General features: G+C 47.4%; 1 protein-coding gene across 6 annotated transcripts; it reads right to left on the bottom strand.

Moving 5' to 3' along the window:
- Positions 1–3,259: 3,259 nt before the first annotated feature.
- SIDT1 (SID1 transmembrane family member 1) lies at positions 3,260–95,155 on the bottom strand. 6 transcript variants are annotated; one of them, XM_073310073.1, is made up of 26 exons: positions 94,366–95,153; positions 60,218–60,339; positions 58,708–58,878; positions 55,647–55,692; positions 47,638–47,739; positions 46,154–46,237; positions 39,052–39,145; positions 35,851–35,922; positions 35,336–35,429; positions 33,846–33,889; positions 27,641–27,712; positions 25,888–26,036; positions 24,951–25,024; positions 23,807–23,873; positions 22,062–22,135; positions 21,140–21,263; positions 18,055–18,172; positions 17,202–17,338; positions 16,287–16,395; positions 15,773–15,787; positions 14,821–14,900; positions 13,439–13,485; positions 11,480–11,585; positions 10,477–10,587; positions 6,407–6,520; positions 3,260–5,171 (listed from the first exon to the last, which is right to left on the bottom strand). In XM_073310073.1, the coding sequence occupies exons 1-26, from the start codon at positions 94,561–94,563 to the stop codon at positions 5,109–5,111; spliced, it is 2,487 nt and encodes an 828-aa protein (XP_073166174.1). In that variant the 5' UTR covers positions 94,564–95,153; the 3' UTR covers positions 3,260–5,108. The 6 variants fall into 6 exon arrangements, with proteins under 6 accessions (XP_073166174.1, XP_073166184.1, XP_073166195.1 ...); XM_073310083.1 differs by having other exon boundaries at positions 14,821–14,897; XM_073310094.1 differs by lacking the exon at positions 15,773–15,787.
- Between the last annotated feature and the right edge of the window lie 14,374 nt (positions 95,156–109,529).

Here is a 109,529-nt window from a genome sequence, read left to right as displayed (position 1 = left end):
CAGTTGATTGGAGATAAAATATATTTGATAGACGTTTGGTTCCTAAATTTATCTGAGCTGGATTGGAATGTTGGCAGCAAACAGAGCTTTCCATTCTGATTGTAGAATCCTGCCCACAAAATCCTCATTGAATCGTACAAATCAGAGATGGAAAAGATCAATGGATATCCTTGTTTATTTCCCACCCTTAGGGTCAGGGTGGGATTGTTTCCTAGGGTGTGTATGCTTGTGCTTTGATTAATTTAGTTTTAAGTGTCCCAAGCAATGGGGCTTCCCTCTTACCCTAGGAGATTGTTCCCTTCCTCTCCTTCGTATATCTCACTCTCAGGAAGTTTTCCTTAATATTCAGCCTTGATAATTAAGTTTTCTTTGATTATTACATCCCTTTCTAGTTACATAAACTCTTCTCTCCTGCTGGTAACTGCTCCCTCTGTTCCATTGGTTGGTGTACATAGTCTTTTCTCTGAGTTCTCCTGGATGATCTGATTGCTTTTTCTACATATGGATAATGTAAGTTTCATTTCAAAGTCCAGCCTGTATCCTATAGAGCTTTATTGCACTTCTCAGGTGGCTCACATCAGTCTGCCCTAGCACTCCTTGACTGAGGTTCTACCATGCAATGCCTGGTTACATCTTAATGTTTAATGCACAAACTCCAAACAAATTATAAACTCAGAAGAACAGAGGCCCCGCAAGAAGTAGGGGAATTAAAGTACCCCCTACACCCACTAGGTGGTAGCTTCTCTCAACTGCTTTCTGTTTGTACTTTAAGTCTATGTGTAAATTCAACAGAGAGAAAATAAAGGACTGCGGATAGTTTAAAAGAGGGGAGGATGACAAAAGGGAAACACCTATTGGGTAGATTACCTAGGATGGGCGTGACAAGGGAGATTTAGGCTAAGTATTTACAACACCTAGGCGTCCTGCTGTCTAGTGGACTTCACATCTCTAAGTTAGGTGCCCAGCTTTGCCCAACAATGCAGGGACCGATATAGATGCCCAAGAACGGGAGCTACAAAAGCCAGCAAGCTGAATGGGAGCTGGTAGGAAGAAGTGAGTTAGGTGCCTAAACCATGTCAGCCCTTTCTTGCACCCCCAAAAAAAAAAAAAAGCGCCAAGGGGATGGTGGGGCTGTGCCACCCTTTGCCCCAGGCAGTGGAGCACTCACCCAGGAGGTGGAAAACCTGGGGTCCAATAGTCTGTCTAATTTGGAGACGGGAATTGAACCTTCCCTGCATGTGTCCTAACCAGTGGCTTCTGGGGTGGGGCTTTCAAGCACTGCTGTTGAAACTGTTCCACAATGTATGCAAGAGTTAGTCATGGATGCAGAGAAGGGTCCTGGAATGTGGGGCTCTAAGGAGCATGTCCTACACCCCACTGGACTACAGCATAATATTCTCCAGCCCAATGGTGGCCTTTGTGTGGGGTGGGCATGCTCTGAACACATGTACTAGTGCTGGCCCAGGAGATTAGGTGGGGCATGGCTAGTGTGTGAAGCCCACTGAGTGAGTAGCTGAGCAGTTTAGCCTCATCAGGACTTGGGCATCTTTGCACAAGTGCACCAGCAGCCATTTAGGTGCCATGGGGCCATCCCCAGCAGTGTATGTGCCTAGGGCCATTAGGCATCTCCAGATTTAGGCATTACCTGAGCAGATGTTTTGAGTAGCTAAATGTTGTACCTTAGCAACTAGGCACCTAAATCCCTTTGTGAAGCTAGCCCCTCAGTTGTCCATGGGTGCCAGTATACGATGGTTCTTTATTGGACATTTACAATATTAGTGCTCAGCTTGATTTAAAAACCACAAATATTGCCATGTCTGTCCCTTCCCTTAGGAGACTAGTCCATCCCCCTGCTACCTCCGGTGGGTGAGTGGCTTTTCCTCATATTCATGCCCTTCCTTCGAGCTAGCTCTCTCCCACACTCTGCTGTGTAATTCCTCTTCCTCCATTGTGGTTATACCCTTCACATTTGCACAGTAGGCTCATGTGCCCCTTTATTTGTCATTTAGCCAAACTAAATGGGTAGTGCTTTTAATGTTTCGGTCTGTGTCAGTCCCTCCAGCTGTTGCTCTGAATCCCACTGTCCCCCTTCTCCAAGTTGGCACTAGCTGTCTGGTAACAGGGTGCCCAGCAGGGAATGCAATTGGCCCCATGTGCTTGTGCCAGAGCCACAGAATATAAATATATATTTATACACACAAGAGCAAGGCTACCCATTCTCTAAGCACAGGCTGTGACTGCAAGGGTGAGATGACAGCCCTACAATAGCTGGAATGGGGGAAGCAGGGTGATGGGAGCGAGGAAAAGGACAACAGTCCTAATCTTCCTCATCCTAGCAGTTGTTTTGAAGTTACACTCAGTGTAGGGCTTATGCTTAGCTGAGCTGGATCAGTATGACCTGAGCCAAGTGAGCCTCAAAAGGAAGCTGCTCTCTGCCATCAGAAAGAACTGCTCTCTCCCCGTGTGCTCTCAGCAGCTGGCTGTTCACCTCGAGGGTGGAGCTAGACTATGAGAAGTTGACAGCAGGGCCACCAAGTGTCCCCATGCATCCAGCTCTGTCATGCCTCCCAGCACTCACAGAGGTGTTGGCCGCTGTGTAGTTGTAGCCATGTTGCACCCAGGATATTAGAGGGACAAGGAGGGTGAGATAGCTTTTATTGGACCAACTTCTGGTGGTGAGTTCCTTATTACATCAAAGTAGAGGGGTGTTCAGATACTGCTTAAGGTAGCACCATAGAGACACAGGCAGGGCTACATCTAATGCTGTTTGCATGAACTTTGTACATGTAAAAGCTCACCCTTAATATGGGATCTTACTGTAAAAAAAAAAAAATTTAAATCCCTCTTTGAACCTGTTTCTCTCTCATTCGTATTAGTCTCTTTGCAGCTTTGCACAGCAGATTCTGGACTGAGTCATTTATTCTAAACAAAGAACATATGGTGAGAGCTGTTGGGAGATTTTGTAACAGATGCAGATTATTCACAGTCCAACAGTGCCAGCAGTGAAATAAACTGACTGGCGAACAGTTGAGGGGTTGCAGTTTCCTTTCCCACAGTTTCTCCAAAACATTAGGCCAACCTTTTCAAAAGGGGTCACTGATTTTGGGTACCTGACTTGAGAAACCTTCAACCCAAGTTTCTACTCTTAAATACGCCCACTGCCAGCAGTGTGGTTGTACAGGTATGGGTAAGGGCAGAATTGGGTCTGCACAACTTTTATCGGTTCTAATGCAGAAGACAAGAAGAACCCAGCTTGAAGTCAGAGGCCTGGGAATTCATTTATTTGTAGTCTTAACAAATTTCAAGCAATCAATAGGACATCTTCCAGGAGCGAGACACTTTTCAGAGCACAGCTTCACCGTAGACTTTTTCCCCAAAGTAAATGCTAGTGGCCCAGGGCCTCTGTGTAATAGTTACCATAGAATCAAACATCCACACACACGCTGCTTTTTGACAATTCAACAATATTCCAATAGCAACTTTTTAAAAAAGTTACAGGAGGCCTCAGGTAATCGATACTATTTTTAAATTCAAAATTAGCAACATTTCACACCTTGTTCTTGTTTTTAATGATGTAGCAATTCTGGCAACAGTGAAAATGCAGAAGCTATTAACAAAAATCCAAAATCTATTTTGTGGCTGCAGCAGGGCTGAGGGGAAACAGCGTTTGGTTCAGAATTTTATCACACGGACATTTCACTCCTGCGGTGGGAGCCTTCTTTGCCAGCTTTCAGTCCACAGCAAAGGATTGGTTGTAAATTCAGAAGCCCTGAAAGACCAAGGTTCATAAGTAGCTTCTTCGCTATGGGCCTGACCCTGCTGAAGCTACTGAAGTCAATAGCAAAATCGCCACTAGTATGCACAGGACAGTGCCCTGATGCATGACTGCACTACGCTGTAATTCCACAGCTCCCTTTTCTAAACACCCACTCAGGGAGTGGACAGCAAAGGGAGGGCTCTAATGAAGAGTTGCTGTGTTAGGGTCACGGGATGTCATTTCAGATGCAAGAGGGGAGCTACCATTGAACTGATCTCCAGACAAGACCCAACCACGAACTTTTCCTCCACCGAAAAGCACAGGGAGGGAGGCCAAGGAGGAGCAAACATATCGGCATCTGGGGCTGCCAGGACATGGGTAGTAGGAGCCCACCACTGTCGAGCACCATCTCCCAGGACTGTTGCTTTTTCAGGTGGAACAATTCATTCAGCCCATTGCTTTTCACTGACCTGAGGTTCTTCCAGCTGCAGGATGAAGTAGCTCAAGTTTAAGGCTGGGGCTACAGATCTGAGCCTGGTCTTTGTTTGCTACCTGTAGCCTCAGCAGGCACTCCTCAGGCTGGCACAAGGTGAGAGCTAACACCTTCCCAGTTCTGGTTGCAGGGGCCCGTGGATGTGGTCAGATGTGGAGAGTGCTGACAGTAATGGCCCGTGGAATGCAGGGAACAGTTACAAAACATGACAGGGACCCGCATCGCCTCGGACGACCATACTCATGGGAGAGAAAGTGCAACACAACACAAAGGCAGGTAAAGGAGTCAAGAGCTAGTGTCAGATGCTCTTCACCATCTGAGGAGCCCGCTGTGTCTCATGTCCCCATTGCACTGCTGGGGTTAGTGCCAGGCAGTGAGCGAGAGAAAGAGACTGCTCCCTGGGGCAGCTCAGGACTGCTGGGTGGCTTTTCTCAGGTTGGCAGAGGTTGCAGGAGAAGGTGAACACAGTTTAAGTCACCCCTGGAGGAACACACTACCTTTAATGAACATGGCCACAGCTCCCTCTTCCAGCAGCCACTGGGAGAGGAACCAGCCAAAGCACTGCTCACCTGCCTTGCACTGGACTCCAGGATGCTGGCTGGCTACACCTGATCCAATGAGTGGCAGGGAGGAGGAACAGGCAGGGCTCTGTCTGCCTTTCAGGTTTTGCCTTGTTTATTACAGCAACCTCCTGTTTGCTGGTGTGGGATCTATCTGCTCCTCCCTCTCCACCTGGCTGGGGTGTCGGTGCTGTTTGTACAACAACAGGTTCATTCTCCCCAGACAATGCTGGCTGCCGGTTCTGCTCCTTCCACTGAGCAGAATGAAGAACACCATCCCCACCCCACCTCCTGTCACTCAGAACACAGGGATCTTGTCTCTCCGCACAGAATCCAAGTCATCATCCAGCGTTAACAGAACCTAAAACGAGAGGGAGAGATCAGCACACAGCTCCTGCGCGCGACATAGCTTTAACTGCCAGCTGCTTGGCATGAGATGCGGGAGCTCAGTCCACTTCCTAGCCGTGACACAGGTGCCCCCCTCACAAAAAACCCATCTGAATGGGCACTGGCTGGCCCCTCGTCAGGTGCCTCAGCAAAGAGGCTGGGGCCAAAATGGGCTGTGGAGACTGAACTCTCCTCTCCCCTTGAGAGAGATGATCCCCAGAGCAACGCGGTGTGGTGGGAGCTTGTTGTGCTTCTCCCCAGCCTGCACTTGCTCTGTGGCTGCTGACTAGAGGGCTTCTCTGCTCAGGACAGAGCCCAACACCTTTCACCAGCACTAAAGTCGTAGGAAAGCAAATGCCACCAGGGCAGCATTAGGCACCGCACAGCTGGGTAGGAAACAAAACTGGCTGCACCTCCTGACTATGCGCTTCAGGAGGGGCAGGGGAGAGGCAGCAGGGGGACAAGGGCTCAACCTCACCTCTCCACTGCCTCTCTCCCTCCCCCCCCCAGCCCAAGGACAGTTTGTTCTCCCACCCCCAGGGGCACCCCCTTGGCATTACACAGCAAGGTCAGAAAGGGCAGCAAGCTTAGTCCAGTTGGCTAATACAACTTACCTGCCACTTTTAGTTAGGGAATCCCAGGAGTGGCTAAAGCTCCATACTAGGGGCTTCACTGGGGGTCCAGTGGGGTCCCCAGCAGGGCGCTAGTGTGACAGCTGAGAAAGAGGGAGTCTCAGATGGGGTGTGGGGAGAGAAGAGAGGAACAAGGGCAATGTCCCCCCGCCCCATTATGGCTGCATCAGCCACAATCCTCAAGGGGATTCCGGGCAAGGAAGTAATTAAAAGAATGGAAGGGGGTGGAGTGGTGGAAAATGAGCCAACCCAATCACAGCAGGAGACACAGCTGTTGAACTCAGAGTTGGAGCATCCCCTTGCAGGGGCAGTCTCAGGAGCAGAGCAGGTGGAAAGACAAGTCAAGGATGGGGTTGATGCTCCCCAGAAGCAGGCTGTATGAATAGGGGTCAGGACGTAGCACAACACCACCAGGTGCCAGGGGGCTGCCAGCACGGCCAAGGCTACATATGTGCCCCAGCTAGAGTGAAACAGAAGAAAGATGGGGAGTGGTGGGGGAATAGAGTGAGGGATGAAGAACAACAGCAGGAGAGGTGGAAGGAGAATGAGCAGGAGATGGAGTGAGAGAGAAGCTCACCAAGAAGGAGAAGAACAAGGCAGCTGCTGAGAGGAAGTGCCAGACGTCATGGTCATCAAAGAAGCCCAGCAGGATGCATGGGCGATTCTTCTCTCGGGATTCCGCCGGGGTCTCCTAGGGAGAGAGAGCAGAGGGCTGAGGAGGAGCAGGCTCCCATATCTTCTCTCTCACACAGAGTGGGGACAGACACTTGGATGGCACGTTACTGGCATCGCCCATCCGAACATTTCACAAAACTCCCCCGGCTTAACCCTTCGGTACCATGTGGGATGTCAGACCAAAGAGCTGCACCGGGGAGAAGCATCTGTTTAGTAAGAGCGAGTGGGCAGAGAACGTGAAGGGGAGAGAGTGAAGCGGTAGCATGAGGAGACAGAGAGGGGCTAGAACACTGGACTTGGAGTCTGGAGACATGGGTTCTTCTCCCAGATTCATAGCTTCCAAGGGCAGAAGGCACCATGGTGACCATCTAGTCTGACCCCTGGTATAAAACAGGCCATAGACCTTCCCCAGTAATTCTGGTCAAGTTACAACTTATCTTCCAGAGATAGAGAAGCCACCGAACCCCAGGTAACTTGTTCCAATGGTAGTGACCCTCACTGTTAAATATGTGCACCCAAGATCTAGTCTCAATTTCTCCACTTCAGCTTTCAGACACCCAGCTGTGCCACTGACCTGCCCCGTGACCTTCAGCCTCTGTTTCCCCTCCCACTCAGTCTCCCTTCTTTATACAGTACAAGCTGTTTTATCCGGCACTTCACCAACCGGAAAGCTCTATAAACCGGCATTTCTGATCTTCATTGAAAGTCCGGTTTATAGTCTGGTTGGCATGGGGCTGGCAGGCGGCTGAGGCGGGGGTGGGGGTGCGGAGCAGAGGCTCTGGGAGGGAGTTTGGGTGTGGAATGAGGCTTGGGGCACAGGACGCCGGATCCAGGGGCCACTCACCTCAGGCAGCTCCCCGGCAAGCGGTGACCTGTCCCGGCTGCTCCTAAGTGGAGGTGCATCAGGCAGCTCTGCACGCTGCCTCCACCAGCAGGCTCTGCCCCTGCTGTGGCTCCTGGCCAATGGGAGCTGCAGAGCCAGCGCTTGGGGCAGGGGCAGCGTGCAGAGCCACAGCCAGGACAGGTTGCCACTTGCGGGGAGTCGCCTGAGGTGATAGTCCCCTGGATCCAGCACCCCGAGCCACTTCCCGTGCCCCAATCCCCTGCCCTGAGCCCCCTCCCACACCCAAGCTCCTTCCCTCTTAGTTAACCAGCATTTTCCCGCTTACCGGCACTCCCCATTCCCCCAACATGCTGGATAAAACAGCTTTTACTGTATTGTGAGCACTTTAAAGCAAGGATGGTTTCTTAAACTGTTTGTGTACAGTGCCTAGCTCAATGGAGCCCTGATCTCAGCTGGGGCCACTAGGTGCTAGTGGAATACAAACAAAAACAACAAAACTAGAACTTGATAGTTTCATCTCAGTGATACTCATGAATAAAATCCATCCCCACTCTCTGCCCTCCTGTGGCTGCTATAAACAAAACTGCAAACAAATTCAAACCTCTGCCTACCTCAGACTGCCCGAGCCTTCTAACACCAAACATGCCCTTGGAATTAACCAAAACGATGACCTACTTGGGGGCAGAACCTGATCTGAAAACACGCCCCCATCTATCGACATTTGCTCATTCTTGCAACAAATCTCTACAGACTCAACTCCTGGATTCCAGACACCTTTAGCTTATAGGTTGCACAAAAAGTCTAACAGTGACTATGATTCCCCACCTATCAATCTTTATCCCTTGACCCTGTCACCACTGAAAATAGCAGTTCAAACTTTCTATTTCAACGAGATCTTCCATGTGCAGGCAACACCATCACGGTCTCAATACTGGGAGCACTACAGCGGCACAGGGATCCGGGTCTATGAGATTTTTAACATTATGCAGGTAAGAGATATATACAATGACTTACAAGCATTCAGAGAAATTTCTGCCCTCTGTGGTTACCAACCCAAAAAAGGCGTCCTGCTCCATAGTGCAGCTCTCTACTATCCTTTTTTCTAAGCTACTTGACCTATTAAAGAAAGTATCCATCTCTAGCCCCTCATGGCAAACTGAACCTAACAAACTTTGGAGAAACAAGCTGGGTAAGATCATATCTTTCTGGACCAACTTCTGTTGGTGAGAGAGAAGCTCTTGAGTCACACACAGGTCTTCTTCAGATCTGGGAATAGGGTTGCCAATTTTGGACTATTCCTGGAGGTTTCATCACAAGACATAATCTATAACGAAACATTCATCTTTAATTCCTGGAGACTCCCAGACAATCCTGGAGGGTTGGCCACTCTATGACTGGGGAAGAAACTCTCAGAGTCACAGCTAAATGCAAGGTGGAACAGATTGTTTAGCAAAAGTAGTGAGCACATATTGTAAGAGACCATTCCAGACAACCTGGTCTGCTAGCACCTCTGCACTTGGAGGGCAAAAAAGGGGGGTTAGTGGGTTACAGATTGTTGTAATAAGCTGTAAATCCAGAGTCTCTGTTCAGTCCCTGATTTTTGCTGTCTAGCAGAGGAATGAATTTAAGCTCCCAGGCACGTCTTTTGAAAACATTTTAGTAAAAGACAAAAACACCGTCACCTGTGGGTGAACACTTTTCACAGAGTGATCACTCCATATCTCACCTCTCAGTCCTCATCCTCATCCTCAAGGAAACCTGCACAACACAAAAGACGAGCCTGGGAGCTTAAATTCATACCTCTGCTAGACACTAAAAATCATGGGCTTTGTCTCCACTACCACTTTTGTCAGCAAAACTTCGGTCAGTCAGGTGTGAAAAAAACCACTCCCCTGACCAACATAAGTTACACTGACAAAAGCACTGGTGTGGACAGTGCTATGTCTGTGGGAAACACTCACCCACCAACACAGCTACCGCCGCTTATTGGGGGTGGTTAAATTATGCTGGCTGGAGGAGAGCTCTCTCCCATTGGCATAGAGCGGCTACCCAGGAGACCTTACAGCGGGGCAGCTGCAGTGGTACAGCGGTGCTGCTGTAAGGTCCCGAGTGTAGACACAGCCATAGTCTTAATAATGACACTCGAATGATGGGTCATTGCAACAATCTGTAACCCACTAATCCCTCCTTTTGTCCTATGTCTACAGGGTTGTTAACGGGCCACTTCACCTTGAATGGTCCCTTAGTTTAGCAAAAGACATTTGTGCACTTTCTATCTGCTCAATCTTGCATTTAGCTGTGACACACCGAGTACCTTTCCCAGACCTGAAGAAGAGCTCTGTGTAAGCTGAAAAGCTTGTCTCCCTCACCAATGGAAGTTGGTCCAATACAAGAAGTTATCTCGCGCATCTGGTCTCACTAATATCCTGGGACTGACACGGCTACACCACCACTGCATACAAGCTAACTTCTTTATCAGCTGCTCTGTGCTTCCTCCACACCAAAATCTTAAATAAATATTCTGTATGAACACTGGTGTTCAGGGATAATGAATTCTGCATAGTAAGCATTCAGTGCATAGGAGAATCTAGAAAGACACTGGAAAGACAAAAACCCTCCCCCATTATACAAACAGAAGCAGGAGAAAAGAAATTACCCTCCAAATAAACAGCCACCTGGAGTAATTCTAGATCTGTGAGCTTCTACAAGAGCTCATGTTACCGACCTACCAAGGTATAGCTATATTTTCTTTCTCCACCAACAGCCAGTACTCTTTCTGGATCACTTTCACACCACCCTCTCAATTCACGTTAATGTAATAAGGAACACACGGGATCAACAGTGTGGTACGTGATGCCCTTGGCTATTCCTGCGCTAGTGCAGTTATTTTTGGCTCATGTCTGTAATAGTCCCCATCCTTCCAATACATTGAAGGAGTTTGCCCTTTCTTTGTCATGTACGGTTATTAACGATCCAGATGCCTTTTTCTAAAACATTTTTTTGCAGGATAAAAAGGGATATTCAGAAGTATGGACTGGGGAAGGAAAAGGGAGCAGAAATGATGGAGGAAGAGAGGGAGAGGGAGAGAGAGAGATGGGGCTCAAGACAGATAAATGTGTGGCCTTTACCTCCCAGCTGCTGAGGTTTTGGAAGAAGAAGTAAAGGGCTGCAGCCCAAACCGCGGCCGTGGCCACAATGCAGAACAGTGGGATGGGCAGGAGCTTCTCAGAGCTGCGGAGCTGCAACGATCAAAAGGAACAAGGCCTCAAAAATCAGCCCAGGGAGGCAACATACAATGTCCTTTCCAAGAACCATCCAGCTGTGCACACAATCACAGCAAAGGGCACAGTCCCGGCACACCCCTGAAAACAGGAGGGTGTAGTCAGTAGCACAGGGCATCCATTATTCTCAATTTTGGATCAGAAAATCATCTGCCTCTTCAACTTTCTGAAAGCTCTGGCTTCATTTATTGCCCCTTTTAGGAGAATCTAAGGCCCGGTCTGCACTCTGCAAAGAGACATAACAAGCAGCGTCTGGCAGGCTTGCAATGCTACACAAAGCCCTGCATCCTCTTGCCGACGCCAGCCCAGGAGTTTTACAAGCTCGGTTTGAGACACCCAAGATGGGCTGTCTGCGACGGCTCCTCGGCAGGGCAATCACAAGTGTTGCAGCTATAACAGCTCAACCTATCCTCCGAATACATCCCTAAGTGCAGGGCACCCTGTGTGGAAAGTACCCAGAAACCCCTGCTCCCAGCAACAGTGCTACCTAGGGGATAGGTGCTCTGGAGTCCCAGAATGCACTGGTGCCCTCATAGTGTAAAGTGGACTGATGTATGGCTGTCCCACATGGTTTCTGTAAAAAAAATAGCTGATCATGTGTTGCCGATGGGTTTCCCCCAAGCCCCTAACACCAAGGCCCCCCATGCTGCAGAATTAGCAAGTCCCCAGTGGGAGTGGACATTGCAGAGGAGCAGCGAGGGGCGCAGACATTGGGCAGCCAGCCCCCCTTCACACTGCACTGCAGGAGTGGTGGAGACACAAGGAACTGCTGCACGAAAGGCCTTCGTTCCCCCAACGGGAAGGCAGAGGAAATAAGGGCTGATAAGGGCAAACAAGCTGCCTCCTTTACCTTCATGATGATGTAAAAGGCCAGATACAGCAGTAGGTTACAGATAAAGATCCCCAGCATGTAGGAGGCAAAGTCCCTTGGCCGATACACCAGTCCAAAGACAGCACTGAGAGAAGGGAGGGACAGAGACAGACACATTAACCAACTTCTTCACCCATACTAGGGAGGGAGACTCCAGAATGTGTCAATCACACACTGCTCCCGCTATCACAGGACACTTGACGGACACCAGTTTGGCCTCACAGCCCTCTGGGGTGGCAGGTAAATACTCTATGTCCTATTTTACAAATGAGAAACTAAGGCGGGGTGGGGGAAAGTGATTTGCCACAGGGAGCCAGTGGAAGAGCTAAGAACAGAATCCAGGAGTCCTAGCCCGCCCTCTCCCCACCCCCACGCAGCCAACTCATATATCACGCTCCTGCCCTCACTTCTGTGGTTTCCGATCTTATTTGACACTATTTTGTCTTTTCTGCTCAGTATTCAGAACCTGTGCGTGGGCGGGTGAGAGGCTGAGAGGAAATAACTAGAGTGCCCCCTGCTGCCCCTCTTATTGGCTTGCAGGACCTCCTTTCTCCCAGGCCCTACTGGGCAGCAGGGGATATCTGACAGTTGGATCCACTTCAGAGTGAGCTTGAAATCTCTAGTCAGTTTTAAATGAAGGCGTTCAAGTAGTTTCAGGGCCTACACCTGACCCAGAGCCCCTGCCAACTTCTTGTCTTTTGCAGTCACATCTCCCTGTGGCATGCTGCTGTTCGGAAGATCCAATCCACACAAACAACAGAGCACACAGACTATCTGTTAAAATTACACTGGACGTTGACTAGGAGCATAAGCTAGGAGCTGCATTCCAGCTGAGAAGTTTACATTCTGACAGCCTATATTCCTCCCTTGTTTTTCAGTTGAATTTGGGATTCTTCGCTCCCTTTCCTGGGTGGTTGTGCTGTAGTTGTGGACTGTTAAGCAGCCAGAGGTGGCTTCATTTCAGCAATAAAAGGCCAGATTTTTAGCCATGTGTTCGTCTCTTCTGAACCACTCCAGGGGCACAACATTCCTGGAAAGCTGCCTTAAAGCAGCAGCACCCTCCATATAGTGAAATCCACAGCTATGGCAAAGCTACGCCAGCTGTTCCTGCCCTACCCCTGGTGCAGGGGAGTGGCTGGAGCAAAATGCGTTTTGGTGATCCTGGCTGTTGGAGGAAATTAAGACAGGAGAGGAAATGAAGAATTCTGCTGGTGGTGGATTTAAGGAGGCACAATACAATTGCCCAAACTAGGTTTTAACAAGGAATTTTCTTGGGAAAAGGCACCAAGGAAACTTTAACAAGAGGCCAGGATTTTGATTTTACATCTCATCCAAGAACTGGCCCCTCTAGCAACGTGGTCTAACAGCATGGCAGGGCACTGGACAAGTCCTGACTCAGGGTGCATCTACACAGCACAAGCAGTTCAGGGGCTAGCAAGCTTGAATCCAGTTAGCATGGGTGACAACAGCAGTGACAACTGCACAGTGAGGTCTAGCGAGCCGAGTACGTACCCTGGGCCTTGTATTACCTACGCTGAACCCTGTGCTGCACCGTCTCTACTGCTGTTCTTAGCCACACTCGCTGGATTCAAGCTCGCTAGGGTAGGCTACCCCATGAACAGCGGGCCCTACCAGAGGGGACGGACAAGTGCTACCTACAAAACCACCAACACTGCAGTCTGCAACAGCTCCGTTTTGCTGGAGGTCTCCCACGTACATATTGAGCAGGCCTGACCCATTTTAGCTTCTCAGCTCTAACAGGATCATGCCCCTGGTTTCAGCTCTGTAAAGCCTGGAACTCACCTCCACTTTAGGGTTGCTGAAATCCAGCAGAAGGATCTGAAAGACTCCCACACAAAGACCACTACATTTCTACCCCCATTCCAGCCACCTACAACAATCAATGCTGAAACACGCGCACACCCCACTACTACTTACAAGGACCAGTTGACCAGGTTTCCAACAATAAGCAGCACCATTCTGTCCTGGGGAGAAGGCACAATAATCACAGCTGATGAATGTTCAGTCTTCACCAATGCTATACAAAACGTGGCGAGGAGTGCAGGCAGAGAAGTTTGTTACGGCAGTTCAAGAGACTCTCACAGATTTAAAATTTGCCTCTCACAAATGCATGAATGCGTGAGTGTCAGATCCTTTTTTTTGGGTGAACATTTGTGCTAGGAAAACAAATTGCTCCAATTTTATGGATTTTAAAGGGATATTGTGGAGTAGAAATCTAATCTGTTCCAAAAAAGGAGTTCCAAGATGTTTCCGGTAATGCACCAGCCCCTGAATCCCCTGGTCAGTTTTTGTGATTTTACAAATAGTATTTTTCCTATTTCTTAATAATAAATAATAATAATAATCTCACACACAGAAAGGAACTGACTACACAAGGGAAACAGGGAAAACGATTAAGCACAAAGCGCTGTCAAACACATAAGAGAATTCCCCCTTCTCCCCAACCTTTTCAGTTCCAGTGAGCTCAGGTAGTTCTTGTAACTAACTATAGCAATTATAACGGGTGAAAAACTTTGCAGGCTTTTTAAGTGGAAGATGCCCCTTTGAGCCTAGACCTGCTGTCATCACATTCAACTTGTTCTGGTGTTGTAGGTCTGAATTTTTCTTCCTAATTAACAGTGTTTTCTTAAGATCCCCGTGGTCATACACTGCTTGGGAAATTCAGTCTGTCATGTCCCAGGAGAAGTAAAAGAAGCCTCTTTTAAAAAAGAAACAGACGGGGTGTGTGGAGCCTAGCTGCTTGAAAATTCAGTCACCCAGGACAGCCAGGAACGGCTCAGCCCATAAGGCACACGAGGCGCCAGGCTGGAGTCAGTGCTGAACAGCCTCTGACAAGAAGTGAGTTTAAGGGACTTGGGTAACAACCACATCTTGGTTTTGTCTGCAAAACCCCGTCAGCCCTAGGGCGAAGCAGAAACAACAGCAGCTGTAGGTCTGCCACTAAAGCAACAACCAGGGTAAGGCTGTAGGACAGCAACTGTTGGGAATGCAGTGCTGACCTCCCTATGCTAACAGCTTCCGAATCATCGATGTTTTTAAAAATATCCCCCTTCCTTGACCAATTCACCTCAAACTCCCCACAAAAGCATCCTGCGGCCTAAGACAAAGAGCGTGGAATTCCAGACCAAAGACAGAAGCTTTATTTTGTTGGAGAGGGTTTTCAAAAAAAAAGATTTCTTTGTCCACTCATTTGAAGAGCCACATGTGCTGCCTACACACGCTCTGCACAGCTTTAACCACTCCCTAGCCGGCAACTGAGTAACTGCCAAGGATGGGCTGGGGCTTGGGAAACCACCTACCATGTACATTGGCCGGCTGCACTGCTGGATACAGTCCGTGTACAGCACCATCGCCACCCGGCGGAAAATCCCAAAGTCTGCTGGAGATAAGAGGACAGGAAAGCCAATGTATCCAGCCAAGTAGCCCTGACAGGGCAGTGAGGCAGTATCGCTACCCAGGGAGCAGGGTGACACTAACTGAGGAGGGCATGCAAGTGGGGAGCCCACACCCACCAAGCCGGATTGCTTTGCCTTCCCTTTGGGAAGCAAATCATTAGTGCAGCAGCTCATGATTCACAGTGCAGGGGGTGTCAATGTGACAAGGGGACACTGGAATACAGACAGCTGTCAGCTGAATGGCATTTGGCCATGCAGAGTTTCAACACCCACCTATCACCCATTGGCATTGTCCGAGAGTCCCCCTAACATGTACCTGGCATATTCTGTGGCTGATCCTCAGAGGGAGGCAGGAGCATGTGCTGAGGCATGGGGAAAGGCCAAGCAGTCTCCACACTTCCCTTCTCTAAGGAATTTTCACCTAGGGTATTCATCCGGTCCCACCCACAGAGAAAATGGCTGCAGGGTGTTGAAGGGGCTGGAATCCTCCCCTCAGGCTGGAGGACAGCTCCTCCTCCAGCCCCTGAAACTACTGCACTGCCCCGACTGGAGGGTTTGTGGCGGACAGTTCCACATTCTCATAGGCCCATCCCCTTCAGAGACACGTGTGGAACTGCTGGAGTCCAGAGCACCAAGATTGGAGCCCTCCTGCATGCCTGCTCCGACCACAGGCCCCTGTTCCACTGCAGAAAGATGTGGTTCTGCTGCCGTGTGCACTTCCTGTGGCCCACACTCTGCCACTGATTTCATTCCTAAAGAACCCACACAGCAGGCTAAAGGAACATATGTTCCCCGTCCATTTGCTCCATTGCTGCTCACTCAATCCAAACAGGGAAGAAAGGGAGCTGCTGGTTACCTGTGTCAGGGACATCTGAGACCAAGGGCAGCAGAAGAAAAAGGAGAAAGAGGTTTGTGAGTGGAGCGCAACAGCTGTGTGGGGCCTGCACATCTAGGTAGGAGAGCAGATGCCTCACAGATGCCTCTCTGAGTGGTTTGACTGCTACAGGAATACTGTAGTGCACCCAGGTACAGCCCCACCTTTGGGCGCCACATAACAGAGAGAAACACTCTGGGCAGAGAGTCCCTGTGACAGCATGCTTAGGAGCCCTGTAGCTGGAGTGCCACAAAGTGGGTCACTGTGCTGGGCTCTCCCAGTGCCAGGCAGCAGAGGTGTCAGAACAGGAAGACAGCGTTAGAAGAGTGGCATACCCCCGGGCCTGGCGCACAGGCGCTAGCAGGAAGACTGACTTTGCAGAGGTGGCATAGGCTGCCGGGGTTACTAATTCTTGTGCCCCAATTCAGGGTGGGGAGCAAGAGGCACATGAGCACCAGGGGCAAAAAGCCCATTTCTCCTCAGCCACCAGGCTTACCTATTTTGAAGCGGCCCATGTAGTAGATCTGGGTGCTGAGAGCCAGCGAGGCCACGACGTGGATGACTGAGAAGATGACCCAAAACCACACATCATTCTTTCCGAACACCTGGGAGCAAAACAGAAAAAATGGTGGGTTCTCAGGCTCCGCCGCCCATCGTTCAGCCCCCAAAGCCTCCCCCAGCTATCAGAAACACTTGCCAAACACAGACCCTGCGAAAGGGTAGGGCCAAAACGTTCAACCTCAGGTCAGATTCCTAAATCCGTATTTAGGTACCTAAATAAATGTGAGCTGGTTCACCAGAGGTGCTGAGCACCCACAAGCCCAACCTGAATAAAAGGGAGCTGCACCCACCTTATAGTAGCTCCATCTAGGTTGCATTTCCCTAGTTTGTTTATGAGAAGGTCATGCGAGGCAGTATCAAAAGCCTCACTAAAGTGAAGCTATACCAGGTCTACTGCTTCCCCCCTATCCACAAGGCTTGTTACCCTGTCAAAGAAAGCTATCCGGTTGGTCTGACACGGTTTGTTCTTGACAAATCCATGCCCGACTGTTACTTATCACCTCATTATCTTCTAGGTGTTTGCAAACTGATTGCTTAATTATTTACTCTATTGTCTTTCCGGGTATAGAAGTTAAGCTGACTGCTCCGTAATTCCCCAGGTTGTCCTTATTTCCCTTTTTATAGATTGGCAAAGGGAAAATATAGTGCCAATTGTCTGGAATCTCTCCCGTCTTCCATGACTTCTCAAAGATAAAATGAGAGCCAAGGCCCTGCGGTATTGGTCACGCTCACCCAGGGGCCATCAGACTTTGCAGGCTGGGAGCAAATGCTCCCCGCCCCCTGTACTTTTTGTCCTTTGGGTCAGTGCTTTTCCTTCCTGGAGAGCAGGGTGGGTAGGAGAGAGCCATACCACTCCAAGGACAGCCAGGCAAATGACCACGGCAAAGGAGGCGTAAGCAGAGTAAGCACTGGCGTTGATGTCAGGGTGGCGGGTCTGGTACAGCTTGAGCATGCAGAGTCCTGCAATCATGTACATGAAGGAGGTGTCTGTGAAAGGAAGAGAACAGAGAGAATGCAGACAGGGTTTTTCCCTACTCACTGCCCAGGGGACTGGGATGGCTTTTCAGAGTGTGTCTGTAAATCAGGGCTGAGCCCACAGGCCAGACCCTTGGCTGGTAGGTATAGCTCCCTAGACATATGCCAATTTGCTCCGGCCATTCTCCAATTTGCACTGTGAGCTCCCTGAGTGCTGTGAAGCAATGCAGAATGAGACTTAAGTGCTTGGAATATGCCAGCACAACACAGGGCCACATGGGATTATTGCTGGGAACAGGTGAGCTGACCTACAAGGAGACAGTTTCTAGCCTGATGGGGCTGAGGTCCACATGTTAGATACATGGGCCATTGAATCTTCTGGGGGGGGAATCAGGAGCTGTCAGGACCTCAGAGGCAAACAATTTAGGCCTTGTCTATGCTACCTTTGAACGCTGAGTGCCAGAATTGAGGGGAATCATGGTTCTTGCCAGCAGAGTGCTAACACAGTCACCTGGACAGTGTATCATCAACTGGAGTACAAAAAACACAACATTCACTAACTGGTCCCTGCACACCCAACATGTGGGCAAGCTCCGAAGAGGTCTGCAGGCCTAGCATCCCGGGGGATGCCGAAGTTCCACTTGGCTGATCTGCTTCAAACCTGAACGGGTGAAATCTGAGCCCTCCTTCCCCATAAGTTTCTCTGTTGGCTGGAGTTCTCCACTTACCAAACTGGAAATTAGAGTAGTTGGGGCAGACATGGTAACAAGCACTGAGAACCCCTTCCATCATCAAAGCAATGCCCATGGCATAGAAAAGACCAAAGTGTTTGGGGATTCCATACTCCTGGAAGAGGAGGAGGGAAGAGAACACAAGGGACACAGTGTCATATCCTCACTAGTGAGAGCTTACACTCCTATGGAGCTCAAACTACAGTTTACACACACTCACATTCCAATGAAGGGTAGCCACCTTTGGGGTGTCTATGGCACACAACAGCACACTGCCATGCTACTTAGCAGTCTAAGAACCAGCTAGATGGAACTGTAGGGAGGGTTGACGGGGCAGAATGCAGCTGACCATGGGGGAATCTGTCAGTATACTGACACTGAAAAACCCCAGCCCAGATTCCCCACTCCCCTGCCCCTTGTGCGGTGATTTACACCCGGGCAAAGGGAGCACACCACGGATGTAAGGCACTATCACATCAGAAAAGTAGCATTTTACACCCGTTTTCCACAGATGTAAATGAGAACACCGGTGCACCGGCAGCGGGGAATTGAGCCCCCCAGCCCTTCTGAGAAGAGATCTTCGTCAGGACCCGGTTTAGGTCTCCATTGAAAGTCCAGGAACACGGATCCCTACCATACCGGGATACTTGTTTAGAACCGAATTGGGGGAACAGCGCCACCTACTGAAGCAGCACTGCCATTGCTGCCAGGACTTGCAACCTGTAATGTCACCCATGCACATACCGGACAGATACAACCCCTCTTTGTTGTGAGATCTGATCAGACCAGAGCTGAGACCAGTGCTTAATTTGTAAGGAAAGAGGTGCTGGGCCTCAAGCTAATTTTTTTTTTTTTTTTTTTTTTTTTTACATTCATAACTGAAGCAGCAAGCTCAGAGGTGCCAGGGCTGTGAACCGCAAAATCATGGAGCAGGTCCCCAAGGAATCCATTTTGAAGCCCTTGGAGGAGAGGAAAGTGATCAGGAACAGTCAACATGGATTCACCAAGGGCAAGTCATGCATGACCGACCTGACTGCCTTCTATGAGGAGATAACTGGCTCTGTGGATGAGGGGAAAGCGGTGGATGTGATATATCTTGACTTTAGCAAAGCTTTTGATACAGTCTCCCACAGTATTCTTGCCAGCAAGTTAAAGAAGCATGGGCTGGATGAATGGACTATAAGGTGGATAGAAAGCTGCCTATTTTGTCGGGCTCAACGGGTAGTGATCAACAGCTCAATGTCTAGTTGACAGCTGGTATCAAGCAGAGTGCCCCAGGGATCGGTCCTGGGGCCATTTTTGTTCAACATATTCATTAATGATCTGGATGATGGGATGATTTGCACCCTCAGCAAGTTCGCAGATGACACTAAGCTTGGGAGAGAAGTAGATACGCTGGAGGGTAGGGATAGGGTCCAGAGTGACCTAGACAAATTGGCCAAAAGAAATCTGATGAGGTTCAACAAGGAAAAGTGTAGAGTCCTGCACTTAGGAAGGAAGAATCCCATGCACCGCTACAGGCTGGGGACTGACTGGCTAAGCAGAAGTTCTGCAGAAAAGGACCTGGGGATTACAGTGGATGAGAAGCTGGATATGAGTCAGCAGTGTGCCCTTGTTGCCAAGAAGGCCAACAGCATATTGGGCTGTATTAGTAGGAGCATTGCCAGGAGATCGAGGGAAGTGATTATTCCTCTCTATTTGGCACTGGTGAGGCCACACCTGGAGTATTGCATCCAATTTTGGTCCCCCCACTACAGAAGGGATGTGGACAAATTGGAGAGAGACCAGCAGAGGGCAACAAAAATGATTAGGGGGCTGGGCACATGACTTACGAGGAAAGACTGAGGGAAGTGGGGATATTTAGTCTGCAGAAGAGAAGAGGGAGGAGGGATTTGTTAGCAGCCTTCAACTACCTGAAGGGGGGTTCCAAAGAGGATGGAGCTCGGCTGTTCTCAGTGGTGGTAGATAACAGAACAAGGAGCAATGGTCTCAAGTTGCAGTGGGGGAGGTCTAGGTTGATATTAGGAAACACTATTTCATTAGGAGGGCGATGAAGCACTGGAATGGGTTACCTAGGGAGATGGTGGACTCTCCATCCTTACAGGTTTCAGAGTAACAGCCGTGTTAGTCTGTATTCGAAAAAGAAAACGAGTACTTGTGGCACCTTAGAGACTAACCAATTTATTTGAGCATAAGCTTTTGTGAGCTACAGCTCACTTCATCGGATGCATGAAGTGAGCTAAAGCTCACGAAAGCTTATGCTCAAATAAATTGGTTAGTCTCTAAGGTGCCACAAGTACTCCTTTTCTTTCTCCATCCTTAGAGGTTTTTAAGGCCCGGCTTGACAAAGCTCTGGCTGGGATGATTTAGTTGGTGTTGGTCCTGCTTTGAGCACGGGGTTGGACTAGATGACTTCCTGAGGTTTCTTCCAACCCTAATATTCTATTATTCTGTGCCAAGCCTAGAGTTCCTGGGGCTCAGCCTGGGCACAAATTAAGCACTGGCTGGAAGACTAAAGGTTCCTAGATCTATGGTTAAAATAAGCTTCCTGTGCAGTGCAGCTCAAGCAGAGCCAGCCAAGTTCCTGTGGAATAAAATGGACTTGTCTCCACCTCCTTACAAAGGAGTGGAGAGGTTCGAGTCTCACCCTGTGGCTTTGTGCTCTTCTCGGGGGATGTTCTGGACTTCTAAAAAAAATTTAAAAATACCCTGTGATAAACAGGAGAGGTTCTCTATCCAAAGCTGATTGCTCAGAACTCCTCAGTCCGTTTGGCAGAGCCGAGAGCAGGCTCTCATTCATGCTGCATTAATGCTCCATGGAGTGACGTGTTTCACACCTGGACGCCATGCGGTGATGGCCACATTACAAATCCAAAGCTAGGTCTTTGTCCGGGGACTATCTCTCAAGCACCCCTCCTCTCACTGCCCCCAGAGCGCTAACTAGAACAGATTCCTGCCCAACGACTCTACCCCTTTCCTTCCCTGGGGCTCACTGTCCTCCGTCCGTGCAGACCCAGCGAGGATTCCAGTCACAGGGCTCTCTCCGCTTGCTGCAGAGGCTGAGCAGGGGCACATTCCGTACCAGCGTGTAGATGTCTTTGGCTTCCAGCGAATGGCGGTGGAGAATGTCTCTGCGAAACACGATCAGCAGGAAGAGGAAGCCCAGCAGCACGTGGCCCACGTTGCTCAGGACATTGTTGAAAGCGCTGCGGGGAAGAGGAGTCCCCCCGAGAGAGAGTTAAGGGATTTGTGGGGCGAGAATACATATTTTTAAACATCCCAGAGGACATCTTCCCACACCCAAGGTGATCCACCCTGGCAGTAAATCCATTGATATTAATGCCAGAAACGCCCATTTGTGATCCCCTGGTCTGCTCCCCTGCACGACGCAGGCCACAGAACATCATCCAAATTAAACTAAGCTAAGGGTAAAGGTTTAGTTCTGCAGGGCAAAGGCTCCCGCCCCACAGCAGTCAAAGGATTCGGCAGAGCTCTACAAATGGGTTGATTTTACATACTGAATATGCAGCAACACCCAGGTACAGTAGATTCAGCCTGGCTCAGTGCTGGACTCCTAACCCTCAGAGCACTTCTGCACTGCTATTTGAAATGGATCATTTCTCTGGATGAAAGGTTTGACCTGGACTCCTTTGTACAGTCGCTGCTCACATGCGTGTATGTGAAAAGGTCTGAAAAATGAACTTAGCTGTGATTTGGTGGGTTTGCCTTGGTGCCCCACCCTACATTTTCCCTGGGTCTATCTCTCAGACAACTCAGTGGAAAGCCACCCCAGCAACTGCACAGAGGGGCTCCAGTCCCATCCCTGAACGTATGGTGACCTCACACTGACTTTATAAGCTTGGCAGGTACAAAACCTTGCCTTCCCTGACCCCCTCTGAAGGGGTATTAAAGAATGGCAATGCCCTTCCAGCATGCACCACCAAGAGGATGAATCTTAAGTCCAAGTGAGCCAGCCGGTGAATGGATACAAAGGGTTCACTCACCTCAGGACCCCCAGAGGATGAGCACAGAGGAAGTTATAGTAGCAGATATCCTGGTTACCAGTGACGTTCACCACCTGCAGAGTGGAAGGAGAACTGGTGTTAGAGCTGGGGTGAAGTGCAGTGTGCACAAGCTGAGGAGGAGGGCAAAGTGAACCCGATCAGCATAGAATTAGCATTTCACAGCAGCATCCAACCACCACTGGCTGCAACCTAGCCTAGTGTTGTGGCCAGAAAACTGCTGTCACAATCCACTCTCAGTTAACAGACACATGTCATGGACTGAGTGTCCCTGTCACATTGAAGCCTTGAGATAGAATTCAAGGCACTTACAACACACACACACAGGCCTGGCTCTTGAAAACCCCTCTTGTCCTGCCGGACGTGTGTCTTCTTTTAAAGAAACACAGCATGAATTTTAAAGAGCCAGGGCTGTAACACAGACGTGTCTGCACCTTTCTGACCACAGGAGGGAGCTGCCCAAGGGTTTCCATCCCTTACTAGCCCAGCTTCAGCTGCCAGCCCATGCATCAGACAGGGCCTCAGGGGCCGTCTGCTGAATCCACGCTTCCAGTCTATAGCATTTACTTTCCTTTATTGTTTTTAATTTGCCTGGTTTACGTACTCTGGGCCATATGGCAGGTAAGTTTGGACACAGGTACGGCTGTGTTCTGGATCCAGACAACAGTGTCTCAAAAATATACTTGGGGGAGCAAACCAGGACTGCTTTGCCCAATCACTGGAACAAAGAAATGGATCAGCCTCAAGACCAAGGCTCACAGATGCACAAGAGATGGAGCTTTCTCAGTGACTGGCCAACGAAGGTGGAACTGGCTCCTGGAAGATGTCAGGATGGTGACAATGAACCTCAGTGCAAAACACACTTTTCTCACCAATTCCACAATACCACAGAGAGAGAGAGAGAATGAGAATGGGCAGCAGGTATAATAGGCCAGAGGAGGCTAAGTCTCCCCTAAACCAAGCCCTGGCCCCACCCACACTCCACCAAGCCACCGGGAGCTCAGCTCCGGCTGGAGGCCAGCAGGCAGCTGGGGCCAGCAGGTGACGCAGTGCTGGGGCTGGCTGGCGGCTCCTCTTGCCACCAGGAGGGAGGGGCGGGGCTGGGCAGGGCGGCGGCTTGGGGCTCCAGCAGATGGGGTGTAGGGGCGGGACTGTGGGGCTAGACTCCTCAAAAGGGGAGGCTCACGTGCTGCCCATGAGAGAGAGAGCGCGAGAGAGAAAGAGCGTGCGCGCATGAGCACACGAGAACACAGAGGAACAGGGAGAGAGAGACACAGATCTGTGTGGGCACTTCATAGCATTGGGAGGCACTCAAATGTGGTGAGGGCCAGCTAAGATAATACAGTGCCTAAGTAAGGACTGATACAAAACAGGATTTGGCCCATAACAGGGATCCCCGTCCCCTTCAAAACCAACCAACCAACCAGAGGTTCATGTTGGTGGGGCTGGAAGACTGGCTGAGTTCACCATTTGCAATGCTGACACCTGAATGTGGCATTTCAGGTGCCCCGCCAGGAGATGAATGTTCTGCCAGGAGCTCGTAGTGGATTTGAACTGGCTAGATGCAGGAAGCACCATGGGGGTCGCAAATGACAGCAGTTAGAAGCATTCAGCCCATACTCCAGACTGTGCTTGATTCTGGGGTTACTTGCATTGCCGAACCTCAGAGAGCATTAGGGGAAGAACAGCAGAGGGCCAAGCCCAGGGCAACGCCAGGGAGCACTCACCGTTTGGTATGTGATGACCAGCTGGATCACAGGCAGTGCATAGAACACAGCGATTGTGGTAATGTTCCTGCAGAGGGGGAGAGCGCGGCAGTTACCACAGTAACGCAGCCATCCACGTGCACGAAAACAGAGTCTGGGCTCTACTTATGGGTTTGCCACCCAGTTTCCCCCAGCCACTCACTGTCTCTTTCCCTTTTAGGGACGTGTGGTATCTGGTGGGGAGAGCAGTGGACTGGGAGTCAGAACTCCTGGGTTCTTTCCCCAGATCTACCCCTGGCTTGCTGTGTACCCCCCATATGTAAAATGGGGATAACAATACACCTACCTCCCAGAGGAGCAGGAGGAATAACAGAGATTCCCGGGTGTAAGGCAATGGAGGGAGCCAAAGCTGTCACACTGTTATTTTCCACAGAGGCATGTAGGCAATTGGTTTCTCTGTACCCCTTTAAAGCATTCAGGATGAAGACCCACAGTGCTCACTGAGATAGTGCCTGACCTCATGGTCCATATTCTCCCAGGGCTCTTAACCAGCCCCTTCCCCCAACCCTGCAGCTGTTCCTGGAGCTAAGGCATAACTCACCGACAGAAAGAAGTGTTTCATACCACCCCTCTCAACATCAAAGTGTGCACCACAGCCAAGAGTCACACTGTCCTCTCACCAAGCCAGCTCCTCTACTGCTGTTCAACTATATATATCCATTTCAGGTCTTAGGGCGGGCATAAATGGCCACTGGCAGAAGATTAGGTATGTGGAGCTGCAGGGTCTGGGCCACAGTCACTTATTCCCCCAGCAAATACTTATGCTAGTAGGTGAAATTTAGTGTGATGCAATGAAGCAAAGATGAACGGTCCCATACGCAGCATGAATGTGTTCAGCAGTCCATGCATACAAATGGTCACAAGCCCTTGTGTTCACTCCTACATACATGTGCACATGCCCACGCGCACCACACACTCCAAATGTGTATATATACGTCCGAGCGACCAGTACTATAGCTGGAAGCTTAGAGTTGTTCCTAAAAAGTATGTGTGTGCCTCTAAGTGGGCCCCAAATGAGGGATCCGGGAACTCAATTTGAGGGCCCACATCTGAAGATTGGGCCCAGATTTAGGGACCGGAGCTCATCTGTCTGTCCTCTACTTACCAGAAATAAATTTTGTACTTTTTGCTGACAATTCTCCGATCCTTCCTGGACAAGTCTGACAGATAGAGGAACATCTGCAATATAACACAATACAGGGGAGAGAAAAGGAGAATTCATGAAGGAGAAGGAAACCTTTAGAAAGCTTGAATGCATTTTGATGATCCAAGTGGATGGGTAAAGCTTGTCCTTTCCCTACAGTAACTCTTGCAATTCTCTGTGGAAGAAAGCCCAGAAGAGCCCCAAATAAAAGTCCAAAAGTTCTCTCTGGAATGAAGATGACAAAACAAAGAACTTTAAAAATTGTTATTAGTAGAATTACTTTCCAGTAAGACACCATTCAAACCAAGTTCTGTATGGAGACAGATCATGGGTCAATTTGTCCCTGCTGTAATAATGGATGTACTCACAGAGTTGCCCCAGAGATTAATTTGACCAATCGTAAATACTGGGGACAAGAAGAGAAGGCAGCTTCTAAGAGATGGTACACAGGTTCTTGATCCAAGATATCAGTCACTTGGTTCCTTGTCTTTTCTGCATCCCCTGCTGTTGTTCCCCATCCCCATTCTCTAGGGCTATGGCTCTCCTAAGGTCTCAGTATCCACCACCAGCTGCTTGCTTTCTTCCACCATTACTTCAGCCCCTTCATTTGTTTTCCAACCTTCTAGGTTGCACCATCCTCCACCAAAGCAGCATCTCTCCAGTTTCCTAAACAATGCTGTTCATTTTAGCCTTTAATAGCACTGGTTTCCTATCAGTGCTCTGGGAAAACTTTCTGGGCATTGGAGGATTATTAAATACATTAATCAGATGAAGGCCATTAATCTGCCCTCGAAAGAGCAGAGTTAAAAGGAGAGATGGTGACCAGCAATAATAGCTGGAATCACAGAGCTGACCCCACCACACAGTGCTTAGCACAAGGATGCAGCACCAGGCATACCTTGGTGCGGATGACATTCTTATCGCTTTCAATTTCGGGCATGGTGTCAAAATCGCTCTCCTCCTCCACAGAGCTGTCTGTGTCGGAACCATGTGGGGGCCCACGCTCCGGGGACGATAACTGCCGGCCGCCACTGGAGCTTGACTCATCTGGAAATGAGGAAGGAAGGGTTCATGGTAAAGGGTAAATCCCTCTGTACAAAGAAACAAGGGAGCATTCACCATACCAGGAGCTTCTGATGGCAGAACGCAGCATACACAAACCAAGGAATAGGTTGGTAGATGGTTGTTGCCCTATCTGGGAATTCCCACAAAAATCTGATCTAGGATACAGAAATACTCAGCACTTCACACTCATAGTCCACCCCTCTGCTCTTCCTAGCATTTTCTCCACTCTCTCTCTCTTAGATTTCCATAATGTTTACTACCTCTAACTAGCCGGGCTCCTGTGAGATCACGAATGTGAGATGTACTAGCCAGTAAAGGCTGCAGCATTCTGTCTGGTGTTAGCAGCGGCCTCTGAGTACTGCCCTGCAGATAGAGTTTGTATGTCAAGCTTTTCTAAAAGAAGTTTTAAAACAAAAGAGAGAAGAAAATAAAATCCTCCAACGAGGAGAGAGAGTCAGACCCCGGCCCCCATGTGTTTCTTGAAGCAGATGGGAACATGAATGGTCCCATGAACAGCATCACCAGCTTGGGGACCAGCTGGACTTGCCTGTATCTTGTGTTGTGTTTGCCCAGGTTGTGTACCAGCTCTTTGCCCATGTAGGCTCAGGGCAGCCATGTGGATCAAGCATACAGATTGTGGTGGTTGAAGAGGCAGGGGAGAGTGACATCAGCTCGCTCATTTGTTTGAGAGTCTTAAGGGGCCCTTCTAAATTTTCCAGATATTCTTAAAGACAGAAAAAAAAAACCTGCTTGAGCAGGGAGTCTTTCATGATGGATCTGGAGTTAGATCTGGGTCAGAATATATCCCAGAAGAAAGCCCTGACTCTACTCCACTTCCCAAACCCTCATGTTATTCCCTGCACTGGATAAGCACCTGGTTCTGACTTTCTTTCCCACCAGATATCACAGACCTGCCGGCTGGAATCTGGGTACCATTTTCAGGGCTAGAGTGTGTTCTTAGTGCAGGAATGAACCGGGGTAGCAATCACATTAAGCACCCGGAGCAGGAATTAAAAATTCCACACTGCTGCGTGAAAAACAGAGCCATTCTCTTCCCCAACATCGGTTCAAAACCCTCAGGCTTCTAGGTCCCCTGGACCTGATCTACACCACCATGCAGGAGACCCAGGCCCCTGTGTCTTGATCCCAGAGCTGCAGAGCCTGGGCGTTCTTGGAGAGGGCAGCATTGCATTTGGTGAGCACTCTCCCCTCCAGGGCAACATGGGCAGGCTCAGCAGGAAGGAACTCACAGCCCAGCCCCTTGTGGCCTTGATGGTGCCAAAAATACAGGGAAAACAACCCTTGGGGAAGAGGAGCTGCCTAAAGCCATGGACTGCCCTACCACCACCCCCCGCAGCCCACTCATTGCTCTGTGCACCTCCCCTTCCCCACAAGCAGTGGGGTTATGTCTCTGGATTTGCAGGCAGCCAGTGGGACAGAGACTCCTCTGCAGACAATAAGACATCTTGGGGCCATGGCAGAGGTGGAGGCCTTCTACCAGACTGGCTCCTTCCCCCAGAAGCAGCTGTCCAGGCAGCCCAGATGCCAGGAGGTGCCAGATGCTCAGGTTCCCAAGCGTTCCGTACCGATAGCTCCGTAGCTGCTTCCCTCGGGGGTGCCAGTCGTGATGGGATGTGAGGTAGCCATAGTCCCGGATCCTGCAACGGATACAAACAAAGAGCCTTTGATCTGCTCAGACCCCATTTTAAAAAGAGAGAGAGACTTGGTAGAGGAGGCTCCCCAGTGTGAAGAGGAGCTCCAAACCCACCCTACATCCCTGTCCTGTTTACTGTAAAGCACAGGCCTCCTTCCCTGCCCACAGGACACATGACAAACCATAGCCCCCTTCTATCCCCCTGCCCTCCGCAGAGGGGGCATCATAAACCACAAACCCCTGCCCTTCATTCCACTCAGCCCCAGTCAGAAGTGCGGCAAAGCCCAGGCCCCTCCCCTGTTCCCTCCATATTCCAGCATTGCCAACTCCTGCAATTTTTGTACGAGTCTTATGAGATTTGGGGTGTTCTCAGTGGCAATCATGAATTTCTGCCTTCAGTCTCACAATGTTTTGCCCTCACCTAAAATGGCAGCTAATTCCCATGACTATCACGGGAAAAGCCACACATGCCCTCAGCCCTCCATGTTCTTTTAGCCCCGTTAGGTGAAAGCAAGGCTGCTCCCACCAAAGATGGTAATGGTCTCCCATCATTAGCACTGGGACAGCTTCCTAAGACTCAGAATCCACCCACACACACTGAGTTGAGGCAGGAGGAGCTGCCCTTCAAATAACAGCCTCATCTGACTTTGCTCTCCCGGTCTTCCTGAAACACATTATCAAAGCTGTCCAGCAAGCAAAGGGAGGGATGACCCAAGACTGCCAGTATTAGCAAGAGACAGAGGAAAACTTAAGCAAGAAAATCTGTGAGGCTCTAAATCATGAAGGAAGGAGCAGCGACAAGTACAAGCCTAGATTGTGAACTTTTTTCGCCCCTCACTCATCTTTTTTGGATAATGCGTTGAGGGCATCACATTATGCAGCTGAAATGACCCAATGAAGCCACACATGGGCTGCAGCACCAATTTACACACAGCAAAGTCAAACTGAACGAGTCCAGTCAGTCAGTCACACCCATTCTTTGGACAACCAGTGTGCAAAGCTGATACATTTTATCCTAATGCAGAGTCACTGGGTTCTCTCCAGATACCTTTGCTAGATTTACAGGCACACGGCCTGTCTTCAGGTTGATAGGGGCGGCAAGGGGCTATTGCGCCTTGTACTGGCAAGTCTAGGTGCTGGATGTCTTCTTGAAAGCCTAGCTAGGTTTTTCTATCATAGTATATGAGGGCCTGAAACATGTCCTACAGTCATAGAGTTTAAGGCCAGGAGGAAGCATGACCACCAGATAATGTAGTGTGACCTGTATGCCACAGGCCACCGACACCACCCAGCTCCCACCCACTAAACCCAACACCTGAAATGAGACCAAAGTACCACAGAAGACTAGACTACTATGGGCCACAGGCAGAGAATAGGAGGGACCGAGGTGCACCATCACCTGAGGTGCCTGCAATGGCAGGGAAATGATCAAATGAGATATACCCAGACAACCTGGCAAGTGACCCACCTACACAGTGCAGGGGAAGGCAAAAATGTCCCTGCCAATCTGACCTGGGGGGAAATTCCATCCCGACCCCACCTAGGGGACCAGTTAGACTCTGAGCATGTGAGCAAGAAGCAGCCAGCCCAGCCCCTGAGAGAGATATAATGCTTGGTGCCACCTCAGGGCATTGACCCATCTCCAGTCGTGGCCACCCCTAAGGCTTCAGCGGAAGAAGACTAAAAAAGCATGTTCACTTCTGGCTACTTGTTTCCATGATTTCTAACGGTGACGGACAGAGAGAGCCAGGTCCTCCCAAGCTCTACACCATCAAAAGCTCTCCCTTTGTCTGAACCCAGTTCATTACTCTCCACTGACACACTAACTTTTGTCCATTAAGCTGTGTCTGGGAGCTGGCACGTTGCCATTTTCTCCTTTATTTTCTTATTGCTAAGGGAACATTGTCCAGCTTGGATGAATTTCTGGAATGGTCCATGCAGTGCAGACAGCATGTGCAAGACAGAATACTGCACAGTGTACATCTGTGTAGGGGTGCGTATGCATAGGCACAAGAAACCCTTCCGCTCCATGACACTTGACTGCTGCGACAAGTTATTGTAATAGCATGATTGCCAGAGTGTTAAACAGGCTGCTACAGTATTTGTCACAGGTAGGTAGGATTCGGTCCAGGATATGGCCAGGCACTGCATTTGGGGGTTGATCCCCTGTCCAGGGGCGGCGAGTTATATACACTCGTGGTGCCCGGGCTCCAGGAATATTCAGGGCCCGGGGGCCCAGCTCCACAAATGTTTGGGGCCGGGTCTCTCCCCCAGCCCCACCTGCCACCCCCCCTGCACCTCCCCCGAGTGTCCCCCGGCCCCCACTTGCTGCCCCTGCTCACCTCCCCACCCCTGCTCTGCCGGCTCCCCGCATCAACTGCTGCTGCAGGGTCCTAATGACCCCCATTCACTAATGGCAGGGCAGGCTGACCTTACCCTGCCCTTCCGCCCTAGCCCTGAGCCTCTCCAATGCCCCAAACCCCTCATCCCCCCACACCCTAATTCTCTGTCCTAGCCCTGAGCCCCCTCCCACACCCCAAACCTCTCATCCTCAGCCCCACAGCCCTACCCCTGCACCCCCTCCCAGAGCCTGCACCCCCTCCTGCCCCCAAACTCCCTCCCAGAGCCTGAACCCCTCACCCCCTCCTACACCCCCACCCCAGCCCAGAGCCTGCACTACTCACTGCCTCCTGCACCCTCACCCCCTGCCCCAGCCCAGAGCCTGCACCCAAACTCCCTCCCAGAGCCTGAACCCTGTACCCCTCCTGCACCCTAATCCCCAGCCCAGGGCCTGCACCCCAGACCTCCTCCCCCCACCCAAACTCCCTCCGAGAGCCTTAGGCAGGTGGGGGGCGGGTTCTGGGCACCACCAAATTTTCTACAAACCTGCCACCCCTGCCCCTGTCCATTCCTGATCTGCCACCTAGTGAGATATCTGTGCTTTCTCCACAGATGGGAACAGTTTGTCTTCATCGCTTTTTGAGCGGACATCTTTTGCGGCTCCTGATTGCTTGAGGAAGTATCTTTCTTGCACTCCCTCTTATCTGGGGCACTGAGACAGAGGCACTTTCCACTCCAGCCTCTCCTCAGTCACACGGGGTCACTCCTCTCTAAGTTTAGACTGTGCTTTGAGCTTCCCACTTTCCATGTCTAGTTGATGAAAACTGATACTGAGTGTACAAGGTAGCGAGTCTTTGTGAGAGTGGGATAGAGTGGGGCACCTCCAGGCAGGAGAGAGATAAGCAGACAGCGCTGCTGTAAATTCACCCACCTATTTCAGCCCCACTTCCTGGAGGCGATGTGAGTCAGTTCTGGAGATGCCAGTTTGCTCTTTGGGGAAGTGTTTGCTTTGTTGGGTGTGGTGCACTTTGTGACAGGATAGAGCAACTGGTTCCTCCAGCTCTCTTCTCCCTCAACAAAGTCTGAGAGGGAGGAGGGGCCCAAGGATAAAGCCCAGCTCAGAAGGAAGGCAATGTAGAACACAAGGGAAAGGGGAACAAGGACACAGACAGTGTAGCAGGATATTCAAGAGATGGGGAGGAGAGAGGGGTGACAGGAGAGACAAGTAGTGTGAACAGGGACACATGGCATTCTCAGGAGGGGAGATGGATGGGCAAGGGCTATTCCAGAGGGAGGGAGAGAAAGAGGAGTAGGTGTATTCTGAATTGCAAGAGACAGGAGCAGGCAAAAGAGAATCATGGGAAATTCCAAGGGGTGGAGGCAACTGAGAGCAGGTCAGGAGGGGCTGGGTATTCTGAATGACAGGGGGCCAGAGTGGGGAACTGGATATTACAAGGGGAGCTGAGTGGGGTCAGGGCATTCCAGACGGAGGGAGGGAGGGGTAGGAATACTTAACATTTATTTAGCATTTTAAAGTGTTCACAGCCCTGAGAGGCACAAGGGAACCTAGATGGGGAAATGCACAGAGGGCTGAAGCGACTTGCCTGAAGCCGCGCAGTGAGTCAGTTGAAGAGCCAGGCTGAGAACTTGGGACCTCCAGCCTCCCACTCCTGTGTTCATTCCTCTAGACTATGCTGCAGAGGGGAGCAACATGGGGGAAAGGGGAGCAGAAAAGGGGTGTGGGGAGGCTGAGCAGGGGTAGGGGAGTGGCAATGGGAGAGGGGCAGGTAGTGCTGGGCATTTGAGGTGAGGTGAAGTGGAGTAACAGGAGGGGCAAGTCATCCAGGGTGGAGGAGAAAACCTATGGATGAGAGAACAGAAAAAGGCAGTTCCCATAATAGGGGAGAGAGAGAGCGCACGAGCGCACACGCGCACCAAATGGCTGAGGGCACGTCTGATCGCAGTCTTTTATCCAGCTGATCCTCTCTCCCAGGGAGCCCAGTCTCAAACCTCCACCTTTAGGCTAAGGGCAGCTTCTGTAGCCCATGGTCTTGCTGGAAACATCCGGAGCAGCATTGGTCTTTCCTCTCCTGTACAAAGGCGGTTGTGCATCAGATGCTCTGAGCATCTCCGTCCTCTGGAACAGATAATCGGTCTCCAGAAATCTGGCTCCAGCACAGGGAGCACAAGGAAATACTGCCCCAGGCTTCACCTTCTTGGAAGATGCCCCTTTACCCTGCTGAGGTCGTGGCTTCTTGTGCTCAGAAAAAGTTCCCTTCTGCAACCATCTGGATATCCCCTCCCAGGCCCTAGAAAGATTCCATTCTGCCTCCCTGAATTCCACCTGGATATGGGCACTTTTATTTTCGACTCCTGGTTCTAGTGACTTATAATGAGCACCCCCGTATGTTCTACCATATTGCAGCAGAAGCTACCCCCGCCACAGAACTGAGCTTTAGAACCCAAGTTCTCATTTACCACATTATATTGCCCGCCCTCGTGGTTGTGAAGAGAAAACCTTCCAAACAGGACCAGAGTTAAAACGATGCCGCATGCAGTCAGCCATCAGCCTGAACTGTTAGCTCTGAGAAGTGAATTGCCCCCATTCATCTAAACTGAATAATTAACTCAAATCCCTAATAATGCCAATTTACATTGTTGCTTACTATTTCATTCTAGTATAAAAACTTCCAGTTACATGACTGTGCTTAGCCAGTGGTAAATATTAGAGCAGGGGAAAGTGGGGTAGCTGGTTGCTGGGGTGGGAAGCTAGGTATTCAAGCTCCTCCCACTGTCAAAATGTAATTCTTTCCCCTCCTAGGGGTGCAGATGAATGGAAGAAGATGCATTCTCCCCTATGACTAACGCTTCAACTTCCTCCTAGGCACTAAACATTCAGACATAGCCTCCCATACCTCTCCAGGAACCAGAAACCCCAACTGCCCCCTATGCTAGAGCGACCAGACCTCCCAATATTAGGGGCTTTGTCTTATATACACAACTATACCCCCCCCCATAAAAAGGGTACCGATTTTGCACACCTGCTACCTGGTCACCCTACCCTACCCTACACTCACCCGCCAAAACCACCATCTTCCCCTAATGACCTCTACGATGCAATCATGCTTTGACAACATACAAATCTGGAGCATGTTGAAATGTGGGTGCCATGTAAAGTAAACAAGACGTAATAGACGTGCTAACTGAATGAGTCATTTGCTCCTTGAGCTCTATAAACCCGACCTTTTAAAAAAAATTTGACCCAAAGTTTAGATTGGGCAGGGCACATTTCAGTCCAAAAGAAACATTCCTGAGGCTAGTATGAGCAACTGAATACACTTGTTTAGAAAGGAACAGGTGACTCAGCCAGGGAGTTATGAACGTTAATCTGCATTTTGTGCATTTTAATAATCCAAATCTGTAACACACAAATCAATAGAGCTCCTGCCGACTCTAGCTTCCTTTGCTTAAAATGGGTCCGCCTCACAAGACCATCAAACAGCATTAAGTGCCCCACCCCTCCCCCGGCATCAGCCCCAGGGACGGAATGCCCTTTGTGTGTCTCATGAGAAATCAACTTCCCTTGAACTGGTTCGTCCAGAGCACGGTTATATAGCTCAATAGGGGAACTCCAGCACTAAAACGCACAATTAAAAAAAAGATCCTGGGGTGAGTGGACAAGGAGAGGTTTGAAATGCACTGAAGGTAGCAGGGAAAAGCTTCTCTTTTGCATGGGCAGAGGGCGTCGCGGCATCCCCTACCCCTTGACACTGTAGCATAGTTTGTGAGAGGCTTACCATCCTCAGGACTATGTCGCCCAGCTGACGTCTTCCTCTGAATCCTGAAAACAAGCACAGACGGTACTCCTGAAAACTCAACAAACCCTCCAGATTTCTGCCACTAGGCCAGTCTTTGCAGTATCATCTCAAAAGCAAGACCGCAGCGCTGCATAATGCTTTGGAAAACAAATAACTGTTCAGGGCTGGGGAATGCAAACCCCAGGGTCCTGCTATCTAGATCTCCACTTCCAGCAATGCCTAATCAGACAGATCCAATCAAGAAAAGGCTTCACTTTCCTCTGACGCATCAGCTACTGGCCACAGTCAGAGGCATGACCAGTGATGCGATCTAATATGGCACACCCTACCCTCGGTCCTGTGTACTGGGAAAAGCCACCTATCTGCTTTCCACAGCCCAGCTTCCCACACTCTGGAACCCACATGGCTTGGAAGGGATCTGAATCAGTGCAGTACACAGGAGGTAGGGTTCATGGAAGTTACTGGACAGGATCCAGAGAGCTCATCCTGTTTTCTGGCAGTGGCCAGCATCTGGAACTTGAGAGGCAGGTATAACCAACCCCAATGCACCTGGCCAATTGTGCAATGTTTGGCATGGGGCGGGGAGAAAGATTCCTCCTTGCTGAGCTCTTTATGTCCTGGAACAGAAGAAATGCTTCGCTTGAATCACTGCCCAAGCCGGCAGCTTGTGTAACTGCTGACACACCAGGGTTCCTTGTCCAGCACCACTTTACAATCATGCCCCGTGCTGCTGGGGCAACTGGCACAAGGAGTCTCACTGCTGGGAGCTCTTGTAGGGAGCAACACCCTCTTGGCTGCCTCACTCGCCCCTGAGGGCTGCAGGGGCTGGCAGGGATGAGAGTACATGCCAGCCACTCCAAAGAGATGTAGCCCACAGCTTCTGATCCCACTGCCAGCAAGCAGCAGAAAAAGGGGAGGAAAAAGCCATCGTTGGGTTGGCTGAGGAGGGCTGCAGGAAGCTTCGGCCTTTCTCCAACCTGCAGCAGGAGGAAGCATCTGGTGCCATCTCAAAGGCAGGGCCTCTCCCCTCAGTGCAGGGCAAGAGCTCAGGGGAGTGGGGAATCAAGGCATTGCTGAGCTGTGAGCGGGGCTTGGCCTGGCAATTTAATGGGTTCCTTGCCTCTCTGGTGCCCTGGAGGCCTCTGCTCTGTCCTGGTTATGTCGCGTTTCTTCTTTGCCCCACAAGAGAGTGCAGGCAGAGTAAGTACCAACCCACACACATGCAGCAGATGCTTGGTGTCTCTCTAGTGCCCTGGCACTTGCCTTCCTCTCTACGGGCTGGGGCACAGGGTGCCAAACGCCCCCCCCCCCCATTCCTCTCTCACAGAAGGGCCCACTGGGTGGCCAGGAACTCCCTTAGCCCGCTGGGCTCGGATGCCTGGCTCACTGCAGGGTGGGGCATTTCAGCCGAGAAAGAAAAAGCCACAGGCATAGCCTGAACGTAGTCATTGTCCAACTGCTTCACCCACCTGACGTAGTGCACAAAGGCGACAATCAGAGAGCCCAGGTAGAAGGAGAGGAAGCTCAGGAAGCTGAAGAGCATGGCTTGCACGTAGTCAGACTCTGGGGAAGGAGGAACGGGAGGATGGTCAGCTTATGGGAAAACAGTCCCCTCGCAGCTAGCATCCCTGCCCTGCTCACTACAGCACCTCCTGCTGGTAGAGACTGTGACTGAAATAGCTGGGGGGGGGTCTCCCAGTGCCAGTGCCCCAGACTGCATGAACTCCAGTCATTGCAAGTGCCACCATCCCCCTCCTAGACGGCATTTCTTCCCTGCCGGAAAAGGCTGGCGCTGGAACAGTCCCTCAGCAGACACCCCTATACCAGTCCTTGCTGTGCCTCCTGCTGGGACTGAATTAGCTGGGAGCTTCCACACAGAGTGCCCCGTACTATTCCCTACCACACCTCCTGGTAAGAGAAGCCCAGAGTGGAGCACCTTGGAGCTCCCCAGCAATACTGGACCATAGCTCAGAGAGACATTAACCTTTAATAGAGGGTACAATGGTCACTTGAAGGCTCTTCGTTCGTTGTAGGTTCCAGGTGTGGTTGCCCTTTCCTGTAAGAAGCAAGGTGCACTGGATCAGAAACACATTATTTAACACTGCTGGGACTCGTTCACCTGAGAAGTAGCCCGGACCCAGCACTGTTCTTGGATGTACCCATTTCCATTTGCATGAGGCTAGAATCCTGGCACAACCGTATGGTGAACAGCCACATGTCACCATTTGTGGTGAAGCCACAGGCATGGCTGGGAAAGTCTTCCCACGGCTCTTGCTCGATCCTACATCTTGACGCTAGAAACCTGTGATGCTTCAGGTGGCTGAGCCCAAAGTGTATTTCATCACCCCCACCCCGTAAACTATGGGATTTCGCTCGCAGTCTGCGATCGGTCCACAAAGCTGCCTGTGGAGCGCACGAGGAGACGTTGACACCCGTGGAGAGGCGATCAAGGGGGCTCCCTTGTTAAAGATCTCACGCTGCAAGACTTGTGCTGAATCCTTAGACAAACTTCTCCTGCCTCCCTCCAGAACGGTTGTGCAGAATGCTGGGGGGGAGGGCTGTTACAGTTGTGGGTGTGTAAATGTGTCAAATGCTTCATGATGGACAGAGCTGTGCAAACCAGAAAATACTGCAGGGAGTCGCACACCATGCTCCAGGTGGGAGAAAGCCTGGTGAACCTGAGCAGCCCATTGATGACAGTCGCACTTCTCTCACTGGGAGGAATTTTCACAGTACTTTGAGGATAAAAAAAACAAAACAAAACAAAAAACCACCTCTCCTGTTCTGGGCTGAGCTGTCAATCTCAATGGAGGCAAACGCTTCTCCGCTCGAGTTTTAGCCAGTGTCATCCACTCAAGGGCTGGTTCCTGAGGCTCTCTGGACTGCCACCTGGGTGTTAGACGTATGTCTTTTCTGACTGGGGAAGCTGTAGAGGTGCTATCGGTAGATTATTACTGATTTCCTAAGGGGAATTTTATTACAAACCTGGACTGCTCTTAGAGGGCTAGGTAGCAGCTGCAGCAAAGATCATATTCTCCCACCAGTGCCAGCTACCTTAGTACACAGATCTGTGCCTCAATACTAGACTGTTGCAGCACAATCTACATCTGACAACTTTCGGCAAGACCATTTGGAATCTGAAGCAAGTGCAGATTTCCATTGAATCTTGCTGAGAGCACATTACCCCAGTGCTCCATAATCTGCACTGGGAGGTTGCTTTCCGGCTGGTCCACCAGAGCCTGCACTTGTTAACCTGCCAGGCGCATTACAAAGCTCATGGGGTGGTTGTTGGGTGTTGTTTTCTTCCAGGCATTTGGGGCAGAGATGGGTTGATGGGTGCATGGAATTGGGGATTCGATGCAGAGGTTACACACACTATGGCTGGTTGGCTTTATGCCAGTTTAATAGGTGTCCTGTGGATCTGAAATATTGCACAGGGCTTAGAGCCACGGACAGGAGCTAAGAAAATGAACATAAACCTTCTTCAGGCTACAAGGGGAAGGTAGGAGTGTAACATATTTAAAATACATCTCCCCTTGCCAGGCCTGTCATCACTCCAATCAGCCACACTCTGCGCACCATACACACAGAGTGTATGTCATCTCTCTGTCATATGGTCACCTTGTCCTTCCTCCTCCATGGAACACCTCCTTTCCCTCCCCTCTCCTGCTCCCACAAGGCCTGCCTCTTCTTCTCACCTACATCTTGTCAAATCCATGGCTTACCTCTATTTCCTCCTCCTCCTCTCTGGCAACACCACCTCCTCTCCCTCCCCCTCCCCCACCCTCACTCTTGATTACTTCAACTTTGACATAGAGATCCCTTCCAACCATTAGTCTCCTGGCCTTCATTTGATCTTTGATCCTGGGCTAACTGGCCCTCTGCCCAACAAGTCCTCTCCCTGCATCGTGTCTTCACTAAGCTCCCAGTGTGATTTCTCAGTCATTAAAATATCCTCTCTCTGGCCACCCCATCATTTCACTGAACATTGCAAGCCCCTCTCTCCCATTTCACCACCCATCCTGTTAATTCCCAACCCCGGCTCACATGCAACACCTGGTTCTTCTCTTCCTGTTCCTGGACCATTGAATACCTCTGGAGAAGGACCATGTGGACCATCTCCTCAAGTAAGGAAGATGGCTGTATTGGAGGAGGAGGGGATGAAGTTTTAACCAGCTCTGCTTGATTATCAAGCTGACACTTACTTCTGGATGGCTCACTCATTCAGACCATGGCAGCCCCCTCTTGCTCACAGAATTAACTTTCCAGGTTTTCTTCTCCCTCTCAAAGCTCTGCACAATCCCACCATGGCCTATAACTTCTCTCCTTTTGCATTAGTCTCCCTCACACCTTCTCCTCTCCAGGGTTTTGAGACTGATGTCATTGGTATTCATTTCCTTCTCCACACTCATCTCTGTGCCTTTTTCCACACTCACCCTGTGCATGGAGTTACCACTCTCCTGTCCTGCCAGCCACTATCCTCTCATTATTCAAATCCCCGTAAAAGCCCACTTCTTCCGAGATGCCTGTAAAACGTGCACTTATCATAACTACTGGGTAAAAGCAAGACCTAAATCTTTCCCCTCTAGTTTCCCAGTGCATTTCTATTTCCTCTACTTTTCTCTTCTTCTTGGGGCACACACTGTCCTTAGTTTTGGATCTTCTACGGAGCCGAGCACACTGCTGGCATTGGCCTGCATGGGATGACTATTGCATAGTATCTCTCGAAGGGCTTGCACATGCATTGACAGAGCAATGTAATTTTGGGGGGCAGGGAAGGTTCTATCACCAGCTGAAAAAAATATTTAGGGTTTTTTTTTTAAAAATTTCTACTTTCTTCCATGTCTACAGTGGATCAGCCTAGTAATTACCAATCACAGGAACCACTTCCTTGCTTCCAAACTGTCATCTCAACTCTTGGGGCTGGCCTGATCCTGTGTACAGATACAGCTCCTGGATCCACCCCACAAGATTTGCAAGAAGCTCTGGGTCTGCAAAGATGCATTCTACCCAGACTCCTCCTTTGGGATCTCCCATTTCCCTTTGTTTCAATGACCCTTCCTTGCAGTGGCTCCCTTTGACGTACAGCATTGCCATTCCACAGGAGGGCCACAAACCGTAACATAAGGTGTTCACCCTTCCCCACCCCTGTGGTGCACTGTGCCAGTCCCCTAGTTCATCTTACCCTTGATAGAGGAAGGCACAGAGCCCCCGCAGGCATAGTCCTCTGGCTTTATGACAAACACAACAAAGAACTGCTCGCCTGGGAAGTCCTTCTTCTGCACAGAAACAAACAAGAGAGAACCTTGTGAAAAGCGAGGGAGGACAGGGCTGCAGAGGAGGAGTCTCCTCTCCCATGCCAGTTAAAGAACTCAATGTAGTTAAATGCCTGGTCTAGATTAGAAAACTTGCACTGATCTAACTACATCAATTAAAAGAAAAAAAAGGTGATCTACTTACACTAGTCAGTGGTTTACAACTTTTTTTCATTTGCAGGCCCCCAAAAATTTGGAGTGAAGGTGCAGATCCCTTTGGAAAGCTTAGACATAGTCTGCAGATCTCTAAGGATCCACAGACCACAGGTTGAAAACCGCTGCACTAGAGCAAACCCCTAATAAAGACACACGCTGGTTTGAGCCTCACTTGCATGTAAACTTCACTTAAATCAGTTTAGCTTCAGTGAAGTGTAGATACAAGTCTAATAGGTTATACTGGTAGTAAAATAACCGTGCCTAATAGGGTACAGAATGTGAGTGAGGCCAAACAGCAAAAATTAAGATGTTTGTACACTAATGCAAGGAGCCTAGGTAACAAAATGGAGGAACTAGAGTTACTGGTGCAGGAAGTGAAACCAGATATTATAGGTATAACAGAGACCTGGTGGAATAGTAGTCATGACTGGGCTACAGGTATTGAAGGGTATGTGCTGTTTAGGAAAGACTGAAATAAAGGTAAAGGTGGTGGAGTAGCATTGTATATCAATGATGAGATAGAATGTAAAGAAATAAGAAGCGATGAAATGGATATGACTGAGTCTGTCTGGGCAACAATTAAATTGGGGAAGAAAACTATTAGAGCCTCCCCTGGGATAGTGCTTGGGGTGTGCTATAGACCGCCGGGATCTAATTTGGATATGGATAGAGCCCTTTTTAATGTTTTTAATAAAGTAAATACTAATGGAAACTGTGTGATCATGGGAGACTAACTTCCCAGATATAGACTGGAGGACGAGTGCTAGTAATAATAATAGGGCTCAGATTTTCCTAGATGCGATAGCTGATGGATTCCTTCAGCAAGTAGTTGCTGAACCGACTAGAGGGGATGCCATTTTAGATTTGGTCTTGGCGAGTAATGAGGATCTCATAGAGGAAATGGTTGTAGGGGATAATCTTGGCTCAAGTGATCATGAGCTAATTCAGTTCAAATTGAATGGAAGGATTAACAAAAATAAATCTGCAACTAGGGTTTTTGATTTCAAAAGGGCTGACTTTCAAAAATTAAGGAAATTAGTTAGGGAAGTGGATTGGACTGAAGAATTTATGGGTTTAAAGGTAGAGGAGGCCTGGGATTATTTTAAATTAAAGCTGCAGAAGCTATCGGAAGCCTGCATCCCAAGAAAGGGGAAAAAATTCATAGGCAGGAGTTGTAGACCAAGCTGGATGAGCAAGCATCTTAGAGAGGTAATTAAGAAAAAGCAGAAAGCATATAGGGAGTGGAAGAAGGGAGGGATCAGTAAGGAAAGCTACCTTATTGAGGTCAGAATATGTAGGGATAAAGTGAGACAGGCTAAAAGTCAAGTAGAGTTGGACCTTGCAAAGGGAATTAAAACCAATAGTAAAAGGTTCTATAGTCATATAAATAGGAAGAAAACAAAGAAAGAAGAAGTGGGACCGCTAAAAACTGAGGATGGAGTGGAGGTCAAGGATAATCTAGGCATGGCCCAATATCTAAACAAATACTTTGCCTCAGTCTTTAATAAGACTAAAGAGGATCTTAGGGATAATGGTAGCATGATAAATGGGAATGAGGATATGGAGGTAGACATCACCATATCTGAGGTAGAAGCGAAACTCAAACAGCTTAATGGGACTAAATCGGGGGGCCCAGATAATCTTCATCCAAGAATATTAAAAGAATTGGCACAAGAAATTGCAAGCCCATTAGCAAAAATTTTTAATGAATCTGTAAACTCAGGGGTTGTACCGTATGATTGGAGAATTGCTAACATAGTTCCTATTTTTAAGAAAGGGAAAAAAAGTGATCCAAGTAATTATAGGCCTGTTAGTTTGACATCTGTAGTATGCAAGGTCTTGGAAAAAATTTTGAAGGAGAAGGTAGTTAAGGACATTGAAGTCAATGGTAAATGGGACAAAATACAACATGGTTTTACAAAAGGTAGATCGTGCCAAACCAACCTGATCTCCTTCTTTGAGAGAGTAACAGATTTTTTAGATAAAGGAAACGCAGTGGATCTAATTTACTTAGATTTTAGTAAGGCGTTTGATACTGTGCCACATGGGGAATTATTAGTTAAATTGGATAAGATGGGCATCAATAGGAAAATTGAAAGGTGGATAGGGAATTGGTTAAAGGGGAGACTACAACGGGTCCTACTGAAAGGTGAACTGTCAGGCTGGAGGGAGGTTACCAGTGGAGTTCCTCAAGGATCAGTTTTGGGACCAATCTTATTTAATCTTTTTATTACTGACCTGGGCACAAAAAGTGGGAGTGTGCTAATAAAGTTTGCAGATGATACAAAGCTGGGAGGTATTGCTAATTTAGAGAAGGACGGGGATACCCTACAGGAGGATCTGGATGACCTTGTAAACTGGAGTAATAGGAATAGGATGAAATTTAATAGTGAGAAGTGTAAGGTCATGCATTTAGGGATTAATAACAAGAATTTTAGTTATAAGCTAGGGATGCATCAACTAGAAGTAACGGAGGAGGAAAAGGACCTTGGAGTATTGGTTGATCATAGGATGACTATGAGCTGCCAATGTGATATGGCTGTGAAAAAAGCTAATGTCGTCTTGGGATGCATCAGGAGAGGTATTTCCAGTAGGGATAAGGAGGTTTTAGTACCGTTATATAAGGCACTGGTGAGACCTCACCTGGAATACTGTGTGCAGTTCTGGTCTCCCATGTTTAAGAAGGATGAATTCAAACTGGAACAGGTACAGAGAAGGGCTACTAGGATGATCCGAGGAATGGAAAACTTGTCTTATGAAAGGAGACTCAGGGAGCTTGGCTTGTTTAGCCTAACTAAAAGAAGGTTGAGGGGAGATATGATTGCTCTCTATAAATATATCAGAGGGATAAATACCAGAGAGGGAGAGGAATTATTTAAACTCAGTACCAATGTGGACACAAGAACAAATGGATATAAACTGGCCACTAGGAAATTTAGATTAGAAATTAGACGAAGGTTTCTAACCATCAGAGGAGTGAAGTTTTGGAATAGCCTTCCGAGGGAAGTAGTGGGGGCAAAAGATCTATCTTGCTTTAAGATCAAACTCGATAAGTTTATGGAGGAGATGGTATGATGGGATAACATGGTTTTGGTAATTAAATATTCATGGTAAATAGGCCCAATGGACTGTGATGGGTTTTTAGATGGGGTAAGATCCAAGTTACCCGGGAAAGAATTTTCTGTAGTATCTGGCTGATGAATCTTGCCCATATGCTCAGGGTTTAGCTGATCGCCATATTTGGGGTCGGGAAGGAATTTTCCTCCAGGGCAGATTGGAAGGCCCTGGAGGTTTTTCGCCTTCCTCTGTAGCATGGGGCACGGGTCACTTGCTGGAGGATTCTCTGCTCCTTGAGGTCTTCAAACTACAATTTGAGGACTTCAATAGCACAGATATAGGTGTGAGGTCTTTTTTAGGAGTGGTGGGTGAAATTCTGTGGCCTGCGTTGTGCAGGAGGTCGGACTAGATGATCATAATGGTCCCTTCTGACCTAAATATCTATGAATCTATGAAGCTCAAACCAGGATAAGTGTGCCTATATTAGGGGTCTGCACTAGTGTAAGTTGATCCATTTTAAATCAATTTAGTACACCGGTGTAACTTTTTGAATATAGATCTTGCCATACACTTAGCACTTTACATTTTCAAAGTCCTGTTCTAGCACCCATTAGGAGAAGCAGAGCCAAGATTAAAACACAAGAGTCCTGGTTTCCAGACCTGTGCTCAGCTCAGTCCACATTGCCTCTCTAAGCAACTGTTCAACCAGTCACAAGCAATAACATGCCACAAAGGGTACAACTATACATACCAGGTATGTTCACCTGGAGTATGAGAGTTACACTGGACTAAGGCCTGGTCTACACTACAGAGTTAGGTCGACGTAAGGCTGCTTACGTCACCTTAGTTATGTCAGTGTAAACACAACAGCTTTGTTCCCACCAATGTAAGTGCCCTACTACACCGACATAACTCCAACTCCCTGAGAGCCATAGGGCTTATGCTGATGTAGTTAGGGCAACACAGTGTCTGCATAGAGACTGCTGGTTACTTAGATTGGCTGTCATTCCTCCCAGCTCCATGCAGTTCCCTGCCCGGAGCCTGGCTGCCCCCTCCAGCTCTCCACTCCCCACTGAGAGCCCAGGGTGGGGCAGCCGGGCTCCTGGCAGGGAGCAGGGCATCAGAAGGGCCAGCCCAGCCAGGTTCCCAGCAATGAGCTGAGAGAGGAGCTGAGAGCCCAGGTACTCAGCTCCCCACACAGCCCTTCTTAAGTCGGTGGAAGCATTCCTGGGGAGGACGTGCACCACTGACAGAAGAAAGGTAGCGTGGACATGACCCACCACAGTAATTAATGCCGTGGCTGTAAGTCAACCTAATATAGGTCAACTTAAGGTTGTAGTGTGCCATTACACCAGGATACTGGCACGCCTCCCATGAGTTATAAAGCAGGAAGTTGAAGTGGTGAGTCAGGTGGGAGCGCACAGGGACACTAGAATGAGAAGTACGTTGTAAACCAGAGAGCCGGTTAGCGTTCCTTTAAGCCTTCAGGGCAAGATTTTTCAACACTGGGGGCCTAAAGTTAGGCTGCTAGGTCTATATTAAGGCATGTAAATCACTGGCCCGACTTTCAAGCGTACTGAGCACTTGCAGACCAGTTTATTTGACTGGGAGCTGCAGGTGCTCTCCACTCTTGAAAGCCAGGCCACTGATTCAAATGCCTAAACACCAAACCTAGCAGCCTGTGATGGCTGATCATCAGGAAGGAGCTAATGAGAGCCTGTGGGATCAGTCAGCCCCACCCCGTTGCACATGTGCAAAGTGTCAAGCCTGGAGAGAAAAGAGGAAAAAATACTGCTCAACGGTGGCTAACTGGGAGAGAGACTGGGCCTCTTGAGCGAGCCCTGTGAAAGAAAGCCTGGCTGGGGCCAGAGCCTATCCAGATTACATTGATTCAAAAGGCCAGAGGGGACCATTGTGATATGACTGCCTTGAAGCTGCCTGGAAAGCAGGATCAGCTGGGACAGGGCCTAACTAGAGATTCCGAAGGAGCAGAGCCCCTTTGGGACAGATAGGCCTCGTACAGTAGCTTTGTTGTTTCTCATAACTAGTCTGGATCCCCTTTGTTTTGGGACCAGCAGAAGAGTCAGCTGGGGAAAAGACTAAAGTAGGCTTGCCAACTTTCCAATTGCAGAAAACTGAACATGCCTGCCCCACCCCCTCCGGAGGCCCCGCCCCTTCTCTGATGCCAAGCCCCGCTCGCTCCATCTCCCCTCTCTCCACTGCTCACTCTCCCCCACTCTCACTCATTTTCCCCAGGCTGAGTGAGGGCACTGGGGTGGGGCCAGAAATTAGGGGTTCGGAGTGTGGGAATGGGATCTGGGCTGGAGAATAAGGTGTGGGAGGCAGTATGGGCTCTGAGCTTTGGGTATGGGCTCTAGGGTGGGGCCAGAAATGAGAGGTTCAGGAAGTGAGGGGGCTCTGGGCTGTGGCAGGGGTTTGGGTGTGAGTGTAGGGGGGATGAGAGCTCCAGCTGGGGGTGTGGGCTCTGGTTTGGGGTTGAGAGCTTCAGAGTGCAGGAGGGGGTGCGGGCTCTGGGAGGGAGTTTGGGTGGAGTTTGGGTGCATGAGGAGACTCAGGGCTGGGACAGAGGGTTGGGGTGTGGGAAGGGACATGGGGTGCAGGCTCCGGGAGGGGGCTCAGGGCGGAGGCAGAGGGTAGGGGTGCAGGAGGGGGTGCAGGCTCTGGGAGGGAGTTAGGGTGTGGGAGGGGGTTCTAACCTGGGGCAGGGGTTGGGGTGCAGGAGAGGACTCAGGGTGCGGGCTCTGGGTGGCAGTTACTTCAGGCAGTTCCCAAAAGTGTCTGGCATTTCTCTCCAGCTCCTAGGTGGAGGGGCAGCCAGGAAGCTCTACGTACTGCCCCCGTCCTCAGACACTGCCTCCGCAGCACTCATTGGCAGCAGCTCCTGGCCAATGAGAGCTGCGGAGCTGGTGCTCAGGGCAGGGGCAGTGCGCAGGGGCCCCATAGCCACACCTCCACCTAGGAGCCAGAGGGAAATGCCAACTACTTCAGGGAACCACATGGAACCAGGGCAGACAGGGAGCCTGCCTTAGCCCTACTGCGCTGCTGACCGGACTTTAAATGGCCCAGTCAGCAGTGACCAGAGCCTCCAGGATCCATTTTTGACTGGGCATTCCGGTTGAAAACCGGATGCCTGACAACTCTACTGTGAGGAAGGACTAGATGCCAGTCACAGTAGGAAGCAGCCCAGGGATACAGAAGAGGGTCTGAACAAACAGATCTCCTCTGCTTCATACAGGGTCCCTGGGCTGCAGCTCAGTGCAAAGGGCAGATCTGGGTTTCCCTACCTGCCCACCTAGGGTAAAGTGTGAAGACCCTGGAGACAGTGGCTGGCAGGCTCAAAAGCCTGAAGTTAGGACACATACCAGAAATTCAGCCCTTCTGTTGAGATTACCCATAAAAATAGGTCCCCTTTTTTGCAAAGCAGCATGTGACTGGCTCAAGCACATAAAATGTATTCTAGGAGTCAGTCATTTCTTAGAGAAATAAGAAGGAAATCTAGAACTTGGGAGACTTCCTTGTTCCTAAACCAGCTTTCCCACTGACCTGCTGTGTGGCTTGAGGCAAGTCACCATCTCTCTCTGAAACTGGCTCTCCATTTGTATTAAGATGTGGGCCATGCTATCCAAAAGCACAGGAACCCCTGATCTTGAGCACCAGTATCCCACAGATAAAAAGATTAAGCAGAGAGGAGGCACACAGGGTCACTGGAAATTAGCACTGACAAAATCAACATCTCACCTGTACAGTGATGGCAGCTTGCTTTGTCATGGACTGGTAAACACCATTAAACTCCACATTGTGGTCCAGATCATACACAGGACACTAAAACAAGCATAAGTAATAAAAAAAAATTGAAAAATCCAACTGCATTTTCTGAGCCAGGAGGAGCCCAAACTGGCTTTCCTCGATAGGCCTGATGTGGAAAAAACTCCCATAAACCTAATAAAAATACACTCCTTTGGGCTTTCAAGTTGGCTTTTTCATCTTCCCCTCACCTCCCCACCAGGGCTTCATGAAGAGCACTGAAGGAGACCAGCCTGGAGTCCCACAGGCAGCAACCTCAGCGGCATACAGGGGCTAGCGAAGCTGTGCTGAGAATACCAGCCATGGCCAGGGCTCAAGTGGTCTCTCTCAGCAAGGACCCAGCTTCAAACAGCCAGGTCATTTACTCTGAATCTCTCAGTTGAAGGCCCCAATAAAGCAGAGGGGAGAAGACATTTGTTATAGCAATCTAAGCTGCTCTACTATGAGTCTAGGCCTGGTCCTCATTTTCCTGATATCCCCAACCTCCTCACGACAGACCCCCTAGCTCCATGTTTCCCCTTTCTGTACCTGCCATGTGGAGTGACAGTCACACGTTTGCCCGCATTGTCGCCCTCTCAGTCATGTCATTTGAAAGGCCACTCATGAGCAGGGCTGCAGGCCAGGATTGTTGTTTCCACTTCACCACCTCCTCCCAGCTATTAGAGGCTGCTCTCAGGGTTTCAAGACTGCTTCCTTCACCTCTCCCTCCCCTATTCACTGCTCCCTCACTCTGAGTGTGCCTCTCCATCCTGCATAGCAGGGCAGGAAGGGAGAAGAAATAGGTGGCCCATACTGCTGCTTCCTGGCTCTGAGCAACAGCAAATTCCACCTGCAGGAGGCAGTCATGGCATGAATGGGAGAGGACCAGAGGGTATGAACTAGAATTCAGGAAAAAGATTGAGGGGGGAGATTGGGCCAGAAGAAAAGGGGAGGACAAAGGGTCAGGTAATAGAGAGAGAGGGGGAACAGTGACCAAAGAAGGTTGGGAGAGGGATGGTGAGAGAAAATGGGGGGAAAGAAGACACCTCATGTCATCTCTCTGTGCCTCCATTTACCCATCTGTAAAATGAAGAGAGAATGGTACTGTCCCACTTCCCAGGTAAGGAAAAGCACCTTCAGATCTTGGGATGGGAGCGTAATCATTAACTTGCTCACTACCCTCACTAACACTGGTAAAAATATCACCTGAGGAGCTACTTAGAACTCAGCAGCTAGTCCTTTCCCATTCCTTCCACAGGCCCTTCACCTCCCTTCAAGCTCCTCCTGTATTGTTACTCTGCAGTACAGGCCCCTGAGGCTTCATATCTCTACTGGTTGAAATACATCACACATGGTGATAGAGGTAGGATACCAATGCCCAGAGCCTACACTCTAGATTATCTGCCATTGAAGGCTGAGAGCCCCCTCTCTAGACTTACCACAATATCCTGGACGGAGACAACAGAACAGGGATAGACTGTTTCAGATACCACCTTGATGATGATGGAATCCACATCTGGAGGGAACTTGTACAGAAAATACTGCAGAAAAAACAGGATCAGTGCTCCCATTTGTGCATTACAGTTCAGGAGTCCCTCTGCCACTGACTCCAGAACATCCCCAAAAGAACAGAACAGCCCCCTGTATCTAGGCTGAGAAATCAGGCATGGAAAGCTTCTGCAGTCCAACTAGTCACCTGGAGTTCAAGTGTTTTGAAAGGCCTTTGTATTCCTCTCAATGGCTGGCCAAAGATACAGACTGCACCAGCCCCTCTACGCACAGAGTTTAACCCCAGATACCTCCATGGCACCAGAGTTTCAGCAGTTTCAGTTTCAACTCCTGCTCATCATAATACTCCAACATAATACAATAATGTTTTTAAAAAGGTGGGATTTTATAGTAAAGTGTTTTCAATGGCAACAATTGCCTCCAGCAGTTTCTGTACAATTTAGAATGCCATTACATAGGCAGGGGAGGGGCGGAAGCCTGTAGGCTATAATTGTGATTGCCTAACATTTTCCTCTGGTTCTGACTTAGCCACAAAAAAAAAAAAAAAAGTCAGTGATTGCTACTTTCCTCTGGCTGATTTTTGAAGTTTCAGGGAGATTGGGTTCGCCATTTCTGAGAATGATGTTAGGGTAGCTTTGCCAATGCTAATAATTTTTTCCTAATTTCTTTGAAGAACTGTAGTGCCCCCATGCTTTGGAGCTGGGATTCGAAATTTGGCTAAGGGATAGCCCTGGAGTCACAGAAGTATCTTTTTCTATCCCCATGAAAAGTCATCCAGATTTGGCCAGAGGATAAGCCTGTGAAAATTGCCAATTGCACAGGCTAAGTGCAGGGTGTTAGAGACCGGCTACTAAAATCTCCAAACATTCCAGCTGCACTGAGCATGTTTCCAGCTTTGCATTGCTTCTTGCATGACTCCAGGCAGTACACAGGCAAAGCACCAACTGCAAGATACCCTTTGCTTTTGGCTGTGGGTTTAAGTCATGCTGGCCTGTGATCCAGCAGACTATAAATTCTAATCTCAGCTCTTCCACGGATGTGTGTTAATAATTAAGTTCATTTCACAGCCCTTATATGTGAGCAAGCCCTCATACTCCTATCTTTGGAGACAGGCAAGAATCATTTCCCTCACAAAGCAGTTTTCCTGCTTCCAATTTTGAGCGAACCAGAACTGAACCAGAATTTTTCCAAGTTTTCCAGTTTCTGTATCCATTTTACAGACAAGAAGGGCTTACCGTGAAATGAAAATATGTCTGTGTTACAGCTGTAAATCCTAGCAAATGCCACTTGGAAAATCAGCTGAACCTGTTCCTTCAGATCTATGCAGAGTCCCTTCATTCTGGCCAAAAACCACAAGAATCTGCAGCTACCTGCCGACAGAGCCTGAGAACCAGTTACACAGACACCCCACCTTCAGCAGGGGTGGAAAACTTTATACTCCTCTGAATGTAAAAGGGGTGGAACAGCCCCCTGGGTAATTCCCCAAGTACGGAATTAACATAGGACCAACATAGGAAGTCTCATAGCATCCTCCTGAGCAGTTCCCAGCACAGGGCTGTATGGAGTTCCTGTGCGATGCTCAGGAACTGCTTCCTATGAAGCCAGTTAGGACTTTGGTGAAGTCTCCTCCCTGTGAGCAGACTGTTTTTAGGGTATAAAGCTCACACAGCTTCCACCTTCCTATGTCTGACCTCAGAGCATTTAGCATCCTTTGCCCCTTTGTGCGCTTCCCACAGTGAGTCCACCCAGGCAGGGTCCTGGGGAAGCCAGAGGGTCCGGCACACCAACTTCGCAGTCAGACATGACTCTTAGCCAGCCAGTAAAACAGAGGTTTATTAGATGACAGGAACACGGTCTAAAACAGAGCTTGTAGGTACAAAGAACAGGACTCCTCAGCCAGGTTCATTTTGGGGGGCAGTGAGCCAGACAACCACATCTGCACTTCACTTCTTGTCCCCAGACAGCTTCCAACTGACTTACTCTTCAGCCCCTCCTCTTCTGGGCTTTGTCCCTTTCCCGGGCCAGGAGGTCACCTGATTCCTTTGTTCTCCAACCCCTTTAGCTATCACCTTGCAGGGGGGAAGGGCCCAGGCCATCAGTTGCCAGGAGACAGAGTGTCGGCCATTTAGGTACACTGGCCCTTTGCTCTGCAACAAGTACACCCCCTTATCCCACCACTTAGAGGCTTAAGAAATGCATCGGGGAAACTGAGGCACCCCTACAGTATTCAGAGGAAATCTTAAGAACAGTCCCACTTCATCACAAGGGCATGCTAAAATGGGTCACTTTTTGTTGAGTGATTATCTACAAGAGCTTCCAAAATTTTCAGGAGGAAAAACTGTCTCGTAGTTCCCACTGTTCCTTTTATAGTTGCTCACCTCCTGGCTGACTGCTGCTGCATTTGATCTAAGTAAACACCTTTTAACAGCTCTTTTCCTCTGGTTGTACGAATGAGCAATGGACTTTACAACCAAGAAAAAAACAGTGAAAACAGTTAAAGGGGAAACCATTTTAATGGGAATGTAACTGAAGCGTTTCTTAACATCAGATATGAAACTTATTTACTCTAGTTGCCCTGTAATTTCTCATAGAGATTAGTTATGGCTCGTCAGACCCACACCACTCAGACACTCAGTTCAGAGCATAAGAGCAGCTATACGGGGTCAGACCAAAGGTCCATCCAGCCCAGGATCCTGTCTACCGACAGTGGCCAATGCCAGGTGCCCCAGAGGGAGTGAACCTAACAGGTAATGATCTAGTGATCTCTCTCCTGCCATCCATCTCCACCCTCTGACAAACAGAGGCTAAGGACACCATTCCTTACCCATCCTGGCTAACAGCCAGTAATGGACATAACCTCCATGAATTTATCCAGTTCTCTTTTAAACCCTGTTATAGTCCTAGCCTTGTTCTTTGAAACAATTAAAACAGTAACCTTTTCCTTATCTGCACACCTTAGTTGCATAATAAAACACCTCTCTCACTTGCAATTTTATTAAATTCCTTTCTCAGCACTTGGGAAATGGGCAGAAATTGAGCACTAAGGTCACTGAGTGCTTTTTGTTATAGTTGTATTTCCTTTTCTTGTTTGGGGTTATTCTTGCATTGCTCTAGATTGTAAAAAGAGTCTAGGTCAATTCATTCAATACTTACTTGATTTGATTTATAAAAATGGTGGTGTGCCAATTAAAAGGCACCCATCCTGTGTTGTATAAGAACATAAGAGTGGCCATACAGGGTCAGACCAATGGTGCATCTAGCCCAGTATCCTGTCTTCTGATCAGAGCCGTCGCTAGGGGACGGCGAATCGGGGTGACCACTCCGGGCCCCACGGGCTGGCACAATTGTCCAGCACTAGGTGGCAGGTGAACCTGAGTGAGTGTGTTGGGGGGGGGGGAGCAAACTGGTCTATTTGGGGAGGCACTGCCTCCTCCAGGCTCCCCTACCTGCCACGAGCACGGTTTGTCCTGGAAGTGACATCACTTCTGCCCCGGGACCCACACCCCCTAGGGACGGCCCTGCTTCTAACAATGGCCAATACCAGATGCTTCAGAGGGAATGAACAGAACAGGGCAATTGTCCAGTGATCCATCCCTTGTCGTCCAGTCCCAGTATCTGGCAGTCAAAGGTTTAGGGACACCCAGAGCATGGTTTTATCCCTGACCATCTTGTCTAATAGTCTTTGATGGATCACCTATCCTCCATAAAAACATCTAATTCTTTTTTAAACCCAGTTTTGGCCTTCACAATATCTCCTGGCATCGAGTTCCACAGGTTGACTGTGCATTGTATGAAGAAATACTTCTTTATGTTTGTTTTAAACCTGCTGCCTATTAATTTCATCAGGTGCCCCCTAGTTCCTGTGTTATGTGAAGGGGTAAACAACACTTCCTTATTCACTTTCTCCACAGAAAGTGGAGAAACTTTCATGATTTTATACATCTCTATCATATCCCCCCAGTTGTCTCTATTCTAAGATGAACAATCCCAGTTTTTAAAAAAGCTTTCTTCATATAGAAGCTGCTCCATACCCTTATTCATTTTTGTTGCCCTTCTCTGTACCTTTTCTATTTTTAATATATCTTTTTTGAGTTGGGGTGAACAGAACTGCATGCAGTATTCAAGGTGTGGGCATACCATGGAATTATATAGTGCTGTATAATATTTTCTGTCTTATTATCTCTCTTTCTTAACAGCTCCTAACATTGTTCGCTTTTTTGACTGCCGATGCATATTGAACAGATGTTTTTGAGAACTATTCACAATGACTCCAAGATTTTTCTTGAGTGGTAACAGCTAATTTAGACCATATCATTTTGTATGTATAGCTGGGATTATGTTTAAATACTTTGCATTTATCAAATTTGAATTTCGTCTGCCATTTGTTGCCCAGTCACCCAATTTTGTGAGATCCCTTTGTAAAGCTTTGCAATCTACTTTGAACTTAACTATCTTGATTAATTTTGTATTGTCTCCAAACTTTGCCACCTCACTACTTGCCCCTTTTTCAGATAATTTATGAATATGTTGAACAACTCTGGTCCCAGTACAGATCCTTGAGGAACTCCACTATTTACCTCTCTCCACTGTGAAGACTGACCATTTATTCCTACCCTTTATTTCCTATCTTTTAACCAGTTACAGAAGGATTTTACCCTTATCCCATGACTGCCTACTTTGCTTAAGAGCCTTTGATGAGGCACCTGGTCAAAGGCTTTCTGAAAGTCCAGGTACACTATATCCACTGGTTTCAGAGTAGCAGCCGTGTTAGTCTGTATCCACAAAAAGAACAGGAGTACTTGTGGCACCTGAGAGACTAACAAATTTTCGTTAGTCTCTAAGGTGCCACAAGTACTTCTGTTATATCCACTGGATCTCCCTTGTCTACACGTTTGTTGGCCCCCTCAAAGAATTCCAGTAGATTGGTAAGGCATGATTTCCCTTTACTAAAACTGTGTTGACTCTTCCCCAACAAATCGTGTTCACATAGGAGTCTGATCATTCTGTTCTTTACTATAGTTTCAACCAGTTTGCTTGGTACTGGAGTTAGACTTACGGCCTATAATTGCCATATTTGCCTTTGGATCCTTTTTTAAAAATCAGGATCACATTTGCTATCTGCAAATCATCTAGTGCAGAAGCAGATTTAAGCCATAGGGTACATACCACAGTTAGTCGTTCTAAAATTTCATATCAGAGTTCCTTCAGAACTCTGGGGTGAACCCCAACTTGTCCTGGTGACTTATTACTGTTTATCAGTGTGTTCCAAAACCTCTTCTACGGACTCTTCAATCTGGGACAGTTCCTCAGATTTGTCAACTAAAAATAATAACTCCTCTCCAGTAAAGACCGATGCAAAGAATTCATTTAGCTTCTCCACTATGGCTTTGTTTTCTTTGAGCGCTTCTTTAGCATCTTGATTGTCCAGTGGCCCCACTGATTGTTTGGCAGGCTTCCTGCTTCTGATATACTCAAACTTTTTTGCTGTTAATTTTTGTGTCTCTTGCTAGTTGCTCTTCAAATTCTTTTTTGGCCTGCCTAATTATACTTTTACACTTGACTTGCTAGAGTTTATGCTCCTTTCTATTTTTCTCAGTAGCATTTGACTTCCAATGGTTAAAGGATGCATTTTTGCCCCCAACTGCCTCTTTTACTCTGTTGTTTAGCCATAGTGGCATATTTGGGGTGTCCTCTTGCTGTATTTTTTTTAGTTGGAGTATACATATAGTGTGAGCCTATATTAGGGTGTTTTTTTAAAATGGTGTTCTGGGCATCCTGACCCTAAAGTAAAATTAACAATCTTGTATGTTATCCACTGTGACAAATGGACTGCAGTTCCATCAAAGATGGCTCAGGGCCTGATCCTAAGCCCTCTAAATTCAATGAAAAGATTCCTATGGAATTTATTGGGCTTTGTACAAGTGCCTAAGAAACTAACAGCACCATCTCCGTGTTCCTAATGGTAAATAAAAATTATATGAAAGTGTCCATAGAATAATATAAGAAGCCTGATGGCAAAAAATGGATCAACGGAGATTTCTGGAAAGAGAAGACTACTTTGACTTAATAGGAGCTACTAAACATGGCAGAAAGATAAGAAGAGGGGAATATTATAATGCCTGGCTATAAATAATAGAAAAAGGACAGACGAGGCCCAAAAGGCAGGAAAATATCACTGTATCTAAAAAAAATCCATAGTACCTAATGAGAGAGTTTCTGAGTAGAAAGAACCATATAATAGTGTCTGCCAGGATACAAACCCAAGTCATCTAAATGCAGATGTACCAGTAAGGCTATAATAGGAGCCTGCTGGTTAGGAAGAGGGTATTTGACACAGTCTTGACTGTGATGAGTGAACAGATTCCAGGATGCTGCGGTTTGGAAAGAACAGTTATCTGCAGCCAGTGGACCGATTTTCCACACCACGGATCTGTTGGCAAGCATCTGCAGATTGGATCTTAGATTAATTGGCACTACTTCCAGGGGGTGGACTTCCCCACTCATCTTCAAAGAGAAACCCTCTGAATCCCCACATCCATAGAAGTGGCTGGTTTTCATGGCTAAAGAGAGCTGCTACAATGATCCTCAGTGCTGTGAATTAGAAAAATCTGCTTGTGCTGGCAGAGGCAGCAATGGAAAACCCCAAATGGCTGCTGGCCTGGACATTCCAGATGTCAGAGGGCTGGACTGAACCAAGAGTCTGTACCTATCAGTGAGTCATGATTTCATCAATCGGAACATCACCTTCCGGCTGCAGCTGAGGTAATAGTACTTAAAGTGTTGAGGGTTGCAGCTCTGGGAAGGGATAGCTCAGTGGTTTGAGCTTTGGCCTGCTAAACCCAAGATTGTGAGTTCAATCCTTGAGGGTGCCATTTAGGGATCTGGGGCAAAAATTGGGGATTGGTCCTGCTTTGAGCAGGGGGTTGGACTAGATGACCTCCTGAGGTCCCTTGCAACCCTGATATTCTGTGATTCTATGATAAATAGTGAGCCGGGATGCTCGGGGGGAGGGGCACATTTTTAGTACCACTGGAGGGGAGGGGGGAGGCATAGACCCCTTTGTTTAGTTGCTTTCCCTGGGGAAGAGCAGCCAATCCAGGCTGCTGCACGAAGCAGGCAGAGCTCGCCCCTGTCCCCTCAAAAACCAACATCATTCCTCACAGGAGGGAGAAAGGAGCAGGCTCCACTCCTTGTGAGCAATGGGGACAGGATGGTTCCCCTGCTCCTCCCTCTTCCTCCTGGTAACGCTCAGCTTGGGAAGTGGAAGAGGGGATCCTGCTGCAGCTCACCCTCCTCTCCCAGGCCTGGCGGGGGAGAAAGAGCCCCAGGAGCTGCAGGGGGAGCAGAGACAATAGTGGGGAGGAGCAAAATTGATTGCTAGGCAGGGCTATGGGCAGACAGACACCCCTCCCCTCCCCTCCACTTTTTTTTCAGACCACTCAAGCGCTGGTAGCGGTTTGAAGTCTGATGCATCCTTTGCCGCTTTGTCTGCACTAGAGAACTGACTGCATCTCAGCAAATTGTAGTAGAGTGACTGAACCAATGTAAGTTGCAACAGTGCAGAAGTCCATACTGGGCACTCTGTTCCAGCAGCACACAGCGCCGTGAATCCACATCCAGTGCAGGTTGCCGGGCCTGTGGAGTGTTGCAGCAAGGTATGATGTCTGTTTGCACCAGTTCACATTTCTGGTTTGTTCAATTGCTTGACTGAATATCTTGTGTGAGGGTTGGCACCTGCTCCAGGAGGGGCAGAGATTATGCAGTGCTACCCCTTCACTCTACCCTACAGATGCCACAGCAATGGACTAGGTTGCATCCTGAGAGGGAAGTGGGTTTGATCCTATAGCTTTTTGCCATCTCTAACTGCTAGGATCACACTGGAACTCATTTGTGTGTGAAAAGACGCATGCAGCTGATGTCACGTAGGGCTCCTGCTTACCTGAGGCTGAGAAGGACTGGCAGTGAAGTTAAAGGCTTTATCTGTCCTAAAAAAGATAGAAATAAATAGAGTGAAGACTTTCTAACGCTCACAGCATAAATGCTCCAACACACACACAGCATCTTCAGAGAACTGCACTTCAAAGCTGCATTCATGAAGCACAGGGAGACTTTAAGGCTGCGAGCTAAGCGTTAGTGAGGGACTTGCACTTCTATGTTTGTAGGAACGGTTCTTTTCAAACTAGTCCTACTTGCTTTAAGCACTGGGAGAGAGAGTCAGGCCCTTCCTGCTGGGACAGGGTAGTAGCACGGAGCTGATCTGGAACTGGAATATCTGTTCCAAGGGAAAGTCCAATATTAAAAAAAAAAATCCAAATCATAATAAAAAGCTGAAATTTCACAAAGTTCCTGCAAAATGAATGGTTCAATTAAAAAAAATCTATATTTTTTCATACTTTATTTTGAATTATTTATTTTATATTATACTATGATTTATAAAATACATTTAGAAACAGGCAGTTTGAAATGGAAAAATCAAAGTGTTCCATTCCAGTAAGGTTAACTCTGATTAACATGCTTTGATTCAGTTTTTTTTCCCCAAAACAAAAAAGGTTGTTGAAAACATATTCCTGCTGAATATTTCAAATGTGACAAATTGGCATTGTCCAATGGAAAAAGCAATGCCAAAAAACATTTCAACAAGCTCTAGTGGTGCATGGAGAAAGTGATCAGCAGGATGGGGAGTGGAGGGGATCTCAATGCTGCTTGATCAGGAGATGCTGCTGCACAGCTATGGTGTTGGTCCTCCCTAGTTACAGAATAAGGTCTCAAAGGAGTTTGCTGCACTAACTGCCTCATAGAATCAGAGAAGATTAGGGTTGGAAGAGACCTCAGGAGAGTCAGCTAGTCCCACCCCCTGCTCAAGGCAGGACCAACACCAACTATATCATCCCAGCCAGGGCTTTGTCAAGCCGGGCCTTAAAAACCTCTAAGGATGGAGATTCCACCACCTCCCGAGGTAACCCATTCCAGTGCTTCACCACCCTCCTAGTGAAATAGTGTTTCCTAATATCCAACCTAGACCTCCCCCTCTGCAACTTGAGACCACGGCTCCTTGTTCTGTCATCTGCCACCCCTGAGACCAGCCGAGCTCCATCCTCTTTGGAACCCCCCTTCAGGTAGTTGAAGGCTGCTATCAAATCCCCCCTCACTCTTCTCTCCTGCAGACTAAATAACCCCAGTTCCCTCATATTGGCATGGGGAGGATCACATTTAAGTACGTGGTGTGAGGTGAGAGTCATCCCTGAAGGAGAGCCTGATTAAGCCACATGCAGTGATGAGTCATTCTATGCTAGGCCCCAGCCAATCTACAAACCAGGAGCTGGTTTATCTCTGAGAGCAGGTATAGAAGACTCACAGGAGAAGCAGCACCTCAGTCTGCCCAAGATAATTTTGTGGCTTGAAGTCTCCCCTGCCTGATTGTGATGATAAACTCCACAGGCCTTAGCCTGCTCTGACTCCAGCCTTGTTCCCAGCCCTGCTCCTGCTTTGTTCCAGACTTGCTCTTGACTCCAGCTCAGACCTCTGGCTCCGGTTCTTGGCTCAGCTGCCACTGCACTGACCACTAGACCTGACTACCACTGTTCCAGCCACTAGGCATGGCTCTCTACATCTTGGTTTCTAACAGTTTGAGCAGCCTGACCTGTCAGGCCAGTGGCCAGGATGGATTGCTTATGCCTGCAGGTGTTCCCAACAGTCAAAATTAAATCTCCAGACACGCCCTCCAGAACCAAGTGGCCAGCTACAATGGGAAAATGTCTTCCTGCACTCACAGATCCCAGTGGTGCCAGGTCCCTCCACACCATTAGCTGTGACAGCCTACAGTCTAGATTCTAAGATCCTTCTACCAAAGAGATTTGGTGGGAACCATTAGAAGTTTTGGGGGTTTCTCAATCAATGTCACTGCTGTTCCTGTTGCGCTCAGATATGTACCCCTAACAGTCCCAGCAGGCTCCTCCCCATTTGGCCTTGCATCTCCCTCCCCCTGCATCAGCCCATCTGACAGCAGTAGTGCTGAAAATAATCCTAGTCTAAATTGTGCCCCCCTCTGCAGACATACACATGCAAGGGCCAAGAAATGGCCACAGATTGCATATGTGGGATTGGGGACTTCCCCCCTAACCCCAGCCTACGGAAGAAAGCAGGATAGCTAGTCCACAAACCCCTCAGATCTCAGAGCTCCATCGGGGCACAGGGCCGTCTGCATAGAAGTCCTCTGGCTCTATGCCCCCTCTCTGCCAGCACAGGTTCATCGGAGCTGCTCTGCCGGGGATTCCCTCATGGAGCAGAGCCCCTGCCGGTAACTTTCCATTGGAACCATAATACCACCTCTGGCTGTCCCAGCAAGTGTCAGAGAAAGATATGCTTCCTTCCCATTGCCTATCCCATTTCCACTCAAATCCCCCCACACCTCCAGGAATCATGCTCAGGAAGGTGCAGGGAACCCTGCTACCAAAGCAACTGATCCTTTCCCACCCCACACACATTGGAAGGAGCTCCCCTCTGAGCACTGATCCCAAGGATATGTCCTGACTCCCTATGTCTTGTGAGAAATAAATGAGCGGGCTCCTGATAGAGTGCTCAGCTAGAGCACCCAGCCAGTCAGCACCTATTGCACAATGACAAACTCCAAGCTCAGTTTAAACTAAAGAAAAAATAGTGCAGAAGGTCATGGAGTCAGACTGGGGATGGATTTTGGTAGAGGACAGGAGAATGTTTTGCTCAGGTTTCCACAGAAGTAAGCAGACCTCATGCTTCAGGGCCCCAGGTCATCAGTCAGGAAGGAATCCCCTACCCACACAACAGTGCATAGCTATTGAGGCGCATTATGGGCAGATTTCACCTTAGTCTGAATCAGGTGTTGGCTACCCCTAGGATGTGAAGAGAGCATAATTGAAGACACTATGCTTGTATCTACCTAGATGTGAGTGGGAGCAGTTTCCACCCTGTACGAACACACACACACTCCAATCCCACTTGCATATGTTCATAATCCTGCTTACATGAGTTGGAAGCTCTTGAGCCTCGTGACCAGCAGCTCATACTCAATATCAAACAACGCCATGGAAGCCACGTCTACAAATATGATCTGCTCAGAAGGTCCCATCTCAGGCGTGGGTTCCGAAGGGCAGAGTGTACGGCTCACTTCCTGGTAGTTGTAGGTCCTCTGGTAACTACAGCAGCCAAAAGGGAAAAAAGCCAACAGCCACCAAATAAAATGGAACAGAAAATCACTCTCCTTCTATTCTAGCAGATTTCAGAGTAACAGCCGTGTTAGTCTGTATTCGCAAAAAGAAAAGGAGTACTTGTGGCACTTTAGAGACTAACCAATTTATTTGAGCATAAGCTTTCGTGAGCTACAGCTCATTTCATCGGATGCATTCACGAAAGCTAATGCTCAAATAAATTGGTTAGTCTCTAAGGTGCCACAAGTCCTCCTTTTCTTTTTATTCTAGCAGAGAGTTATTTAGACAGACCCTGGATGACCAGCAGTGGCTTCAGAACCTCAGGCTTTGCAAGGCCACTTCCCTGGAACTCCACTGAGTTTTCCCTGACGCTGCAGTGCCTTAGAGCCTGCCTCAGCAAGGAGAATTGAATGGGGATTAGCATTTGGAAGTTTAACCCCAGATTGCTACCAGTCAGTTGGAGACTAGTTTGGTGGTGGAGGCGCACCTGCCTACCCATTGTGTGCTGCAGCATCATGTGGTTGAGGTGTGCTGGAGATCTCTGGTTAGGAACAATTACAGTCCCTGAGTTGTGCAAATGCTAGTGATGGGATGCATGTACCAATTATAGGCCCCTCCTCTCACAGTTTATCAACTGGATGCTCTGCAGGACTTGGTGGATCACAGAGGCAGGTTCACCAACCATTGCAGAAATGTTCCCTCCTGCAACTGTAGTGACTTATTCTGGGTGTCCCAGCCTACCATCTGCTCCCCTGGCTCATGAAGCCAGATCCCGGAAAATCTTGACAAGAGCCAAGAATTATTTAACTACACCCCTCCAACTAGCTGTAAAACAGGTGTGGTGTGTGAATCTCACAGACTGAAATGCCTGAGGACATAGCTTGATGCTTTTGAGAAGCGTCTTCCCTGTATTTCTCAGCATGTCCTATTTTGCACAGCATTCGAGGGATGAGGGGGAGAAGAGTGTGTGCTGGTGAATAAGAAGAGGAAGTGTAGAGGCTGTCTGCCAACTGTGAGTAGCACATAGCATGGCCAGTTGGCAGTGCTGCCAACCGGAGAGCCAGGGGCCAGGATGCTCTGCACATACACTTTGGAAACCGGGCACTGCTAAATTGAATCAATCTGTTCAATTTACCTTGCTAATGGGAAATGTCAATCATTTTGACCAAGAGAAATTCACAAGTTGGATGCCAGCAATTGTGAGACCATGGGAAACTTAAACAAGCCACCGCACCAAGTATTCCCAGATTTACAGTAAAATGGTGAGATTTAGCAACTGGGAAAGGAGGGCCTGTTACAAACTGCAAAGAGAATCTCTGTCACTTACAGGCCTCGAAAAATCAGAGGGACTTGCCATGACAGGACCCCCTTCTGCTGGCGAACTACAAACAGGATGGGATACTGCAGGTCCTCCGAGTCACTCTTCACATACACCCGCACTGCATCCACCTGGGGGGAGACAGTTGGAAAGGCAAGTGTTAGTGGAAATTATACAACATGGTGGTGGTGGGGAAGAACACTTAAGAACACTTTCACTGCAGATTTTACAAAATGCAAAGAAGGTACTAATGTGAGATTTCTAAAAATAGCTACAGCACTCGACCCAAGGTTGAAGAACCTGAAGTGCCGTCAGATGTGGGAGTGGGCCGGTACGGGTAGGCACGGTGTACCGAAGAAGTGGCTGCCGGTACCGGCTCGTAGGCAGCCAACGTTAAAGTGCTACCACAGCGGCACTTTAACGTCACTGCCCCTTTTGCTCCCCATCGGCGGCCCTGCCGCCACCAATGGGGGGCAAAAGGTGCAGGTGCTCCGGGGCCCAGCGATTTAAAAGGGCCCAGGGCTCCCAGCCACCATGGCAGCGGCTGGAGCCCAGGGCCCTTTAAATCACCACCGGAGCCCCGGGTGGCGTGGGCCGGGCATCGCGGAAGGGCTGGCTGGGGGAGGCTGACCCCCCAGCCCCGCCCCTTCTGCCCGAGATCCTGCTCCTTCCGGGGGCCCAGAGCCGGCCCCTGTACCGGTAAGTCTTTTATGTTACTTTCACCCCGAATGCTGTCCAAAATCTGAGAGGGACGGGGCGTGGAGCATGCTTTTAGAAGTCTTAAAAGAGCAACACTCAGATGCGGAAACTACAGAACTCAAACTACCAAAAAAGAAAATCAACCTTCTGCTGGTGACATCTGACTCAGATGACAAAAATGAACATGCGTCGATCTGCTCTGCTTTGGCTTGTTATCAAGCAGAACCCATCGTCAGCCTTGGATGCATGTCCTCTGGAATGGTGGTTGAAGCATGAAGGGACATATGAATCTTTAGCGCATCTGGCACGTAAATATCTTGCAACGGCGGCTACCACAGTGCCATGTGAACACCTGTTCTCACTTTCAGATGACATTGTAAACAAGAAGTGGGCAGCATTATCTCCTGCAAATTGTAACCAGACTTGTTTGTCTGAGTGACTGGCTGAAGTAGTACTGAGTGGACTTGCAGGCTCCAAAGTTTTACATTGTTTTATTTTTGAATGCAGTAATTTTTGTACATAATTCTACGTTTGCAAGTTCAACTTTCATGATAAAGAGATTGCACTACAGTACTTGTATTAGGTGAATTGAAAAATACGATTTATTTTTTTACAGTACAAATATTTGTAATAAAAAATAAATATAAAGTGAGCACTGTACACTTGGTATTCTGTGTTGTAATTGAAATCAATATATTTGAAAATGTAGAAATCATCCAAAATATTTAAATAAATGGTATTCTATTATTGTTTAACAGCACGATTAATCATGCAATTAATTTTTTTAATTGCTTGACAGCCCTAATATGAATTATACCCAGGTAAGTGGCAAACTATCTGAAAATTGTTTGCAGATTGTAGTTTTCCAATAAATTGATTTGTTTTGTTTTTATAGAAGGTTATGCTGAATTACCTAATATTGGTACTAAAATTAGTAGCAGAAAGTTTTTAATGAAACCAGTAAAAAATGAATTGTATATTATAAATATTGAGATTTATATATCTATACAACAACAAATATTCTTTATAATATATATGCCAAAAAACTGTGTTATTTTACCAGGATATTTCTGTGAAAGTTAATGCTATTTTGTCTATGTTCTCACAGGAAAAGAAGAGAGGATATATAATTTTTTTTTACATCATGAGTAAGGAAAATTATCCATCTTTTCATAAATGAAAAAATGTTTGATTAATTTTGTTAGGGAAATACAAAAAGTTTATCCAGACTATATATAAAGTATATTTACAAATGTTTATTCCAATTTAATTTTTGCTACGAAACAATGAATTGTTGGGATTTTTCTTTTGCCATACTATAAAAATACAATGTCTTATGCATAGGATATGTGATTTATAAGTCTATGTAAGATTTTTTACATAGCATACTACCTAGAATAAAATATTATCTTACGTGCTCCAAACCCGCCGAGCAGAAAATCCCAGCCATTTTTCTAAGCAAACATCTCTCTTTGCATTCAATTCTCTGTCCTCTGTCTCCCGCAGGCCCACTCATTAATCTTGAGTAAACACCTCGGACACACAGAGTGACAACAAGCTATATGCACGAAGAGAAAGAAATAATTTACCAGAAAAAGAAAGACTGGTAATCTCTAGACAGGCATTGAGAAAGTGAGAAAAACTAGCCTATATTCAAGCAAATATATTGAATATTATAGGCTTTAATAGCCTATAAACCATATATGCACATAGTTTGAAATAACTTGCTCAGCAAGTACTCAGAATATTTTGATATATATGCATTTCTTCATTTCTTTCAAACCCCTCTATTTATCCTTTCGTCAGCACTCTCTAATATTTACTGTGAAGGTTCTTGAAACTGACGGAGGGAAGCCAACACAAATTTATCCTCCTCAAGATCCACTCGACCCAACTCCATAAGATGATCACCTGAAAAGTCAATCATGTGAAGTATGGATAGCGCATGAAGCAGAAAGCGCCGTATGTAAAGATCAAAAGAAGAAAGAACACACTAACGTACGAGTCTGAGCTTGGCAGAATTGCTGCACGACACTGGCATCTCCGACTTCACATTTTCCCCCAATTTTATCACCGGTGAGATTATTTATTTATTTAAATAAGTTATGAAGGCACGGTCAGAATTTTACCAGTAGCTGGCCACCAAAATGCTGCCTTAGGAGACTGATAGCAGACTTACTCATAGAAATACTAATTTTACAAGTGCAATTATCGTTTATCTCACCCCTGGCCTCCTGCCTGTCAATAATGAACAATTAGTGAAGGGTTAGGGTAGGATAAGGGTATTGGTGTAGCCAGATGTGTATATTTTTGTCATATTTGAATGAAAATATCTATATACAGAAAGAGAGAGAGAGAGAATCTTCTTTTTCCCATATCTCCTTTATTTATCAACCGATTTTGATAAAACTTGAAATGAAGTCAGTTTTTTCTTTTTTAGAGACCCCTCATATTGCGAGGCCCTAAACTGTAGCTTAGTTAGTTTATACCTTAATCCAGCAGTGCATACAGCTACATGCCAGGCCAACTCAGCTGAGCCTCTCACGGGGCTCTGGGGAGGTCAGTTTTCAGATTGCGAAGCCAAGCACAAAGGTTTGGTCTAAATGTAACAAGATGCGGTGTGGGTAAGGGTTGATTCTATATGGAGGGACTGGAATTCTATTGCTGGCTCTACCACTGATGACCTTGTGAAACCTCTGTTGTCCTTATTTGCCACATAGGTATAAGGGGTGATTGATACTTGCTTCTCCTCGGTCAAAGGGTATTTTTTTCAAAAGAAGGTGTCAGCATAGCCTACAGCTTGAATGAGTGGTATGTGTTCCCCTGTCATGGCTGGACAATGTAGGAGGATGAGCGACTACTGTTGCTGACAAGTAAAAGAAATGACTACTTTAGCTCCAGGGGCTGAGGTGAGTGCTGTAGTATGGAAGGCACTGGATTCAAACCTTGCTTCAAGAAGCAACCAAGCAGCATTTTGCCTGGCCCCACTGTATTCTGGCTCATGTTTGCTGGAAACCCGGTGCAAAGTTCTTTCGAGAAGCTGCATGGAATGCTGACACAAGTTAGTGGCTTCCTTTTGCAAGTCATCAGGAATGTTAGGCAATAGTGATCGAAGCTTTTGAAATAACAATTGAATATGTACCAAGCACGGCCTGTTCCTACATGGCTGAATCCTAAGGGATTTTCACCTGGACCACAACAGGCCCCTCAGCCCCACTTCATCTTTCTATCCCTAACAGCTAGACCTGTAAAAGTGCCACTCCGCCCCATAATGGCAATAGCATGCCCAATAGCAGGGCACTGAAGGACATGGAGACTGAGATAACGGCCTGCACTGTAGCAAAAGTCTTTACAGATCATGCCCAAAACAAAGGTTTACAACTGCATGTAAATGGCGGTGTGCAAGTTAAAGCGCAATTATACTTGAGAAGACTGTTGGTGCATTTATTCTTGCTTAATGACTCCAAGCTCATGTGGGTTCAGTTTACATCAACACACTTTCTCACAGCCTGCGATCTAGAAGTCAAGCTAGGCACCTTCCACCATATCCCTTATCACTGGTAATAAAGATTCTACAGGACTGTCAACCCCTCAGCCTTCAAAATCATAAGTCAAACCTCAAAAAGTCATGAGATTTTAAATAATGATAAATGCTGGACCCTTTTTCTTTGCTTTCTGCTTTCAGAGACTTTGAGGGACTTTCCAGTCACATTTTCAAGCTGGTATCTGCGGCTATGAAGGCTAGAAACAAACCTTCATTTTTTTAAAAATTAAAGCATGTAACTATGCTTTATCTATCCCATATTACCTCAACTCTAGGACCTGAGGCTTTAAAGGAAAAACACCAAATAATGAGAGACTGGCAATGAAATGGTGACAGATGGCAACACTGCCAGAGCCAGAAGCTGAGAGTTTGATATACGAGGCAGAGTAGACTTGAGCTCCTTTCCTTGTAGTTGAATTGACTCTGCAAGGCTACACCATGGATATTGATCAACCCCCTGCGTAAGAAGCTGCCTTTTGTTTGTGTGGGTTTGCTATACATTTATAGTGGACAGCAGGTGAGGCAGGGAGTAAGGAAGACAGCGTGAGTACAATCAAGGAACGTTGAAACTAAGAAGTAGGATATGCAGTTGTCATTCAGGGTCTGAATCTCATTGTTGCTGCTATAGCAACACATATGGCCAGGCCACTCCTTATTTATAGAGCAAACATGCTGCCAGTCTCTTTGCAACAGGAAGTTACCACCAAGATCCTACACCAAAGCAAAAAAGGGAAAGCTGCTTCATCTGGCTGCTGGGTCCTGATCTACAGCAAATCGGTTATCCCAGGTGACCCAGAAAACAGTGCTGTTCAGAATCCATTTTCCTCCCCCCAGTGGCCCATCTCCAGCATGCAAATTCAATTAACTCTGAGCAGCAAGGTAACAAGTCATAAAAGAAGGGAAACTGCAGTCTGCTGTGAGCGTGGGGCCCTGGCAGCCTGCAGGAGACAAGCTGCTCTAGAGAGGCTAGGTATTCCCACGCCAGATGCCAGTTTCCTCATGTTGCCATGGCAACAAGAACTATTTTATTATGTTACAGACAAGACAGGAGAGTGATAGAAACTCATCCATTTAAGTCTTCTACCTTAACAATGATACAAAGGGGTCAAGAAGCTTTAGAAAAACCCTCTTTTGGGGCATTTTTAGGTATTGCATGTGTGTGCACGTGTACACACACACACTTTGTTTGAGGGGGCATACATCAGGGTTGGCGCATGACCCAGTACACCCAAGGATACAGACTGGGACTGCTTTGGGGACCCACTATAGCAGCTTCTGCAGAATGTATGTTGTCATTAAAAATAAAAGGAATCCCGTTTGTAGCACTGCTGGCAACAAAAAATTCCCAATGTAACTCCAAAGGCTGCCTGCCCAAATCCACAGGGAGAGAGAGAGACACACACACGGCAATGATAACTAATTTGCCACTGATCTTAATGGAGAAAATGTGTATCTTCTCTGAGAGCATGGGTGGGGTTTGTGATTGTGTAGACGGAGCTTGACTCATTGCCACTCCCCTCTAGTCAGGCATCCCAAACACACCAATCCTCCCCATCCAATGCTGGGTCATACGTATCCAAGATAGGCCGAGATCTAGGGAGTTATGTCATGTCAGAAATCAGCAACCATGCATGCATGCAACGTGCAAACCAAGTCAAGTCCAGAAATAATCAGCCTTCTACCCTATTGCTACTCCTACGTGGCTCTACCACATTTTTCCCCATTGCTAGCGATCTCAGCCGAGAGGCTAAAGGATAGAAGGGATAGTGTTGCTGAGCTCTCTTTATATGCATGGATGTGGTCCCTACAGGTCATGCACATTGGCGAGGAAGCGTGTGTATTTGCATAGGAAAGCTTGCTGTTACTCCTGCCTGTGCAACTGAATAGAGACACTCAAATGAATAAAATAAGAATGGAATAGAATTAATCTCATAGTATCTTTTGTCATTTGACAAATCACTGTACCCTTACTGGCTCCACACCTGTACCCAACATAGAATGAATTCTGTAAACATTCTCAGCTCAGCCAAAGGGCACTGCAAAATGGGGCAGAGGAAAGAGAAGTAAGCCTAGAACAGGGTGAAGGAGAGAAAAGAGAGGGTGATTATACACAGAAAATTTACATCTGACATTTCCTGTACGTGCTGCACCTAAACAAAAGGCTGGAAGATTTTTGAAATCCTAGTCTCAAATTCTCTCCTCTTCTCTCTCTAGATCCATCTGTGACAGGTTTCCCCCGGTGTGCCACTTGGAACTGGGGTACCACTGAGCCCCCTGACCCACCAGCCTGGGCTCCCTCTCACACTGTACTGCTGTGACAAGCTACAAAGCCCTCGAACTTGCACTTTAACCAGCCTTCATACAGGTAGGGCCACACCCACCTGCAGTTACATGCAGGCTCTCTGACCAGCCCCTACATAGGATGGCTACAGCCAAGGCAACTCCCAGCTCCCCATGCATGCATCCCCTCTGAAGTATAAACCCAAAATTATACTGTCGTGTACTGCACAGAGAACTGTATGGCATAAACCCACAAAGTTCACCCCCCTCTTCTATGTGGAGAGGAATATGCAACAGCCTTTGCCCCTGAGCTATGATTCCCATACACATCACTCCAACTTACTGGTTTAGATAAAGCAAAAACAACTTTATTAACTACAAAAGATAGATTTTAAGTGATAGCAAACAGATCAAAGCAGATTACCTAGCAAATAAACAAACAAACAAAAAAACCCACAAACTAAGCATAATATACTAAATAGATTGGATATGCATTAGCAGATTCTCACCCTAAGAGAGGATACAAACTGGCTGCAGATTCTTAAGGGGCAAGCTACACTTGCTTTACAGCTTGGAATCCCCAGGTGTTTCATTCACAGACTAGAAATGCTGTTAGCTTGGGTCTAGCACTTCCCCCAGTTCAATCTTTGTTCCTCAGGTGTTTCCCGGAGTCTTCTTGTATGGGGAGTGAAGAACCACAGATGATGTCACTCCCTGCCTTATACAGCTTTTGCATATGGCAGGAACACTTTGTTTCCCAGACACCGCTGTGGAAAAATACTAACATTCCAAGATGGAGTCTAGAGTTATGTGGTCTGATCACAGATCCTTGTCAAGTCATAGCAGCCATCACTCACAGGCTGTCTGTAGTATTCTCAGGAAGGCTCCCCATGTGGGAGATAATCTTCTCTTAAGGCCTATTGTTTTTCCCTAATGGCCCATTGCCCTGAATAGGTCCTTCCCCACCCACTATCTAGTTTGAAAGTATCTTGTCTAGTGGGTGTTCCCCCAGTATAACTACATTTGAAATACAGATGCAGAGTCAATATTCATAACTTCAGATGCAAAAATGATACATGCATACGAACAGGATTATCCTATTCAGCAAGTCATGACTTTGCCAATGACACCTCACATGACTGATCTTGCATAAAATGCATCATAATTATGCTATAACCATATCAGAATATCACTATGGAAAATATGGGGTGCAGTGTCACACCATCTACACTAGAGAACCAAACCATTGCAAGGTTAAATGTTCAAGCTAAGTGATTCCAGCACCCTTTGTTCCGCAAATGAGGTGTTACCTATCAGCTCTGTGCTCTTGGGGAACCAAGGCCCAGAACCCAGCCTGTCTGACTCATGAAAGACCTTCCCCCCACCCCCAAGCCTCTGCTTGAGCCAAAGCCAATCAGAAGAAGGACTTACAGAAACCAATGAAAAAGGCAGTGGGAGACACACCTAAACCCCTGGGACAAGGGTGACAGGATTAAGGAAACTCCCCTAGCCTCATCTGCATCAAAGGTGGGACAGGGAGGCCTCTCTATTAGCACACAGAATGGAGAACAGAGATTCCAAGGCAAGAACCGCACTGAACTCTGGGACCAGAAAAGCAGGGAAGCACTGCATGATGGGGAATCACTGCTCCAGATGTTAATGAACCCACACCTGCATACACCCAGCTCAGTAGTTATCAGACCAACTCTAGTAATAAATCCTTTATTGGTATCCAAAATACTGAAGCTACCTAATTGCATTGTGAGCTCCCTTGAAGGAACACTGCCCATAGCCAGGAATAATCAGTTCCTATTGTCTAGCCTGAACAAAACTTTGGTATACTCTCTTGAGCCATCAGTTTACCCATAAACAAATCTAGTGTTCTCCCTGGAAGCGTTGTTCTTTCCCTACAAAAACTCCTACCCACGCTCAAGTAAGTGCTCTGATGCCTGGATCCAAATCTGCATGAGTTCCATTGGGACTTCATCTTCTCCTGACTGATCATGCTGGGGGCTCTGCCTGTCTCCAGCACTCCGAACCCTGAGCTACCACCAACACCTGGGAACCCTGATCCATTCAAGCTTCACAGAGTGGTGAGAACCCAGCTCTTTCTGTAGGTGTAGCCTTCTGACCCTGACTTATGTGATCAGTTATAGCTTTCTAAACCTGACTTTAAAAATCAAATTTAAGTTAAATTTAATATTATAACTGGTTTTTTTGTTTGGCTCTCCTTGTATGGTTATTACTTGGCAATAAATAACTTTCATGGTTACGCGGTTGCTTCTCAATCTCTCTCTCTCTCCCCCCCCCCCGCCATGGGTGTTTTTGGCTTCCCCATTCGCTGTGCAGCTAAAGCTAAAGATTCCTGCAGCACCCAAAAATCCTGTAGGGTTTGCTCATCAAGTGCGTTACTACCAGAAGAATTGTAATGTGAAAGTGGGGATAGGGATGTGCTGAACCTGGGGCATATGAGGGTGGCAGCTTGGAAGTGCTGCTCGACCCAGACTGTTGAGTCCAGGGACATATAAGGGGTCAGCTTGGGAGTGCTGATTAATAGAGCGCGTCTGGAGGTGTGTGTGTGTGTGTGAGTGTGTGTGTGTGTGAGTGTGTGTGTGTGAGTGTGTGTGTGTGAGTGAGAGAGAGAGAGAGAGAGAGAGACAGCGATTCTGGGGCTGGAAGAACCCAGCCCGGGGAAACTTAGGTCCTGCAGGCTACCTCCATTGGGAGGGAACTTGCTGAAGGGAGAAGTAGAGCTCCGTGTGAGAACACAAGTGACACAAGTAGTACATTGATAGAATTACAGAAGAGTAACCCTAATAAATGAGCATACCCCAAAGTAACAGGCAAATCTGGTAACAGAGGGCACACGGGAACCATTAACCAACACAATTAATGGAAACTGATGAAGGCTGGACACACACACAGCACCTTCTCCAACCTTTGGTGGGTCAGTCCAGCCACAGCTCCCGGGAACAGGTGCACTGGATGTGCATATTACTGGCCAATCCACTCTTGCACTAGTATAACCTATGATAGGTAAACGCTATTTATCAAGGAATAACAAACGCCTTCCTACAATTAGTTTCCATGTGATTTCTGGATTCAAGGACAAATTCATTTTCGTTAATCCGAATTCAGATAATTTGCGTACATATACATTATATGTATAAAAGCTTAGATAGTTGCATTCTACAGATTAAATACTGTATTTCTCTTTTAAAAAAAAAAATCAAGAATTGCATAATTCAGCTCTCCAAAGATGGACATTGCCAAAAGTTGCCTGTGACTATAACCCTACCTCCTTATGTGCACACATTACCATTCAGTCAAATTACATGATCACAATATATTTTTCCACTGATTTTCTAATTAATATTGTAATAATGAAAACAATGGTGCATTGTCTTCCAAATCTCGAAGACAGCTGAACATCTGAAAATTCCCTTGACTTCAAGTGAAGTTGCACATAGATCATAGAATCGTAGAAGATTAGGGTTGGAAAAGGCCTCAGGAGGTCATCTAGTCCAACCCCCTGCTCAAAGCAGGACCAATCCCCAACTAAACCATCCCAGCCAGGGCTTTGTCAAGCTGGGCCTTAAAAACCTCTAAGGATGGAGAGTCCACCACCTCCCTAGGTAACCCATTCCAGGGCTTCATCACCCTCCTAGTGAAATAGTGTTTCCTAATATCCAACCTGGACCTCCCCCACTGCAACCTGAGATGATTGCTCCTTGTTCGGTCATCTGCCACCACTGAGAACAGCTGAGCTCCATCCACTTTAGAACCCCCCTTCAGGTAGTTGAAGACTGCTATCAAATCCCCCTCACCCTTCTCTTCTGCAGACTAAATAAGACCAGTTCCCTCAGCCTCTCCTCCTAAGTCATGTGCCCCAGCCCCCTAATCATTTTCGTTGCCCTCCGCTGGACTCTCCAATTTTTCCACATCCCTTCTGCAGTGGAGGGCCCAAAACTGGACACAATACTCCAGATGTGGCCTCACCAGTGCTAAATAGAAGGGAATAATCACTTCCCTCGATCTGCTGGCAATGCTCCCACCAATGCAGCCCAATATGCTGTTAGCCTTCTTGGCAACAAGGGCAAACTCTTGACTCATATCCAACTTCTTGTCCACTATAATCCCCAGGTCCTTTTCTGCGGAACTGCCGCTTAGCCAGTCAGTCCCCAGCCTGTAGCAGTGCATGGGATTCTTCCGTCCTAAGTGCAGGACTCTGCACTTGATCTTGTGGAACCTCATCAGATTTCTTTTGGCCCACTCCTCCAATTTGTCTAGGTCACTCTGGATCCTATCCCTACCCTCCAGCATATCTATCTCTCCCCACAGCTTAGTGTCATGCGCAAACTTACTGAGGGTGCAATCTATCCCATCATCCAGATCATTAATGAAGATGTTGAACAAAACTGGCCCCAGGACCGACCCCTGGAGCACTCCGCTTGATACCAGCTGCCAACGAGACATCGAGCCATTGATCACTACCCACTGAGCCCGATGATCTAGCCAGCTTTCTAGCCACCTTATAGTCCATTCATCCTATCCATACCTTTTTAACTTGCTGGCAAGAATAACATGGGAGACCGTATCAAAAGCTTTGCTAACGTCAAGGAATACCACGTCCACCATTTACCCCATATCCACAGAGCCAGTTATCTCATCATAGAAGGCAATCAGGTTGGTCAGGCATAACTTGCCCTTGGTGAATCCATGTTGGACTGTTCCTGATCATCTTCCTCTCCTCCAAGTGCTTCAAAATGGATTCCTTAAGGACCTGCTCCATGATTTTTTCAGGGATTGAGGTGAGGCTGACCAGTCTGTAGTTCCACAGATTCTCCTTCTTCCCTTTTTAAAAGTTGGGCACTATATTTGCCTTTTTCCAATCGTCCAGGATCTCCCCCCATCGCCACGAATTTTCAAAGATAATGGCCAATGGCTCTGCAATCACATCAGCCAACTCCCTCAGCACCCTCAGATGCATTAGACCCATCCCCATGGACTTGTGCATGTCCAGCTTTTCTAAATAGTCGTTAATCTGTTCTTTCACAACTTCGGGCTGCTCACCTCCTCTCCATACTGTGCTGCCCAGTGCAGCAGTCTGGGAGCTGACCTTGTCTGTGAAGATTGAGGCAAAAAAAGCATTGAGTACTTTTTCCACATCATCTGTCACTAGGTTGCCGCCCCCATTCAATAAGGGTCCCACACTTTCCCTGACCTTCTTGTTGCTAACATACCTGTAGAAACCCTTCTTGTTACCCTTCACATCTCTTGCTAGCTGCAACTCCATTTGTGCTTTGGCCTATATCCCTGCATGCTCGAGCAACATTTTTGTACTCCTCCCGAGTCATCTGTCCAAGTTTCCACTTCTTGCAAGCTTCCTTTTTGTGTTTAAGCTCACCAAAGATTTCTCTGTTAAGGCAAGCTAGTCGCCTACCATATTTGCTATTCTTTCTGCACAAAGGGATGGTTTGTTCCTGCACCCTCAATAAAGCTTCTTTAAAATACAGCCAGCTCTCCTGGACTCCTTTCCCCCTCATATTAGCCTCCCAGGGAATCCTGCCCATCTGTTCCCTGAGGGAGTCAAAGTCTGCTTTTCTGAAGTCCAGGGTCCATATTCTGCTGCTCTCCTTTCTTCCTTTTGTCAGGATCCTGAACTCGACCATCTCATGGTCACTGCTGTCCAGGTTGCCACCCACTTCTACTTCCCCTTCCAATTCTTCCCTCTTTGTGAGCAGCAGGTCAAGAGGAGCACGACCCTTAGTTGGTTCCTCCACCACTTGCACCAGGAAGTTGGCCCCAGCACTCTCCAAAAACTTCCTGGATTGTCTGTACATTGCTGTATTGCTCTCCCAGCAGATGCCAGGATGATTGAAGTCCCCCATGAGAAACAGGGCCCGTGATCTGGAAACTTCTTTTAGTTGTCCTAAGAAAGCCTCATCTACCTCATCCTCCTGGTCTGGTGGTCTCTAGCAGACGCCCACCACAACATCACCCTTGTTGCTCTTGCCTCTCAACTTAACCCAAACATGCTCAGCACATATTACATAAATCTAGTTCTGTAATACTTAATTTGCTAAATTTTCTCAACACCTCAGGTACTGTGGGACAGATTCTCTTGGTGCAATCTTTGTGCCACTCAGCACAAAGAGGGCCAGATCCTCGGTCATAAATGGGCATTGGAGAATACCTGCTGGCAGCTGCCCCACTCTATCCCAGTGTAAGGGACAGGCTGTGGGTGAATGGGGCATAGCATGACAAAGCTCTCTCTCTACTGGCATCTTATATCAGCTACATGGCAACTTAACACCCAGGCCAGGCCAGCACACAATCAGGGAGCTATAACAAGCTCCCTTCTGGCCCTCCTCTGTGCACTCTAAGGACTTGGATGCAGGGGAGAAATAAGCCATGTATATTTAGGAGGATGTCGCTCATGGGCGGTGGATGAACCCTGGGCTCAGGGAGGCTAGACCCCAGCTGGGACCACCCCTTCTGCTCAAGGCCTTGCCCCTCCCGCTGGAGCCCAGAGTCCGTTTCTCCCCCGCTCCCGGCCACCTGAGCCCCCCAGTCCCGGAATGCTGGGCAGAGGAGCTGGCGGCAGGCCCCGCCCCCCAGGCCCGGAGCACTGTGAGGTTGGGCAGCGTACACTCCCCCCCACCCCTCCCAAGCCAGGCGGGCAGCACAGCCTCCCTCCCCCAGCCCCAGAGCACAGGCCAGCCCCCATTAGCCTGGAGCCCCAGCCACGTCGGGGAAAAGCCCGGGAAGCAGAAACGGGCCTGGGGGCACAGCCTCCCCCTGCCTTTGATACCCACCGCCCATGATGTCACTTCTTTAATAGCCAGATGCCCCTTTGAACAGTGGATTTGGTATACTAGTATTTCAGAAACTGCTTCTCAGAGAAATAACTCAGCTACAGAATTTTTTTAGATGTAGTAGTGGAACTATATGTTTTTCAGGTGCTTTATCCACAAAATGTCTTAAGAGCGCAAATGCCATGTATTCCAGATACTGGATATGATTTCTTTAAAATATGATCACATTATTTTCCCCCCGTGACTGAAAATTTTAGGGAAATATTTTTTACTTGTATGCAGCTGATTTGAAGGTTATTCATATACTTCTAGTTAGATAAATATAACTAAATTGAAAACTGAAGTGTTCAATAAGTTGACCAAAAAAACAGTGCCGGTGGGTTTCCATGTGCGAATAACGTAATACAATTAAGTAGCAATTATACATGCACAGAAAGATGCAATACTGTCTCTGGTGTTTCATTCATGTAATTTAATTCTAACCCCCCTATAAATATCAACATTTTTTCCACTTTAAATACACCGCACTTCATCGTCTGCCGTAAGCTGCAGGACTAGAGCATAAAACATATTTTTCACATTAAAGTTACTTTCTCGGACTGTCTGGCATACAGAGTATGAACACAATAAGACAAGATTCTATACATGTGCCTCTTTATTAAGGAGTGCATTATCCGAGAAGTAAATACATGGTCGTAGAATTAAATGCCATGTCATATATCATAACAGACACATGCACAACAGGGTAGATTTAAGACTAGACATCCACTCTTGCCTGTGCTGGGAACACTTACAAGATGTTTGCAGCACCAATGACATGACCTTTCTATATTTTATCGCATATGCTCTGAGGAGTCCTTTGAATTTCTAACAATCTGAGAAGGGGATCTTTGTGATAGATGGAAGAGACCCATCTCGTCAGAGTCTGTCTCCCTACCAGAGGAGCCTATCAAACCCAATAGAGGATGTATGGATGATACCACACCCATCTTTCAGCTCTGACTGTAGGCACTCACACATGATGACCCCGTCAGCATTTATACATCATGCCTATCAGTACAGTTCAGCAGCTGGGGTTGGAATATATATATATATGCAGTGTTGTTCACTGCTAGGCTGGCAGGGATATAATAAATCCAATGACAGAGGCAGAGTTCTGCTACATCCTTGAGAGACTAACTATTGGCTTTGAAATGACAGCTGCCTTCAAATGAAGTAGTCAGTCATTTTCAGCTATTAATGGGATTTAATTGATCTTAGTGATCTCTCCCCCGCGCCCCCGCACTTTCCCCTGGATATTGTTCACATGACACAGTGAAGTTGGCTTGATGGATTTCCTTTCACATAGCTCTGGCTGAAACACCTACTGGAAATGGAGCAGTTGTAATATTACCAAAATACTAATCTAGGAGTACAATTGCAATATTAGGGCCTATAATCTGAGTGTACAGCTAATGGTATCACTAATTAAGGAAGAGCCAGGTTTACCTAGATCAAACCTGACACACATTTTGCCAAAGTGTTACTGTAATTTGAATGACTTCTCTGATTTTCTTCTCCTTCTTTTGTTCCAAATAAATGTAAATCTTATTCATTTAAGCGGCATGGTTGCATTAAGTTGCATTTTGGGAGAGCTAACAAGAAGTGCTAGTTAATTTAAAAATATAAGTGGTCTCAATGCATCATAACTGTGAAGAAGCCACACAACTCAGAGTTAGACACATACTCCCACATTCAATATATTCTTGTAGGTTTGCAAATTCATCTTGTTTGCAAATAAGAAACCAGATTCACTGTCTTGCATAATGACAGGTTTCAGAGTAGCAGCCGTGTTAGTCTGTATTCGCAAAAAGAAGAGGAGTACTTGTATAAATTTGTTAGTCTCTAAGGTGCCACAAGTACTCCCTTTCTTTTTGCAGATTCACTGTGGGTTCCTGGCAAAAGAGCCTGGTGCAGGTGACTTCAGTGACCCTGTGACTTGAATTCCTCCCCCAACCCTTCTGATCTGATTAGTCTCTAGGTCTTGGGTTTTTTGAGCCTTAAAATAGTGTTGAACTGATGGAGTCATGACTGCAACATGGGTGGTCAGATCTAGTGGTCAGAGCGGGAGTCGGGCTAAGTCAGGTTCCAGGAAGTCAGAGTCTGAGATGGACCAGTGGACAGACCGAGAATCAGGTGTCCCAAGGCAGGCAGAGTCTGGTTACCAGGAGATCAGGGTCAGGGCAGATTAGCAATTGAATAGTGAAGACAAGGACAAAACAGGGTCAGGTGCTGGAGTCTAGGGTCTGGAGCAAACATGGGCAGGCAGTCTGTGTTGTTGCTCAGACAGCTCCCCTCACGGCTTCTGGGTTGAAGCAGTGGTACTGGCCCATCAGTGAGCTATGAGGGGCCACCATTCAGGTTCTGCTGGGCAGTACTTTCTGCCAAGTCCAGCCTTGCAGGGTCCTCCCATGGAAGCCCAGCCTAAGCCTCCAATGGCAATGCAGAGGCCTGAGCAGCCCAGAACCACCATGGTCATAGCTTCTAGCCCTGCAAGTTCTAGCAGATGGAAGGTGCTAGTGATTGACAGCTGTAGAGACTGAAGGCTTCACAGATCCAGCCGCTGCTCATTCCTCTTTCCTTGATTTGTAGCACTGTTATACCTTTCAGGTCACTTTGATGTTCTCAGCTCATTCTCATCCCAGAACCTTCCCTTCTCCCGCTCATTCCTAAAGGGTGTGCAACCAGGTACAAAGCAGGATTGTGGTTAGGCATCTTTAAGCCCCTTAGTTTTCAGTTTAAACTGATTTTTACCGAAAAATTCCCAGGTTTTACAAAAAGTTTTTTTTTCTTCTGATTTTCACCCCACTTTTGTATCATTCAAATATATAAAAATAACTTGTTTTATTAGGAAAGTACAATACATTGCATGAGATCTATGTATTACGATAATACATTAGTCTATGTGTATATGCAAAGCTGCCTGTTGATTAGTCTAGAAGATACACACCATAAACGAGTTGTGCATGCACTTCAGAGCTTGGGTGCATGTTTGCTTAATGTACTGATGAGTCTCACACCCACCATGTACACATTTCAAGCTGTTAGCAGATAACAGTCTAAAGATCTGACACACTAAAATGGAAAGAAAACAAAAATCTTTATCAGAATATGCTTCAGAACACAAGGAAATATTTGAAAAATATTTAAAAAATAATAAATAAAAAAACCAACACCACACCACAGGAGAAAAAGGATGAAGTTGAGTGTATGCACTGCAAATGATGTGGCCCAATTATTAAATGTAAATATTTATAGACTAGTAGTTCTAAGTCTACAACAGTAAATGGTTTATTCAAATGAAAAGTTTTATCTGGGGATTAGAGATGTATTGTTTTCTTAAACTCAGAGGTGGCATTGTGTTTTGAGTTCTGTTTTAGTTCTGCATTGATGAACGGAATTCAAAGCTTTTATCTACCGAATATTTTTTCCATCGACTTTCCATCCACCAAAATAAACCCTGATATTTACCCAGAAAAATTATTAATAGTTTTTTGCACTGATTTTCAACTATTTTTGTTGTTGTGGAAATAAACACTGATAAATTCCCAGGAAAAATGAAATAAAATAAAAACTGAAAATGAAAGTCCCTAGCCATCTTTCACAGTTTACTCTACAAACACATTGCAAACAGCTGTCATTCTCATTCCTCGTCTACACTTGAAACTGCCCCAGTTGGTGCACTGAAATTGGCGCAGGTGCACTGTGCAAGCCCCTAGGGTAGCCGAGGAAACTTTTGTGATTTGTACTAGTGGAACTTAGCCCAGTTTTAGCAAATTGTGCACAAGAACGTGTGAGAGCTCCCGTGGCAAACAGAGAGAGCTTGTTACAAACAGAAAACGATACACTTGTGGAGTAGGGCCGAGAGGGGGCAAACTGCGATGATAACAGACACCCTGATGCAACCAAAATTATGGAGTTACTAGAGCCATTCCGTAATACATTGAACCTCTTGGAAGGGCAGTCCACCATTACATGGGAGGAGAAGGAGCATTGTTTTTACTGCACTGTACATTTTCCCACCCCGCCCCCACAGCAACACAGGGTTATTACAGAGTTTTGTATCTGCCACACTGTACCCTGGGAGGAAGCTGCAATGTGTAAAGGCCTCAGGACACATACACTGCAGTACAGCTGACCAGAAAGCAACCCCTAATTAATCTTTTAATACTTTCCCAGATAAGTTGTGTAGGCCTCATAAATAGATTAATTTTTTCATCCAAGAGCTTTTACTACAACACCATTCACTAGACTGTTACTCTCACACCTTTCCTTTCCTGCTCCCCGTGACTGTTACTGAATAGGATAAGATTTTTTACTGTTTTACATTTGATGTCCTAGCCACAGAAACTTAATCGAAACCATGCCTGCAGATGTGGAAATGCAGTGTCTTAGCCCCGGTCTACACTAGGATTTTAGGTCGAATTTAGCAGTGTTAAATCGATGTAAACCTGCACCCGTCCACACAATGAAGCCCTTTATTTCGACTTAAAGGGCTCTTAAAATCGATTTCCTTACTCCACCTCTGACAAGTGGATTAGCGCTTAAATCGGCCTTGCCGGCTCGAATTTGGGGTACTGTGGACACAATTCGACGATATTGGCCTCTGGGAGCTATCCCAGAGTGCTCCATTGTGACCGCTCTGGACAGCACTCTCAACTCAGATGCACTGGCCAGGTAGACTGGAAAATAACCGCGAACTTTTGAATCTCATTTCCTGTTTGGCCAGCGTGGCAAGCTGCAGGTGACCATGCAGAGCTCATCAGCAGATGTGACCATAAGGGAGTCCCAAAATCACAAAAGAACTCCAGCATGGACTGAACGGGAGGTACGGGATCTGATCGCTGTATGGGGAGAGGAATCCGTGCTATCAGAACTCCGTTCCAGTTTTCGAAATGCCAAAACCTTTATCAAAATCTCCCAGGGCATGAAGGACAGAGGCCATAACAGGGACCCGAAGCAGTGCCGCGTGAAACTTAAGGAGCTGAGACAAGCCTACCAGAAAACCAGAGAGGCAAACGGCCGCTCCAGGTCAAAGCCCCAAACATGCCGCTTCTATGATGAGCTGCATGCCATTTTAGGGGGTTCAGCCACCACTACCCCAGCCATGTTGTTTGACTCCTTCAATGGAGATGGAGGCAACACAGAAGCAGGTTTTGGGGACGAAGAAGATGATGATGATGAGGTTGTAGATAGCTCACAGCAAGCAAGCGGAGAAACCGGTTTTCCCAACAGCCAGGAACTGTTTATTACCCTGGACCTGGAGCCAGTACCCCCCGAACCCACCCAAGGCTGCTTCCTGGACCCGGCAGGCGGAGAAGGGACCTTTTAAAATACTATACATGGTTTAAAAGCAAGCACGTGAAAGGATTACTTTGCCCTGGCATTCGCGGCTCTCCTGGATGTACTCCCAAAGCCTTTGCAAAAGGTTTCTGGGGAGGGCAGCCTTATTGCGTCCTTCATGGTAGGACACTTTACCACTCCAGGCCAGTAACACGTACTCAGGAATCATAGTACAACAAAGCATTGCAGTGTATGTTTGCTGGCGTTCAAACAACATCCGTTCTTTATCTCTCTGTGTTATCCTCAGGAGAGTGAGATATCATTCATGGTCACCTGGTTGAAATAAAGTGCTTTTCTTCAGGGGACACTCAGAGAAGCCCGTTCCTGCTGGGCTGTTTGCCTGTGGCTGAACAGAAATGTTCCCCGCTGTTAGCCACAGGGAGGGGGGAGGGTTGAGGGGGTAGCCACGCGATGGGGGTAGGCAAAATGCGACCTTGTAACGAAAGCACACGTGCTATGTATGTAATGTTAACAGCAAGGTTTACCCTGAAAGAGTGTAGCCACTGTTTTATAAAATGTGTCTTTTTAAATACCGCTGTCCCTTTTTTTTCCTCCACCAGCTGCATGTGTTTCAATGATCACAAGATCTTCTCCTTCCCAGAGGCTAGTGAAGATTAGAAAGAAAAAAAAAACACACTCGTGATGAAATGTTCTCTGAGCTCATGCTGTCCTCCCACACTGACAGAGCACAGACGAATGCGTGGAGGCAAATAATGTCAGAGTGCAGGAAAGCATAAAATGACTGGAAGGAGAGGTGGCAGGCTGAAGACAGGGCTGAAGCTCAAATGTAGCGGCAGCGTGATGAGAGGAGGCAGGATTCAATGCTGAGGCTGCTGGAGGATCAAACCAGTATGCTCCAATGTATGGTTGAGCTGCAGCAAAGGCAGCTGGAGCACAGACTGCCACTACAGCCCCTGTGTAACCAACCGCCCTCCTCCCCAAGTTCCATAGCCTCCACACCCAGATGCCCAAGAACGCGGTGGGGGGGCCACCGGCCAACCAGCCACTCCGCCACAGAGGATTGCCCAAAAAAAAAGAAGGCTGGCATTCAATACATTTTAAAGTTGTAAACTTTTAAAGTGCTGTGTGGCATTTTCCTTCCCTCCTCCACCACCCCTCCTGGGCTACCTTGGTAGTCATCCCCCTATTTGCGTGATGAATGAATAAAGAATGCATGAATGTGAAGCAACAATGACTTTATTGCCTCTGCAAGCAATGATTAAAGGGAGGAGGAGAGGGTGGTTAGCTTGCAGGGAAGTAGAGTGAACCAAGGGGCGGGGGGTTTCATCAAGGAGAAACAAAGAGAACTTTCACACCGTAGCCTGGCCAGTCATGAAACTGGTTTTCAAAACTTCTCTGATGCATACCGCGCCCTCCTGTGCTCTTCTAACTGCCCTGGTGTCTGGCTGCGCGTAACCAGCAGCCAAGCGATTTGCCTCAACCTCCCACCCCGCCATAAACGTCTCCCCCCTACTCTCACATATAGTGTGGAGCACACAGCAAGCAGTAATAACAGTGGGAATATTGGTTTCGCTGAGGTCTAAGCAAGTCAGTAAACTGCGCCAGCGTGCCTTTAAACGTCCAAATGCACATTCTACCACCATTCTGCACTTGCTCAGCCTGTAGTTGAACAGCTCCTGACTACTGTCCAGGCTGCCTGTGTACGGCTTCATGAGCCATGGCATTAAGGGGTAGGCTGGGTCCCCAAGGATACATATAGGCATTTCAACGTCCCCAACAGTTATTTTCTGGTCTGGGAATAAAGTCCCTTCCTGCAGCTTTTGAAACAGACCAGAGTTCCTGAAGATGCGAGCGTCACGTACCTTTCCCAGCCATCCCACGTTGATGTTGGTGAAACGTCCTTTGTGATCCACCAGGGCTTGCAGCACTATTGAAAAGTACCCCTTGCGGTTTATGTACTTGGCAGCTTGGTGCTCCGGTGCCAAGATAGGGATATGGGTTCCGTCTATGGCCCCACCACAGTTAGGGAATCCCATTGCAGCAAAGCCATCCACTATGACCTGCACATTTCCCAGGGTCACTACCCTTGATATCAGCAAATCTTTGATTGCGTGGGCTACTTGCATCACAGCAGCCCCAACAGTAGATTTGCCCAACAGTAGATTTGCCTCCACTCCAAACTGATTCCCAGCTGACCGGTAGCTGTCTGGCGTTGCAAGCTTCCACAGGGCTATCGCCACTCGCTTCTCAACTGTGAGGGCTGCTCTCATCTTGGTATTCATGCGCTTCAGGGCAGGGGAAAGCAAGTCACAAAGTTCCATGAAAGTGCCCTTACGCATGCGAAAGTTTCGCAGCCTCTGGGAATCATCCCAGACCTGCAACACTATGCGGTCCCACCAGTCTGTGCTTGTTTCCTGAGCCCAGAATCAGCGTTCCACAGCATGAACCTGCCCCATTAGCACCATGATGCATGCATTGGCAGGGCCCATGCTTTCAGAGAAATCTGTGTCCATGTCCTGATCACTCACGTGACCGCACTGATGTCGCCTCCTTGCCCGGTATCACTCTGCCAGGTTCTGGTGCTGCATATACTGCTGGATAATGCGTGTGGTGTTTAATGTGCTCCTAATTGCCACAGTGAGCTGAGCGGCCTCCATGCTTGCCTTGGTATGGCATCCGCACAGAAAAAAGGCACGGAACGATTGTCTGCCATTGCTCTGATGGAGGGAGGGGCTTCTGACGACACGGCTTACAGGGTTGGCCTCAGGGAGCTGAAATCAACAAAGGGGGTGGCTTTACATCAAGGAGTATTTCAGGCAGGACTTCACGGAGGGTTCCAATAAGAAATGGTGCACCTAAGTAATTGTTCTTATTGGAACAAGGAGGTTAGCCTGGCCTCTGATTGATACATGGCTAGATTTACCTCGCTGCACCTTCTCTGTGAGTGACTGCAGTGTGACCTAGAGGAATGAGTCCCCTAGACGGGGGAGGGGGGGAAGCAAATGAGTACAAAACAAATCTGGTCTATTTCTTGTTTTGATCCACTCCATCTATCTTTTACGTCTTTGGCTGGCAGCAGACGGTGCAGAAGGACTGCATGCCATCACATCTCATGGCTGCTCGGCAGAAGACGGTGCAGTAGGACTGCTAGCCATCTTCATCTCTTGCCTGCCTGGCAGAAGATGGTACAGTACGACTGCTAGCAATCCGTATCGCCTGCCCGCTCACCATAAGACGGTTCAATAGGACTGACTGCAGGACTAAAGAGAATGACCTGGTCAAGTCAATCCAAATTTAGTCCCTGCGCCCATGTCTGCCCAGGCGCTCCCGGCCGACGTGGCCAGGAGCACCTCGGACACGACGAGGACGGCTACCAGTCGTACTGCACCGTCTGCTGCCAGAAGGCTATGGGTTGCTGCTACTGTGTAGCAATGCAGTACCGCGTCTGCCAGCACCCAGGAGACATAGGGTGACTGTTACCTGAGCGGGCTCCACGCTTGCCGTGGTATGGCGTCTGCACAGGTAACTCAGGAAAAAAGGCGCGAAACGATTGTCTGCCCTTGCTTTCACGGAGGGAGGGAGGGAAGGGGGGCCTGACGATATGTACCCAGAACCACCCGCAACAATGTTTTAGCCCCATCAGGCATTGGGATCTCAACGCAGAATTCCAATGGGCAGCGGAGACTGCGGGAACTGTGGGATAGCTATCCACAGTGCAACGCTCCGGAAGTCGACGCTTGTCTCGGTACTGTGGAAGCACTCCGCCGAGTTAATGCACTTAATGCACTTAGAGCATTTTCTGTGGGGACACACACACTCGAATATATAAAACCGTTTTCTAAAAAACCGACTTCTATAAATTCGACCTAATTCCGTAGTGTAGACATACCCTGAGCTTCTCATACGTAAGGCTAAAATGTTACCGAACAAAGTATATTTTACTGTAGCCCAGCGAACTCCTCCAGGTTCACTGCCTGCTCTCTCCCTTCTCACTGGCTCACTTGGGGTAATCTCTAGAACAGATTGCAAAAACACACTCTGCTACAGCTCACTTCCTCCTGGATGCCCATATTGCCCCCTCTACAGTCCATAAAAAAAATGGAGCTGCTATCCTCATCACTCTGGCTCTGGCTCTCCTCTTTGAATAGCTCCCTGCTTTCCGCCATAGTTCAAACTTCAAAGCCCTGTACAGCTCTAATCCTTCCCGATTATCCACTCATCTCCTGTTACAACGACCTCACACCTCTGCTCCTCCACCTGATGCCAACCTCAACCGCCCATTTCTCCCCACAGATTACTCAGCACTGTCCTCCATGCTGTTACTTGCCTATGGCAACTCCTCCCTGAATCAATCAATCTGTAAAGGCCACTACCCTTTCCTCCTATAAATCTCTCCTCAAGACTGCTGAGCTGCCTATAAGACAACCACCAGTATCCAACACTGGATCAAATACAACATGAGTTCTGGGATGGAGTAAAGATGGGACCAGCCCTAGCGTACCAATTACCTTTGCCCAGTGCTGTCCATCTGTGAGCTCTTCTGCATGGCACTATACCTTAAAACTAGCCAGAATATGGTGGCCCACTTGGTAAGGGGAATCTCTCGCCACAAGCACGTTAAGCCAGTGCTCCGTGCTCTGTGGGTTTCTGGGTTTAGTTTAAAGACTAAAGAGCATTGGGTTTTGCCCTTTAAAGCCATAAATGCCTTAGGATCTACCTATCTGGGAGACCTCCTCTCTCCCCATGCCACAGCACCACACTCAAGATCAGCGGCCATTGAGCTGAAGCTTGACTGGCATACATAAACTGGGCTGTTGCCAGGGCATTTTCTGTGAGGGTCCCATGGCTTTGGAATTTTCCACATACATGCACAGGAATCTGAAACAGACCAAATCCAGTGATCTTCAGGGCATGCTGCAAAATTTAACCCCTTCCCCCGATATTCCAAAATGAAGATGTAGGGGGAGGTAATTGTAGAGTTGGGAAACCGTTGCAGGACGCTGAGGCTTTGGAATTGCCTTATTTGCTGGTGCTGGGTTATATTGCATTGTGTTGTTGTACTTCACATATATTTAGGCATTATTTTTGTTGTATTTTTAAATAATGCCAAAGTCACTAGAGTGTCTGACTGTGTGGTGTTTTTTCGTGTTTGCTCCTTAAAAAAAAGCCGTCTTTATTTGGAGTGATCCAGTCAGGATAACATAGCTTTTTTATCCTCACCACCACCCTCATCCTCCTTTCTTCCTGTTCATTACATCTTATTTCAGAGCTTTTAAAAAAAAAATGCGTTTTAATCTTGTGATGCGCTTTGGCACAGGGAGTGTCTGTCCAGGTGTTCGTACAGCACCTAGCACAATAGGAGCCTGATTCTGACTGGGGCCTTTGGGTGCTGCAGTAATACTGTAAAAAGACCTATGAATAGCTAGTAATAGGACATACAGGAAATGCTTACTAATGGTAACATTATCATCTATTGTCTGCATTTTCCACTGCTCGCATCTCTCTAGGTCACTGGGTGGACTGCTTCTGTCCTTTTGAGTTTGTGACCCCTCCAGTTTTGATGCCCTGCACAAATCTGATTACAAGAGCACTTCCTTCAAAGAAAGGCCTGAAGCAGGTGCATACAGTGCTTGGTTTTATAAGCTTACTTGGCCAAAGACACCTCAGGAAGTTCCAAAAGGCACCCAGACCAGGCTATTACTAACTGGAACTGTTGCTGCCTGAAGATAGATGCTTCACAATTTTGGCAGTTGCAGCTTCATGAGTCACCTGGAACTGCTCTGCAGACATCGTTGGTCCTTGGCCTCAGGTTGAGAGCACTAATCTGCTGTATAAAGTATGTAGGATATACAGATAGCAAATTTCTTCGGAATCCTTTGTAATGAGGATTCCAAGTATTATCTCCATATTACAGGTGCGGACACCGAGGCACACAGAAGGGAAGGGACACACTGAGGGAGGCAGTAACTGAGGTCAGAACATCTCCTGTCTGATCCTAGAAATACTGGAGTAAGAGGAGAGCTGTAGATACACCAAGATGTAAAGTCTGTATTTCTACCTGCACATTGCTTTTGTTCTTTTTACGTTTTATTCTACACTTTAGGTCGAGCCCTACTGGTGCAATACAGGACTGCCCAGATGCCATCCTGAGCGCTCCATCCAGAACCATGGCTTGCTGGCATCCTGTTTAAAATCCAGCTGTCCTGAACCTGCCTCACACATCATTAGCGTGAACACTCACGCATTCCCAGAATACCAGCTATTCTGGAAAGAACGTGGAACCACTTCTGCTGCATGACTGGACATGCCCGATGCGTATAAGGTCACACCATACAGAGAATGCCAATTTGCAGAGCATGCCGCTCCAGCCCCACAGGCGTGACCTCACATACCTAGTGTGTGCAAGGCTATGCCGGCAGGAGTGGAGGGGCGCACTCTTCAAATTGGCATCCCCCTGGCCAATGCCAGACAAACCCATGACTGAGTGTGTCCCAGTACCAGACGGGGACAAACCACCCCAAAAAAGGGACCATCTGGGTCAAAACCAGACAAATGGCCTACCCACGCACGGTCATCTCCCTTCCTGACAAGGCTTTGGCTGCAAACACAGACCTCAAGCAATCTTGCTTGTGCAAGTCAGTAAATTATTAATCCTCATGTCATTATCTAAAGTCAGGAGCACTAACCTCACCCGCAAAGCACAGACCTCTCCCAGGCTACACCCTTAGTTAACCTGTGCTTCTTGTATTATCCACCTGCAGCGCAAGGCCCAGGAAGTGCCGAGCTTCCCCACAGCCCTCACATCCCCAAACTGGAGAATGCCACAGTGGGGATGGCAGTGCTGCAGTTGCGGCAGCCTTCCCCCAGGGGCAATGTTATCAGTTCTAGTTAGAGTCACACTCTGGGTCTGCTGAGCTGGGGGGACAGCATCAGGGGGGCAAAGCCGGCTTCCCTCTGTTGGGGAGCAAAGGGCACCCCAGTGGGGTTCCCCTAATCATGCAGGGAGGATTTGGGGTACCCATGTATGGGGTGCACACTTCCTGGGTGGCAGAGGGCTCAACACTAGGGTCTCCCAGAGGAAAGCCTACTATATGGCGCCTCCTGTCCGTCATAGGGGGTAGGTATTGGAGCTGCAGTGGCTACTGTAATTACTCTGCCGGAAGGTGGAGGAAAGAGGAAATGTCTCCCCTTCTTCCCTCCCCCAACAGGCTGGGGAAAAAGAAAGTTTTGGCCTTAGTGCAGAATCGCTGATGCAATCCCCTGCAGATGCTAGGGACACTTGTGAAGGGAAAAGGGGTAGAGAGAGGTCTCACGCTTCTCCCTCAGTGCTTGGTCCTGGGCCTGACAAACTGAGGGCACGAAGTCAAAGCACTGGGCAGGGAACATCTCTAACGCGCAGGCACACAAGCTGTTACGAAGTTCGACAGGCAAGAGACAGGGCTGCAGAAGGGGCAGAATCATGCCAATTTGGAGGTGGCCAAGAGCGACTGGCCCAGTAGGCTTTAAAGCACCTTCTGAAACCAGGGAATTCAATTGAATCTCCGCTGAGCTGGGGGGCGGTGGCAGTGAATGAACTGACTGTCAGTGCAGAACGTTGCTCCTCCTCCCCCTACCAATTGTTTTGAATGACAAATCTGAGTGGGAAGTCATTGAAGGAAAATAAATTTGGAGCTCCAAGATGATGCAACTGCTGCCTCCCTACCTTCTCTGTAAATTGTTGTTTCCTATTGCTAATCCTCATAAACTCTTAGCGTGAAGGGCCAGTCCAGGGTCCACATAAAGGGACATAAGTATTGTTATGCTGAGCATTGCAATGCCCAACTTTTAGGCCCCTAAAAAAAAATAATAATAAACACACAAAAAAACAACTCATCACTGAAACAATGCAATTCATACAGCCTATGCTAGTCACCTCCACTCCTGGACAATGAATGGAGAGAGATAGGCACCATAGAATGCGATTTGCCAAAGCCAGCATGCTAGGCAGGGAGCTGCCTAAGTTAGCCAATGGGAGATTCTGATGAGAGGGATGTATCCTGAGCTCCGTCCCACTCATGGAGTCTGGTCTGCAGGGAAGTGCCTATCTTTGTTTGGGAGTCACAGCCAGGAACCTCTCTCCTGGCGTCAGGCAGCTTAAGTCATTTCTTGTGAGAATGAGTTAGGCACCTGCCTCACTCCACACAAAGTTGGGGGGAGTTGGTGGTCACTTCATTACTTTTAGCCCTGTGGTTAGAGCACTTACCTGGGAGGTGGGAGACCTAGGTTCATTTCCCCCCTCTGCTTGATGGGGCAAACAGGTTTGAACCAGCATTTCCCCCGCTGCAGGTGCCTGCTCTGACCACTGAGCTATAGGATAGTCTGGTGTAGGGCTCCTTCAATCTCTCCTGTTTAAGTAGTTACACACAACGGAACAGCTTCAAGAGTCAGAGGGCCAAAGAGAGAGCATGAGAAGGGCTCTGTACTCCAGTGGTTAGGGCACCCACCTGGGTGGTGGGAGACCCAGGAGCTATTCCCCCTGTTCCGGTGACCTGCACCACCAGGAGCCAGATTTGGAATGAAACCTGAGTCAGTAGCTAGCCTCTGAGCACTGTCAAAAACTTGCTGACAGGATGAGTAGTACGGTCGCTGAGATTTGGCCTCTGTTCATAGCCACAAGGGCAGGGAGAGGGAAAGTGTCATCCACTAACCCTATTAGAGCCAGCTCTGTGTTGTGGCTGGGCTGGATCTTTATTAGGAAGGCGCCAGGATATGAGCAGACTGTTGTAAAGTGGAGGTGTTCAGGATCCAATGGATTTGCCCAGGAAAGGGAAGCTGGAGACAGGGCAACAGTTTGCAAGATCATTAGCACAGTTTTGGTTTCTCGATCATCCTTGGACTATCACACTCTTTTGGGGGTCCAGCAGGTAAGTTGCCTGCTGCAGGAGAAGTGCTCATGATTTTGGTCAGTAGGGGGTGATACTGTTCTTTGCTGGATTTTGCTAGCCATTACGTCCAGTGGCCTGAGGCACATATGATGGCCCAGATGTCTCACAGAGCTTCTATTTTATGCACTTGTGCAATTGGTCCAACCTCTGTCAAGGAGGGTGAAGTTCTGATTTCTGTTCTAGCTTGGCATCCCTCATGCCCAGAGACTGTCCTGTGCAGAGTTAATCTTTGCAAGGAAGTAGCCAAAGCTCTGCACAGAGAAGACAGTTGGCTGTCCAATACGATTAATGCAGTTGGGATGACTGGCAGAGTTGATGGGGATGAAGAAGGTAGCTCTCTTGGATTCCTCCATAACTGTGGCATATTTCTTTCCACACAAAGTCCCTGGGTTGGAGTTGTATAGGAGCAGGGTAGTTCTCTCACCAGCTGCATGGAGCCTTCTCTGTTTTGCTAGCAGAGTAAAATTCACTAGGACTTAGTAAAATTAACTGCTGCTCCATATTTACCCTCTTCCAAGCCCTGAGGTCCCCAGTAAGGTCATCATTTAGATGTTTACTTACCTAATTGCCTGCTTGAGTTTTGCGGGGCACACAACTGGCTTTGTTATTTGTGCCAGAATGCACTTGTGTAATAATGTAAACATTAAAAAAAACAATTAACAGTTCCCCATTAAACAAACAGCTATGCAGGTAGCAAGGTTAGCAATTTCAGATTGCTGCTGGGGAGACCACAATGAAGGACTTCCAGCTGTTTGAACAATGCAGTTGCTAGCAAAGCTACATGGGAAAACTCAGATGAGGTAGTTGGCCTTCCAGCCATCTAATAATTTTAGGCAGGGACCATGTTCCCCTTTGTGTGCCGTATTGTGGCAGTGTAAGAAATGTTTCACTTTTGTTTTAAATATTTTCTAATTTAAAAAGAAGTATGTGCAGAAATTTTTTAGTCCCACCAAACAGACATTTCACCCATTGGTTCCTCCAGTGCCATCGTGGCTTCCTGTGCTTTACTTCTGCCAATCAGTTACAGCCATTATCTCAGCTTTCCTCTGGCTCTGTGCTGCTTTCCCTCTGTTAGGAAGAATAGCCCTCAAGTCAAACTGAACGAAGTATTTGGGCCCTTCTGCAGCCAAGTCCATGAGAAAGCAAGCAAAGGGGTAGAAGAGAGTGGCTTGCTCCACTCAGTCCCCCTCCAGAGAAGCCAAACAATGCAGAGTAGCCTAGTGAACAGGCACAGAGCACCTCCTGCTGCTGGCTCCAGTGCTTCCAGACCCTGCAGCTTGCTGGCTTTCTGCCTTTTCCTCAGAGCCACGACTAGTTTTGTGATAGACAGTGCAGCCAGTGTAGTTCAGACAAGGAGAGTGTTGCATGAGAGCCATATGTTAATATCACTATGTGGTGCACATTCCTAAATTACCATCAGAAAGACTGAGAGAAACAATATAAGGTCACTTTATATATAGGCTTGATCCTGCAGGGTGATGCATGTGGGCTAGAAGTTTATGTTCCAGAGGAGCCCAAACGAATGGAAATCTATTACAATTGTGGACATTATACAACCTGATAGATACAAATAATACTGTTATTCCCATTTTACACACAGGGCCACTGAGTCACAGGAAGGCCGTGACTTACCTAAGGTCTCACAGCCAATCTCGTGCAGACCCAGGAACAGAACCATCTTCCCTGGTGCTGCAGCCACTAGACTTTGCATGCATGTATGAGACAGATGTAGGTCTTACACATGCCATCTCCTCCTCTAACCATGTGTGTCTATGCCCAGCATGGGAAGGGAGCGACTAGAGGCAGTCAATGTCTCTTGAGGTCAGTCAGGCCCAAGTCCTTTCTAGAAACCAGAGAGGTGTTGGGAGAACCAGCTAGGTACAACAGTTCTGCTCCCAGCCTGCCATCCAGCAAGAGCTTAAGAGAAGTCTAAGCCCATCTCCCTCACTGACTGTATGCCAGGCATGCTGGCAGGCATTATGCAACCCAGCAGCCACAGAAATGGGCATGGCTGACTGGAGTCTACACAAAGCCTGCTAGGCAGGCTGCCGACAGCAATTCCGAGCCCCAGGGCGGGTGCTGCACCTGCGCTGCTGGGCACCCAGTGATCTACCGCCGGCTGCGTGGCTGGGCACGCTTTTCCCGCCCAGCTACCTTCACCACCACCGGTACCACCCCGCGCGTGCCTAGGAGTCCTGCGGCCCGTCTGGGCAATTTAAAAGGGGCCGGGGCTCCCGGCTGCTGCGGGCCCTTTTAAATCGCCCAGGCCCCTGGGTAATTGTCCCCTTCCCCAGTCAGCAGGCCTGCTGCTAGGGCATATGGTGACCCACAGGTCTTGTCATTATTACTTTGGCTCTCTGAATGTTTGTCTCCTGCTTTGTATATCTGCCCTCAGAACAGTGAGGGGAAGAGGAGTTACCCAGAGGTAGGAGGCCAGATGAAGCCAGTTAGAATCACATTTTCCCTCTGCAGCCCTTCCAGGAGTAAAATGCTCCTGCACTCAACACAGACTTGCCGTAACTAGGATTAATCATCCACGCAGAAGACTTGTGGGCCCCCATCAATTTCCATCTCAAGGCATGAAGAGCTTCTGACTAGTCGGCCAGAACACAAAATTAATCCGAATGGATGGGGAAACTCCGGAGGAACACCAGAGGCATGGCACGAGGTTAGCCAAGTTTAGCTGACTCACCACCGAGAGGCACTTTGGGGACTGGGGAGATTGTTGAAGGGGAATAAATATTAAGTCACACTACTAGAAGGTAAACTCCGCTGTATCATTTTTTAGTATGGTATAAATCCTGATAGCTGCTCAGACTCTCGAGGTTCACTGAGCCAAAGCTTATAATGGCTAAAGGATCCTGAGAGGTTCCGTTACACTGCAGCTGTTGACCAGGTACAAAAGGAATCTGCCCACCTGCGTAGAGTCTCAATTTAAAGTAAAGCCTCCCTCCAACCAGCAACCAAAGAAAAAGTGAGACCACAAATACCCTAGGACAGACCTACCTTTCTGAATCAATTATGGGACAAAATGCAGACATATGTACACCCAGCTGTGCTCAAGAGCCCCCATATGATTGACCCTAGTGTGGCCTCTGCTGCTGGTTTATATCCCCACCTTCTGGGGGAAAACACATGCCGGATGCCAATTGCCTCTAATAAGCCAGAGTTTCTTGGAGGATACTGACAAGGCTAATTGATGCCAGCAGTTGTGGGACTTCTGGCTGAATAAACCCAAACTCACTAGAGGCTGTGCTGGGTCCATTCTGGGTTCTCCTCACATTAGAAGCCTTTTAGCACAATAACATTTTCAAAACGATTTTCCTCCCTGTTCCCACCAGGAGTTGGCAATGTGCCCCCACCCACCCACCCACCCCCGGTAGGTGTGTCATGGGCTATATTTGAAGAATTTATTCATTTAAAAAAATTAATTAAAAATGAAGCTTGACTTTAGTTACTCAAGTATCCAGACTTCTCCACCTTATTGAATGTCAGGTGTTCACTGCAGGTTTAACTTCAGTGCAAAAGTCTTTGTGCTGAAGTTTGATGGGGCACGGAGACAGGGGTTTTTGAAACACAGACAGCTGCAATGGAGCCTGGAACTTGCTGTCTCTCTCTCTCTCGTTGCAGGAGCTCTGAATTCTTGCAATGGCATGAAAGTAGAGGGTGGGCTTGGGATGTACCAGACAGACTTTGTTAAACATCTGGGAGTTAACATAGGCTGCTTGCCTACCCTCATCACCATTCCTGCCTATGGGCCTATTTTTAAAAGTTGTAAAGGCATTCAGCTCTCTATAACATATTAGAAATTAATTCAGTAAAATGAACTAACTAAAATCACTAAATCTGTGTTCTCTACTAACAGACCTCTCGCTCTACAGAGTTTACGTGGCTAGCTATGCACTTATATGGCCATCATCATAGTACCAAATCACCTTGGGAAGCATACTTCATATCACCAATTAGCAAAAGACACTGCAATAACGCTTATTGCTTATACATCCTCTCAACCTCCTCAATCCAGTGCTTCCATGAACCAGGAGAGCAAAACTTGGTTAGATCACTAACATCAACAAAACACTGAAATAGCCCTGTAGCCTTAATGGTGGATATATTTTACATAACACTTTGGAGGGGGAGGTGGAGAAGGAAGGGAAATCCATAAAGTGCTGGATTACTTTATATTCCAGAGTTCAATTTATTTTAAAAATCCCATTTTTTCTTGTTAGCATCCATTAACACCTTTTTCATTTTATTAGAGAGCATTAGAAATATAGCTTACAAAAAATATTCCTTAATCCCTTGTTCTGTATAACTGAAGACAGAACAAGTCTGTCCATATTGGTATGCTTTAGGACAGAGGTTCTCAAACTGTGGTCCGTGGACCACTGGTCATAGGCGCCGACTCCGTGGGTGCTCCGGGGCTGGAGCACACACAGGGAAAATTGGTGAGTGCTCTGCACCCACCGGCAGCTCCCCTCCCCAGCTTGCCTCCGCCTCCTCCCCTGAGTGTGCCGCATGCCCGCTTTTTCCCCCTAGCTCCCAGCTGTTTCACACAGCAAGAGCTGGGAGGGGAGGGGGAACGCGGCACACTCAGAGGAGGCGGCGGTGCTGGGGATTTGGGGAGGGGTCCAATAGGGGCAGGGAGGGGGTGGAGACTTTGGGGAAGGGTTTGGAATAGGGGCAGGGCAGGGTGGAGTCAGAGCGGGGCCAGCGTGAGCACCCACCGGCGCCATGAGAAGTTGGCGCCTATGCCACCAGTGGTCCACGAGCTCCATTCAGGTGGTCTGCGGATAGTTCCCTCTAAGGTGCATGCCTGGGCAGTCGCACATGATAGAATGAAGGGCCACCCACCTAATTAGTGGAGCCAGGCAGACATGGCTCCACTAATTAGGTGCCTGGACCCTGGAGAAGACACACATCTAAGGTGAGGTGGTGGCCTTGGGGGGCATAGGGAGTGGGTGAGAAGAGGGGGTTGGGGAGAACGTGGGATGTGCAGGGCTGCGGCAGCCAGGGAAAGAGGCGACTTTCCACAGCTCCAGGGCTGCAGCTGCCGGGGAGAGATGGCCCTCCTTCCCAGCCTCACCTCTGTGGCGGGGGAGAGACCCCCCCCCTCCTTCCCAGCCCCAGCTTGGGGGCTGCTGTGGCGGGGGAGAGAGAGCACATCCATCACATTAGAAAGGTAAGACTACTGATTAAAATATGAGTTGTGTGATTTTATTTGTAGAACAAAAATAATTAAGGGTGTTTTTAAATATAGCCCTTTTATCCAAAGTGCTTTACAATAGTTAGCTAAGGGTACAAACAACATTTGGAAAGCTCATTAAGTGGTCTGCTGAGCCCCTGAGCCATTTTCAAGTGGTCTGCAAAAAAAAAAAAAAAAAAAAAAAAAAGTTTGAGAACCATCGTTTGAGGTCAGTGGTTTTCAACCATTTTTCATTTGCTGACCCCTTAAAAATTTCAAATGGAGAGGCAGGCCCTTTGGAAATCTTAGAAAGTCTGCAGACTTCAGGGGTCCATGGACCACAGGTGGAAAACCACTGCTTTAGGATGTAAAGGTACTATATTAATTTATGAAATAATTCAGGACTGTGATGATGGGGAAAGACTTTTAGCGTTTAAATCTTATAGAGAAGGGTGCTGCAGAAAAACACTAGGCTAGAACATAAGTTTCTTCCCACCACCACCACCAAAATTAAGCACACCTCTATCAGTCAACCTTTTCCCCCCGACTGTGAATCATCTAAATTACTTGCAATAGAGACCCTTACATCTCAACTAATGATGTGTGGTCCCAGGTCTGGGAAGAGAATGCTGATCTTACTTAGACATTAAAGTGTGAAAAATGATACTTACAAAAAGGTTTGTGAGCATAGATGTTTTGCCCATGTACTAGTTACTGAACTCCACTATGGCCTTTAAACATTGACCACAGGAAGTTGGGAACAGTTAGACAAAACCGGTGTGTTGCCTAGATAATTGCGTTGCTACAGCGCTATCCTCTCAGCTGATGTGACCTTCTTAGGATAGCATCGATCTATGCAATTGAAGGCTGCCACTTCCTTCCTCCTGCCCGGATCAATGGGTGTGATTGCTTCCCTTTTATTTTGCGAAATTCAGGGCTGAGGGGGAGCCCTGGAAAAGGCTCAAAGCTGCAGGTGGCGACTGGGGATAGATCGTTACATCACAATAACGTAATCCCCAGCCAAAGAGGGAGGCGGCATGTGCAAAGAGCAGCGGAATGGTGGGGGACGCATCCATTTCTTGCACGGCTGGGAAGCTAGCGGGGTGGGGGGGGATCAGAGACCCTGCATGTCCCGCATGCCCGGGGAGGGAAAGCACAGCACCCCGCGCTGTGCTGGGGAACAGCACTCCCTGCGTGGCTGGGCACAGGGAAGGGTAGCCACATCCAGGCAAGGGCTCGGGAGAGGAGCGGGAGGGTGCGGTGACCTCCCACCCTAGCAATAAGTCTTCAGGAAGCCTTGCAGCTGGGCGGGCTCGGGAGGCGTCCGGAGCGACGGCCAGCCGCGGAGGCTGGGCAGCCCTTACCTGGCCCGGCTTGCTGGTGTAATTGAAGGCGTAGATCTCCTCGCGGTTGATGGTCACCGTCCCTGCGTAGACCCGGTCGAAATCCGCCGCCTTGGTGGGGGGGGGGCGGCCGCTCCTTCCCCCAGCCCCGGCCTGCAGCTCTTGCGGCAGCACCCCCAGGAGCCAGGGCAAGCCGCAGAGCAAGGCGAGGCCGCTCATGGTCCCCGCGCCGCGGCTGGCCCCGGACTGCAAAGTGCCCTTCGAAGCCGCCCGGAGCCCGAGGCTGGCTACGGCTCCGCGCGGGGCTCCCCGGGCGCCCGGCTGCTGCCCTCGCCCGCCGCGGGTGACACACGGAGGAAACCTTGAGAGCGGGGCCGGGCTGGTTTCCCTGCCCTCGCCTTCATTTCCTCCCCTGGAGGGGCTGCGGCTCGCTCCTGCTCCTGCCCCTGCGCCCGCGCCGCTCCCCTGGAGACTTGGGAGAGAGCCAGCAAGGTGCCGGCTGACAAAACCCCAGTCCTGCGTGGGCAGCCGGGAAGCCGGCCCCGGCGGGGGGAGCTGCAGTCAGACTCTGCCCCCGGGCAGGGAGGGGGAGCCGAAGCAATTGGCCTCGCCGCAATCGTTTCTATGACTGGTTCCCCCCCCCCCGGCTCGTAGCCCAGTGGTTTCTAAATGGGAGCGTCTTGCGGGGGGCTTGGGCTGGAAACAGCGCTCGGCGCCGGGGGGCCGTGTTTAACCCCCATCTCTAGCTGGTTTAAAACCGACAGCCGCTCTCCTGCAGGAATCCTGGCTCTGTATTGCCTCGACCAGCTGAGACGGGGGGAGCAAGCTCAAGTCGAGTAAAACAAATCCAGGACAAAATTGTGAAGAGCAGGTGCCTTGTCGGAAGCAGGAAACCGTCAATAACAAGACCTGCCTTCATATCGTAACCGCATAGTTCCCATCTGTCCCCCAGTTATTTTACGGGTTAAGAGGTTTTAGGAAATGTATGGACATGTTCAAAGGAGCCTCTTTGAAAACCGCAAAAAGAAAAGGAGGACTTGTGGCACCTTAGAGACTAACCAATTTATCTGAGCATGAGCTTTCCTGAGCTACAGCTCACTTCATCGGATGCATTCTTAAATGCTGCTCTTCCAGCTCTGCTGACTGTTTTGATTTACCCGGATTGGAAATCAATTATTCAATGCAATGTGGTTTCCCCATGCTGCGAGACAGACGGCTAAGTGTCCGCTCCTGCAGCACTCAATTGCTTCAGACCTACCGCCATTCTGATCAAGCGCCATTCTAATTAGTGCTCAGGGCTACCTTACTCTTTAAAGAGAAACCTGGTTTCGTGACCCTACAGACCAGTAAGGTGTCAGTCTATTTGAAAGGCAGCAGAGGTCTAGTCTAACATTTTTTACAGGTCAGGAACATTTCATGGGTATATGCTTCTGCCGAGGAGAAAGATCTAAGATATATTAGCGCCTCTTGGTGAATCTAAATGATTTTTATTCTGATCTTTAAAAGAAGATACAATTTGAGCTCAGCCTCACCCACAGGTGATTTAGAAAGAGTGCCTGCATCAGAGTCACCAAGAGCCATCATAAAAACAAACAAACGACCTGGAGGGAAAATACAAAATGATTTTACCTACCTTTTTAAATATTCACTCAAAAACAGGATTTGGAGCAACCTATCATATAAATTATAATCATAACTAGTACTTCTCTAGCCATCATGTTAATTTAGAAATCAGGTTTGTTTGTAAATTAAAGGAAAAGTTATTCTCACTGTTAAAAATTTGCACCTGATTTCCAGTTTGAATTTGTCTAGCTTCAACTTCCAGCCATTGGATCTTCTTATACCTTTGTCTGCTAGATTGAAAAGCCCTCTATTATCACATTTGTGTTGCCTGTGTAGGTACTTACAGACTGAGATCAAGTCACCTTTTAATCTCTTCTTTATTAAACTAAGCAGATTTTGTTCTTTGAATCTACAGTAGAACCTCAGAGTTAAACACCTTAGGAGTGGGGGTTGTTCATAATTCTGAAATGTTCATAACTCTGAACAAAATGTAAAGGTTGTTCTTTCAAAAGTTTACAACTGAACGTTGACTTCATACAGGTTTGAAACTTTACTATGCAGAAGAAAAATGCCGCTTTCCCTTTATTTTTAGTAGTTTATATTTAACACAGTACCATACTTTCCTTTTTTTATTTTATTTTTTGTCCGCTCTGCTGCTGCCGCCAGACTGTACTTCTGGTTCCAAATGAGGTGTGTGGTTGACCAGTCAGTTAGTAACTCTGGTGTTCGTAACTCTGAGGTTCTACTGTATCACCATAAGGCATGTTTTCTAATCTTTTAATCATTCTCATGGCTCGTCTTTGAACCCTCTCATATTTTAATCATCATTCTTGAATTGGGAACACCGGAACTGGACACAGTGTTCCAGTATTGGTCACACCAAATACAGAGTTAATATACCTTCCCTACTTGATATTCCTTGGTTTATACATTCAAAGATGACATTCGCCCTTTTGGCTACTTTGTTGCACTTGGGAGCTTGTGGTCAACTGATTATCCACCATAACCTCCAAGTCTTTTTCAGAGGCATTGCTTCCTAAGACACAGTTCCCCTTCTGCTAACTATGGTCTACGTTCTTTGTCCCTAGATGTATACGTTTACCTCTAGCCTGTTTTGCTGACCTGTCTTCATTGTTATTTACCACTCCTTCCCCCAATTTTTGTGACATCTGAAATGATGACTTCCTGTTTTTTTCCAGGTCATCATAAACATTTTAAATAGCAGAGGGCCAAGAACTGATGCCTGCAGGACCCCACTAGAACCACATCCATTCAGTGATGATTCCTTGTTTACAATTACATTTTGAGACCTGTCAGCTAGTTTTTAATCCGTTTGATGAGCACCATGTTGTCTCTAGTTTTTTAATCAACATGTCATATGGCAACAATGCCTTGCTGAAGTCTAAGTATATTATATCACCACTATTACCTTTATCAATCAGACTTGCAATCTCATCACAACAAGGTATCCGGTTAGATAGAATCTATTTTCCATAAACCCATGTTTATTAGCATTAATTCAATTATATGATCCTTCTTTAATTCTTTATTGAGTCCCATATCAGACATTCCATTATTCTGTCCAGAACTGATGTCTGGCTGAGAGGCCTATAATTACCCCAGTCCTCCTATTTACCTTTTTAAAATATTAGTGCAAAATTAGCTTATTAAGCGATTTATTTATGTATTCATTTATTTAATTTATTTATTTAGTTTAAACTTTACTGTTTGACTGGAAATTGAAATTTAGGTGCAATCCCCAGCATAAAAAGTGACTCAGTAGCGTTTGCTACACTCTGATCGAGGCCTATTGCTGACAGCACTTCCCTGTCCCCTCTCTCTCCCTGCAGCACTTCAGTCTCTTTCTGTACCCCACACAGACCAGCCCCCCTACAAGATCACTATGCCTCCTCACAGGAGTTTGCATTGCGTAATTTTGTTCACACGACAATGCAAAGCCTTCATTCTAACCCCAGCAAGGTAACATATGTGTTGATATACATGCACTGGGTGAGTGGGGGATCTGGTGTGTCTCTCTCTTTCGGTTCCGGGAGCTGAAGGACCCTCCCCCAGTCTATGGGGAGGATCCACTGAGCCTGTGACCACAGAGAATGACCAAGAATGGAGATGGCGGTTGCTGCTGGAGAGGGAAAAGGCCCAAGAGGTGCATCAGGAAATGCATTAGAACATCATGGGTTTGCTCAGGCAAGAAACTCAGATGCTGCAACCCATTGCTGACCTACGTGCCCAAAGACCCCAGACTCAGCAGACACTCCAGTCTTTGGAGAACTCCATGGTCAAAGATCTCTACGCTTCCCAAGATACCAGGTGGCAAGCATGATGTACATCCATATCCCTACCAATGGTCACTGTAATCTGTGTGCACACATGGCCACGCAGCGATCTTGTAACTACCATGCATGCTGGGAGCACAGTTGGCACCTGGGTCTGCATGCTGGGTCCTCAATCTGCTGAAACTGGGGGTGCTGGGGTCTGGGAAGTGGGGTGGGACCTGAGCCAGCAGGGAGGGGTAAGGAGAAGGGTGGGGAAGGCAGGAGCTCCTGGGAGGGGACAGTAGGGGCTGAGGTTCTTGGGAGGGGGTCTTGGGCTCCTGTGTGTCTAGGTGACCTGGCAAGGAGGGAGGATTGTGGCCCCAGGTGTGGGGAAAAGGGCCAGGTACTGTCGGGGGGCACAGCCTTTTCTATTTGCCTCACCCCTGTTGCTGCTTTGGGGGCTGTGCCCCCCAACCACATTACATCCCGACCACATGGTCAATGAGCAAGTGCTTTAAATCTTTTAGGAAACTTCAACTTGCAACCAATTGTTTTGTTATAGATCTAGTGATGACTGCCTTTCTCTACCACTTCATGCTTAAGTTTCCATTGAGATGAATGCTTCTTTTATTTTGTGCTAATCTTACTGTATATAATGCTGTTATATTTTTTTATTTATATCAGAGATTCATATGAATGAGAATATCCTCAGTTGTTCTAGCTAGGTAGGGTGTTGGCCAGGGGCACTGGGATCTATCTCCCCGGCTCTTCAGAACGGAGTGGCAGGGTGGCTGTATCACACTGCAGTGCCAGAGCTCAGCTGGGCCAGGCTTGGTGACCATTCCACCTTGGGCTGGGGAGAGGGAGAGTGGGTATCAGGAGCAGTGAGCCCACTCAGTGACCATCCTCTGTCTCTCCCTAGCCCAGATGTGGATGTAGAAGGGCCAGGGACACCAAAATCTTCCTGCAATACAAGACTTGGGTTACCTCACAACACTGTGCTGTTCACTGCTTCCTCTGTATTTGTAGCTCACACTTTGCTGTGTCAGTTGCAAACAGTTTAGAGAAGTGGTTCTTAACCGGGCATGCACGCACCGCCTGGGGGTGCGAGATGCCCTTTCTGGGGGTGTGAGACATGCCAGATTTTTTTAGAAGGTAAATCATCAAAAACACAAATTAAGCACAGGCATGTAAGTACAACGACTTTGTTTCATCAAACCTACTTATTTATTAACATTATACATTTTTTAACAATTACTGTAATATACAAACAAAAAATATATCTAGGTTTAAAGAACTGACCTACTTCAATGATTTTTGATAAGGGGTGCAAGAACATATTTTGAGAACCAAAGGGGTGCAGGCTGCAGTAAAGGTTAAGAACCACCGGTTTAGACTGGTACCTTGTTCAAACAACCCCACATCCAAGCATAAGTTAGGAGTACAGACACCAACAGTGGCACAGAAAAAAAATACAGTTTGACATTTAAAGACAATTGGCATTTGGAAACTGTGGAAACCAAAAAAACTGACGTCCTAGGAAGGGGCTTCTTGAAATCGGGAGACATTTTTTTGGATTCAGTCAGTGTTAGGTCGTATGTAATTTTTGTTCGGAAGCTAAAGCTAAGTGAATGGTAACTGGGCTATCTAAAATGCCACTTAGTTCAGAAAGCTCACGTTGATGCCATGAAAACTCTACACAATTGGAAACATAGCTTTGGAATCCAACATTTACTAGCAGAGTCTACTGAAAGCTGAGAGAAGCATGTTGAAATATCAGAGAGCAAACCAAGACAAAATAAAAACACTGATTGATAAAGTACTCCTTGCTATGAAAATAAATTAATCCATGATGTTCCTGCAGCACATTTGAGACCAGGTAGCAAAATAAGTTAATCTTCCTACCAGCTAGAGAAGAAAGAACTGCGCATTTGAATTTGTTCAGTCTATTAATGCAGTTGTCCAAAGTGACATCATGGCAGTTATCTGTAATTCATACACTGATAGTTGACGAGAGCACTGACATTGTAATGCACAAAATGTTAATCCTTAACATCAAGTTTTGAGCTCAGAATGATGTTACCCACAAGACTGCATTTGCTGACATTACCCCTGCATGCAATACTTGGCATATTAAAGAAGCCATCAAACAATTCTACATGGATCACAATCTGGATATACAGCTAATGCCTATGTTCACTTCAGATGGTGCCTCCAGATGGTAAGCATAACAGTGTAGCTGTGCTACTTAGAGAATGTGTACCACACTTACTAGAACAGGGGTAGGCAATCTATGGCAAGCGTGCCAAAGGCAGCAAGCGAGCTGATTTTCAGTGGCACTCACACTGCCCGGGTCCTGGTCACCACCAGTCCAGGGCGCTCTGCATTTTAATTTCATTTTAAATGAAGCTTCTTAAACATTTTAAAAACCTCATTTACTTTACATACAACAATAGTTTAGTTATATATGATAGACTTATAGAAAGAGAGCTTCTAAAAATGTTAAAATGTATCACTGGCACGCAAAACCTTACATTAGAGTGAATAAATGAAGACTCGGCACAACACTTCTGAAAGGTTGCCAAGCCCTATACTAGAAGACCTAGGCATCACTGATGCCTGAAAACATGAACCAATGAGGAAAGAATTGGAAACATATAGTCAGTGCATTATATACTATGACACACTGTATATACAATATTTAGCAGATCAGCTGTTAAGAAAACTAAATATGAGAAGTTGGCCAGCATACATTATTATGCATTATTATTCAGGCTTTTGAATGAAGTGTGTTGGTTATCATATCACTCTGCTGTAAATGCCCCCCTGCAAAATCATGATGTAACAGTAGACCACGGTATTGCAGATGTCAATGAGAAAAAATGATCCCGTAGCTAAGTATGGTCTCAAAAAGCTTACACATCCCCAGTACTGTATTGCACTGACTCTGCTTGATGATATTTCAGGGGAATTGTCTCAGCTGGGCCTAATTTTTCAGAGAAGTTATCTCACTACCTCTGAAGCATTTAGCTATGCCAGGGGTTCTCAAACTGGGGGTTGCAACCCCTCAGGGGGTTGTGAGGTTATTACCTGGGGTTTGTGAGCTGTCAGCCCCCCCAGGTGCAGGGCTGACAGCCTGAGCCCCTGTTAAATTTAAATTTAATTAAAATCCCCTGCTTTTAATTTATATGGGGGGGTTGCACTCAGAGGCTTGCTGTGTGAAAGGGGTCGCCAATACAAAAAGTTCGAGAACCATTGAGCTATGTTAAGGCCAAAATAGCAACATTTTGCTCACAGTGTCTTGGAGAAAAAGCTCTTTGGAGTGAGAAGGTGAGGGAACAAATGGCATCTCTTGCCAATACTGTTTATGCAGCAGCTGTTCTCCACTTTAGTACAGAACTCGGTGACCATCTAGATTGTTGATTGCCAGAGAATGAGCTGCAAGAGTGGCCTGCATTTAATACTGAAGCACTGGTTTTTGCCTAATTTAATTACAGCACAGAACATGTTAGTCAACTCATGGGCAAGTACAAAGCAGACTTGAATCTACCAGTGCAAATAGATGGATCAATAACTGAATGCATCTGCAAGCAGTACACACAGAATAAATTTATCATTGTGGAAAAAATGAAAGTGGATATAATAAGAACATTTGCTGACATGGTAACTTACATGCTGAAAGAAAATCAGTTGACAGGCCAGGTTCAGTTTGTTGATATACATGGCACCTTTCAAGTCTCAAATGCTGACTGTGAATGTGGGTTTAGTTTAATGAGTCCAATCAAAACTAAGTCTTACAACAGACTAGAGGTTAGCCATATGGACCAGCTTGTAAGAATAAAATACTTCCTCATAGCAAACGGAGATGTCAACCTGGACAAAATTTACCATCACTGGACAACTGAGAAATACAGATGAAAGAAATTTCCAGCATAATAATGAGTAAATCATGTTCATTAAACATGAAACTTACCACATTGCAGGTACTTGTATAGTATCTGCCAGGCACTCAATTTAATATTTGCTTTTATTTTGTATTTTCTGTAAATGTGTAGTTTTTAATAAATATATTGATTTTAGGAGAATATATGCATAATATATATTTCACTGATTACATTAGCGCTCCCAGCCATTTTTCTTTATTTAGTAGTTTAATTAAAATGTCACAATATTCGCATTCTCTGTTGCCCAAGGACAAAAATGTAGTGGTCAGTGGAGTTTGTAGTCCCCCTCAGTACAAAGAAAATTTAAAGGGAATGTTGACCCCTACCACTCCACACTGGGGACAAGACGAAGAACCATAGCTACATATACACCACCTGGGAAAGCCAAAGCATTGTGAATGTGTAACTACAACCTATTATGTTGCAGTAGGTTTTACATCCGTGAACATAAATGTTCACTGTTTGCTTCTATTTTTATTTGGGGTTTTAAAGTATGGTTCACCCTCTTACAGTGTTGGTAAAAGGCTTTTGTTTGCACTTTATTTTTGATGCCTGTTTCTTTGCACACAATAACATTCTATTTTTGGAAACTCAGAGTATATTCGTTAGTTTACACCAAGCATAACAGAATTCATAGCAGGAGGCAAGACCCACTCATATTTAATAGTTTACAGCAAGCAACACAGGATTCATACTGGGAGGCAGTAACCCACCCATATTTAATCCCTGTACACACAAGAGACATTATTTCATAAAAGAATCAGACAACACTACTGTGGCTGACTGTTAAAGTACTTTTAAGGCCTCCCTGAGCCATGTAATTCCATGGTTGGGTCTTCTGATAGCCCTAGTGTCTGGCTGTTCAGTTTCAGTAAACAGCTGTTCCATCTTGCTCCTCCACCCTGCGGGTAGCTTTTCTCCCTCTGCCTCACAGATATTATGCAATACACAACCTGCAGCTATAATCATGGGGATGTTTGCCTTGCTAAGATCCGTTCTAGTGAATAAACAGTGCCAGCATCCTTTCAGTCTACCAAAAGCACATTCAACAGTTATTCTGCACCTGCTGAGCTAGTAGTTGAATCTTTCTTTGATGCTGTTGAGGTGGCCAACATACAGCTTCATGAGCTAGGTGACCAACGGATAGGCTGGATCTCCCAGAATCACTATTGGCATTTCAACATTGCCAGTGGTAACCTGATGGTCTGGGAAGAATGTCCTTGATTGTAGCTTTCTGAACAGTCCTGTGTTCTTAAAGAAGTGAGCATCACGCACCTTCCCTGATCAGCCCACGTTAATATCAGCAAAGAGTCCCCAGTGATCCACTCGCAATTGCTTAACCATGGGAAAGTATCCCTTTCTGTTGATGTCCTCAGTGGCTAGGGGTGAGATGCGGCAAGGTGTGCTGGTGCCAGAAGAGGGATATGCGTGCTATCTATTGCCCCTCCACGGTTTGGGAACTCCATTGCTGCAAAAACATCCACTATTTTCTGTACATTACCGAGAGCCACACTCCTGTATAGCAAGAGACACTTAATGGTGTTACACACTCAGATGACAATGGCCTCCATTGAGGATTTTCCAACTCCAAACTGATTGCCTACTGACCAATAGCAATCCAGTGCTGCAAGTGTAAACAGGGTCTGAGTGAGCTATCCCCTAACATTAGGGATGAACTGGGAGAAAAGACTTCAGGAGCAGACCATATTTGCATAGACATGCCTATTCTGCCTACGTGTTCAACAGACAGAGCTGCTTTGCCAAAGTGATCAATTTTGGCTGATTTTGGGTTACAATTTGCATTAGTACATTGCAATATACATAGTACTGTATACAGGGGTAACAAAATTTTGTTGTACTTATTGTCTGAGTAAAGGGCAGCAGAGATGCACTTAGCATACCCTGATTGAGGGAGGCATCCTAACTTGAACCTCACTTGCTAAGCAGTGAAAGACAAAGAGAGTGGGAGCAGGTGTTCCTACCTGGTTGTGTGAACTCTGAATCACAGACACCATCTGAGCCTCTCCTCTCCAGTGTTTAAAGCTAGAGCTGATCAGACTCAATTGAGGGGCTACATAAGAATGGTCATACTGGGTCAGACTAGTGGTCCATCTAACCCAGTATCCTGTCTTCTGAAGAAGGACAGTGCCAGATGTTTTAAAAGAAATGAACAGAACATGGAAATGTATTGCGTGATTCCTGCCCTGTCATCCAGTCTCAGCTTCTAGCAGTCAGAGGTTTAAGTACAAGCAGGGCATGGAGTTGCATCCCTGCCCATCCTGGCTAATAGCCATTGATGGATCTATCCTCCATGACCTTACCTAATTTTTTTTTAACCCAGTTATACTTTTAGCCTTCACAACATTCCCTGGCAACAAGTTCCACAGGGTTGACTGTGTGTTGCATGAAGTACTTCCTTATTTTTTTCTTCTATTAATTTAACAGGATGACCCCTGGTTCATGGGTTAATTTCACTGGATTCCCCCTGGTTTGTGTGTCTATGTTCATTTTCTCTATACCATTCATGATTTGTATAGACCTCTACCATAGCCTCTTGATGTCCTCTCTTTTCCAAGCTGAACAGTCTCAATCTTTTTTAATCTCTGCTCATATGGAAGCTGTTCCATACCCCTAATCATTTCAGTTGCCCTTCTTTGTATTTTTTCCAATTTTAATATATATTTTTTGAGATGGGGCAAACAGAACTGCACACAGAATTGAAAGTGTGGGCATAACATAGTTGTGTGGCAGTATGATACTTCGAGTTTTATCATCTCTCTCTTTCCCAATGGTTCCTAACATTTTGTTAGTGTATTTGCCTGCCGCTGCACATTGAGCAGACGTTTTCAGTGAACTATCCATGATGATTCCAAAATCTCTTTTCTGAGTGGTAACAGCTAATTTAGACCCCACCATTTAGGGTGTATAGGTGGGATTATGTTTTCCAATGTGCATTACTTTGCATTTGTTAACATTGAATTTCATCTACCATTTTGTTGCCCAGTCACCCAGTTTTGTGAGATCCCTTTGTAACTTTTGGCAGTCTGCTTTGGACTTAACTATCGTGGGTAATTTTGTATCATCTCCAAACTTTGCCACCTCACTGTTTTCCCCTTTTTCCAGGTAATTTATTAATACATTGAACAGCACTGATCCCAGGAGGAACCCTGTTGTTTACTTCTCTCTATTGTGAAAAATGACCATTTATTCCTACCCTTTGTTTCCTATCTTTCAACCAGTTACAGATCCATGAGAAGACTTTTCCTCTTAACCCATGATTGCTTAAGAGGCTTTGGTGAGGCACCTTGTCAAAGGCTTTCTGAAAGTCCAAGTACACTATATCCACTGGATCACCCTTGTCCACATGTTTGTTGGACTCCTCAAAGAATTCAAATAGATTGGTGAGGCAAAAGCTATGGTGACTCTTCCACAAGAGGCAGTGTTCACATATGAGTCTGATAGTTCTGTTCTTTAGTTTCAACCAGTTTGCATAGTACTGGAGTTAGGCTTTGTGACTGGAGTCCCAGGGGGGCCATGCTGAGATTGCTTAATTAGGGCAAAATGCAAAGAATGGGCAGAGAATCCTCTAAACTGGTGGTTATTCTAATACTTAGATTCACCAAGCCAGCAAAAACACAGCTTCTACAATACCTTACTGGTTAGCCAGAAGCCAGAAACACAGTTCCCTTAAAGCAACCCAGGCTTGAGCTCCCATCCAGACAGCAAAGTCAAATATGATAAGGATTACTGAAAATCTTGTTCATCATATAAAAAGTTCTACCAATCCCAAAGGATTGGACACACTAGGTTAATGAATATTTAAGATCTTACACAAACACATGTTTACAGCCAAGTCTTATTAATGAAACTAAGATTTATTAAAAATAAAAGAGAGATTATTGGTTAAAAGATTATTATGCATACAGACATGAATATAGTTCTTAGGTAATTTTCATAGTAGAGATTGTGAGCTTCAGCATTGCAAAGAGTCCATTCCAGAATCAGTTCATTAGTTACAGTCCAATGTTCAATATCAGGGTAATCCAGATGGGACTGGAGACCTCAGTCTTGACACTCAGACTTCCCCTGATGAAGATTAAGCAGATCTGAGATGAAAGGATCAGGGCCCAAGAGTTTTTATAAATCCCTGGCAGGCTGTTGTCAGCCTCTTGACAGCAGGTGTTCCTTGGGTGAAGATTAGTGGTTTTGAAGTAGCCTCCAATTTCCTAAGCATCACCTGGTAATTAGCTACATGGATTAACATAAGGCAATTGCCTACCTCCCACCATTTACAGGTAAAAAGAAAAGGAGTAATTGTGGCACCTTAGAGACTAACAAATTTATTTGAGCATAGGCTTTCGTGAGCTACAGCTCACTTCATCGGATGCATTCAGTGGAAAATACAGTGGGGAGATTTATATACATAGAGAACATGAAACAATGGGTGTTACCATACACACTGTAAAAAGAGAGATCACTTAAGGTGAGCTATTACCAGCAGGAGAGCCGGGGGTGGAGGTGGGGAACTTTTGTAGTGATAATCAAGGTGGGCCGTTTCCAGCAGTTGACAAGAACGTCTGAGGAACAGTGGGGGATGGAGGGGGGGAATAAACATGGGGAAATAGTTTACTTTGTGTAATGACCCATCCACTCCCAGTCTCTATTCGAGCCTAAGTTAATTGTATCCAGTTTGCAAATTAATTCCAATTCAGCAGTCTCTCATTGGAGTCTGTTTTTGAAGTTTTTTTGTTGAAGAATTACAACTTTTAGGTCGGTAATCGAGTGACCAAAGAGATTGAAGTGTTCTCCGACTGGCTTTTGAATGTTGTAATTCTTGACATCTGATTTGTGTCCATTTATTCTTTTACGTAGAGACTGTCCAGTTTGACCAATGTACATGGCAGAGGGGCATTGCTGGCACATGATGGCATATATCACATTGGTAGATGTGCAGGTGAACGAGCCTCTGATAGTGTGGCTGATGTGATTAGGCCCTATGATGATGTCCCCTGAATAGATATGTGGACACAGTTGGCAACGGGCTTTGTTGCAAGGATAGGTTCCTGGGTTAGAGGTTCTGTTGGGTGGTGTGTGGTTGCTGGTGAGTATTTGCTTCAGGTTGGCGGGCTGTCTGTAAGCAAGGACTGGCCTGTCTCCCAAGATCTGTGAGAATGATGGGTTGTCCTTCAGGATAGGCTGTAGATCCTTGATGATGCATTGGAGAGGTTTTAGTTGGGGGCTGAACATGATGGCTAGTGGCATTCTGTTACTTTCTTTGTTGGGCCTGTCCTGTAGTAGGTGACTTCTGGGTACTCTTCTGGCTCTGTCAATCTGTTTCTTCACTTCAGCAGGTGGGCATTGTAGTTGTAAGAATGCTTGATAGAGATCTTGTAGGTGTTTGTCTCTGTCTGAGGGGTTGGAGCAAATGCAATTGTATCGTAGAGCTTGGCTGTAGACAATGGATCGTGTGGTGTGGTCTGGATGAAAGCTGGAGGCATGTAGGTAGGAATAGCGGTCAGTAGGTTTCTGGTATAGGGTGATGTTTATGTGACCATCCCTTATTAGCACCATAGTGTCCAGGAAGTGGATCTCTTGTGTGGACTGGTCCAGGCTGAGGTTGATGGTGAAATGGAAATTGTTGAAATCTTACTACATACTTCAAAGAGAAATGAAGATAGTGATATCATTACATGCACAGTTCATTTAAATGTTAACATCTCCTTGTGATCTCTGAATTAACAGAATACAGCGATAGACAGGAACTGTTTGGTTACACTGTCAACCTCTAACAATACATATGTGAAATATATACCTGAAATTCATACCCTACTTTATTCCTGATTAATTTTTATGTATAGACAAGCCCACCTGTTTGACAGAGGGATTCTTTTGGTTGGCCCCTTTTACATGTTTCTTCAAGTGCTCAATGGCACGACTACAATGGCAGATGGCTCTGGCTTCATTCTTTACATTCTTATCCTTCCATCTGTTTTTCTGGATAACTTTGGAGATGATTCTCCCATGCCCTCTCGAAATAGCCCCCCAGTGTTGAGCTCCATTAAAGCACAACAGCTCCTTTCTCAACAAATCAGTTGTAACGAGCCTCTGAGTCCTCAGGCTTGTGGTATCAGCATTTCCCTGTTAGCAAACCAGAAGCTGTCTGTGTATGCTAGGTAGAGGAGCTGTTTGAGTATTTGGGCAAGAGTATGTCTACAATGCAATTAAAAACCCACAGCTGGCCTGTGCCAGCTGACTCTGGCTAAGGGGCTGTTTAACTACCATGTAGATGTCCAGGCCCGGGGTGGAGCCCAAGCTCTAGGACCCTGCGAGGTGGGATGGTCCCAGAGCTGGGGCCGCAGTCCCAGCTCCAACATCTACACAAGTTGTTTTCAACCTGTGGTATGTCTAAGGTTGTCAGTGAACGGTAGGCTAGCCAACCCTCCAAGATTGTCCTGGACTCTCCAGGAATTAAAAATTAATCTTTAATGAAAGATTATGTCATGTGATGAAACCTCCAGGAATATATCCAACCACAACTGGCAACCCTAGCAAAAGGTGATTTCGAAAATGCATTCTGGTTCTCTGATCAATCAAAAATAGGTGAATACCCCCACCTACAGGTCAAAACCAGGAAGTGTTGTTGTTACCATAGAAGCCCACAGTTTAGTGCCCTTTCTCATGCTGCATCAAATGCTGTGCCAAACACACGCAGCATTTTTATTTGAATTCTGTTCAGTCAGTTTTCTGTCTAAGGCTCGGTCTACACTACAGAGTTAGGTCGTTGTAAGGCACCAAAGGCATACGGCTTATGTCTGTATAGTTAGGGCGACGCAGTGTCTGTGTAGCCACTGCATTACTTACATGGGCTGCTGGCTAAAGCCCTGAAATTGACAAGAAAGTCTAGTAGGTTCCCTGCTGTGAACCCTGCACCTAGCTCACAGCAAGAGCTTGGCTGTTCCCCGGGCTACCCGCTCCCAGCAGGCTGCTGCTCCGGTTCCCCTCTCCCTCCTGAGAGCCCTGTGGGCTCCCGCTGGGCTGCTGCCCAGGCTCCTCACTCCAAGCCCAGCTGCTGGGTGCTGAGAGCCAGGGCTCTCAGCTCCCCAGGGAGCTCCCAGAGCTGTAAGAGTGTGGCTGCTCTGAGCAATTTCACTGCTGACAGGCTCTGTGCTGTGAAATTGAGTGTGGGAGGAGTTCCCCATCCAGAGCAGATGGGGAACTACAACTGTGAGCCCCATGTGGCTGTCAGTGCCCCCCCCCCCACTCAACTGTAAGTGCCCCCCAATGCCCCACTTCAGTCAGTGCACTGCAAGTGCTCCTAGTGAGGATGGGCTCCACTGACAGAAGGAGGACATTCATGTGGACACCAACAGCCCCTTGAATTACTGTGGTGATTGTAGGTCAATCT

Source organism: Lepidochelys kempii, chromosome 1 (genome assembly GCF_965140265.1).
Source record: "Lepidochelys kempii isolate rLepKem1 chromosome 1, rLepKem1.hap2, whole genome shotgun sequence".
In the NCBI taxonomy this organism is placed as follows: domain Eukaryota; kingdom Metazoa; phylum Chordata; order Testudines; family Cheloniidae; genus Lepidochelys; species Lepidochelys kempii.
Note: the sequence above shows the minus strand (reverse complement) of the source record. Positions and strands in the feature narration are given on the sequence as shown.

Bases quoted from the DNA above. Each gene is read 5' to 3' on its own strand.
- SIDT1 (XM_073310073.1), bottom strand. From the start codon at position 94,563: ATGAGCGGCCTCGCCTTGCTCTGCGGCTTGCCCTGGCTCCTGGGGGTG. The intron at 39,146-46,153 runs GTGAGATGTTGA...GTTTCTGTGCAG, and splicing joins AAGCTGCCATCACTGTACAG to AAGAAGGACTTCCCAGGCGA. The intron at 33,890-35,335 runs GTGGGTGAAGCA...GCTTGTTTTCAG, and splicing joins GCCTTTGTGCACTACGTCAG to GATTCAGAGGAAGACGTCAG.